General features: G+C 36.7%; 1 protein-coding gene across 1 annotated transcript; it reads right to left on the bottom strand.

Annotated features, from left to right (window-relative positions):
- Positions 1-517: 517 nt before the first annotated feature.
- On the bottom strand, positions 518-110,628 carry LOC129242828 (EGFR adapter protein-like). The gene is made up of 6 exons (XM_054879687.1): positions 109,926-110,628; positions 22,234-22,400; positions 22,030-22,162; positions 1,983-2,268; positions 1,640-1,920; positions 518-1,528 (listed from the first exon to the last, which is right to left on the bottom strand). Exons 2-6 carry the CDS (start codon positions 22,329-22,331, stop codon positions 1,301-1,303), a joined length of 1,026 nt encoding a protein of 341 aa, XP_054735662.1. The 5' UTR covers positions 22,332-22,400; positions 109,926-110,628; the 3' UTR covers positions 518-1,300.
- Positions 110,629-144,179: the final 33,551 nt, after the last annotated feature.

Genomic DNA, 144,179 nt, shown 5'->3' on the forward strand with positions numbered 1-144,179 from the left:
GGTACTACCGATGACGTCACTTACAAACCCAACCTAATTAATGATACACTGTTAGTAGATGCCGCTATGGGCTGTTTGTACTGCATAAAATTAGAGATGGTGGTAATTTCTGCGTATTACAATTATTTTTTAATTACATACTCTTACAGCAGTTGAGTGATAGGTATTTACACACACATACATATGCACATTTCCATTTACTATTTCGTAAGTACATATTGGACAAAAATAACTAGGCTTCCTGTGATTTTCATTAGTGACAAATTTGCACGCACCCTCCTCATGAACTTGTTGCCTAATTAAAAAATTACTGAGCTTAATCAACAAGAACCACTAAAGTCATAGCCAGTCAGCCTTTCACCACATTCATACATAAATACATACTACTGCTGCAGATAAGGTATGTACCAGTATTGCAAAATTGCTATTTATTTGCAATATCCTCATGCATCTGCTTGAACTTGAACAAGTCACTAAGGCTGAGCAGTGAGTGTTGCATACCCCTAAGTATTTCAGAGTAAAATATACAAAACGTATGTGGGTGCATGTTGGATGATTACTGGAAACTGTAGTTTTCGTTAATTTTGTTGTTATCCACCTCTCTGTATCACTTGTCAGTGTTAATTAACAAAACAGCTTTTAACCATTCAATGTGGTTATCACGTTTGCAAGGTTGCCAGAAATGTTTATTTGAGGAGGTATGCCAGTTACTAGTATCCGTATCACTGTCATGGCCATTGCCATTGCCAATGCCATTGGTGCGAAATCTACTATTATAGCCTTAATTAGGTATGCTTTTTTATTGCTGGTTTTATTTTTGTTGTTTGTTTGCTTCATTGCGCAGTAACTCCCTTACTCTTGGGGCTATGACTGCCATTGACTTTACTGCAGTTGTTGTTTTAGGTTTTTACTGTGGTTAGTGGTGTTGGTGGCTCCTTGATGCAGTTGTTTCTTGCACAGTTTTTGTTGCTGTTTTTGTCGCCGCTGTCATCAAGTCTCATTTGCTGGACTGTTGCTTAAAGGTTGAGTCTCATTTGTCTGCTGTTACATTTCCAGCCGTTGCCGTTATTTGCCTTATGACCAGCACTGCTCAATAACTTCGTTCACACTGAAACAATTTTAAACAGTCGAATCCTTGTCAACTTCTTGGTGACGCTATTGTTGATGCTGATGTTGCTGCTGATGCTCCTGTTGCTGCTGTTGTTGCTGTGGCTGCTGCTGCTACTGATCTTACCCCTGCATCGCCCTGTGTTTGGGCTCCTCTCATTTCAGTCAACTCATTCCCTGTACCACTCCAAAGTCATACATTCAGGTCGGCCATCATTTTGCGAAAATCATTTAGCGATCCATAAGTATCAAAATCATCACAGCCATCCAATTCACTGCCTCTTGAGCCATGCCGACTTCCTGGTGCTCCTGCGCCTATATTTGTGGGGCGTGGCAATGTCAAAGGTACTGGCAGCAGCTCTGGCATCACCGAATGATGTGTGATAAGCGCTCGCAATGAGGTGAACTCCTTGGTGAAACCCTACAAAAGCATAAATTAGAATAAATGGCAATTATCTTTCAGTTTCTTCTTCTTCAATTTTTATTTTACTCAATCACTGACGCATGTATCGAACTTCGTCATATAGCTAACCTTGATTTTGTAGCCGCGCGGTGTACGTAGTATCAGGTAGTGTGCCACTTTTGGCGCGGGCGGTGGTACGCGTAACGATAATGCAAAACAACCGGGCTTTGTGCTACTCTGACGCACCAAGAAGGCGCCTGGGCTTTGACGCGATAATACCTCGAGTGAGATCTCACGGGGTATACCGGCTTGAAACCATGCGGCACCTTTCAGTTCGTGTTGTTCCGCTAAACTGAGATTGTCGAGGCGTAGCGGCGCGCTAGGCGCAAACATCTTTGGGCTGGAATTGGCTATATGAAAACAAAGTAGTTTTACTAAGATTTTTGCAAAAAATATATGTACTTTTGCATACCACTACACGTTTCTCGTAGATACTTTTTCTTGTAGCTAAATTCAGTGTGATCTTGTAAGCCGATATGGGCCGCTTGAAGTGTTGGCAATGCGGTCAACGATTGTCTACAAGAATCGCCGAATTTGTTGGTTATCATTTTCTCCGGTTCGCATATAGCTTCGTTCACATAGCCGTCGGAAATGGTTTGTGACGAGCCTGAATTGAGAGACGATGAGGCTGTGTGCACTAGCGGGCGACTGTCTTCGGTGCCGCGCAATAAACCCATACCCATTGTGAGTCGTTTCACCTGAAAGCATGGAAAGGAAAAGAGTAACAAAATAGTATCACTACATATTATAAAACAAAGTCTCTTTTTCTGTCCCTATGTCCCCGTATACGCTTAAATCTTTAAAACTACGCAACGGATTTTGATGCGGTTTTTTTTAAAGATAGATTGATTGAAGAGGAAGGTTTATATCTATATAATGTGAAGAAATATATAAAGGGGGCGTGGCAATCGGTCAAAATGTGGCAAAAAAACATGATTTTTTTGTTTTCAAGGCCATAAATCATAAACGAATGAACCAATTAAAATGAAACTTTCTTGAAGTTTAACTTTGAAATATTTACTTTCGTTCTGCATCAAAAAAAAAATTGATTTATTTGTTATTTAACCAAAATTGTTTAAACAAAAGCAGCTCTTTTTCCAAAAAAGCTGTTTGTGTGTGTGTTCGCTGTCAACCGAATGAAGCAACAGGCGTTAAGCGATAATCTCACCACACCTCATTAATGTTGAATTACATCGTATGGTGACGTATGTATGTATGTATTTACGAATCGCTCGCATTACAGTAGGTTCTGTTTTTATGCGGTAGATATGTTCCGCAAGAAACAGCATAAAAAAAAACAGCATAAAAAAAGCTACTAGTTCTATAGTAAAACTATGGATACGTTTCAAAAGTGCTAAAACCGCATAAATCTGAAGTAGTGTAATAAAATCGCATAAAAAAGGGCACTAGTCCCATATTATAACTATAGATACGTTCCATAGACCGCATGAATCTGAAATAATTAAATAAAATCGCATAAACAAAATATTGTATTTTTGAAAATTATATCTTTATTTAAGAAACGTCAGAATCGAAAAATAAATTTAAGTCAGAAATAGAATCAGACAATACCCACATGTTGCGCATTCGTTTAGGATTTGGCGTAAAATCACTTTTGTCACTTGAGGAAATGTACACGTCTGATCTAGATAGTTATGCAGGCGGTTCCATACTTGTAGGGTTAGCATTTCTGATGTAATCTGTGATGAGTTTTTGCTTAGCTGGTTTAGAATCTTGTTTATATGTACAATTCCCGATAGGTCGACATACATTTTGTAATTTAAAAAAAAACCGCACTATTTCAAAACCGCATAAAAAAAAGCCGCATAAAAACAGAACCTACTGTATTTCATTTCGGACATATGTACATATGTATCTATGTATGTACTAAATTCCATGTAATTATATTATAATTACAGCGAAATAAAACTCTATTTTCAGGTTCTATATTAGTAAATCGCACATAATTAAAATACAGTTTTTGAATAGTTTTTATTGATTCGGAGCGCGTTTAGTTTGCTATCAATTCCATACAATAACATTTTTTGTCATTTACTTTTTACGCCAACTAATAGCTTATTTTCGAAGCGATTTCAACAAATGGGTACAACATTAATCCTTATCCAATTAAATACCTTAAATACATTGTTGTTTTCATATAGATCTATGTATATGGCTCTTTACAGCATATAATTAAAAACAATATTTTTCAAGATATTACAACAGTAATTAGTAATTGAGATCTACCGGAAAAATTGCGTTAGCTGTTGCGTCATCCGGCATTGCCGCTACTCTTTTGGAAAGAGTCTTTTGGAAAGAGGCCGAACTACACACTCTACAATGAAGCACCCGCTGAAAATCGCCACCGATGATGATAACAGCGTCTGTAGTGTTTCTAGACAGAGCAATACAGGAAAATTGATGCGTGACTGCTCATTAATAGTCTGGGACGAAGCTACCATGTCAAACAAGACGTCTGTGGAAGCACTGGATAGGACAAAGCGCGATTTGCGCAACAAAAATGCACCTATGGGTGGATGTACAATTCTGTTCTCAGGAGATTTCCGTCAAATCCTACCAGTTGTGACTCGAGGAACACGTGCTGACGAAATAAATGCTTCGCTAAAAAGATCCCACCTTTAGTCGTATGTCAATAAATTAGAGCTTAAAACTAATATGAGGATTTCGTCATCTTCACGTGAGAACAGGCAATGACCATTAATAAATCTCAGGGTCAAACCTTCAACATTGCAGGCTTAGATTTGAGTGTTGACTGTTTTTCACATGGCCAACTGTATGTCGCTCTTTCAAGAGTAACCTCTAGAGAAAACATGTTTGTATTGTCTAATGACAAGAAGGCTATGAACGTTGTATATAAAGACATTCTGTAATATAGTAATTGTTGTAAAAATAAAATAAACACATATGTAAAAATGCAAAAAGTTAATATGCAAAAATGTAGGGTATGAATTTAGATATCCCAAAGATAGCAGGAAATCTTCATGCTGTAAAGAAAGGAGAATTGTTTTACTCCAAATTTAACGCGTGCGGGCCACGGGCAATAATGAATAAGCCAAAACTACTGGATCGATTTTAATCATTTTTTCAGTGAGTGACATAGGGTATATATTTTATACCCGTGCGAAGCTGGGCGGGTTGCTAGTTGAAAATAAAATGTGATAGCAATAGAAATAATCCCAGGAGTTGAAATATATTAATATAGAGGGCCGGCATAATAACCATTCGTAACGGCAGAGATAAGTGCGGTTGGCTGCGGTAAGAAGGGATAGAGCTGTAGACTATAATACGGTCAAATGAATTAATTCCTATAAATCTAGTGGCTTAGGGAGAAAAATGTTCGCCAGTGGAAATTTGTTATCGTTATCTAAAATTTGGCTCAAAGTCAACTTCGACTACATAGAGAATACAAAGTATCGTTACTCAGTCCTTCCAGAAATTGACAGAATCGACTGGTTCCAGTGATGTCAGCTAAGAAAATAAACAAACTTTTGTGAATAAAATTACTAGTTTGTGAATAAATCGGTGAATACTTTGATTTTTAAATTCATCAAAAATCATAAATATCAAGAGCTGCGCATTAAATTATGAGAGCACAAATGATAATAAAACCTCCAAAATAAGCCTTACGTTAATTCACGTAGCCATATAAGATGGAGTAACACTAACCCTATCGAACGAAGCCAAGTACCTTGCCATTATTCTGGACTCAAAAAGAACACCGAGGAAAGGATGAAGAAAGCTCTTAATGACCTCTTTATCTTTAAGAGAACTTTTGATCTCAGCGTAATCGCCGAAACCAATAGAAGGTAGTCAATGACTACTAACCTTGGGGTCACCAAAGCACTCTGGCCAAAACTGAATGTTAAAAGTACAAAAACGATCTGAGCTTATATTTTTTAATAAGAACCAATGCTATTCTATTAAAAAAATTTCTGTGGACCTACAAAAGGGCACAATTCCGAAACCTGGAAAGAGGTATTTCCAAAGTGGAAGAAGGTGTTTGAGTCGCAGTATTCTGTTCGGGATTAGGTTATGAACAATCATAAACATTACCGGACTACTGCAGTATGTTCCAAGCTGAGATCTACGCAGCAATGAAAGCAGCAGGCTTAGCCATAGAGAACACTTCTTCGAGCTTTCAAATAAGCTTCTATATTGACAACTACCAGCCATCACAGCAATAGCAGCTGTAATGACAAACTTGCACTGCGTACGACAGTACCGGAGTAGGATGGGTGAGCTAGGAACTGAGAAACAAGCCACCATCTACGGGTTGCAGGATATAAGAGAATTGAGGAAAACGAAAAAGTAGATATACATAATAGATAAAGCAGGCGCAAATCTTCCTGCAGCTTTCATGGCTGGTACACAACCACCTCTCTGCAAACAACGACAGTATATAGATGAAGTAATGGTTGAAGAAGTGAACTCGAGATGGGAAAGAACCAGCTGATGACCTATAGCGTAAATCATGCTACGCAGGCACGATGTGAAGTGTACAAACTATATGCTATATTTTATCTTTTCCCAGGAAATAGTGTACACTTGTAGTGGGGATACTGACGAAACATTGTCTTACTCCATCGTATACGGCCAAAATCAAGCTTTTGCGGAACGGTACGTGCACAGTATGACAGTATATGAAGTTAATGCGAGAAGAGATCTGGAGCATCTATTCTGCCACTGCCCTACATTTATCCAAACTTCAATAAACTGCGCATTTTCAACCTTAGAAAGCCTGGTAGATCTTGATCAAAAAATTAGCAGCCTACTTCAATTATCTAAGCTGTGTGTTAAATACAAAATATTAGTTATTAACTTCTCCATAATAGCCGAAGGCCATAGTAGCCAGTGCTTTAGCTCTTTAAGTGGAATAATTATATTATTTATAATTGTTACTCTTTTAATAAATAAATAAATAAATAACTTCTCCATACAAACATTTGGTATTACCATAAATCAATTTCTGGTCTTTGTGCGGTTTACAGAATGAACCAAGTCCAACATAACCTAACCTATTTTCACTCAGCAAAGTAGACTTAAGACTTTTAACTGGTTACTTTACAGGCCACTGTGGCCTGAGATACCACTTGAACAAAATTGGCCACCCTGAGACCTACCGATTCTATGAAATGGATATTGAAAATACAGAAAACACTCTTTGTAAATGTCCTGCACTAGGCAGTGTAGCCATTACCACCTTGGTGGTATTTCCGTGTACCCCTATAAATTATGGAATAATGAACCTCATAATGTACTAAAAAATTTTAAAAAGTCTTAAATATAGAGTACTTCGGGAGGCTTTGCACAATATATCGGTTTTGGTGGCAGTGCGCAGTAGCCATATAATAATAATATTAACTTAAGGCATCCTGAAAACGACTAATGGGTGTAGGGAAATTACTTCTGGGACTGAAAGGCAGAAGTTATGATGGCTTGAGGATTAATCGTGGAAAAGAATCCATGTGTGTGCAATATAAATATTTGTGAGAGATGCAGGAAATGACAAAAATTATATTCTTGACAGTTTTCTCAGGTATATTGAGGAGGCATGAAAGAGCAGTAATTAAATATATACTCCTTCAACTTAGCTTTACTTGGCCTTATATCCTTTTTAGGTCTAGTAAAGGTAAAACATCAAAATTAAGAAAAAGTTTCATCTTATAGCGGTCACCCCTCGGCAGGCATTGGCAAACCTCCGGGTGTATCTGTGCCATGAAAAAGCTTATCATAAAAAATATCTGCCGTTCGGAATCGGCTTCAAACTGTAGGTCCCTCCATTTGTGGAACAACATCAATACGTACGCTAAAAATAGGCCAAACACCCAAAAGGGGTGTACGCGCCAATTATACTATACTGGTATATATAAATGGACAACCATGTTTGGAAAATCAGACCTAATCAAATCCATTCATCAATTCAGCGTTATCTGTAACCTACATTTTATTTAGGTAACAACGTTTTAACAAATACAGCAATGAGGATTATTTTCATTCATTTAAATTGCTGTTGCTCTCACGTTTCCCTGACAGCTTCTGATTAAATAAATAATATATGCATACAAATGAAAAATTAATGCCACCAAACTACAAGTAGTTCGATTTCTAATTTTAAATGCAAATAGCAGCTCGATGGTTTTAAGTACTTTGCATCTGCAGCCGCAAAAGTTTTACGTAATTCACCTGCAAAATTGCAAAAGTTTTGGAGTGTCAAATTCGTGGTTTACCACAAACGCACAAAACTTTCGCACCGAAATGAATGTACTGCGCGTTTTTCCATCGTCTTGGATTTATACACTTACGTAGTGAAATAATGAGTTCGGTACCGAAATTAATGAAACTTTTAGGTTTTCGGTTGTGGGTGAGTTTGCAAAAGTATGTGCATGCGATTATGAAGCTTTTAAAAGTTGATTAATTGTAATGAAAAATGATTTCAGCTTAAATTTTGAAGCGCTCAATTGACCTACTAAACTTTTAATAAACGTAGGAATTAATAAATTAAAGTGTTCAGAAGTGTTAGTGGAGGAATTAATTTTGTATATTTGATTAGATTGAATTTTGTGGAGATATAGCAGTTGCGTGAACGACAACTATCGAGTAGGCATTGAATAAATAATATTAGAGATCGAAATTTTATAAAGGCTTTGGAAAGTGAACATCGTGACATATTTTATAATAATAAACATTATGAATACGAGCGATGCCTTTATATTTTGTGCCTAATTATGAAAACGCATTCAAATAGTAATTAAAAAGGTTTTATTTTTCTTCAAAATATTCTGCATTCATTTGAACAAAATTTTCAAAGCACTTTTGCCAATCAGGATTTGATAACTGCGAAACGAGCTGTTTAAAGACTTCAACAGCTTCTGCAGGCGTTGAAAAACGTTGATCTCCTATTTTATTTTTGATGTTTGGGAACAAAAAATTGTAAGGTGTGTAGTCAGGGCTGTAAGACGAATGGTTGAGCGCTCACTCTCTTGTGTGAACCGATGATTCGTCTTCAAATGGTTGTGTACCACTCAGAATTCACTGCTTTAGCTTCCATAATGGTATAGTTGCGACATTACCAGATTTTGCGAAAAAAAACCGCTCACTTGCTTTGCGCGTACAAAATTGGCTAGATTGAGCTCATCTTGGCGCACGCATACTGTCGATTGCTGTTTTGCATACTGTCGATGTTATAGACGTGCTTTGAATCCCTGCGACAGAATATCTTCGACATTTCTTTACACCACGCAATATTGAATGTATGCTGGCCCTAGTAATATCCAAGGTTGCCTATATCTCTCGATTTTTCACATGACGATCTTGCGCTATCATGTGATGCACAGTATCCATTGTTTATGGCCTTCACGAAATTCATTCGATCGCAAGGATCGATGGCGACATTGGAACTCGTTGTACCAGCGTTTCACAGTAGACCTCTTCTATTCGCCACTTCTCTGCTCGCTATCTCTCTGCTCGGCTCACTTGACACAAAATTTGCATGTGAAAGCAATAACATAGTTATAGAGCAAGATTCGCCGCTAGCGGGTATGGTTATATGTCATAAAACTGGTATAACTCACCATTTTAAAAGAAAATGTTATTTCAGATAGTTCTATTCCAGCACTGCCAAGACTTGTTTATTTATAGCTTCATCTATTCGCCACTTGCTAATGCTTGGCGAAAAGGAGAACCCTAGTGGTTAAATGGGGTGCTTAATCGTCAAAAGTCGAAGTAAGTCTACCAATGCACTCCTGTCCCAATAATCGACGTCGAAATATTAATAAATCATCTTATGAAAATTTGCACGAGTTAAGTCCAGCATTTGGATGAAATGCATTTTTCCACTCACTGAAAAAATAATAAATAAAGTTCGTAGGCGAAAAATGTTACATGTAAATTTATGCTAGAGATTCCAAACGTTTCCATAAAAATATCGAATGCAACGGCGCCAAATGCAAAAGGTAACCCACGTATTAGCACGGCAAGCATTCGCTTAATAACTTTGATTGCCATTGGAAGATTGAAGAGAAGATTTTTCTTACGGTTTCGGACGTTTGCCATTGTCTGATGTTTGCTTTATAATAAAAATATTTCTGTGCAGGTATCTACATACGATGGGTGCCTTTTATATGTCGGGATTAGAGAACAAAAACAAATTTTAATCGTCGAAAATCACTTAATTGTTTTTCAAAATATTCTCCATGAAGATCTATACACTTTTGCATGCGTTTAAACCAATTGTCGAAGCACTTTTGCCACTCTGAATGAGGTACCTCCAAAACATGCATTCTGAATGCTGCAACTGCTTCTTCAGGTGTCGAAAAACGTTGACCTCTCAGTTTGTTTTTTACGTACGGGAATAAAAAGAAGTCATTCCGTGCCAAGTCAGGACTATACGGCGGATGACCCATTAATTCGATGTTTTGGGTGCTCAAAAATGCAGTTGTTTCAGCCGATGTGTGAGAGCTCGCATTGTCCTGGTGAAGAGTGATCCGTCTTTGGCGATTGGTTTTCCTAATTTCTTGGAAGACAACTGGCAAACAAATGGTTGTGTATCACTGAATTTACTGTTCTGCGTTGTTCTAGTGGTACGAGTACGGTTGCGACATGTCCAGTTTTTCCGAAAAAACAGGCGACCATTTGCTTGGAAGTGCTTCGTGCGCGAACAACTTTTGTTGGATTTGGCTCATCTTGAAACAGACATACACTCGACTGCTGTATACTTTCGGGCACGATGTCATAGACGTGTTTCGAAGCCCCGCGACCGTATTTTTTGAGCATTTCCTTCGACCAATGGTCGGAAATGGATGGTATTGATCTGGACAACGTTTATTTTCATCAATACAGCGCTACATGCCACACAAGCAACGAAACCATTGTTCTTTTACGGGAAAAGTTTCCAGGCCGTGTTATCTCTCGAAGAGGTGATCACAATTGGCCACCGAGATCTTGTGATTTAACACCTTGTGAGTTTTTTCTTTTGGGCCACGTGAAAGAAAAGGTCTACGCCAACAGAACAGGGTCGATTCAAGACCTCAAAGATGGAATTCGTGAGGCTATCGAGAACATAGGGCAGCCACTTTGCAATTCGGTTATGGAAAATTTCATGAAAAGGATATTGTCCTGTAAGCGTGGTCGTGGTGGTCATTTGTCTGATGTTATTTTCCACTATTAACGCCATACCTTCCTCTTTATAATGAAATAAACATTCGATCATTTGTATTAAAAAATAGAATATCAAAATAACACTTCTTATTGGAAAACCCTTTACATATTATTTTAAAGCAGAACTTTCGATTCAATTTGTGATATACGTTTTGAATATGAATGCAAGTATCCATAGCTTTCTGGCGCCTCCAAACGGCATATCGGCGTTCACGAGAATTTGATCGTTGATTAGTTAAGCGTGTATTTGGAACTATGAACTTTACACCAATTTATATTCCAATAAAAAAACCTAAAAATTCATTCTTATCCTTCTATTTAACAAAGCTAAGTTGCCCAAACAGAAAACGGATACGAATTTGAAGACAATGGCAATAAAAAAACACAATGCAAACAATGAGAACGAGGTAGCACACTTGAGATAAATTCACACTAGTCTATATACAAATACATGCATGTATGAGTATGTGAGTGCAAGCAAAAGAGTACAAGGAACAATGCCAAACGTTCAATGACTGCAGTTGAAGGTCGAGTGAGTTTTCGGGCTAAGAACAAAAAATCCTAAGATGGTTTAATATAAGTTTGCAAAGTGAATGCAAGCTTGTTCAACTGTCTGAGAAACAGTACATATTATGTATGTTTGTACATTGCTAACCTACAGTAAGACGAACTAGTTTCAAATTAGCGCCGAACTAGCTTCTCAGGGTACGGTACTGTCTCTCGTTCTAATCGCACTCAAAATGTACTTTCAACCATCTACATTTACACAAGGCTGCTCTAAGAAGTAACGATTGTCTTCGATTAACAATGTTGAGGAAAGCGTTTTCAATTATTAATTTAACTATCGACAATTTATTACAGAAATTTCTTTAAATGGACGGCGGTGGGGCGCTCTGAAATGAATTTCCACCAAGTAGACTCCTGTTCTCAACTCGCAAAACATATTGGTATCTTTTGTGAAGATAGATGCCCTGAAGCATTCAGTAATTAAATTTCATGCCACGCCTCTATGGTGGGCAACGAAGTTTTAAACTTTTTATCGAAGAATATCACTGAGCAGGTCGGATCGCAACGCAAACTGACCTTTGTAGTGTCCACATTATTGCAGGTATAAATGTATAGTGGGTAGAAATAGTCGAGTTTCGCATGCTCCCGTTAAACTTTAGTGTAAGTATAACCAATTCGTGAAGGAAGTGAAAAAGGGTTGAAGCTAGGAATTTACCGCCCTGTTTAGATGTATATAAGTAGTTCCGTTTTTAAGGGAATTACATTAGGCTTACAGCATTCTGAGCATAAACCAATTAGTGTAACTGTTCCAACTCCAAAATGGAGAAAGGAGTTCGTGCTCATTTAACACATATTTATAATGATCTAAGACGCAAGGAGTTTCGAAGACGTGAACAATAATTAGGAGCTTTTGAGCTAACTAGTCCCATGAGGTAATAGGCAGTGTTAGATTGTGGAGAGATATTTGACATGCAGGTGTAGCTGTGAAGCTGGAAGTTGTGCATACTGCTATTGAAAGTGTCCCATTCGAGAGCATTATTCCGGAAAGAAAAACTATTTCAATTCTTACTCTATACCTGCTTTGCAAAAAAAAAAAAAAAATTACGGAACTAGTTCTTTAACAGACTGTTTACATATTTTTACTGCCGGGTAACTATTTATGTACAGGGTTGTTCATATATCGCTTAATGCTTGAACAACGTTGGAAAATATAGCAAACTTCTTTTCAAATGCTTTATTGTGCAGTAGTTTTATTAAATAGAAGTCAAAATCATCTTTTCTGACGAAGCCTATTTTCATCTCAGCGGTAATGTTAATAAACAAACCTGTCGCATTTGTGGATTGGAAGCCAACGCGACCTCAGAAAGTGAGAGTTTAATGTAGATTTTGGAGCGGTGGCACCATTCGTTAATTTTTGAGGCCACGAACTAGAAGATCCGTGACTTTAGCAGGATGGCACATCATGCCACACATACCACACGCTTGTGGTTCTTTTCAACGCCAAGCTCGGTAATAGTGTTATCAACCGTTTAGGTGGTGTCAATGGACCACCTTGGTGCTGCGATTTGACGCGGTAAGACTTCTTTATGGGGCGCTAGGAAAGCCTCCTCTGCATTGAGAAGATCAGGCGAAGAAGGACTTGGCTTCACTTGGTATTTCAAACTGGCGCCGGTTAGCACGAGAGAGAAACGACTGTCGCGCTTTAATAAACTCCACAAAAATCGGTTAAGCGGTTATCACGCCAATCAAAAAGAAGAAGAACCGATGCTCGACCAATTCACTTACGATTCGGGTTCTTAAGGTGCATATCGAACAAACCATTCATGAAATAGAGCTGCAAACCGTCATCGAAATCTTGGAAAACTGCGAACAACCAGTCGAGACAACCACGTGAATGAAATCATGTTTCATAAATAATGGTGATATTCGCTTTTTCGGCCGGTCACCGTAGCCGAATGGCTTGGTGCGTGATTACCATCCAGAATTCAGATAAAACGTGGGTTCGAATCTCGGTGAAAGATCAAAATAAGGAGAACATTTTTTTAATAGCTGTTGTGATCGGAGTCGGCTTGAAACTGTAGGCCCCTCCATAAAATACTAAAAAAAGAAGAAACCAATATATGGACCATCCTGTATAAGACCCCTATTTGGGCAAGTGCAAACGCTTATACACATCTTTTAGTAGCATAGATGGCATAGGACTTACCAGCAGCTGTTTTATTTCAGACGGCATACAACCTTGCCAAGCGGTAAATAAGACATGAGAATACTTTAAAAGGAACAATACAGAAAATACAAACAAAATGAAACAAGAACAAAGTCATGGAAGAAAAGTACTAAAACTCGGCATATTGAGATGATTTTAATCCTTTTCACTATCATAGCTTCACACGACGTCTAGCACTTAAAATGCATTCATATATTTGTACGATTGCTCTTCTATCTAAATATACATACTATACAACTGAACAAAGCCTGATTTTATATATGTATATACATACATCCGTCCTCAAATCCACTGGCTGCCTAGTTAGGCTAAATCTGCCGGAAGCCACTTTACTTTAAATTTAATTTCATTTGTGCAATCAGAAATTAGATCTTTCACGTTTTACAAAAATGGCTGAGCGTATTGTACAGGGTCACCGAGGTAAATACGGAATATTGAACTTAAAAATAAAACTAATGGATGTTTTTTTAAAATAATGCTCTTCGTATCCATTTTGGTAGAATGGAAATATGTAAAGTATATTTGTACATCCCGGATATGGAACTTATTCGCTGTAACCTCCGTCAGCTGCAATAACCTTCCAACTTTTATTTGGTCATTGTCGCTATCACTTCTATGATGTTGGGCATTAATGCATCATTAATGTTAAAAGGCTCTATGGTAACTTTTGGACTCAACTATGTACGCGCAATAATCAATGAGATAGCGGTCCGAGCCTGAAGTTCCCCAACAGTTTGGAAGGTCGCTGTGGAGCTGAACCTGAGTATTCCTCGCCATGTGAGCAGTTACGGAGTTTAGCTGAAACATATTTTAGCTAAGAAGCTCAGTTGACTTCTGAGGGATTTTACGAGGCGCGAGGCGACTTCAGTATCGCAGCTCTTTTGTCCAGCTCCCTACTCATCAGTTGACTAGTCACTACTATTACACTCACTGTTAATCGGCACACAATACACTAAAAGTATGTTTTTTATCAATAGATTTGCTCCAGACTTCCCTACATGTTTCGCGGATTTACATCTAAGACCCTGTACTATGATGTCTGTGCTGCGCTTGAAGTATAAGAATTCTATGAAATCACTACGAAGTGAAGCTGTTAAATGACAATACTGATGCTGCTAAAAGAGATGAAAGAAAAAATGTTGTGGGCCGTCAACGGTTTAGCATAAGCCCACACTTCGCCTGAAGTAGAAACAGGTTGACCTAAAATGCCAATAAAAACTGAAAGCGGCGATTTGTTGTCCATTAATAGTACATTAAAAATCCGCTTGAATTAAAATCCTAGCTGATCCTTTTTTCGAGATAAGTGGATTTTAGCATTTTCGAAAATTTTTGCATTACACAGGCCGACAAAATTTAACCAACATTCAGACCCAGAAACCTGACTATATATTTCCAAAGGTTTATGATGCGCTGAATCCAAATCTGGCCTCAGAATTGCTCTGTCAGCTCTGGTTTTCGAGATATCCTAACCTAAAAGTGCAAAAAACACCGTTTTTGCCCATATTTGAGGTTATGTAGCCTTGCAGATGTTTTCTTTCACCAAAATTAAAGGATGGCATCTTTAAATACATGCCTTCTTTTTTCAAATGGCGTTGAGTTTGCTCAAATATCATTTTTTTTCGCTGAGATATCGCATTTTGAAATGTTCATGTTTCCAAATTTTCCTACACCTGAAAATCAATTAAGATAACATATACATGATATAGTCGATTACTAATTTTCTTGAATTGAGTCTTATTTTTCTTAAAATTTTGTCTCACACCATAAGTGTGCTAACTCACCACACCCTTACACTATCTAACCTTTGGGTACCGAGTCACACACAGCCCTAACCCCTAGAAACCACCCCTATCATACCGCAAGCAGGCTAACGCACCACTACGCAATTTTCCAAAACTTTGCAGTTCACTCAAAGTGATGAAACAGTAAGGGCAAGGATACGTTGCTGTTGCAGTTTGCTGTCCATTCATAATTAGTATAAGTTGTAAGTCAGAGCTGAGATTAAAGGGTATCTCGTTGACTTTTGCCAATTTAAATAAGGTCTTAACATTTTCGTAAGTTTCCTTAATTTGAGGAACAATTGATAATATAATTAATCTGTAAACGCTATTTATGGTAAATTCTGTTTCTTGGACATACTCCCACCAGTGGAGTATCGATAGCTTTTCTGGTAGTTTTTCCACTAAACTCAAGGCGTTTTCACGAGCACGAGATGAAGCAGGACCTGCGCCACAAGAATGACGCACACCTTTGCCAATTTTTTGAAAACATTTACTGCAAATGTTCATGGACGTTCTCTTTTCAGCAGTACTATGTCCACTTGTAGAGGGAAGTTGAGCATTTCAAGCAGCTCCATAAAGACCACAACTTTCATCTATTATAGTATGAAAAGTGCGTACTTGACCATTGCCCTTAACTATTTTAGAGTGACCTTTGTATCGTGCCGTTAGACATATAAAACAATTACAATCATAAGTTGTTCTGGTTTCTTTTGCTAACTTCATGTCGTCGTGGTTAGGCATTGTTGGAAGTGGCCTTTTTGCATTACCCTTCTCTCGATCCATTATAGTTTTTCGTCAAGTACTACAAATGCTAATGGGAAATTTAGAATTGGACTCGTCAAAATTATCGTTGATATGCTTTTTAATTAAACCAGCAAGATTTTCAGTAATTAAAAATTCTGATCTTTGACGGTTGCCAAAAACGATTTTTTTACCACATTTTGCACATAATTTCAACCTAGTTTCTTCGTGATCGCATTTATGATCTAAGTGAGTTGAAAGAATATTTTTTTGATCTTGCAGACCATAAATAACAAAATTTCTGAAGAGCTTACTTGTAACTGATGAACAAGGTACAAATGAAAATGAGCGGCTATGAAAAGAATAGGCTTCTATTTTCTGTTGCCGGAGTGCCCGGTATACAATGCGCTGCATAGCCGTGATTTTTTAAACTAATTTTATTTGATTAATCGAAATAGCGAGTTTAGTGCTTTATCACGTATGTATATGGACACACACACAAACACATACACTTGCACGCTTAAATAATAGCACCGCCAAGATACATTATCGCTTAATTATGAAAAAAATTTCGAAAATGCTAAAATCCACTTATCTCGAAAAAAGGATCAGCTAGGATTTTAATTCAAGCGGATTTTTAATGTATTATTAATGGACAACAAATCGCCGCTTTCAGTTTTAATTGGCATTTTAGGTCAACCTGTTTCTACTTCAGGCGAAGTGTGAGCCTTTGTTTGTTTTTTTTTGCGAAAAAAATTTAAGTGTAGCAATAGAGCTACGGATTATTGTGAGAATTTTCATGAAACTTAGAAAATCAGCCATTTATGATTTGTTGAAAGAAGTGTATAGCAATTAATATCGCTTGGAATACTCTTCCACCTCAAAAACCAAAGTAATGATATTTTCTTTTCTATATTCATTGGGTTTAGTGTTGCCATAACGTACTGCGACCTCTAATGGTGTCTATTATGCTGGACCGCTAGCCTATAATTGAAGGCATCTAATAAATTTGATCACTTCCTCGTGCTTTTTATTCCATATTACCAATAGATTCAAATCCCGCTACTTAGCTGTGTGAGTCTTTGTCTGCACATTCGGAGAGGATGTCCTCTGTCGTCTCATCGCCCAGCTTGCAAAAACGAAGGAGTTTCTTGAAATGAAAACGAAGACTACAATGCCCCGAATATTATCTAATGAGAGTTCGTGAGGCTTCTCTGCCTAGAGCCTATTGACGTTCCTCAAAAAGGAAGGAGTGCACTCCATGTTTTGCAAGAAGTTCATAATTTCCTTTACGTGGGAATTGGTAAGCTCGTTGAAGCGTTCAGCCCATAGAATTTTAATACTGCGCCTAATTTCGCTAGGTAGTCTGCGAGCTTATTGCCATCTTAATAATAACCTCCATGTCGCACAGCAAGACGGTGGTTCTTGCTCTAAGGGTATTGAGAACAGTGAACCATTCCTCAATGAGATTAGATGTAGTTGTGATGATTATGATTGCAGTGCACAAAGGAGTACCTAGCTGTACCTCCAGTACCTCTTCGTAAGCATTCGCTGTCGCAAATTTCAGCATAGATCTCTATTTGAATTGACTATGTGGACTAACTAATTAAAATAATGAGGAACAACTAAATGAATCATGGGTTCTTCATAAGATAATGCCAATTTCTAGCCAATTACAGAATTTCCGTGCTTACCATCGACCTTATTCGTCGGTTCTTATGCCATGTGATTTCTATTCGTTTCCTAAGGTGGAACACGCTTTAGAAAAAAAATTGAATCCCTTTAAGCTATTAAAGAAAAAGAGGCGCGCGCCCTGAGAGAGTTAACAGAAGAAGACTCCCAGTGGAGTATCGATAGATACGATGGAAGTTTCCTATGGACCGTTGTATGTGCGTTTGTGGTGTATAATAAGGGTAAGATGTATGAAATAAAAATAAAATATTTTACAGCATTGGCTCGTTATTTAGTTTAGTATTTAATAGCTGCACCTTGTATAAGTACGCAAAAAGCGGTTTACATCATTTTTTTTTTTGAAAAAGCTTTCTTCTTCGCGGTGGCGTTCTACAGAACCGGACTGCTTCTTCTTCTACCTGTGAACTGAGTTTACCACATTACCACTCCGACTAGAATAAGGCCTCACAATGTCATTCACATTCACGTACCAATTCAAGTTCATATCCGTATTGTTCGCATTGCTTCGAACCTACTGCATTCTGACAATGTGCTGCCGCAATGCATTTAGTGCTTTTTGTGGGGCCGCGTGTCATTTACAGGCGTGAAATTTAATTCTACTAACTTGCATTTCTAGTCTTTTGTTTTTGTGGCAAAGTTTTTCGGTTTTGTCTCTGGCTAAAAATTTTTACAACGTTTTTATCGCTGAGATTTATGTGTGTCATAAAGTTAGTAAGTTTCTTCTCTACGAGCTTTGTACGTTAGTAGGCAGAAATGTATGATTGTATGTGGGTGTGTAGGCTTTGTAATTGAATGTGACAAACTATAGGAAAAGTTTTTACTGGCGGCGTTGAAATTTGGAGTATAGCTGTTCGCACTACTCCCGCGCGGTGAAGAATGTAAGTATGTATGTATACTCGTATACTGCGTACACGACACATATCTGAAATTTTCTGAAGTGAATGCACTCGAGTGCGAATTGCAGAAGGTTGGATTGAATTATTTGCAGCGATTTAACAGTTTTAATGTGTATAATTAGTTTAGAATTTTTTTACATTTTTTACGACTTAGTCCTGCCATAAGTTGTGCTACAAGTTAAGTCCGTTATAGATATGAAATTATAATACCTTTTTTAATGAAGTTAGTTTTATTTAATTATTGAAATGTTAAAAACAAAACTAAACTTTAATTTTTACTCGAAATGATCAGTCTCGATATGAACCCAGGAATATTGTTTGTGCTGTGTGGTTTTTGCCTTATGGGCTGAAGCGGAATATTGCTGGAGAATCCAATGCTCTCAAGTGAAGAGCGTACTGCTCAACTGCTTCACCACGCCTTCTAAGGCATGCTCCTGGTACACTTTTGCCGAAAATGAAGAAATGTAATGCCTTTGTAATACACTGCCAACCAAACCATTACGTGGCTAGTTGATGGCCACTCTGAACCCTTGAAACAACATTTTTTGCGTATTTAAAAATTTTCTTGGCCATACGAGGTTCGTTCAAAAAGTTGACAGCCTTCAAAAAATGGTCTTCACATGGACAATTGACGCAGATATAGCTGGTTGTACTGAACCGATTTTGATGAAATTAAATTTAAAGAACGTAAAATTGATGTTTTTACGTGTGTGAACTACGATCATATGGAAAAACACAAAAATTTGTAGTATTTTTTCGGACCTTTAAAATCAAAAAAACGGGTTTTCATCTTTGCACGTCCGCCATTTTGTAAAATTTTATTTTTTTAAAGATCCTAATTTACACGATAATGACATTCATACTGAATAAGAACCTTGTTATCTTTTTGATTTCTGACACCTGGAATCCGTGTCGCCAGCGGCATACCTTGTTTTGGAAGACCATTTTTTTATGGCTTGAACGAACCTCGTATGGCTAAAAGGAAATTTTTATTTTTTAACAATAGATAAAAAAATAGAATACTGAAAACCAAAATAAAAAAATCATTTTTAATTTCTGTTTTATAGGTCTTTAAAGAAACACCCTAAAAACACCATTGCAAATGAGGCGAGGGTCTTTTAGAAGTTTTAGCATAGATTTTGTCGTTTTGCTTATTACAAACTTCTTCAACAGTTAACATTTTCTCATCTCAAGCAATATTTTCATGGCCTTTGACCGCATACTACCGAAGAAGCTGCTTGCATCTGTCGAGTCTAATCTTCAAGCGCGTTGTCAAAAGATGATCAGTTGAGCGACGGAAGGCTTTCATTCATTCCCTGGACATGATTTTCTGCTTTCTAAGGGGATTTCTGCGAATTCTTTCTCAAACGGCTTTTATGGCTGCACTGGTTCAAACCATGCGAGATCGACCACTTCTTTTTCTGTTTGTCACTTCAAATGCTTGGGATACACGATTAATCTTGCGATAAACAAACATTCTTCAATCATTAAGTTTCTGCAGCAATTCGTAAATCTGACTTGCACTTTTACCACACTTTTGTAATGCAATCACTGCAATGCGATTTTCCTTAGCTTCCCACTCCATTGCTAATAAGTGAAATTTGTCATGAAACTGAGTATAATTTATGAGTAGACAATGCATATGAACAAAAGCTAAAATAACGGAACTTGCTTCTATGAATTTTTGCTCGGCGTATGCATTGTAAAATTTGTCACAGAATTTATGGTAAGACTAAGTAATATTTATATAATTATTATATTACAATAATATTTCGATTTTTTTGTAACCAATGTAAAAAAATTTTACTTCAACTTGAACTTATTGTTTTGTTTCATATTTTATATTTACTATTTCTAAGCTAATTTTCATCATTCGTTCATTTCATTTTCCTAGCAAACGGATGAACAGGTTATGTCTGGTCAATTTATTTTATTTTATTTTTATATTAAATTTCTAATTTAATCTTGCTACTAATACGAAGTAGAGTTGCATTGATGGTTTTCTTCTAGTCGTAGTCTGCGAGACATTGAATTGACCTTTTTTTGTGTAACGGTCAACTACATGTCTTCCCATTCTGTTACGATGGCTTATTTCAACTCTTCCAAATCTCATATTGCTTTTTAGTGCCAACATGTAAAACCTCTTCAAATCTAATCAGATTCGGCCGATTCGGCTTATGTAATAAATTTTCATCAGGAGCTATAGGTTCTTAGCCTAGGGTCTCTATCCGCACGATGGGACTGCCATCTTAGATTTAGCTGTTGGGAGCAGCATTTCGTTTTTCTGCCACTTGATAAAAACGCTGTTTTGGGGTGAATAATTTTGAATGGCCCCACTTCCTCGCTTTGTCGGTGATGGATTTGACTTGTAGTTTTTATAAGATTGTACAGAACCCACTGCCCAACCTACTACGTCTGTATCCGCTGCCAAGTTGTGGAAATGTTATAAAAATTTAAATACATTTTATTCCATTGTACCTAGTTTAAAATTTCTAGTAATATTTTTCGTTAGAATTTCTGGAACAAAATCATTTAGAGTTTTTCGTTTAAGTCCGATATTGCTCATCTGGGTTGGCAAGTTGCCAAGCCTCCGTGTTGGTATGTTTTTCAAGCCTTTTGGTATGAGCTGCAGCAAAATGTTTGACAATTTCTCATACCGATGATATCTTGAGGTAATGAGGTAAATCAGAGTTCCTCACATCTCAGTGTGCGGTTACTGCGCTTTTTATGAACTTAGTTTTGAAATCGTTGAATTTTTTCAAGATGAGTTTTTTTGGCGATTTGGTGATTACACTTTGAAATTCATAGACCACTGGCAGCATAATCGGCCGTTATTTCTTTCGAAATGAGGAAGGACCGCTACGGTGAATGGTGAGCGCTATCGAGCAATGCTGACTGAATTTTTGTTTTAAAAAATTAATCAGCTAAACACCGACGACATTTTCCAACAAAGCGGCCCAACCTATCATACAGTGCGCTGTACAATCAAATTATTGCAATATTCTAGTTATCATTGAACTGATAGAATGAATGCCGGGTACCATATTAAAAAAATAAATGCCTTGAAATTAGATTATAATAAAAATGTTAACTCTAATAATAATTATGTTTTGTGTTATCATTTTAAGTTCTCAAGTTCTTAAAGAACAACAAAATAGTAGCCCCTTAGAAGAGGATAGACCTCACAAACGCAGTGTACAGCCAGTGTACTATGTCCGGTTTTAAGCGCCATCTTTTACCTATAACCGTTTTGAATGCATAAATGCAGTGACCGCTTTTTTCGCTGTAATGTAAAAAAGTTTCGAAAAAATTTCTTTGGCATAATAAGCCTGCTGCCGGCAGTACTTAACACCCATTGCCTCATTCACTTTGGTTATTAGGTGTCACATATTTCCTACAAACATCGCTGGTGTAATACATTTTAATTTGTATGCTCACCAATGGGGGTTTATCCGTCATACGCCGGCAGTTATTCATTTCTGTTGGTGAATTATCCTCCTCCGAGCTGGGTGAGCGTGGCATTGAGTGTTGACTGCACTGAAGGTGAGCATCCAACGGCGTTTCATTGCAACTGCGTGAGTAACAAGTAAATAAGCCATTATGTAAATATGTTTTTTACAAATTTAATTTTAGAAAACATACCTCAAGCTTATTTGTGGCAGTAAATGTATAGGTCGGCGTCCTTGTGTCGGAGACACATGCGATATGGGTTGTTCAACGCGCAAACGTATGTCCTGCATCTTAATTACGGTATTGTGTGTACTTCTTGTTTCTTATTCTTCAAATGTCTGCTGATAAATTTGAATGAACTGCAAGAGAAAATTTGACGAAAACAAAGATTAACGCGTATTTTAAAATACTAGCTTTTTCTGGAAAAAATGTCAAAATTACTACCCCTCAAATGCTCAAATATTTCCTTTTTTTGCCTGCACTATGCTTTGGAAATTATTTCGCAAAAGTTTATCGTCAGTTAACTTCAGAGAAAACTCCAAATATTTCTATGCATCAACGCGAAGCTTGCATATTTCCTCTACTGTCGCTTTGGAAAACTTTTTAAACTCTTTTAAGTACTTGCAAATTTTCTAAACAATGCTTGAATTTTACCAAGATAAAGCCGAGTAATAACGGCAGGAAGAAAGCGTAAAATAACAAAAACAAACAATGGGCTTTAGCAAGACAACAGCAAACTTTATATTTTCAAGTAAATTACATGTATACAAACGTATGTATACATCTATAGTACCATGTATAGGTAAGGAGTCCTTATATAAAATTTTTGAGCCGTCATGAAGGGTAGACCATCGGTTGGACTCTTTTCAAAAATGTTAAAATGAAATGTTAAATATTTTCCAATGACTTTTGTTTTGTTAAAAAGTGGGAAACCTTCCGGTTAATTGGGGAATATAATTTAATGTAAATGGTCGTTTCGGGCCGATAATGATGCGGTCCGAAAATTTACATCAAGCGCTTAGTCGTAGATATAAAAATGCTTGTCATCTGTGCCAGTTACTTTACATTCTGAGCTAATTGAATTTCATGATTGAGACGAGCTCTTTACGCGGTGAGCAGACATTTTCGTGCTTATAACCTTACTATTGTCAACAGTAGCAATATTCTCGGTTGGGCGAACCGGCTGAACACAGGAATAGCTTGTGATGTCGGATAGCATGCCAATTTATCAAAATTTCCTCTTTCTTTCACTTAAGAAGTAAGTTTTCAATATTGCGAGAGGTTTTTGAAGCGTAAGATGATTTAATTTGAATTCTTCTTCTTAATTGGCGCGATAACCGCTTACGCGATTTTGGCCGAGTTTAACAAAGCGCGCCAGTCGTTTCTTTCTCGTGCTAACCGGCGCCAATTGGACACACCAAGTGAAGCCAAGTCCTTCTCCACCTGATCTTCCTCTGCTACCACCAGCTGGTACCGCATCGAATACTTTCAAAGCCGGAGCGTTTGTATTCATTCGGACTACATGACCCAGCCAACGTAGCCGCTGGATCTTTATTCGCTGCACTATGCCTATGTCGTCGAAAAGTTGAATTTAATTTGAATTGCCGATATTTAATGCTGGGTTTCTGAAACCTGTCTGAGCGCTAAACCGTTAACAGTCACGAAATCGCATGCGATTTAACAAGAGGCCAGCTGATGGCCCATCCTTTATGTCTTTACGTAAGTGCTGTGCGCTCTCAACATTTTTGCGGTTCTAAGTAGTGGCAAATTTTGTGGCTTGTCAAAGTCTTTAACTTCATTTAAGTGGCTTCAAGTTCTTGGTGCATCACGCATGTTGTTGTTTTGATTTTGGATCTTTTTATGGTCATACATTTAAATTGTTGTGGCTAGCAATGTGGCCACATAAATATTCTAAAAAACATGGCGGTGGTAGTTGACTGTGACTCAAGTTGGAATGCTTCAGATAAAGTAGCTAATTTGATTTCGACTCGTTTATACAGCACAGGAATATTCCAACATGCAAGGTGGCACAAAATTAATAATTCAATTTTTTTTCGAATAATTGTTGTACTAAGTACAAAAACAAAAAATATATTTTCAGTAATGGAAATCGTTATTTTGACCCTTACGCGCTTCATTGCTTGTCTGTTGCTGTATACTGCAGTTTACAAAATTCAATTATTACTGACGTGCCTTGCCATTATAAATCTTTATATAGGGGACTAATTTTGTGCCATGTCTTGTATAACCATAATAAAAATGAACAGTGTAATACTGAAAGAGGCTTGACAATTTTTCAAATGTTTGAGGTTATAACAGCTGTGGAAGCTATTTTGCTGTCTTTCACTCACTAAAAGGATGGAATTCATAAATTGGAATCTCGTTGGAACAAGATACTATACTAAACCGCAAAACGTATTGAATAATACATACATAGTATGTTCTATATTCTTGTATGCTTAATTTTGCAACCTCGGATGATGATTGGCCCATCAAATGGTAGAAAAACTAGTTTGTCGTTCCTCCGCCGACAACGGCGTTGATTAGTTTTGCGGCCCCTTGTTATAAATACTTAGTCTTGCCATACTTGTCACACTCCGTGACAACTTTTACAATCCATACGGCGAGAACAAATTCGCAGAAGAAAGTTCTGTTATTTTAGCTTTTGTTCATATGCATTCATAAATTATACTCAGTTTCGTGGCAAATTTCGCTAGTTAACAAGGAGCTAGGGAAAATCGCATTGCAGAGATTGCATTACAAAAGGGTAGTAAAAGTGAAAGTCAGATTTACGAATTGCTGAAGAAACTTAATGATTAAAGAATGTTTGTTTACCGCACGATTAATCGTTTTTCGCAAACGTCTGAAGTGACAAACAGACAGATAAGTGGTCGATCTCGCATGGTTCGAACCAGTGCTGCCATAAAAGCCGTTTGAGAAAGAATTCACTGAAATCATATTAGAAAGCAGTGAAATGGATGTATCGACCAGATCCATGCCAAGACTAATTAGCGATCATCTCCACATGAAAGCCTTCCGTCGCTCAACTGATCATCTTTTGACAACGCGCTTGAAGATTAGACTCAACAGATGCAAGCAGCTTCTTCGGTAGTATGCGGTCAACGGCCATGAAAATATTATTTTCATAGATCAGAAAATGATCAATGTTGAAGAAGTTCTTAATAAGAAAATCGACAAAATCTATGCCAAAACTTATAAAAACCAAAAAATGTTGTTCCGAGTGTTCAGCGTGGTCACCATCCAGCCTCCGTAATGGTTTGGTTGGGAGGATTCCCGGTCATTTTCCCGAATCGAATTTCCCGAATGCCGCTGGCCCGAATGTCTAAAATTCCGAATAACCAAAATCCCGAATGCCATTTTCCCGAATGCCAGTTTCACGAATGGCTATGTCCCCGAAAAATAAAATTTTTTTTTTATTAGTAATAAAGGATTTACTGCAATAAATTTTTGTAAAAGTGAACATATACATATTTGTAAGCCAATTAGAGCACAATATTATAAGAAATTGCTTTTAAATAGTCCAATACTCTGTTTTCTCTTCTATAATATGACAACTGGTTCCCCTGGCATTGTATCCGCGGTAATTGTACGAACTGTACATTCTCCATTCCGAAGTTTCACGCAATCCCAATAAGCTTTTCCTTTACTTCTTTTTCATCGCTGATATAAATGACCGTCCAATATTAATTTCGTCCCTAATATTTCTCGTGCTGGTTCCATTGTGATACGAATATATGTAGAATTAAAATATAAAAATGTTCAAACACTAAAAATTTTATACAAAAATGTCGAGAACAAACAGAAGTTAAAAAGTAGAATGATAGTTGCATTCGTTTCTATGGTAACATTATTCTTCTGTTGGAACCATTTATGCGTCAATTATTTAAAAATATTCGGTAAATTAGTTATTCGGGAAATTGGTTTTCGGGAAAATGGATTCGGGAAACTGGCATTCGGGAAAATGGCATTCGGGATTTTGGTTATTCGGAATTTCAGACATTCGGGCCAGCGGCATTCGGGAAATTCGATTCGGGAAAATGACCGGATACCGGTTGGGAGTGTCTTGTAAAGGTGTTACATCTCTTAATTTCTGCGAAAAAGAGGTTAAAACAGGGCAAAAGTGTACCAGGAGCATGTCGTAGAAGGCGTGGTGAAGCAGTTGAGCGGATTCTCCAGCAAGATTCCGCTTCAATTCATAAGACAAAAACCACTCAGGAGTGGCTAAAAAACAATATTCAACAACAAGATTGACTATCTGGAAGTCCAGATCTGAATTCATTGATTTACAGTTTGGGGTTAGAATTGAAGAACATGGCCTGTCGAAGATCTCACAGAAATTTACAGAGTCTCAAACAATCTTTGGTTCAAGCAGCGACGTTAATATCCATGGAAATCGTGCGTCCTGCATTAGCTGAATGGCCTACTCGTTTGAAGGCTTGTGTAAGAGCAAATGGTGACTTTGAATTGACTCTAGAATTGTGTTCTAACTGACTTTTTTTCTTTGCATTCTGTGCAGAAACCGAATCTGCTAGAAACGATGTCGAGAAAAAATCTTCCATGTAAATCGACCCACCTTAATATATAGTACACACTCGTATATAGTATTTAATCACCGTAACCAGTCTATCATGAACTCGGCGCATGGAAAAGCAAATTTGAAATAATAAAGAAGCAAACAAGAAGTCACTTGAGTGAGTAGTTTGCAATGTTCCTAATCCTTCTTCCAAGTATATGTTGAATGTAATTGACAAATCACATTAGAATTTGTTGGCAATTTTATGCAATGCAGCTATGAAACTGTCTCAGTTTTCATAACTAAACTCTCCAAACAATAGCCAACCGAAGAGGCATTATGATTTTATGGGCAGCCATATAATAAAATATTTATTAGACTTAGACCGCCTATCGGCAGTTACTTGGTTATGCGAGCTTGTGTGCCATTTAGGCATATTGGCTAAGTTTTAATGTAGTCTTTTTGTTGTAGCTATTGTTTACACATCAATGAATTTTATGTAGGCATAGGGATAAGGTTTCATTCAAGTGTGTGTGTGTGTGTGTGGGTTTGAAAACTCCTTTGGATTTATTACCAATATTTGATTATTATGAGCTTGACTTTTGCAATTTGTACACCAGTACAGACAAGTACATATGTATGTATGTATATGTGTTATTGGCGGTCCTGGCAAGGCAGATGTTTATGTTATTTAATAACTAACTAACTATCAAATTTAAGCTATTAACGGTAAAATGTAAAGACTTCAAAAGTATTCATATGAGACGCACTTATTGGCTTAATTTTAGTTGATACTTCAACTTGGTGTTGATACTTCAACTTGGCTTTATTACTAATTTTCTTCCGTTAGATTTGTCAACATTGTAATTTTAGTGTTGCATTTACATGTGTACAAGTATGTACATATTTAAATCAATTAACTTATGTTGAGAAAATAAGGTAGAGAATTCCAGATGTTTGCACCTTCAAAATTAACAAAAGCTCAAAACAGTAGGCAATTTAAGAATATCTGTAAAATAAACGCCACAGTTTGGTAAATACTCTGTTCTCGGTTAGTTTTTAGAAAATATTTCAAGTTAAATATTTTGCCATTTGAGCACTTCATAGAGCCTTTGACTATACGATAGTTTAAATAAGCAATATATAATATTGTTCAGCAACAAAGTTGTTGTTATTCAACATATTTTTTTTTTCAGCTCGACACGCCTTCCAGGTAATACGATTCTCACCCCAATAAGGTGTTAATTTCTTCATTCAATAGAAATCTCTTAGTGTCGATCCATTTTTAAAGATTTGGAAACAGTAAGTAGGGTGCTAAATTTCGAGCATATGCAAGATAATAAAAACGACGGTAACCCTCCTCCTACACGACTAACATGGGGGACGAAGTCCGCATAACGTACGATTGAAAATGACCGCCCAAAAAACCGAAGCGGGACTTATCAGTGCGTGCAGAAAAAAGGAGGAAATAAAACTACATATCGACACTATGATTCTCTGGAATGGATTAAGTATCTTGGCATGGTAATAAACAGGCGTCTTAGCTACAAGCAGCATTTATCTCCGGTAAGCGCAAGGGCTGATACCATCAATAGAGCACTAACAAGAATGCTGCCTAATATTGACGGATCGCAAGGCAGCAGAAGACGTCTCTCATCGACGGTTGTAGAATCCCTAATCTTTTAAGCTGCCCTTATATGGGCCGACGCTAAAACATCCAGCATACAATATGCACAATACAATACGCCGTAGGGTGACATGTGGATATAGGACGGTCTCAAGAGACGCAATAGGCATTATTACGGTATAACTACCAGCTTACATTCAGACTAAAGAATTTAGCCGCCTCTGTGGCTGGCGGGAGCTAAGCCGTCATTAGAAAAAAAGCTGCAGAGCGACTGCATTCAATAGAAGAATGGTAAAGCATGCTCAAAGCTCTTCTGTTCTCCAGCTTTCGACTGGAGGTGGACTGCGTACGAACTTTTGTATGGGGAATATCACATATAGAGCCCCACATAAAATCTCTCAAAACAATATGTAAGGGATGAGTTTGATGTTCAGATTGCGATTGATAATGTCCAAACAATCCTTTGAAGTTCTCAAACGGTTGCATTTGTTATCATTGGCCTGTTGGTTCTTTAAGTTGGTACACTTTCCGTCATTCTCAGCTTGCCTCCTACTTCACATGAATTTTATCGAACCAGAAGTGCGAACCTAAATTGAAATTAGCCAAAACGTTAGCCATCACTTATGCTGGAACGAAAGCTTCAAAATTGAGGAGTTTCGGTTGTTCCGCATAATATTTTCAAGCCTTTGCGTTTGCGTTATGCTTTCTGTTGAACAAATATAATTTTTATTGAGCGTAGGAATGTGACTTTTTCCATTTTTACGAAATTTCTTGGAGACGTCTGTTTTAAATGGCTTTCGTATCAAAACTATTTGACAGATTAGAGAAAAAGAACTTGGGTGCTTTTTGACACAAAAATAGTACAACGTTGAACTTCATAAATGTTAAGGGCTCTAATTTTCAGTGCATTATTGACCTAATCTCCTAATCGCGTAATTGTGCCAGCTGTTTTTTTCTACACAAATTGGGAACAGATTTGATTATCTCTCATCACTCGATATAGTGATCCTTCACCAGCATGGGTTCAAGTGCGAGTATATAAAAATGGGCGTTGGATATGAAGTAGAATCTCCGATTTTTTTTGCGAAGTGATTTACATCTGTACTCACAATAATAATAGCGCGGCATATTGCAAGTTTTTGACTATTTTTTACCTAATTTATTTTTTTATAAAAACATAATTTGTACTGCAACGCAAAGTTTCAAAAGTTATACCCAAACGCAATGGGCTATAAAATTGTGTACTCGAAATTTTTCTAAAAATTCTGATTGAAGAGTTTGAAATTTTATGAGAATTTGTACAAAGTTTGAAACTTTGAGTTATACGGATGTTGATGTAGTAAAAACTATATTTATATAAAAAAATAAAAAAAATTATAAAGCGTAAACAAATAGTTGAAACTTTGCAATATGTCGCTATTATTATAACTGCGAACACAGATGTACTTATAAACATATGTTGCTGGCGCAACAGCCTTTCCAGAAGTCTACTTCAAATGGAAATTTCAACTTAAATCTTTGATTTTACAAAATGATTGTTTGTCGCTTTAACTCATTCGTTTTTACCACTACCAAAATGCTATATTTATTCAGCAAGTAGATGCCTTAGCAAAAGTCTTCGATAATCCGTAGCTTATTTACAACCAAAAGTTTTCACTGAAAACTAAAAAAAAAAAATCTGCAAGTTAAAAAAATTAAAAGTAGAAACTGCAAAAGTTGCTGATGAGAAAGTTGCTAGAAGAGTTGTTTTCAGGTTTGCCAATACAAAAACACGTATTTACATAAGCTATTTAGGCCAAATTGTATTGCCAAAGCTTCACCTGAAATTAGTTGTTACAGCTTAGTGCATCGTAAGCTATAGCAAAGATTATTTGGCTCACTGAGTTGGGCGCATAAGGGTGGATTAATGGCTACTATTCGGTAAAAATGTATGTTTATGTGTGTGTAGTTTAAAAGTTTTTTCTTTCTAAGAATAGCAACCCAAAGCAGGATGCAACGAGCCAATTGGTGCAAAAAGTTTCGAACAGAATAAGAAAGGATAAGATGGAAAGATGAAAAAGTGTGTGTTGTGTTGCGTTGCGTTGCAGTAAACAAATTGCAGCAAAGTACACTTCGATGACGCCACTGCAAGTTGCAGCCATCGGCTAAGGTATGCAGGTAATTGGTTGCACTTAGGTTCCTGACAAAAGTTGTAGTTGTTGCTGGATAATACTTTTTGTTCGTTTATTGTACCGGTGCTTTTACGTTGCCTTTTGTTGTTGTTATCTTTGTTGCCAGTATGGCGCAGAACTTTTGCAATCGCAACATAATTTATGATGTTGCACGTATTTATGCATTGTGTGGCAGACAGAAGAAGTTCACTTTCGGAGCTTTGCTGATGTCGCCAGTGATTTGTGTTATTGTTGCTTACTACTCTTAGATACTTTTCCGCTCACTAAAGTGTTGCCATTTTGGTTTATTGGTGCAATGGCACTAGCGTTGTTTGGCGAATTCGTGGCCACCTATGTTGAGGCGCCATTTAGGTATGCTGTTGTTGTTCCTTCGCTCCTTAAAATTACTGCTGATGACAAAAACATTGAAATTAATGACTTAGACATTTTTATACCGTTAAAGTTTTGTACCAAAGTGCAAACAATGTTGCAAGCGGAAGAGATTGTAGTTTATGAACTATACAGTTATAGTAGAAAGTTATTCCCTTTCTTGCCGTTCAGATAAGCAGGAATAATACCCGTTACGAAAAACTTGAACTAATGAAGCAAATTTCTGCTTCCGAACAGGAGCGACTTTGCTAATTAGAAACCATTTCACAAAGACAACTCAAGTGGCAAGTGGTGACGTTTGCTTTTCGAGAGTGGGATTTACATATGATTCAGTGAATTAACGATTTGATCCAGTCTGGGAGCCACAGTAGATTTTTTAATTGTAGGGAATGTAACTATTTGTGCAAAATTTGAAATGCAGTGAAATGCGCAATTTCGCGCAACCACTGAAACAGGCAATATGGAAAAGTATAAAATAAATAAATAAAAACGGAATCGAACTAAAAGCCTCTTTAATACATCAATCAATCACGCACTAGATGGACCCAGCCATGAAAAAATTCTCGAAAAATGAAGTTAAAGAAGTGAAAAAAAAGCTTAAAAAAGGCCCCTTGATAATTCTGACCTCACAACAGGAGATGTACTGAAACAACTCCCAGAAGAACGACTCACTTTTTTTACGTCTAGATATATATAATTCTATTACATTATCTGGTTTTGTTCCCTCGCAATGGAAAGTAGCTCAAGTACAATTGATCGTTAAACCAGGAAACAGCGCTGATCAAGTCGAATTATATCGAAAAGAATGGAATCCATTTTCCTCTAAAGAATGAAAACCGAAATATAGTGCCAAATCACCAATTCGGTTTCAACAAAAAACACATCCATATTTTCACCAAAAGGAAGGCTCTAGGAATAAAACTTAGAAGCTTATATTGGTTACCATATCGAAATTCTCATATTTCTCTTGAAAGTAAGCTCTCGCTTTGGATTACTAGAGCTAACTCGAACATCGAAATACTTCAAAGATTCCAGACGAAAATCTTTAAAATGATCTCAAACGCCCCTTATTGTATCAAAAATGCATTCATCGGGATATCAAAGTATCACAGTCACAATAATTGAAGAAATAAGAAAATATGCCACACCACACAACACACGCCTCTAATCGCACTCAAGCCCTCTTGTTACAGAAATAATACCAAATCCCATAACCTTCACCAGACTCAAGAGAAAGCCTGCAAGCGACCTCATAAATAGGATAATAAACTAATCGAAATTATTATTGATAATAAAATTAGTAAATGGTTGCTTTAAGTAAAAGTATCGCTTAATGTTTAAAAAACCGATCGCAATAAAGAAATGGATTTAAAAAAAGGGGGTTTTCTCTATCTATGTGGAAGTGGCAGCTTTGGAGCTACATTACAGTTAGATTTCTAGTTCTATATGCTCGGAAAAAGTATGTAGCCACGAACAATTCGCCTTTCCTAGAAATCGCTAGATTCTAAAGAGCAAATAAGGAGCGTCAGCGCATTTGATAATGCTTGAGGATAGTCAATTATACTCCAGTCAGCGTTAAATATACTACAGTAGTCAATTGGAACTCAGAATGCTTTGATGTATTTAAAATAAGATATCAAATGCCGTCAGCATATTTTTCGTACATCTACATATAAGTTCTATGCTTCCTGTAGCACATTTCCCTTGGAAAAAAGAACAAATATCTAGTGCACCAGTTCAGTACCAGTGGTTTTCCTACAGGGCTGCTGCATGACATGGCGCTATTACAATAACCGCGCTTGTAAATGTCTGCTTGCGTATGCACCTACATAAATGCGAGTACATGCATGTACCCATGTTTCAAATGACAAATGTTACATCCGGCTGATTTGAACTTGTTATGCTTTCCGAAATTCTGTACTTGACACAACTATATATGCACTTGTTGGCATTTGATATTGTACATCAATTATGACACATTATTGTTTCTATGTTTCGTTGGCACTAACAATTTTGCCAGCCACAAGATTTTGACAACACGAGCTGATTACTTCTGCTCTCTCGATGTCACTTTGCTTTTGCAATGCAATGCCACTGCAGCATACTCCAGCTCTTATTGTTGTTGCTGTTGTCATTGTAACAGTTGTTCAGCAGCATGTTAACATGACTGCGACTCGATCTCAAAATAGTCAAACGTGCTGTATTGATGCAGGCTTCCCGAGGACCGAAAGTAAAGTTTTCTAGTAGCATTTCCAAAAAAAAAAACAAAAACAAACATCCAATTTAATTATTTTAGAAATAAACAGAAATAATTAATGCATAAATAGTTCAATGACTTGGCAAAAATCGTTTAACTTAATCTATGAAAAATCTACCCACATTATGAAGATAATGAAAGAACCACTTCAACAACCAAAATTTTACCTAGACTCCACTAAGTTGTAAAAAGTAGTTGCACAATGACTTGTTGAGATCATCATCATAAAACATTTCAAATTAAAATACATTATTAAATATTAAATCCCCAAAAAGCTGCATTTATCATGGCTCAGCAGCTTAGGAGACAAAGGCAGACAAGTAAATAATTTACAAATTTTGCCCTTCGCTAAACTCAACACGTCCTTATACTTATTTGCCTAGGCGCATATGAATACACACACACATGTGGACTACCTGCACATGATGCATGAACGCTTCTTCGGCTAAGTGGAGTAGAGCATCGAGTCAAGTCACTTGAAGTGTGCTTGACTTGACTTGCCTTAACTTGACTGACATCAAGAAAAGATTTTAAATGTACACAAATAAAAATGAAAAGTCAGAAAATATTAACAACGCTTAGGAGAACAAAATCTACGGATGTACGTATATACATATTATAAATACATACATATGTTATATGTATATGTATGGGTTTATAGGCTAACCCTATAGAGAAAATTCAGAATGAACGGAATACCGGTCCAGCGGCAAATGCACATCAGTCAGCAGTCTAATTTCAGCACTTGGAAGGCCAAGAAAAAGTAAATTCGATGTGGTCAGTTTAATACAAATTTACCCATTGGTTTAACAATCTACATATAAATAAACTCGTACATATGTATGTGCATATGGTACAAGTGCTCACTTAATTTAGTCACTTTATCTCTTCACAATATTCAAAATATTTTTCATGCTAATTTCTTTCATAATTTTTTTCTAAAAATATGGTTCATTGTTTAACAAACACCATACAAATCAAAGCTGAAAAAAATTTTACAAAATTAACAACGCAGTTTTATAATATTTTCGGACCCCTTTTATATGGAGGTATTTGCTTAACATCGACTGAATATGTAGGAGTTATTGTGGACAGTATTATACGCATGCGGGAAAATGCTCGGGAAGACTTCGGGCTTATCTCTTTGGCTCACACGTTGCATATATATATAAGTACATAGCGGTCATCAGACCAAAAATGCTCTATGGTTCACTGGTATGGTGGACGGCGTGCGATAAAGTGACTTGCGTCAAAAGATTGGAGGGCGTGCGGGGTATTTCAGAAATAGGTGTAACTATTAGCCCAACTCCAACACCGGCAATAAAATATGTATCGACTGGCATCCAATCAAATTAGTAGTAAGAAACTCAGCGAAAGATGCGCTCTAAGACTGAGGATGACTGGACAATTCTTACAAAGTCATTTTGGTCATAGTAACATACAGGACATAAACGGAAGGCCAGACTACGTTATTCACCAAGTAAACTTTGGTAAGAGGCCTAGTTTTGTAATAGAACAGAATGACTAGCAGAAGGGTTAGAATCCGATTACCAAGTCTACAATTTTTTTACAGATGGATCCAAAATGATAGAACGACAGCTGTTCCTGTCTTCTGCCCGCAGTTTGATCTCCAAAAGTCTTTCCGGCTTCCTAATCACTGTCACATAGTTCCAGCTGAGATCTATACTGTAACCAAAGCAGCTGAATTAGTGTTGGAATATGCACCCCTGCACAAACATCTTCATCGATAGTCAAATTGCATATAAAGCAATAATGGCTGTAGATCCAAAATAGACGAGCTCTGCGAGTACAAGGGAATAGAGAAGTGAGAGAGTTGACTATTTCGCTAAGGCAGGCAACCGCTTGCCTTATATCCTTCACTCTCAGTTTTGAAGACGAAATCATACGAGGAACTAACTCTGGAAGCGCAGTCTATATGGAAAGCCTCGACCTCCCACAGGATTGCCAAAATAACGAAACGAACTTGCAAAACAAAGACAACCAACTTTATTTTATCACTCCCAAGAAAAGGATGTGAAATATTGATTGGGATACTGACGGGGCATTGTCTCGCACTATATCACGCAACTAAAATGGGATTCATCCAGAAAGACGCGTGTAACTTATGCGATAAAGAAAGAGGTACGTCAGAACACCTTCTTTGCCACTGCACTGCTCTATGCAGAACTCGTTAAAACTGCCTGGGATCGCTATACTTTTCATCTCAACTTGCTGACAAAAGTTTGAACTGTTTATTAAAATTGAAAAATATATGTAACACGAACTTTGTTTAATACGAGTCCATCATCACTGGTAACACTACGAACCTTGTAGTCTATGTGAGATTTAATCAAATCACCTAATCTAACCTAATTGCTCAACATCATAAGCAAAAAAAAAAATAGTCAAAAGTCAAGGAGATTTTTGAGGACTTTCGAACTTTCTAAAATTTAATATACTATAAAACTGCATATCCAGATGTCTTCTAGAAGTTCCGTTTGAAGGTTGGAACTTTGTTTAATAAGGATTTTTAATACAATAAAAGAAAAAAATAAAATGGGGAACCAACACAAATATTATATTTAAATAAAGTTTGTAATATTTTGAAATAGAAATTTTTAAGTTCATCTGATTATTCGTATGTATTTAGCAAAAAAGCTGAATCGATTTTGAAGGAATTTTTATTGATAATTAATTAATCGGCCTCGCATATTATAAGATACTTGTAAAACTTGTCAGGTGGCGCTTTCGTTAAGATTTTTGGAAAGATGATATGAATGGTATGTTTCAAATTGAACGAAATGTATTATTCATTCATACATGAGAGAATTTTTTTTTTAAATATTGGTGTCAGTTTGGTATTCTGACATTAAGAGCATCTTAGCGCAACTTCTTACCCACAATCAAAGCGTCTACGAGTATCCTTAGATAACGGTTTCACCACTGCTACAAGAAAACAACAACATCACTGATTTTCACCATATAGTTGAATGCATTGAGATGACAGATCGAAAGAAATGAAGCCTTTCACCTCTTTTTTCCAATCCCCTTACATCGCCTTACGAGATGGCAGATCGAAAGAAATGAAGCCTTTCACCTCTTTTTTCCAATCCCCTTACATCGCCTACGAGATGGCAGATCGAAAGAAATGAAGCCTTTCACCTCTTTTTTCCAATCCCCTTACATCGCCTTCACGTGGTGACACTGTTAACCTAGTGCAGAGATCAAGTAGCTATCTTTTTACAAGAAAGAACCTTGGTGGATGCTCTAGGAACGGAAGACGTAAGGTGAGCACCCCCGAAAGGGGACTGGCCTTTAGGCTGACAACCTAATGTCAGTATAAAAAGAAACTTGTCTCGACACATCAACAACAGCCTCGGATAAGAAATGGACATCAATACCGACCCCTGCAACGTTTAAAGGACTATGATTTGACACTTGGAACATGGAATGTATTGACTATGCTGCAACCTGGAAAAATGGCGGAAATTGCAGACGAACTAATGAAATATCGGACAAATATTTGTGCACTACAAGAAATAAGGTGGGAAGGTGATGGTGAAGTGAGAAAGAAAGCTTACTCGATTTTTTTTAGTGGTTCTGAAACTCAAGGCTTACGCGGAACAGGATTCTATGTAGACAGTAAAACCAGAAAAAGCATATTGAATTTTTCTCCCGTGAACGATCGTATATGTTATTTAAGACTACAAGGTAAATTTCAAAATATAACTAATATAAGTATATATGCACCTACAAACGATAGCACTGATGCTATAAAAGATAAATTCTATGACGACCTTAGTGACGTAACTAACAATATTTGCAAACACGACATTTTATTGTTTGTAGGCGATTATAATGCAGAAGTAGGAAAATAAGAAGGCATCATCGATAAAGTTGCGGGAAAATTCTCTATACACAACCACACAAATGACAATGGTATGCGAATGTGTAGCTTTGCGAGTGCCCACGGGTTAGTTGTCAGTAGTACAGCCTTCAAGCATAAACGAATTCATCTTCAAACTTGGAAAGTGCCGGGCCGCAATATGGCTAATCAGATCGATCATATACTTGCTGACAAAAGACATGCTACATCAGTCATAGATGTGAGATCATATAGAGGCGCTTGCTGCGACACAGATCACTATCTCGTGGTAGCTAAGTTACGACAACGAATTTCAATAGTAAATGACAACAAAGGCTATAAAAAATTAAAGTGGAATACAGATGAACTTATAAATAATGAAGATATGAAAGCAAAGTACAAATATGCGATTGAAAACATTTTATTTAATGAAAAGAGCACAAATAATGACTCAACTGAATTAGATATTGAAGATCAATGGAATAAACTGAAAGCTACAATCATAAAATCCGCAAAGAATACTATTGGAGAGAAGAGATCAGTAATGAACGAATGGTATGATGAGGAATGCAGAGCAGCTAGTAAGGGAAAAAGGAAGCTAGAATAAAATATATGGAAAGAAACACACGTACAAATAGATTATATTATGTAAACAAAAGAAAAGAAGCTAAGAAAATAATGTGAAAAAAGAAAAAAACCTACATGAAGCGGCAAATTGAACAAATTGAAAGCGATTTTAGAAACAAAAATGTCAGAGCTATGTATCTGAACATCAAAAAACAGACTAAAACATTTCAACCTCGAACAAATATATGTAAAGCAAAGGATGGTTCCATAATCAGCGAAAAACAACAAGTAATAGATAGATGGAAAGAATATTTCAACGAACTACTTAACAAAGAAAACTACGATAATACAAGTAAGGAGGAACAAGTAGTACATACGGCCGAAATATATGTTGAAGAACCTAGCTTTGACGAAGTACTATTGGCTATAAGAAAACTTAAAAACCATAAAAGCTGTGGTGAAGATGGAATACCCGCAGAACTTCTGAAATATGGCGGACATGAACTACATAAACAAATATTTACCTTAGCAAGCCAAATATGGCATTCAAATGAAATACCCACTGGATGGGCATCAAGCATAATAGTACCTATACACAAAAAAGGACATAAAACTGAATGCCAAAATTACAGAGGCATATCTTTACTTAATACAGGTTATAAAGTATTTACAAACATTCTATTTGAAAGGCTGAATATTTATGCTGAGAACATCCTAGACGATTACCAATGTGGTTTTAGAAACAACCGCTCAACGATTGATCAAGGTTTTACTGTCCACCAGATATTCGAAAAGTTTTACGAATATAAAATTGATATATTTTGCCTCTTTGTTGACTTCAAACAGGCATTTGACAGTATAAATAGAAAACGGATAAAATACTGCTTTCAGAAAATTGGAATACCTCTGAAGTTAATTAATTTGATTCTCTGTACATTGTCGAACACAACAAGTAAAGTACTGGTGCAAGGAAGCCTGTCAGACCCATTCGAAATCATATCCGGAGTAGAACAAGGAGACGCATTGTCATGTTTAGTATTCAATTTAATGCTACACGCGACTGTTAAAGAAATAAACACGAATGGAACATTATTTAATAATGATTTTCAGATATGTGCCTACGCAGATGATATTCTTATTATGGCTAAAGATAGAAACACTCTTATACGCGTCTTTAAATGTATTGATAAAGATGCAAAAGCTCTGGGACTACACGTAAATACCGAGAAAACCAAATACATGATTCGGTCAGTCAACAACACGACACGCGATGACCTAAGTATTAACAACTTTGCTTTCGAAAATATCACTGAATTTAAATACTTGGGTTTTAAACTATCAGCAGATAAAGATTCGGCGATAGCTATTAACGACAGAATCCAAGCTGCAAATAACGCCTACTACGTTAACATAAAACTATTTAAATCAAAAGATTTGTCCAGAGCACAGAAAATAAGAATGTACAAAGTACTGATACGACCCGTCCTTACATATGGTGCAGAAATATGGACGCTGAAAACAAATGACATTCATCAGCTGATGTGCTTCGAAAGACGTATCATAAGGAAAATATATGGTCCGGTTGCAACAATAGATGGCAGCTACCGCATTCGCTACAATAATGAAATCGAAGAAATCGTTCAAGGACAAAATATAATACGTTTTATCAAAGCCCAACGAATTAGATGGATTGGGCACGTACTGCGCATGCCGAAAGAGCGAAATGCTAGGAAAGCTTTTATTTTAACACCAATTGGAGGAAGAAAAAGAGGACGCCCACGAAAGCGATGGTTAGATGACGTCGAATCAGATCTTAAGCAAATGAACGTACACAACTGGAGAGATGTAGCCATGGATAGAATAAAGTGGAGAAAAATTGTTGATGAAGCTATGGTCCACCACGGACTGTGAGGCTAAGAAGAAGAAGAAGAAGTTGAATGCATTGAAGGTTAATACCAAATCGAAAATTTGGTTATCAGTGTCACAAAATTTATTCTGCTTTATACCTTCCGAAACTTTTGGAATGAGTTTTGCTCTTGCAGGGAGAGTCGGAGAGAGGCAAAGCTCATCATAAATAGGATGTGTGGCGATTTCAAAGATTTATTGAGACAACAAAAAATAATGGAGAGCATTTTTTAAAGCCATTGGAAAATATACCTGGTAATTCAACGTTTTCTATAAATATGAGGGTGTCGCTGAAGCCGTGACATTTTGGCGACTTGTCTTTCAAATCAATCGAAGTGTGTCATTGAATCTAAGAAGAAAAAAATATGCACTTGGTTTGTAGGATAAAGAAGGGCTCGTAACGCGTACATATGTACAGGACATATTTAAATATAATTACTTATTATTGTAGTTTCCAAAGAGTATTCCAAAGTATAACCTTTATTTCTAAAATATTTCACACATATATCGAAATGGATGTAGAAATAGGGGCCACATTTCACATTTTGTTCTTATTTGAATAAAACTTTTCACAATTTACTTCTGATATTTGTTATTTATATGCCTGGTAATAGTTAAAGCCCAGAGAGACGCAATGGTAATCGGGATTTAGGGCTTCATTTGGAATTATTTCAGGAATTAAGTGTAACTAAATTGACAACTGGACTTAATTCTCATAAATAAAGGGATTAGGGGAATTTTTGCCGGCAATATTGCCGAAAAATTGCAGTTAATATCTACTATGAATGGAAAACAGTGAAACTTTTAAAGAGAAGAACAAGAAAGACTGAATGCAATGCTAGGTTGCATTAATTTTGATATTTCGGAGCAGTTTGGGAAATTGCAGTTTCAGTTCTTTTTTTAATAATTCATTATTTCTTAGTATCAGGGCAGCTAATACCCGAATTTGTTGCCTGCGGTCCATCTTTCACTAACAAAACTATTCAATTAGCAAATCAGCTGTTCACTAATTCGTGTACAACTACAATTTTAATCAGAACTAACTGTGCCGGTAATCCCGATTAACGCTGTCGTCTGTCTAGTCTATTACATTCAAATAAATTAATGCCTTTACAGTTTTTTTTTTTCAATTTTTGTGAGGATTGTTCTTAGCTGCTTATGTAGTAAAGCGGTGGTACCGAACTTTTTTGGTTCCGTATTCTCTAGCAGCCCATAAATTTAGTACTAGTGGATTAGTCTTTATGTGATTGCTTACATGTCTGTCTTGAATATACAGAAATGCTGATTTCACTCCCCTTTTGTTGTTGTACATGTAACAGTAAAGTTGTGCTCCAGTTTTGCGGTCACATAGGTACATACGTATTTCACCTCTCCATAACCGTTTCATACTCTACTCTTCTTTTTTGAATTAACGAGGCTAGCTACATGCAAACTACTGTCAACAGAAGGAAAAGGGGGCATTTATCCCTTTGAAGGCATTGTTTTGGTGCTTATAAATATTTACAGACATACGAGTATATGGTCTGTAATTTTTTCGGTTTCTTTGTTTTCTACCGTGCAATAAAAACTCTTTGTTTTCGTTGTTGGTGTTGTGAGGTAAGAGCACTTTGCCCAGATATGAATGCATCCACATACATTTGCATGCACCTACATATGAATCTTTGCTCCCCATGCGAATAGCGTACTTGACAGACATTCACTCGATGTATGAAAGTCATATTGGGTTAACATACTTTTGGGCGATTGAAAGCTTTGTTTATTTTTTCGCTCACTTTAACTGAATGAAACAGGGTCGATTAACGGTAGACCGCGCCATATGAGCGAACATGATGAAGAAATAGATATCGTGCAGCGTGAAAATTTTAGACGAGAATAAATGTTTCGTTAAAGTAGGGGTTTGAGGATAGATCATATTTTGCATCTTCTTTTATTTAGCTTTTCACCTTTTTTGTTTGACAAGCAGGATAAAAAGCATAAACCTGTTTTATAAGGTTTCAAGACCGCGGCGTTTTCCTGTAAGAGCAAGGTCGGGGAATTAGTAGTGAAGAAATAGTGGCACTGAAGTGGGTAGGATATTTGAAGTACTTTGAAAGAAAAGCTGTGAATGGTCTTAAAATATTCCCGTGGTGACTTCAGTTTATTTCAGCCATTGCTTTTTAGCAGCGAGGGCTGGGCCTCCTAAAGATTTCACATGGACTAGTTGTGCGCACTTAGTTTTCCTTCCGACATAAACTCAACTGGGGCCGAGCGCTATTGTGACTCGGAGACGAGAATAAACTCACAAGTTCATTAATTTTTAGGACAAATTTAACATAAAACTTGCATAAGTTGTATGCGTCAAAAAGTAATTAAATATTGACTAATGCATATCCCAATTTTTATTATTGTAAGCTTTTTTTGTACATTTTTTAGCTTTAATTCGGGCTAGAAATGTGCAAATGTATAGGGTGGGCCATGTAAAATTTGCTTTTTGAGTCGGCTATAAAAAAACAACTAATCAATGTTTTTTCAAACTTTTTTTTATTTTGAAGATTGAAGATTGTTTATTTCATTTATGAATGAAAAATAATATCGTTCAAATGACTGCCACGACTGGCTTTACAGTAGGCCATTCGATCAACCCAATTTTCAAGCACATTTTCGGCTCCCCACAAAAAATAGTCCAACGGGCTTAAATCACAGCTCCGAGGCGGCCACGGCTCCTCGCTAATTTTCGAAAAAAAATGGCCCGATGATGCCACCAGACCAAAAACCGCACTAAACAGTGACTCGTTGTGGATGCATTTACTTCTACAGTGACGTGTGGATTTTCTGAGCCCCAAATCCGAAAATTTGGTTATTGACGTAGTCACCGATGTGAAAATCAGAAAAGAAGAAGAAGACTCACCACTTTGGAAATAGGTTTTCAATATTTCCCAATTTTGTTCAAGCTTATAGCGTCCCATTTCGTAAATACAGGGTGGCTGATGAAAGCCGCTACCAAAAAAAAATTGAATAACTTTTTTTCTTTTTAAGTTATCTGTTCCATTTTTGTTTTAATTTGCAGATTGATCTTTAAAATTTATTAAAATGGATAACTGGGACACGCAAACAAGAATTTGGATAGTCCGCCGCTATCACGCACTGGAGTCCGTAGTTTTGGTACAGAGAGAGTACAGGCGGATGTTTGGCGGCGATCCCCCATAATGAGACTGGTGAATAATTTTGCTGAGCAAGGAACAGTCACAAGAAGGCCTTATCATCGAAACCCACCAGTTCGGACGGAGGAAACGATCGCTGCTGTAGCTGCAGCTATACAAAGCAATCCAAGGGTTTCAACAAGAAGCTTATCTCCTCAACTTGATGTCAGCCGATAGTCTTTGCAAACAATAATGCACAAAGATTTAGACTTATTTCCCTACAAAATTCAAATGGTTAACAAACTGAATGCAGCAGACTTGCCGATTCGCTTGGAATTTTGCCAGAAGATCCTGCAAATGGTGGAAGAAGACCAAAACATGTTAAACTGCCTTTTCATGTCTGATGAGGCCCATTTCGATTTAAACGACAATGTGAACAAACAAAATTGTCGAATATGGAGTACTTCTAACCCACAGATACTCCACGAGACGGAATTGCATCCTCTTCGCGTGACAGTGTGGTGTGCGGTTTCTTCACGCTGTATTGTCGGGCCTTATTTTTTTGAAGAAAATGGTCACACCGTTACGGTTACTGGAGACCGTTATTTGAAAATGCTGAAAGAATTTTTCTATCCAGAACTACGCCGAAAGAGAATTCCTTTCAACTCTGTGTGGTTTCAACAAGATGGGGCAACGTCTCACATAGCCCAGACTGTTATGACAGAGTTGCGACGAAAATTTCCCAATAAACTGATTTCAAGAAACTCCGAATTTCGTTGGCCCCCCAGGTCCCCTGACCTTACTGCACCTGACTTTTTCTTGTGGAGTTTATGTAAACAAGAAGTTTATAAAACAAAGCCAACACATTTGGATGAAATAAAACAATCCATTCGGGCAACAATTGCGGCTATTCCTGTCGCAACTCTCAAAGCAGCAATGAACAACTTTTTACTAAGATGCCGCACTTGTGTCAACGAGCATGGGGGCATTTAAATTCAATTATTTTTAAAACTAGTTAAGCTACATTTAATAAAATTTAATGACCTTCAACTTGAAAAAAAAAATAAATGAATTCCATACACTAAAAAAAAAAGTTATTTGAGTTTCTTAATGTAGCAAAATTCATCAGCCACCCTGTATCAAACCTTTAAGTAAATTATGAACATATTTGACATGTAATATGTGTTACTATTCTCAAAAAAATAGGTGGTTCAAAAAGCAAACGCTATATGGCCCACTCTGTATTATAACTTTTATGAATTTTTAATTTTTTTATTGTACTGCTACTTACATTCATAGTAAGCATGGCAACCACACTATAAATTCAACTTAAATTCAAAAATAATGTGCAAAATAGTCTTTTCAATTCCACCACATCGCATGTCCTCTTGCTCAAAGCAATACATAAAAAAGAAACAGGATACACCAGCGACTATTCCTTTAACGAACTTCTGGAGTATCAACTTGCTTGACAAGCGTGGAAGCGAAAATCTCATGTCTCGCACAAGATATTTCCAAACGATTTAACAGCTGAATTGAATTTCCGACGCCCCCTAACCGCTCACCAACTAGCAGACATAAACGAGCGAGGATAATAGAGAAATAGGAAGCGCCAGCGACAGCGTATAAGTAGATGGTCTCCATCTAAGTACTTGTGTGTGTGAACTTTATGATTGCACATATGTACATACAACGCCACATGAACGACTATATAATATGTTGTTGGCATCACTAACTTTTATGCTTGTACTCACTTTACTTTCCTAAGTTTCATGTAACAATGCCATCATATCAATTTCAATAAACTTCATATGAATGTGTTGGAAAACACATTCACAATACCATATCGAGTTCTTATCGTTGTTGTTGGTGTTGTGCCCGTAGATTGTTTTTTGCGGAATTTAAACGTAGCTAATATTGTGCACAATGACAATAGTAAAAATGTGAGTATTATGAAGTTCAATGAGATGAGTATAAAGGAATGGGGGACAACGCGTCGTAACAATGGTCTAGAAACTGTATTAAGCAGGACTCTATTGAACAAGAGTGTGCTTGTGTGTGTAGTTTTTATTGTAAAATGTCATATGAAGACCAAAAAAGTAGTGAACTTAGAGACAAAAATAAAGTAAACAAATTATATGAATTTACAGTTGTGTTCAATAAAAATGCGGACAAATGCGTGAATAAACAAGTTTTAAAAGAAAATTTTCAATATTTTTCGTTTAAGCTTTTCAAGTAACAAAAAACAAGCAAAAATTTCTGTTTCATATATGATACATTTAAGGCACTTCGGCTAAGTCAAAGATTTTGGATCTTTGCACGTTGTTGACGCGAATATCGCAGGCGATGGAATAATGAGATTTACGACGACATAGGAAAAGTGCATAGAATAAATAACCAGCGGCTCCGCTGGTTAGATCATGTTTTCCAGCTCTGAAAGTACCTATAAGTGGTGGTAACAGAGGAGGTGAAAGTGGCCTTGAAAAAATCATCCTGGCCATTCCCAAATGAATGGCGGTCAGAGTCTTTCTCCACATACAACCATCCTCCGAAGATACGGGATGATTAATTTTACTATTATAATTGTTGGGAAACATCCCCTAATAATTCTTTTGGCATAAGTTCCGGTCTTTCCGTTAATATAATATAAAACTGATTTTAGTTCAAGGCATTTATCATCTGTTACAATCTCATCTTTCCTTTTCTGACTAAGGAATTTCCAGTTTCTGATAATTAGCATAATGATTGACTACAACATTACTCATGCTGATGTGGAAAAATTAATGTAGCATGGTAGTGTCGTAATTGTATAAGGTGGCGCAAAATTAATCACCCTGTCGGAAGATTTATAATTTTTACAAATGGCAAGGCGCGTCAATCATATTTGTCACTTGTGATCTAAACATCTGCAGTAAAAATATAAGCAGTGGAGTGCGCAAAGGTTGCCAAGCAAAGATTTTCATCCTTCAAAATAATTTATTTAATTTAGTAAAAAGGTTATTCAAAAACAAAGTGCGCGAGAACAATGCAGAGCAAGCCAAAATTATCAGCTCTCGTAATCAAAAATTAAAAGTTAAGTTAAGTTAAGTATTATATAAACTAAAATATAAGTTATAAACATCAAAAATAAAAAATATAAATTGAAAAAGGAATAGAAATAGAAAAATTAAAGAAATATTTTGTAAACAAAAAGTAGTTTGTAATAAAAGCAAACACTGGCGACTTTTCAATATCAGATTCTGTCCAATTCCCTGTAAGCCGAACAGAGCGTTATTGCGATATGTATAATCTCTCCGTACTATTGACATATTTTATGCCGTGTGGTATCAATAGGACAGTACAGTCCAGAGGATTTTACACATCTCTAAACATTTTCTACTAAATGTATGATTGTTTTTGCATACATCATTCGTTTTATCGAAGCCAAAAGTCTTCAAGTCTTTTGGGAACCACCGATATTTCCCATGAGCCATTGTCTATGACAAAGAGCTGCTCTTTCTAACCGCTTTTTTGTATTGGCAGCGCAACGGACATATTCGTAGACCATTTTGCAGTGGACATTGAACAAAGAAGTAATATTGAACCTAATGAACAAGGCAACCTAAAATATAATATGCTCTAGCATGTTATTTTCCACGCTCGTTTGCAACAACCTGAATAAATATTTTATAAAAAAATATAAAATGTTAGCTAAATTTCTCTGAGCATATTTCAGCGTATTTTACAATCGGCCGCCGTAGCCGAATGGGTTGGTACGTAACTACCATTCGAATTTCCGTGGATGAAACATCAAAATTATAGAAAACGATTTTTTCTACTAGTGGTCGCCTTTCGGCAGGAAAAGGAAAACCTCCGAGTGTATTTCTACCATGAGAAAGCTCCTTATAAAAACCATTTGCCGTTCAGAGTCATCTTAAAACTGCAAGTCCCTCCATTTGCATAACAGCACCAAACACACGCCACAAATAGAAGGATGAGCTCGGCTAAATACCTAACAGAAGTATACGCGCCAATTATTTATTTTATTTGTTTTTATAACACAATAACTGCTATAGGTATATGCTAAATCATATTTTTTTGTTACGTTTAGAACTAATAATAATTTTTTTATTAATTCTAAGATATGGTAACACCGTGTCGAAAATTTCTTTCAAATATCAAATTGAACATTCATAAAGCTTACATAATGCTTATTCTGCACAAGAAACAGAACTGATGTGTCGACCCCCGAAAAAAAGTTTTTCAAAAATCAACGACATATTTGAGACACTTCAAATTTCCTCGTTCCAAAAACCAAATCCAATGCGCTATAATCCTGCGAACTAAATTTTTTTTTTTAATTCTGATAAAAAGTTGAATTTGACAACTGCCGAAACTAGGATTTAGGTGGTCTTTTTGAGGAATTAACTACTTTTTCATAAAAAAATTATTAGCATTAAATAAAAAACGAGTAAATTGTCAAAACTTGCCAATAAGTCCCAGTACTATTTATTAAGCGCATACAAATTTTAAAAGAACCGGCTTCAAACCGGCTTAGAGGCAATACTCACACCCAGATCAATAGCATGACTCATCGGTACGGTATTTGATCGAATTCGTTATCAACTGAACTCTTATTTTGTTTGAACGTACTATTTGTTGTATTAAGCAGCTGAAAATCCCATTTGAAAAAGATCAAACAAACAAACTAAAGTTCAACAACATGGCCCGCACTGTTATTATTTTGCCCACAACTGTAGGTAAGTAAGTATGCAATCTCATGATATGTTTGTTGATAAGAACTGTTTGTTAACTGACAGACAGATCAGAGTAACAAGCAATCTAAGCTACTTGTTAAAATTAAAGCGAAATTTTTATTTACTCTGTATTTCGCTTTAAGCTTTCCTGACCCTTTGTACTCTTGCTTCGAGAAGAATACTCTTGTGATGCGAGTAGTTTGGAGCGAATTCTCTATTGTGCACAAGTGTATAAATGTGTATTTTGCAAAGGTATTCTGGTATCAGGTTTATTTCCGGTGCTATTTGGATTGTTTTGATTTTTGTTTGCTTGGGTTTTCTTTTTGAAACTTCCCTTTGTCTTTGGATACCTTGAAAGGATCTAGTTCACATTCCCTTCAACCTGCTGCTGATGCATTTATTGTTTTTTAATACTCGTACGTGCATGTAAGAGTAAGAAAATTTTAAAATCAACGTACATGGAAATTTTTTTTTGTGAATTCACTGCCGTTTTTGTTTTTGCTGTTTTTCTTGTTTTGAAGGATTTCATTGTTTACTCTATTCTCTATAAACTTTGCTGTATGGTATAGTAATTGACCAGAAACTTTTAGTTCCTTTTTTCCTACGACATTGTTTGTATATTTGCTACCTTTGTTTACTTTCATTTGTGGGGATTTGTTACAAATTCTTGGAAAGGTTCTTGTTTTTCCTATTCATGTGCGAGTTGTTTGTTTGTCCTGTTTTTCTCTGTTTATTTGATTTTCTATGATAATACGAAAGCTTATATGGACCACGAGCACACAATTTTGTATCATTTGTTCGGCTTAAGTGTAATATTTGCCTTCATGTGTGTAAGCGCAATGTGATCCGTTTTTTTCAGATGTAAACTTAGGTATTTTTTAGGATAAGAAAGGTAGTGTTCAAAGTTATCACAGTTTAGTTCACGAAAGCAGATGGAACTAATTCTGGCAGATTTAAACAAACAAAAAAAGTTTAGCATAATCAGTCTTTCCTTATAAATGCTGATTTGAAAATTAATTTGGAATGGTCATATTAACTTTTTTTCAACTATAATTCTAAATCGGTTTTATTTCAACTTAAGAGTCGCAAAAAATTGCCTCTCCTTGTATTATTATTTTCGTAAAATCTGGATTTTCCAGAATAATAAAGTTTTAAACGAACTAACTTCTGACGTTTTTCGAAGTAATGAGAACATAAAAACTGTGTGTCGGCGAATGCGTCGAAATTCCTTAAGGAAGTGAAATATGGGGGTTAAAAAAATTTTCAGAAATTTCAAAAAGTTTATTCCTCAAAAGTGATTCTCTCGCCTTTAAAGTACGCCCCATTAGCTTCAACGCACCTATGACAGTGTTTGATCCGACTCTCGAGACATTTTTGGAACCCTATTTCCCAGCTATCAAATCTGTATTCGATTTGTCCATTAATTCCTTTCGAGGGTTGAAACGCGTTTTCCATAATGCTTTCTTGACAGAAAAAATCCCTGGGAACCAAACAGAAAAAAACAGCTGGGAGCCATATCAGGTGAATTCGCTGGCTGTTGGATGGTATTCGATTCGTTCTTGGCCAAAAATTCATGGATTATGTTGGCACTGTGTGACGGTGCATTATTGTGGTGCAAAATTCACCAGTTCTTTTCTCACAAAACCTTTATTTTTGGGCGCATTGCTTGACATAAACCTCTCAGAACGCCCAAGTAATAGTCCTTACTAACTGTATGTCCAACTAAAATTCGTGTTGCACAATACCGTTTAATCCACAAAAAACCGTGTTTTTTGCCTTGCCGACGCAAGACCAATTCATTAAATACAATGTCCGGAACGAATCCAATGGCAATGTTGAAATCCTCTCCCAGCTCCTGATGGTTAATATGCAGTTATTGATTAACTTTTCTTCCACTTCATTCATGTTTTCATTAGTTTTCGATGTCGACGACCTGCCACTACGTTAGCCATTTTCGGTGTTCTCTCTTTGTCGATCTCTTTTGAGCCGTTCATGTAACTCGTAAATGTGCTTTTTTAAGTATCCTTATAGAAACAGCTGCCCAACATTTTTAAGGTTTCGAAAACTCATCCAGAATAGGATTTACTCAAAACGGCGTAACATTTACAAATATCAAGCGATGCCGATCAAATTTTGGTAGGAATGTTAACCAGTTTACTTTGAGTGTCACCTGACGGATGTTCCGGGAAGGTTTTGATCAAGGTGGTGTATTAATCAGCGAGTTACATCCAACCTATTTCACAGGTGATATAATGAGCTTTTTCAGTGTCACACAAAAAATCACCTAGAACGTATCCCTTCTGCGGATGAAATAATTTTATCCGTGGAACAAGTTTTTAATAAATAAATTGTATATGGGGGAGGATCTAGGCAGGTAGGTAGGCAGGAGCGGCCGTTGATATTTAAACTAACTCATTTAGGCACTCACTGGCAAAACCATTTGTTTTTAGAGCCAACCTATTGATCAAGAAGGATGAGCCTAAATATAATATTTGGCATGCCAGGCGGATAGTAACCAACAAGATGTCTCACAGACTCTTCCTCCTCTTCACTCCTTCCCCCACTTATGCAGTAGTCGAAATGAGATACACTCAATCTTTGAGCATGTCACTTCATGACGTTTTTCCTTGACCGATTGAGTAGCGCCTTGAGCGCCTGACGACTCATTCGGGACAAACTCTTTTCGCAGTGTGACTGAAGTAGGTGGATCTAAAGAAGCGAGCAATATGAAAGGGAATTCAGATAATTCATCACCGTACATTGTGGTTTGGTTTGAGTATATAGTAAAAGCGTCAATCCTCTGAAAAATGAGTAAAACCTGGAACAAAGGCTTACCAACAAGAGTTCTTGGTAGGCATGGGGAAGAGTTCAACGGTTACTCTTTGTAATGCAGAACGCTGCATCTTCCAGAAAATTCTTGGTTTTATTTCTGCTGTGGATTTGAACTCTCTGAACTTGAACTCTCATCCAGCTTACGATCCCAGTTTTATGGTAATGTTTGTAAAATTTGTCACCAAAATTTTAAAATACTCAAATAGGCATTCATTATCGCAGTGTACGAGTATATGAATGGAAACCATATACGTCAGTGTAGCCATTAGCTAGGCTATATGTAACAATATCTATGGATGAAGTAAGTAATTTTAAGTCATTCCTTCTTAATTAGCCTTGTAGTTGATTTAGCGAAGTAAGTTTTTTATTGCCATTTCTCTAGGAGTAGTTATGAACTATCCTTTTTTATGTCATTAAAGCGCCGTATTTTGCCTTAAAAGTTGCAAAAGTCTGTAGAATATTCACATCATATTGCCAAAGCAAGCTCATAATATCCGACTTTCGTTAGAGATCCTTTGGGCAGCATTTGGGAGTGAGTTTAGGTGAAAAATATGAGCCGCTTATGAAGGCACTTTGGCAGTAAGTGTACAAGCAAACGGATATACGCCACGTCTTCTTCAGTTGACGAACAGAACAGTAGCATAGGTTACAACACCTTGCACGGCCTTGCTTATATATGTATGTTTGCAAAATATCAAATTTGGGCATAGAATCATTTCATTACTATTCAAATCATTACAATTCAGTATACGCTCACCCACTTTTGACGGACGTTGTTTTGCGTACTCTTTTAGTCTTTTAAGCAATATAATAAACAATAATAATAATAGGATCACTATTAAGTCCGATCTCTCACCAATCCATCAGCTCTTGTAGACAAGGACACTTCATTAGCTTCGAGTGTAAAATCTCTTGCCTGCCAGTCCCACATACAAGACGAATTGCGGATACCAAAATTGAAAAACTATTCGTAATATTTAATAAAGCTTTTTATTTTATTGTCCCTGGAATGGAATTCTACTTTTCCAGTATAAAATAAAAAATTGAAAAGCAGTGTACTTAGAGAAAATTGTTTCAATATAGCGATTCGCTGAAATTTTTTTGAGTGCCTGATTTAGTACCTTTTGAAATGAAGTTTATTTTAAGGTTGTATTTGTGTATGGATATGGTTGAGATGAAAGACCATTGGTTTCAGCAGTTCAGTACCGTATGCCATAAGGCCTACATATTCATCGATTTATTGAAATAAATTTGCGGTTATAAGATTACCGTTAGAAATGCCTGACCACCAAAGTCGTGTGATTCGACACCTCTGGACTATTTTTTGATGCGCTATTTATGCTTACTTTAATCTTCGTTGCTTTGGGTATACATATGTACATACTTTTTTGTAAAAGCGCTTATATTCCCCAGGGAGATTTAAAAAAAATGTGCGACCTCTGCTTGAAATCTGATTAAGACAAATATGATTTGCATGCACACTCGCATATGAAAATTTGATTGAAATACTAACGAGCATAATACAACCATATGCGTATATGTATGCAGTGCATCCATGATTAACAGACAAATGCACAAATTCAAAATGTGTACTAGGGATGTTCTTATTTGTATGGCATTGGACATGTCGCTCAGTGTTAAACAAATTTCTAGCTAGCCCATAAAAAAATTCGCATAAGCGTTCAGTTATAATAGGAAAAATATTTCTAATAGTTTGATTTAATGGAAATGTATCGTTAAGACTCTTTAGAAAAAATTAGATTATGGGAAAAAATATTTAAATAATAAGTAAGGCAGCTTACTTGCTTATTGAATTTATTGTTATCACCCTTCTCTATTGCCTCAGGAGTTAAACAAGGAGATGCCCTCTCAACACTGATATTTAACCTGGTGCTACATGCAATACTAAACGAAATAAACTCGAATGGAAGTATCTACAACAAGCCATTCCAAATGTGCGCCTATGCAGATGATATACTAATAATGACAAAAAAATACAAATGAGCTGCGTTCAAAAAGCTGAACGCAAGAATACATCTAGCTGGTCTGATAATCAATGTAGAAAAAACTAAATACATGGTCTGATCAAGATCAAACATTGTATCTAATGATCTGGAGTGTGTGTGTGATTGAGTTCCCCTACTTGGGCATTACATTATCAGCCAACCAAGGCATGTCGGTAGCAGTCAATGACAGAATACGGGCAGCCAACAAAGCATATTATGCTAATCTAAAATTGCTCAGATCTAAAATATTATCACGTGAGTAAAAATTACGAATGTATAAAGCACTGATATGACTCGTGCTTACATATGGCTGTAAATATGGACGCTGAAAGCTAACGAGACAAAACAGCTAATGTGCTTTGAAAGAAGAGTGCTCCGAAAGATCTATGGTCCGCTTAGACTGGCAGATGGCACTTATCGCATTAGGCACAATGCCGAACTGGAAGACATAGTTAAGAAATAAACTTTAATAAGATTTATTAAGTCTCAAGGACTTAGATGGCTGGGACATGTGGCTAGAATGCCAAGGGAGCGGTCAACGAGAAAGTCACTTCACAAGATCTTCGCTCTATTGGAGAAAAGAAGGGGACGCCCGATGAAAAGGTCGCTAGAAGATGTGGAAGCTGATCTTAGGAAAATGTGCGTGCAATGTTGGAGGGAAGTGGCTGTAAATCGAGATCGATGGCAACAAGCTGTGAAGGAAGAAAGGTTTCACCAAGGACTGTGGCGCTAAGAAGAAGAAGAAGTAAGGGAGTGATTAATACGGTCATAATCCAACTTTATAAATTATAACGCGCGCTGATTTTAGTCAAACCTAGTTTGGACTGGCGTTTGACTTTTAAAATAAATATCCGGTCATAAAATACTACATGACGGCAAACGGTTTTTCTGTCCTCTGAATGTAATTCTACCATGAAAAAGCTCCTCATAAAAAATCATCTGTCGTTCAGAGTCTGCTTAAAACTGCAAGCCCCTCCGTTTGTTAAACAACATTAAGACGCACACCACAAATAGGTGGAGGAGCAGTGACGGCCATCTACCGAATAAAGGGTTTCAACGCCAATTGAATATACATATATATATATATATATATCACCAGATGGAGGGTCGGAAATTTAGTCTTAACGCATAAAAAGTAGACGTAGATTCCATTCGACTTTAATAATAGATATGTTGGATCTTAATGAGATGGTGAACAACACCTGCATCAAGGCGAGTTTTTGCTTAAGTTTTTCTCGAAATACATCTGTTTGCAAAAAAGTGGGCGTGGCACTGCAAACTTCTTCAAAGTTTTAAACGCGTCATATTTATGTTTTTTGGTTCATTCTTTATACAAAATTTAAGTAATTTTGCGTTACTTAAAATAGACATATTAGTACCTACTTTTATTTTTTCAAAGCTATGCTTTATGAGCAGGTGTCCCATTTACAATACCAAACCACTTTGGGCAAAGAATGTTATGGGTAATAAGTTTCATTGAAAAGTATAAATTTTCTCGCGAGCTTTCGTGCACGTGGAACCTTATATGTGTATCTTGGATATGTGGTTACTTATAGTTATGCCTGCCTCTATTTCTACTCCTTTATGCTGTTACATACAACCATTATGGGAACAAAATTATAATACACTTGAGCACAAGTGTGCGCGGGTATAAAAAGTTTTAGTACCAAAATACACAATTTAGCACCCTAGTAAAATGTTCTTTAGGTTCATAGGCACATCTGCTTAAATATTAACACCAACTTTATAATGAAAACTTTACCTAAGAAAAAAATTTAATCAGAAGAGTTTTTTTAATCTCATATTCTTTTGGTCTAAAATTCTGTACACTCGTTTACGAATTTGAAAGTTGAAAATAGGAACCACCCTACCGCGTGTGCAGATGTATGTACGTACATATGTACATCGATTCGATCAAATTGAATTCATGCGACCATATCTCCGTGGCAGCTGCGAGCGCGAAATACGAATGAAAAATGTGCTGAGGCATTAAAGCCAGGAAACTGGCGGATAACGAAAATCTGTGTCAGAGCCAATAAGTGGAAAGCATGCAGCTAGGCGGAAATATATTTTTGGTATGAATGTGTATATGAAAAATTTAAAAGATATATAGTAGGCATATGACATACCATTCACAATCCATTGCCAAATATTATTATTGCAATAAGCTGTTGTTCGGCATTAATGGCCTAGCAGAGGAAACAAAAAAGTCTCTAACTTGCGAGAAGAAATATTCTTGTTTTAAGAAACTAAGGAACTTTTGGCTAACATTTGCCCATACTGGTGGATCCTAGGCTTTTTTATTCCCACTATGTTCAAGTGAAAAAAAGGCGTTAAAAATAACTACAATCATTTTGTTGAAAAATAAATTGATTGAAAAATAAATTGATTCTAGTGAAGATGATTGAAGTTACAATACAAATAATAGAAGACAATTTTGTGTAGATTACTTTAGCTAAAAAAATGGTTGATTCAGAAAATTCATGTAATGCATCGCTTAAGATGGGACTATACATTTTTACAAATTTTGCACAGATACTTTCAGAGCAACCTGATTTTTTTATTTGTAGGGTGCGATTGCTTCACCCCAAAGGAAATATATGTAGGTGTGACCGTTAGCGTATGTGAGAGAGTTTCATATGTTCCTAATAATTTTTTTAGATATAATATAGGAAATATATAAAATAAAATTAATTAAATATTGACTTAATCGATATTTCTCTTTTACTAAAAATTTGTTTGAGTCCACTAGTTGTATCAAAAATATCCTCCAGATGTAAATAGGCGCTCTCTGTACACTTATGGAGAGTACATTACAATTGGCTCATCTTTTCTTACGCTGAAGTGCTGGAAATCTCAACATGCGCGCAAAAATATCGATCGATATACACACATAAGTTTGGGATGGGCATTTATTTTACCTCTTCAAATTCCCAAGCGGGATCAATGCTCGCACCAACTGAATGATTAAAAGTGTTAGAGCCACACACTAAAATTTTATGTCGATTAGTTGTGGCATTACCATAAATAACTGGTATTGACGGAGAAGTCACAAAAATAGTAATAGTAGTCTAATAAACCAATAAATTCATCACCATTTATTTGCAATTTATAAATTGTATATCACAAACCCATCCGAATCCGGCCAATCTACACAAGCTGACTTAACGATAAAGGTTTATTTTGTTTTCTTTTTTCTTGCTATTTGGTAATTTCAATGTTAATGTGTTGTACTTCTTCGTAGTTGCCTCATTTGTTTGTTTACTTTCTCAATGAATTTTTTACACTCGAGCCACTAAATTGCATAAACAAAATACATGCAATAGTTGTTGTTACTTTAGCGAAATAACTTCTATGAATTCACCTTGATCACAAGCCCTGAAAATTACTCCCTCAAATAGCATATTTTCCATAAATAGTAAATGTTTACATGCTTTTTTTTCTCAAAATTTTGCCACTTTCTATTCTATTCACAGCTCTCATTTCTCTACTTTGAATGAGATTTTCAACTTGGGTGTTATTTTAGACTCAAAGTTTTTATTCCTAAGGCACATCAATTGTACTATTATCAAATTCTATGATATGCTAGCTTTTATTCACCGTAACCTATGCCTAATTTTAGTGATCAGTATACCCTGAAGCCCCGTTATTCCAATAGACCTACATATAAAGAAGACGGCAACCATGAGTGAATTTAGGTTAATTGAAGCGGGTCGCTGGAAAGGAAAAACTTATGGTCACGCTAGTCTATTATTGCGACAAACTCAGTTAACCTCGGTGAGGTCTGACTACATCGTCCCGATGGTAACGTTCAATAGGAATTTTGCCACACTCTTTCCATCTAAAAAAATAATGGAATAAGGGATTCTCCCTAAATAACTTCGATACCACAGTCTATACAGATGGCAGTAAAATGGATTGTGGTGTTGGAGGTGGTATATATTCTTATAGACTAGACGGAAGTACTAGCAATTGGGGAAGCCTGTAGGTTACTAAGCGCAGATTTCTCTTTTAAGGGCAAATCGCTATTCTTTCGGATAGCCAAGCTGCAATCCAGGCGCTGGACGCGACTATAACAACCTCTAAAGTGGTGGAGCAAAATAGGAATAGCCTCACCAACTTGAATGAAAATCATAGAGTAACCTTAATTTGGGTCCCGGGCAAGAGGGGGATAGCGCTCTTGCAGTACCAGTATTCACTCCACTAGGTGCGGTCAAGAATGCAATTTCCCTAAAATACCTTCGAATTGCAGATTGTAGATGGAGAGAACAGAAATACAAATACAAAATCAGCAGAACGTTATGACCCACCTACAACCTCAAGCAATCGTCGACATTAATAAACATGAAACGACGGGACACCTGTAGACTTGCGGCAGTCATAACTGGCTTCTGGTCTATCGGAGAACAAGCCGCCAAAATGGGCATCCCTCACAGCACATACTGTCATAGTTGTAAACAACCGGAGAAAAAAGAAACAATCTTCCATTTCCTCTGTGAATGCCCTGCCCTATGGAAGGACAGAATGTTAACCCTGGGCAAACCGCTGTTCGAGAGTCTCGAGCAACTGTCTGGCTTAGAGGTCAACAACCTATATTAATAAGGTTCCTAAACCGCACAGACTGGATATAGTCCTGCTGTAAATAACTGTTAAACAATTAGTAACGAGGATGTGGTAACAAAATGGTGCGGAAGCGCTAGTTGGATTCTGGATGAGCCACCACTCTAACCAACCAATACCCTGAAGCTCTAGTTCGATCCAAATTTGAATATGCGGTCTTCATTTGGAGAATTTATTTTGATTGCCACATTCAAAGACTTGAGCATATCTAAAAGGTATTTGCTCGTGGATTTGTTTAGTGGACCCAACCCCCTCATATAAGCCAATCAACTTAAAATCTTTTAACTGTAGGGGAACTATTCTCTCCTTCTCAACGAGACCTTGAAATTATGAAATTTTTTTCTTGAATTAAGTTAGAATTGTTATGCTATCAAACCACAAATTAATAGAGGCTTGAGAGAGCTGAATTTAGTCTCAAATTCATTGGCATTTGTTTCGTCTTCATCTCAGTCTAATTTTATAATATTCTTAAACGAATTTCGCAATTAATCAGATACATTTGTAGAAATACTTTTACGTCGCATTTATGGATGAATACTATTTGTATTACATTAATTGTTGTAGTTTAAGCATAGAATTGTCGATAGTTTAAATTTTAGAATTGATGGTTTTTTATGAGGAGCTTTTAGATGGCGAAAAGACACTCGGAGGCTTGCCATTGCCGCCGAAAGGAACTGCTATTAGAAACAACTTTTTCATTTGGTGTTTCATGCACGGAGATTCGAACCAACGCACTTCCAAATGGTTAGGCCGAAATAAAAAATACTAAATAAATAAATGAATATTTCAGATATTCCATAGTAAAGAAAAAAATAAAATCCAATAGATACCTCCTGTTATGATTATGGCTATGTTATAAATTCATTACTATATTTGGGCTTTGCGACCAAACTTTGTGGATTTTGTTTCCAGTTTTCTGATTATTCAATACGGGAATGGTGGGGATTAAATACTGCGTAGCGAAAGAGCGGTAGAGCGTTTTAGGGTTTTCTAATAACGGGTGTTATTGGTGAATGGATTGTGCTATCGAGAGATGATTAATGATTTTTTATAGCCGGAATTAGATGGTATTGATCTGGACAACGCTTATTTTCAACAAGACGGCACTACGTGTCACACAAGCAACGAAACCATTGATATTTTACGGGAAAAGTTTCCGGATCGTGTTATCTCTCGAGGAAGTGATCACAATTGGCCACCGAGATCTTGTGATTTAACACCTTGTGACTTTTTTCTTTGGGTCCATGTGAAAGAGAAGGTCTACGCCAATAGCCCAGGGTCGATTCAAGACCTCAAAGATGGAATTCGTGAGGCTATCGAGGACATAGGGTAGCCACTTTGCAATTCGGTTATGGAAAATTTCATGAAAAGAATATTGTCCTGTAAGCGTGGTCGTGGTGGTCATTTGCCTGATGTTATTTTCCACTATTAACGGCATACCTTCCTCTTCATAATGAAATAAACATCCGATCATTTATATTAAAAAGTAGCATTTTTCTTTGAATATCAAAATAACACCTCTTATTGGAAAACCCTTTATATGATAATGTATGGAAAGGGTGGATGTGCATTTTTGTAGTTGCTGCAGATGCTGCAAATAATTGGCCATGCTCTTTCAGAGATACTGATGACATTGACGACTCTTAAGCAGGTACTAATTCTGGGAAGTTTCTATTACCATGCGAATATCTTGTTGAAAGAAAGAAGTTATCTGCGATTCAATCCTTTTCTTGGTAACTTAATAAAATTGTAATTACTGCTTGACCAGACCTTGGCCTTGAATTTAGACTTTACTAAGAATTACCAGATAGAAAACATTTCCAATACTAAAAACGAACTTTAAAATAAACTTTTCGAATCACAGTGGCATCTACACATAAATACTCTTATTTCGCGTTCTTGTCGAAGCCTTGGACCAACTGAGCTTGCTTTGTATAAACTTGTATTTATGTGCGAAAAGTAGTTTACTTTGGCTAAGTGTCGCTTGTGGGCACTGATGTCAAAATGCGTTTGCCTCCCGATAACGAAATGATGCGAAAAAAAATAACTTTACGCTTTTTCTTTTCTTCCATTTTTACTTCATGCAGTTTTCTGTTATTTGATTGTACAGTCATATTTCTGCTACTGTCGCTGGGCTTTTTGGCTACCAATATCACTCTATGAAGACCTCTTCCCTTCGCAACTTTATCCATGGCTTCCACCATTTTATACGGCATCACGGTTTATTGAAGTGTAAACTATTGAACTGTCATGTGCGCCACATGGTGAGTGTCAGCGAAGTTGAGTTGAAGTTTAAGCTACCGGAAAAGTGGTGCCGCGTACTGACGCAATCATATATGTACATAGTGGCCTCTTACACACATACTCATAGCAACATATTTACATACAAAGGTGTTCACTTTAGTGCATTTGTACTGGCTGGTGTAATGAAAAAGTCACACAAGTAAATATGTGCATGTATACACGATATGAAAATGTCAGACTTTTTCCACCTTTTATGCGCCTTTTAAGTGAAGTGCAAAAGGCAAATCGATTGCCATCGCAAAAAATCCTTTTTATTTAAAATATTGTTTTTCATCGTTTCATCTTTTACTTTACGCCATATTCTCTTGCTCTATGAACTTTGGCGCTATGCAAAAACCACGGATATGGTGAAAAATGATAACACCTCCGTTCTATAACATATGCCAACAGTACTTACATGTACGTGTATATAAATGTATAGTATGTATGCACATATAGTTGCAAGCTTTACAGTTATTATTCCACATGCCGCAGTTGCTGCAAGAGTTGACACAGTTTTTCATACTGCAGTTTTGATTTGGATTCATATTTATTAAGGACTTTTTTTATCATATACACGCAATATTTTTCCATTCGATTATAGCAAAAACAATGGATGTTCAAGGGGATGAAGTGAAGGAGTGAAAGGGCAGCGATTAAATTGCGAAAGCGGAAATAACTTGGTTTATGTTTGTTGACGTTTGTTTTTAAAGTGAATTAAATTGTTGAAGTGACCATAGAAATTTGCCTTCTACAGACAATATTCTATTGAGAACATAACCATAAATAACCAATGCACATGATGTTGAACATCTACTTCGACCTCCCAATGCAGATAATAACTAGTGAAGAGTAAGGTAAAACTACCGATAAGAGAGCTTAGTGGCAATTAAATAGAGAAGTAGGATTGATCTCGTCAATGGATACAATTATTTGCGGGCTTGGTCGGAAGGACCTTTCGGAGATTCGAAGTGAAATGTTCGCTAAATGTCGCTACTCTGCTCTTTGATGCTGAATTTCTGCCTGGAAATTGTAAACAATAGTTTTGCAGGTGGTATCCAGCCTTCTGGCTTGATTTTAAATAGGGGTATATCCAGTGACAAACTCGAATTTTTGTTCTACATTGTGTACATAAAATCCACATATAATTCAGGCCAAGCAGTTTTGGTGATTTTAGGACCTAGCGACATACTCAACAAAGGCTAGAGGCTGGAAATGAATACTTTTGGTTTACTTTAGTTGGTATAGTCCATTCTCCTCTTGAAGTAATTGAAGAACACTTCCTAGCTACGTTAGGTTATGGTGGTTGTCGAGGTAAATCTACCAAGCGCCTTTGGTCTTCTCTTCCATTAGCAATGTGTAATGCATTGACAGTACTTTTAGATAAATAATTTATTGCTTCCGTTACATCATAGCACACTGATTGGCTTGTGCTCGAACGAATCGCGCTTATCTACGAAGTAACTGGGTTTTAATTTGGCTTATTGTGCCTAAAAAATTTCGGACAAAGATATAAAGAAAAAAAAAAGAATAAGCTATAAAAGACAATTTCTAAATTCGACCAGAAATCTATTTACAGATGATCGGACGTAGAGGCCCTATATGACATCTGGAAAGACATCATGGTCGACTGTTGCACATTCAGTATGCTTTTATGGTAGTTCTTTCAAATCAATATGTTTAGAAAAGCACTCTTATTGTAGGTAAATATATAAGGCACTGATAACATTCACCCAATCTGTATATGATGGACTTAAACATGATTCCGAAGCATGTTCTCAAAAATATTCTTATGGAAAACGATCTCACGTGTGCAAATATCGATCAAATGTCGTTCACATGCGAGAACAACGCAAAGCCAGCCGAAATTATGGCCAATTCAAGGAATAAGAAGAGAAAAGAAGGTCTTTCTAGCTATTTATTGGGTTTGAAAATGAGTCATCCACTATGAGCTGATCTCATCGTTTCAAACACTCAATAAAATTATCAGACCCTTCGAATACCGTAGAGGAACAGCTGTGGGCGTAATTACTATTTCGTAAAGCCCAGGTTTGAAACCCACTGTGGAGGTGAAATACTAAATCATGAAGGCTTTTTCTAGAGCGATAGTTGTTAGCCGCTGAAAGAGCTCCTCATAAAAAACCATCTGGTATTCGGAGGCGGCAAAAAACTGTATATCTCCCCATTTCTGGAGCAACGTCAGCCAAACATCTAAGAAAGGATGTATGTGGTAATCATACATATAATAAAAGTATAGATAAGTATTTGTGGGAAACAATCAAGTCCCCAAGACGAGATTGGGAACAATGAAGAATAAAGGGTGTTAGGTAGGTAGGTAGGTAGGTAGGGTGGTTGTCGTGAGACACACTTAGACCTTCGGCAGGTCCATTGTGATACCACTGGAGCTTATCCTTACTCTACGTGTTCCCTTTCAAACCATCCGGTTGCTTTAATAAACGAGCAGAGCTTCGTTAGTTTTAGATGCGCTATATCCGCTACATCGGTTAGAAATGCTGTATTGAGGGTGCGCAGCCTTCTCCTAGCTAGGCTTTCACACTCACATAAAAGGTGTCTGACTGTTTCCTCTTCTTCTGTATTTAGACAGCTTCTACAGAAATCGAAGTAAGGTAGTCCTAACCTTCTAGCGTGGCTGCCTATTAAACAATGACCTGTTAATACACCTATCATTTTTCTTATAGATTCCCTGTTGAATCTTAGCAAGATCTTCGATCGACCGCTATTCCAGTTCGGCCATGTCTGTCTGCTTAGTTCGCATGTTGTGAGGTTTTGCCAGATTGTATTTACCTTTTTGATGGTTTCCCTGTCTATAAGTAATTTACAAGTGGCTATAGGTATGGGTATCAGCGCCTTATCTGGTTCGAGATCGAGCGTTGTACCGGCTCTTGCAAGTTCATCCGCCTTACAGTTTCCTGGAATGTCCCTGTGGCCTGGTACCCAGATAAGGTGCACCTTGTAGCACTTAGATACGTCATCTAGTAGTTTAAAACATTCTAGAACTGTTTTTGACGAGTGCGTTTTTGATTCCAGCGCTTTTATTGCTGCTTGACTGTCTGAGTAAATGAAGATTTCATTTGTGGATAATACTCTCGTTTTTATTTCTTTAAGCCCCTCTTTTATGGCAGTGACTTCCGCCTGAAATACACTGCAATGATCAGGTAAGCGAAATGATTGGCGTACTCCGAGTTTGTCGGAGTAGACCCCTCCACCTACTTTATTATCCAGTTTTGAGCCATCTGTGTAGATGTTTAAATCATTTATCTTAACAATGAGCCCGTTATCCCATTCCTCTTTGGAAGGAAATACTGTGACGAAGGATTTATTAAAATTGATGTCCTTGGTCTTACAGAAATCCGTTGTGTTGGGAATGCAGGGGAATTGTTCTAAAATTGAGGAGTGTCCTCTTCGGTTCGTTCTGAGTAGGCCGATTTCTCTTAGTCTGAGAGTTGCTTTGGCAGCTGTTTGCTTACCGTACTGCTCAATTGGTAAAATGTTAAGCATGATATTTAGTGCATCTGTGGGTGTGGTTCTGAGGGCCCCACAGATGCAAAGACTGGCCATTCTTTGTACGTGTGCCATGGTTCTTTGACAGTGCCGTTCCACCTAGAGTCGGAGGAGTTATATTTGGTATTTTGTGTTTCCTGGTGAATAGGATTAGTTCAGTTTTATTGGGGTTGACGCTTAGCCCATTTGCTTTTGACCAGTTTTCAACCTTATTTAGTAAATCCTGCATGACTTCTATGAGTGTATTGGGGAATTTCCCCCTTACTACCATTGCAACATCGTCCGCATATGCTACTACGTGTTGTCCTCTCTCCTCTAGGCTCTTTAGCAATGAGTTTAGTGCCAGCACCCATAGGAGAGGAGACAGCACGCCGCCTTGAGGTGTTCCTCTGCTAACTTTTTTCTTGATCACTGAGGCCCCTAGGGTTGCGATCACAAATCTGCTCAAGAGCATGTTTTTGATGAACTCAACCAGAGCGCCAGAGATCCCGAAATCCGTCAGTGCCTTTATTATGGTATCCGGTAGGATGTTGTTGAATGCGCCCTCGATATCTAGGAAGGCTACCAGTGTGAATTCTTTATTATACATTGACTTCTCGATTTCTGTAACAAGTGAGTTAAGTGCTGTTTCAGTTGATTTCCCTTTACAGTACGCATGTTGTGAGATGCTGAGCTTATTAGGGCTGATGTTAGCCCTAATATGCTCTTCTAAAATTCTTTCTAATGTCTTTAGCAGAAAGGAGGATAGGCTTATTGGCCTGAAATCCTTAGGTGTTGTGTGTGAACTTTTTCCCGCTTTAGGGATAAAGACCACTTTTACCTCTTTCCATGTTGATGGGACACTTTTCAGTTTCAGAGCGGCCTTAAATATGGCCGTCAACCACTCCATGATGTAGTTGAGTGAATGTTGTATTTGGGCCGGGAATAATCCATCTGGGCCCGGTGATTTAAATGGTTTGAACGTGTTCACTGCCCAGGTTATCCTAGTTTCAGTGATTATTTCTTCAATGTCAGAGTTTGGTCTTTCTGTACCATTGTCGATTACTACGTTAGAAGATTCGCTGCAGGGAAAGTGTGTGTCCACCAGCAACTTCAAAGTTTCGTCACTCGAAGTAGTCCAACTCCTGTCCGGTTTTTGGAGGTATCCGGTGGGATTGTATTTTTTTGAGAGGATTTTGCGCAGTCTGGAAGCCTCTGTGGTTCCTTCGATTTCTCCACAGAACGTTCTCCAACCAGATCTTTTCGCTTTCCTAACTTCTTTTTTGTAAATTTTTAGTTTACTGTAGTAGCAGTCCCAGTCTTTACTCTCACGTGTCGCTTTCGCTCTATTAAACTGTTTTCTGCTGTCGTTTCTTAATGTCGACAGGTCTTCTGACCACCAGGGCGGCTTTTTCTTCCCCTTATACCTGATTAAAGGGCAAGCCTTATTTAGTGCAGCTCTACAGACCTCCGTAAGGGTTTGTACGTGTTCGTTCAATGATTCTCTGTCTTGAATAGTAATATTTTGGGAATTTGGAAGTCTTTCCTTAAGTTCCCGTTTGTATATATGCCAGTTGGTCTTTTTCAAGTTCCTGTTGGCGGGTGGAGCCCGTGGGTTGTTTCCCCCAAATTTTATTTCTATGTAGCGATGATCGGAGTAAGAGTGTTCATTCAGAACCCTCCACTGCGTCATCTTTCCGTAAAGGGTTTGACATGCTAGCGTAATATCAAGAACTTCTTGTCTATTGCGCGTAATAAATGTAGGTTCGTTGCCTTTGTTACACACTAAAAGCTTACTACATATAATATAATTAAAGAGAGACTCACCTCGTTCGTTAGTGTCCGAGCTCCCCCATATGGTATGGTGGGCATTGGCATCACCTCCTAGTACTAGTTTGCGGTTGTGAGCTTTGCAGTCATCCACAAGGCTTCTTATTAGCGGCGACGGCAGTGGACCTGTGTCGTCTCCGGCAAAATAGAACGAGGTTAGCCAGGTGTTGCTTCCGCTCACTTCCCAGCTAACCGTCGTAGTATCTGCGTTACTGAAATTTTGAATTAAAAATATATTAAGATGTACTTTTGCCATTATGCATGCTCTTTTAGTACCTTCACCATTAGTCTTGTATACTTTATAACCTGATGTCCTCAGACCGCAAATTTCGCCATTCCGTACCCAGGGTTCCTGGATGAGGACTACGTCCGGCTGATCTTCTGCCAGACGATCCAGGAGGGCAAGGCAGGCTTCTTTACAGTGGTGTAGATTTATCTGTAGAAGATGCATCAGCTGTTAATGTTATGTCTGGATCTTCTTTGCTTTCGCATAAGAGTTCCCTTTCGGAGTACTTACGCTGTTGTGTAGGATACTTACCCTCCCGTTCGAAGTACAACCTCCCTAAGCCCATTTCTGAGCCTGAAGAGGCGTATTCTTCTTCGGTGGGCTGGTCGTCCTCGCTCATTGGCTCGGTTTCGCTCATGGGTTCCAGCTCCCTCATGGGCTTTTCGCTTTCCCCTGTGGCAAGGAACTCAATTGCATCCGTGTCGGTTTTATAAATGTGGAGCTTCACCTTTACAAAACCGTACCTCAGTTGCCCGTCGCATTTCGCTAACGGTTCAATTGAGTTCTCCGTGAGGAGCAGGAGAGCCTGCATGGTGGCGCGCTTCTGCTCTTTCGATTCGTCCGCGCTGTTTTGGTTGGTAATGGTTTTGACGTATCTCCACTCCTGCGTTGGGATATCTGGATTGCAGACCCGGATGAGCTTCATAATCTCTACCGGGTCTTCGACGGTTGAAGGTAACCAAACCCTTGCTCGCGGCCTGGACGGAATATCCTTCCTGTCCACGACCACTAGCTTGGCATTTGGGTACACTTCTCCAACTTTGGAGATGGCCTCTTTGTACAGATGGACCGATCTCTCATCGTCGCACGCTATTATTTTTATCTGGCCTTGGTGCCAGCCCAGGTCTTCACACGCAGGCGGGGGGCCGGGGTTCTCCAGAATGACCTTCAGTGCCACTTTCGTTAGCTCGGCCTCTACCCATTTCCATTGGGCCTTGGGGATCATACCTTCAGGATGGTTCTGGTCCAGGACCCCTATGATGAAGCGGTCTTTTGCAACCTCCGCAAATGATTTTCTGGGCGTCACGCCCATTGGTTTGTGCCTTTTTGCACTTGGCTTGTTCTCCTCCAAGGACCGCTGTCTTTTTGGAGCTGACTGTGTTGGTTTGAAGTCAGGGTTGAAATCAGGAATGATCGCTTTCGCTCTATCAATCGCCTCTTTCAACTCCTGAGACAATTCACCTTCCTTTGGGTGAGTTTCGTGCACCCTCCTTAGGAGCCTGGCTGCATTTCTGCGATCCTGGTAGCTCGCTTTCGCTGGGTCTACCACCCTCACAAGCGGCCATCCTTCGGTACCGGAGCTAGCAGTAGCTGTGCTTCCGGTCGGGACCGTTTTTGGGGGCTGAATCACAGTTGATTGCCGGGCTAGTGCACCCCTACTTGTGCTTGGACCTGTGTCCAGCTCTGGTTGTGTGGCAGCTGGCCTCGCTTTCGCTGAGGCTGTCGCTGTGTGTTTTGATCGACTTAATTGGCCGATGGATGGATTTCTCTTTGAGCCCGGTGCGACCGTTGCTCTTATTGTGGAACTGTTTGTTCCAGTCGGTCTTTTCGAAGGAGGACCGATCTCCTTTTTCTTGTTTATTTTTGAAAAGTCTGTTTGCATATTTTGGACCCACGAGTGTCGGAGAAAGGATGTCCGCCCGTGCATAGCTCCGAACTACACGGGTAAGGCTAGTTATTACGGAGGGCGCCAGGTATCCGTAAGCTCCGTTCGTGACTTGGTTATTTGTTAGAAGGGCCCCAAGCCTGACAGATTCTCGGCACGGGTCGCATCACACCTTAATCCAGCCCTTCACCTCCGACCACGTTAAAAGTACTTTGGGTAGTGCTGTACTATTGAGGAGTATCAAACCCAGCCCATAGTACCCTTAACTTAGCTAAGTACCTCCTGTAAATAGGAAAGCTGTGGTACTTATTACCAGCTGGCACCCTCGGGGAGGGTTCAGTGGAGGATTTTGCCAGCCATAAAGGGTGTTAAGTGAACTATGAACCTCTCTAGAGTAAATAAAGTTGACAGAGGATTAACGGTGCCCACATAACTATAGAAGAAAATCCTACTGGGTAAAGGGTTTGATTGAAAGTAATGAGCCTTCCCGCGCGGAGCGTCTGCCAAGCGATCAACCGAATCGGCTGGTGGGGGGAAATGATCGTTGGACTTTCCCCTTCTACTAGAAACCGGTCCCAGTTCGCTGGCAACAGCGGTGCAGTCAACATAGCTCCGCGCGTGAAAGCTGTTTTCAAAGTGTGTTAGGATTTTGCAGTGGCGAAAATGCAGCTGATCATCTTTTTCGACTCTCGAGGCATCGTCCATGAAGCACTGTAAATGCGATATTTTACAAAGAAGTGCTCCTCGGCTGGAAAACCGCGTCGCCTGGGTTCGGCCCGACCTCGTCAACAATTGATGGGGGTTCCGGTGCTTCCCCACCCTCCCTACAGCCCAGACCTGTCCCCTCCGGACTTCTTCTTGTTCCTGCGCCTGAAAAGAAAGCTGAAGGGGAGGCGTTTCGACTCCATCGAGGCGATCCAAAAAACTATGAACGCGAATTGAACGCGATTCCGGCGGATGAGTTTAAAAATGTTTCCTGCAGTGTGAGGACCGCTACCAGCGGTGTATTGATGCTGAAGGGTCCTATTTTGAAGAATATTAGTTGTATAAGCCAAAAGATTTAATAAAACTGCTTAAAAAAATAAGGCTCATTACTTTTCAATCAAACCCTGTACGTGCAGTAAAAATAGGGGTAAAAGAAGACCAAAACTCTATTTTCCATACGCTCTGATTGCATGTAAATGTGAATTAAAATTAAATTAAGGTAAATATTTTCCCACACAACTTACGTCGTTTTTGAGAAGATTGCGTTGAAAACTCATCTAACTATAATATTAAGACTACCAAATGGTTTTCCTCCAGCCATACAAATGTGGAATTTTCATGCTGATCACATTTTAATCGTTTCACTTCGCAGCAAAAACGATCAATTATTATCATACTAAAACCACTAAACCAGCCGAAGCAATACGAATCACAGCTGAACTGGGGTGGTAAGAATCTTTCATCTTCTTGCCAGTGTTGAAAATGAAAGAAAAAGTTAAACAGTAGTATAACTGCGCGCTCCAAAGTAAGTTGTTATTGCATTTGTTAGTGTTTTTAAGTCGTATTTTTATTTATTTTTGGAGCTTTTAGTGACCCTTATTGGCACAAAGCATCAACATCAATTAACAACAAATACCAGTAAGCTCAAAAATAATGAGAACACCCAAAGCCTCACAGGCATGCTTGGTGGGCTAAGTACACTGATAGATATTTATCTGAACTAGAATTAGCTTTAACGTTATTATATGTATGTTAATCTATGTGTATAAAGTAGTTATGTGACAAGACGCAAACTTGGTAGCTCCAAGTTGAAGTCTCATAAATTTGTTTTGTTCGCCTCAAAATTACTTACTTACTTCGGCACATAAAAAGTTTCTGCTGCTTTTAAAGTTGAATGGCTTGATTGTGTTCTTTATTATTATTTACGTATGCCACTTTATTCCTCAAAAAATAGAGATATTCGATTAAATGAATTTTAAATAAATTAAAACCGCTTTATTGGTCTTTAGGCTAAGGTTGGCTGGCAGCAATAAATCTGAATTTCATGACGAATCTTCCTTCTCTGAGACTCATCTTCTACCTTGTGGAGAGTTAGACAGCGATTCATGCCTATTAAGAGTAATTTGAATAGTCAATGAAGCTGCTGCGTTTTAATTCCGTGAATAGGAAATGTGCGTTCTAATGCAGGCGTAGTCTTTTTTATACTGCGTAGTCATATAAAATTAAGGAACTGTTTGTACTAAAGAGAAGAGTGGCAGTTAGATTAGGTTTTTGTAAAGAAGAAAAAGCAAATCTCCTAGCCATTGTTAATAGTGTTGATTTATTGTGATGTCTATAGGTGATTAAATGCCAATTGATTTACAATTTACTCTTCATGACTTTTCTAAGAAAAATTCAGTTAAACTCTAGTGCCTCTGGGTATGGGGATCTTTTGAAGCGGTATTTATATACAGTTCTGATTTCTACTATTCCGTAAACGACTTTCTTAAATTCAAAAACACGATTTTTTGCATCAAACTGAGTAAGCGTCGATTCTATGCGCATGTAGGTGGCCACATACTTGCAAAGGGTGACCCGATTGGAGGGGTTTTTCGACAGATCACGCGTGTTTAATGTCAAACTAAATACATAAATTTTGTCAATATTCATTGAGATTTCATCATGGACCTACGCCTCAACAACGTTTACAAATCGTGCAATTGTAGTATGAAAATCGACGCCCTGTGAAAGTGTTGATCGCGCGCTCAGACCAACGTATGGTGTACAGCGAATACAGCCCATTTTTTTTTTCTTAATGGCTATGTCAATGGGCACAATTGCCGTATTTGGGCTAAATAGCAACCCAAAGTTATTCAAGAACACTTATTACATCCATTGAAGACCACAGTTCATCATCGGCCCATATTTCTTCAAAGGCAAGTTTGGGGCCAAGGTAAATGTGAATGGCAAACACTATCGTGTCATGGTAAACGACTTTTTGATGCCGAAAACTGTGGCTTGTGATCTCCATAACATTTGGTTCCAATAAGATGGCGCTACTTGCCATACAGCCCATGAAACAATTGATTTACTGCGTCATCGTTTCGGTTAGCAATTTAGCTCCCATCTCGGACCAGTGGATTGGCCACCAAGATCGTGTGATATCACACCTTTGGACTTTTGTTTGTAGGGGTATGTAAAGCCGGCCTCTTAGCCGAATTGGTTGGTGCGTGATTACCATTGGAAAGTGCGCAGGTTCGAATCTCCGTGCATGAACATGAAATAATAGAAAACGTTTTTCTACTATTGTCACTCGCAGGCAATGGCATCGGAGGCTTGCCATTTGCCGTTTGAAATCGGCTTAAAACTGTTGGCTTCTCCATTTGTGGAACAACATCAAGACGCACACCATAAATAGGAGGAGCTCGTGCAAATACCTAACAGAAGAGTACGCACCTATTATTTACTTATTTTTTATTTTAGGTAAAGTCTAAATGCTTTGTGGATAAACCAGCTTCGATTCAGGCATTGAAAGCCAACATTACTAAATTTATTCACGACCGAAGTTCTCAAGTGAGTCATTTAAAATCAGTGTTTGCGGATGGCCAAATTTTGAAAGGGATTATGTTTAAAAAATAAATATCAATAATGGTTGTACACAAAAATAATAGAGATAATATAGTACCAATTTGAATTTTCGTTGCTTTATTTCAAATCTGATACCTCTAAATTGATCAACCTTTATCACTAAACAGTTTGCGTTTTACTCTTGTCAAGTTTATCGAGTAATGAAGATACTGTTTTAGCTACACAAAATTCGTTTGCTAACAGAACTGACTGCCAGAAAATATCGGGTTTTTCAATAATGAAAGGCCCGATGTGCGCAACCTGTAGCGATTATGTGGTTTTTGGCTGTGCCTGCAAATCTATTGGTTATTATTCAGTTACTGGTGTCAAATCTTCAAGTTACACGATTGAGCGGCCCATCGATATGAATGAACTGCCCTAGTTGAAAGACTTCTGAGACCGTAGATGTGTACCTATAACCCGTAATCCGCCAACGATCTTAAAGCTAACACAATCCAAGTTGGCGCTCTAGTTTTAGCCAGTCAGTGCCACAGTGCCTAGGATGATAGATTTACCAGGTTTGGCCAAGAACTATGGTGAAAAACAAAATTCTGAAGGGAATTTCGTCTGCCGCGACACAGGGTGATTCGCCAATCGAATTTTGCACGATCATTTCACATGTATTCACACACTCGTCCAATCAATCGTTTTTCAGAGGGCAACGAAGTGACATAGTGTTAACTTTTTTTGGTATAAGTACATCATTAACACATTCTTAATTTTTTCGTAAATAAACCAATTCATTATCCCTGCTATGCCAGCCCATCAGTTGATTCTGCCAAATTCGCTGAAAGCCGACTAACGGTGTGATATTGGCCACACCATTAAAAATCTTTTCACCATGCGAAGCTGCGGCGGATATTCCTTTTATACTTGGACCACAAAGCAGGTCAATTTACACGAATTCCCACACTGGCTACACCTCTGCGTTCTTTACATAGTGGAAAAAATCCAACATTACAGCTTTACTTTTACAATCCATCATATTTGTTAAGACCTTACAAGTTTCGTTTGTTCTAACATATGACTTCTTCTTCGAATATGTTCGCGTGTTTTTGCAGACGGAGTGATTGTGGTGCATCAAGTATTGTATTTGTTATCGAAAACACAGCTCCCAAAAATAAAAGCTCATCGTAATAATAGATATTTTTGAAGTTTCTGCTGAGTTTTTGGCTATTTTAGCTGCATTCGTCCGCCTTCTCCGCATGGGTTGGTGCGTGACTACTATCGGGAGTGCATAGGTTTGAACCTTCGTGTATGTTACAGCAAAATGATAGAACAAGTTTTTTCTAATAACGGTCACTCCTCGGCAGACAATAGCAAACCTCAGAGTGTATAAATGTATGTAAAGCTCATAATAAAAACCATTTGCCCTTCGAAATCGGCCTAAAATTTCTCCTCCATTATTGCAGTGCAATAAGAATCGGGTTCATGGTAAGAGAAGATTACAAAATTACAAGATGATCTGGTACAGTGAACCAGTTAAGAATCAATGGGTTTTCTTGCGTACTGAACATTCGGAAAACGTTATTGGAGGTATGCATAGCGACGTCCAAGAATTTTTCACACGATCTGCTGGCGGGTATGCTGAACTCGCTAACATGCGAATGCAGATTTATTGGCATGCCAACGACAATTCCGAACGCAATTAAGTTACGTGAGTATAACCACAACTACAATAACAAAAAGTGTAAATAATGCAAAACAAATATCATACATATATACAATCGTATTATTTAAGAGTGTCTCTAAATAAAATGCAAAGTGAATGTTATTAATTATGCACACAACGTGGTTGCAATACGCAGATTAAAAATAATTTCATTGTTTGCGGTTATTATAGTCGTGATCGATTGTATTAGGAAGAGTGCAATCAATTTGATACCAACAACTATGGCTAACCACAAAAGCAACTAAGTCGCCTAATGCGCCACAACTCGATTTTGCCGCTTCATCCACTCATCAAGTATCATCTATGCATCCTTTCTCCACTCACCCTCCTCCCAAAAAAATGTTCATTGAAGGCAAATAGGTAAGTAAATAGTTGTGTGATCTAGTAGATGCGCGCGCGAAATCCGCAATCAACTTCAACTATCAATTGTCTGGTTTTCACAGGCGCTAGTCTATCGGCAAAAATAGCAACAACAAAAATTGCACACATTCAAGCATACAACATGCCACATGCAATATGTGGTAATCTCGCATCCTAGCATCACACAACAAGCAACAAGTTAGCGATAATAGCAGCTAGAGTTACTGTTTCATGGCCAAGTTAACAGGCGCACAGCAATTCTCGTACAACGGCCAGCTGCTGCGCAGAAACTTGCTGCCGGCTGCCGGTTGTCAATGCATGTTGCATGCAATGAATATACGTAAATGCAGCTAGACAATGAGGTAAGTGAAACCTATCATCAGCAGAGAGAGCCATCAGTACCAACCAAGAAATAGGCAGTAACAAAGCTTCTGCGGTGGCAACAACCAATGGCAACATTAAACATGCTAAGCATCATTATCAAAAACAAAACTACCTACTTTATAGAATAGCAACAACCATTGTGGCCTCCGAGAGCGGCGGCATTATTAGAGTAAGACTGCTAGAATGTTAGCGCTGACTGGTATGATCATCATCATCATCATCGCCGCCAACATCGTATATAACTATATGCATACAATATAAGCTGTTGGTTATGTGTTGCAAGATCACATTCAATGCGCCATAATTGAACTTTTCAAGTGCGTGTACACTGTGCTTTGATTGTTGTTGCAGTTGTCGTTCCGGCTCTCATACCTGTCAGTATTTGTAGTCAGCAGGCGAAACGTCTGAACGGCTGGCCGTCCGCGCGTCCATTCGGCTGCGCTTGAGTAATGGCATTACACATGGTTGTTGTTGTTTTTGTTGTCATTATTATTGTCTCACTCGTCAGCCGATTATGGCAGTTGAAGCAATCAACTTTTGTCGGCCATCATAACCGATCACTGAACAAGTTGATTGAAGTTTGTTGATTTGGCTCGTTGGGACGATGGAGATGAACAATGGAAGTATAGGAAGCGCAGATGAGAAGGAATTGTTGAATTGTCAGTGCAAAATGACCACAAGTAGTTTAACGGTCTCACAATACGATCAAGAGTATGTGGAGCACGCAACAACAATAAAATGCATTAAAACAAGAAATGATCACAATAACAACAACGATATGCTACATACGAGTACATATGTAAATACAGTATTCAGCAAAAATTCTGAAGTGCCCGTTTAAAATGCCGCCACAAATACCTCTTCAGTGACGAAAACTTTTGACGAAGCGGTGCACTTAAGTAGTTGAAGGAGATTAGTAGAGGTCGCAGCACATGAAAAACGGTGGCAAGTGATTGTAATTATCTATGATAATCAGAGATTTTGAAAAGCTACTCATAAATATTATAAAATATTAACAAAATGAAAATATTAGTTTGGGAGAAAGAAATCTCATGATTTTGTCGGCTGCGGTGATCAATATCTCATATCAATAAAAGTATCGATCAAACAATTTAAAGTTTATGCTCCTTCTCAAGGTGAAATTGCACTCTAAATAAACTCGTTTGCTGTTTTTCTTTTGTTCCATCCATTTGTCAGTTACAGTGTGCTAGCAATGGAATTCAACGAAGTGAAAATTCGGTACATTTTACAGTTTTTCTTTGATAAAGGCAAAAATGAAAGCCAGGCCCCCTAAAGTTGAGAATGGTGTTTATGGTTCCGATACTGTAACAGGTAATTACGTGAAATTTTGGTTTCGTCGATTCCGTTCAGTCATTTTTGATGTTAAAGAAAATGTCGATAATGTCGATAAAATCACAGAAATAATCGAATTTGACCGACATTTTGGTAGTCCTAGCATGCCTCAGGAGCTAAAGATTGCCCATAAAGCAGTTTTAAACAATTTGCAAAAATTTTACGCAAAAATAATGGATTTCTTTTTCCCCAAACTAATTTTTGTCACAAAATAACTTATGAAGGCATAAAATAACTGAAGCGAAGCCTTTCGCTCGAAGCTTAGCGATGGATAGTTAAGTAAATATTCCAAAGAAAGTTTTAAATTTCTCACAGGATAGGTATTGGTTATGTGAAGAGCGCAACATACGTAAGTAATAAAGATGTCGCTGATAAAGTGGTTTTAAATTAGGTGCAATACTAAATTCTTAAAAACTTTAAATTCATTTCTGACAAAACTGAAAAGTGTACGCCTATGCTTGGCTTACTCTAATGCTTTTTCGTCTCATCCTCTCAAGGGAAGTAAGTGGAAGAGAAGTGTGACATTTAGAGCGGCTCACTTGTTTTCTGATAAAGCAGAAGGAGCGGTTTGCGAAAAGCTTAGAAGAGAGAAGTTAGTTTGATCGGCGCTAAAAGGTCTCTATGAGTTCCAGGTTACAGGAACGCTGGAAGGTACTTTACGTACGAGTATAGGGAGTTCGCTAGTTATCACACTATCGTCACTGTGCACACATCGGGTTGCGGCCCCCTTGACTATCTGTGTTTTACTCTTGAATAGGTTGAAATGGAGCTGGCGAATGTGATACCTCCCGCTGAAAATGCTCATTGCGTCAATCCCATTGGAGCAGTGTGCGATTAGAACTTCCGCCATTAGCAAGAATCACAACTTTGTTAGCTTTAAAAACTGTGTCAACTACCAACGAACCAGCCATGGACAGAATAACTTTGCAATCTTGTACATCTGCATCTATACCTACTTATTTGGAAGACGGCGAGGTGGAATCAATTTAAAATCTACTTCTCAGCTTCACGTTTTCACTGAAGCTAAGATTCCAATATTTTTATCAAACTACGTCTGAGTAGCTAAGATACTACTAATGTGCAAGTGAGGCCATTCTTTTGGTGCTACCATATACACTAATCGGTTACAATCAGTAATAATAATATCAGTTTAAAATTAACGAAAGCATCACTTACCGCGTTCACTAAGCAAGAGAAGAGTGTTATATGAGTGGAGAAGAAAATGTTAGGAAGATTTACTGATGATGCCTTAATAAAAGCGTAATAACAAAAAATGCCAACCTTCCAGTACTCTGTACTCTGAAGTATTTATGCAAGTTTTGGTTGTCAAACGCAACGAAGGCTAGGTAAAAGTACGTTCACATATGCAGTAATTAGCAATAAATCCACAAAATTATCTACCCGTTCACATATGGCAGATTGCCTGCAAAATTGACAATCAGCTGTCAATAGTGTTTTGAAAGGTTTTTCTTCATAGAAATTGCTTTGGTGGAATATTTTGGTTTGTTTCAGAATTACTAATGATGGAAATTTGTTTGGGTAATTTCGTTTTTTAATTACGAATTGTGAGTTAAACACGAAACAGTAGATAATCTACTTATATGTGAACGTATTAAGGGTTTGAATTGGTAGGTCAAAAAAAGAAAGAAAGAAATTCTATATCCATACTACTTGTATCATGTCAGCATCGATCTGCAGATTATATCCACTTATGTTTGTGTTGAAATACAAATAGATCACATTCGCTTATCGCCACTGTGCTTTTCTGTGTTTATTTTTTGTTCACTAATAATTTTCCACCATTCTATAAGGTTGTCAAAAAAGTCTTGCGGTATTTTTATTGAATTTTCAGTTGTTCATAAAATTGGTTATAATAATGCGATTTAAGTCAAATATGCGCCGTTTTGTTCGATGACGAGTTCCCAACGAGATGCCAACTTCATACTGGTCCTCTTATAGAAGTTCGCTTCCCTATTGTCAAAAAACTCGGATAGCCAATTTTCACAGGACTCTCTTGTGGACAATTTCCGACTACCAAGCTCGTTCGCCATGGACAGAAATAGGTGGTAATCACTTGGTGCGAGATCCGGACCAAACGGTGGATGCAAAATAACCTCCCATCCGAGCTCCCGGAGCTTCTGGCGCGTCACCAAAGATGTGTGTGGCCTGGCGTTGTGCTGATGGAAGACAATTCGGCCTCTGTTGATCAAAGATGGCCTCTTCTGCATGAGTGCTGCATTCAAGCGGTCCAGTTGTTGGCAGTACAGGTCCGAATTGAGCGTTTGGCCATAGGAGAGCAGCTCATAGTGGATGATTCCCTGCCAATCCCACCAAACACACAGAAGAACCTTCCTGGCTGTCAATCCAGGCTTGGCCACCGTCTGGGCAGCTTCACCTCTTTTCGACCACGACCATTTGCGCTTCACGTTGTCGTAAGTGACCCACTTTTCATCGCCAGTCACCATCTGCTTCAAAAACGGGTCGATTTTGTTGCGATTCAGAAGCGATTCGCATGCATCCATACGGGCAAAAATGTTTTTTTGCTTCAAGTCGTGTGGCACCCATACATCGAGCTTCTTTTTGAATCCAAGCTTCTTCAAATGGTTTATAACGGTTTGATGACTCATGCCCAGCTATTGGCCGATGCTACGGCTGCTACGGCTGCTACTATGCCGGTCTCTTTCGATGAATTCAGCGATTTTATCGCAATTTTCGACGACAGGCCTCCCGGACCGTGGCGCATCTTCGATCACCTCTGCGCCAGAACGAAAACGTTGAAACCATCGTTGTGGAAATGGAAACTGTATCCGGTCCATAAACTGCACAAATTTTATTGGCAGCATGAGATGCATTTTTGCCTTTATCGTAGTAGTACTGTAAAATATGCCGTATTTTCTCTTGATTTTGCTCCATGTTTGCGACGCTATAACTCACGAACGACTAAAAGCAAACAACAATTAATCAAACACGTGTTAGCACGTGAAAAGAGCTTTCCAAAAAGCTCTAGCGTGAACCGATGCGGCGAATACAACTAGAACTACGCGCTTGCAAAGACAAGCTTGCGGAAATACCGCAAGACTTTTTGGCCAACCTTATATGTCTATTACATCTCTAATTGCCTATTAATTGCTGCCATGACTTGCTGGCATTCGTTTCTCTTTTTTTCTTTTTTGCTTCTTTGTATCCTGTCATTTGCTGAATTTACTGTGAATATGACAGGTCTGTTGAATGACAATACACTCGTATGCATGTGTACGTCCATATATACGAGTAGGTATGAGAATATCAATTGGTATTCGAGATGAAATGACAACAAAATGTAATGGACGAAATGCTAGTTCCGTCATATTTCATTAGGATTGCATTTCATTTTTAATGAAGGTTCAAAAAACGTAGAAGGAGCAAAGTGAGAAGTATATATGTATGTATGTGCATATGACATAAGTAAACATATTATTAAAAGATGATCAACTTTTTTTAACATGCATATGCTGTAGTTAATAAACGATTAAGCGTTCATTTTCAAGTAGTTATTTATTACGCAGTTTTAAATTTGTACCGATCGCCGTGGTAGAGATGACTGAGAATATGTATTTCACTTCGCTGGAAGTGAGGAGAAATAGTCCATACATATTTCATATTACAAATTTTCTTGTGCCACCCTATTATTATGAGCAACTCAAGATACTTCGAGATTTCGATTTATTAACCGGAAATCGTGAGGGCTGAGACTCGGACTCTGTCTGATGAGAATGTATGTGAAGGTGAGAGGTTAAAATACATAATAAATACACAATTTTGGCTTTTACTCCCTAAGTATACCTGAGGAGCTAGCATGCTGGGCTATTCGCTGTTTGTGTGAATTTATGGATTCCGAGAGAATTTCGTAGGCAAACATAATATATAACAAGAATTATACATATATCCTCTAGCTATTGAACACAATTAGTTCCCTTCTAGGCTCATAATTATTACTACCGTTTGGGACATCAATGGACCTATTAGTCTATTACGTATATTAAGGGCGAATTTAGTGATTTTTCCTGGATCACGTCAATCCGTTGAGATGGAAAGTCATAGTACGGATTTCAAATAAAATAAAAAAATAAAAAAATATAAATAAAATTGGCGAAATAATCATTTAAGTGATCGTAACCGTGTTTGACAAAACGCGCCTGTCGTTTCTTTTGCGCGTTAAGAACCATTAGTTGAACACGCTAAGTGAAACCAAGTCCTTCTTCATCTGATATTTCGAAAGCAAAGGAGGCTTTCCTCTTCCACTGTTACCACCAGCTGGTACCACATCGAGTACTTTTAGAGCCGAAGCATTTTTATCAACTCGGCCAACATTAGGTAGGTCACCGCGGAACCGCTCCCTGCACTATGACTATGTCGCCAAAATAGTACTTGTTGGCAAGAGAGAATCTCCGTTAGATTTCAAGGCAGATATTATTATCTGTGTTAATGCTGGTTCCTGCGAGTGCGGCGACTGTTTGTTTGATGACAAGAGGTGTTTCGTTTTGTCCTCGTTTACCACAAGACACTTTCGCTTTGCTTCTTTGCCCAACTTCGAAAGTTTAGAACTAATAGCGCGCTTGCTAGACCGATGATTTCAATATCATTGTTCCTGAGCGATTAAGTTTTGCGACTGGCACAATCTTTTATTGCATCAGGTTAAAGAAGTCACTCGTCAGTGAGTCGCCCTGTTTGATATCTTGTTTGGTACTTGATTAGTACTACTTAAAGGGATTTAGAGTCAACATATCTTTCAAATTTTTAGTATTTCTGTTTATAAACATGAACATAGAGTGGTCTTTGCACGTAAAATAAACCACATGAGAGGAAAAAGCTAGTTTTCAGTCATTTAATAAATCCCTATATGTTGTAAGGTTTGTTTGATTTTCCCCAAATTCCTTGTAAAACAACAACAACAATTCATTGCTCCAACGTTTCATCTGACATTTCTCCAGCGGAACAAAAAAAAAAATAAAAATAAAACAACTCTGAGGTGAACAAAGTCTATGGCTATATTGATTTGTTTACAAAAACGAGAGGTTCGAATAATTCAGAAAAGTTAATAGTGCTGCAGAATCGATTAGATATACATACTCCAGAAAGTTACTCCTATGTTTTACAAGGATGATAGAATAGTAGGTTTGGTATTTAGCTATGGTGAAAAAGAAAATTGTGAGGGGAACTCTGGATGCAGTCACTTGCGGATTGGGCAGCCGAAATCTGCACAATAATTTTACACGTATTCACACATTCGCCCAATCTGTTGCTGTTCAGACTGGAACGAAATGTCATTGGTTGATTTTTTCATATATCACCATCAGTTTTTTTGTAAACACACCTCAAGTGAAGTCAGTTCATCAGCTGGTTCTGTCAAATTTGCTCAGAGCGGAATAACAGTCTTTTAAAGAGCTCCTTTGAAAGCTTTTCACCATGTATGCTTCAGGGACGGTGAGTTTTACTTCAAAATATATAAAAAGTACTTCACAAGAGCGTGAAATGTATTTCAGCTATTCGGCTATTTAATGCAGATACTTAATTGAAAGACATTTAGAAATATTGAAGGTCCTCTGATATTTTTTGAAGTATATTTTATGCTCTCTAAAGTATATCTCACAGTTTTTGGAGTATACCTAATGATATACCTAATTCTGTAGTTTTTGGAGTATGCCTAATAATATACCTAATTCTGTAGCACAATTGACTATTTTGATGGAAGTACATAAAACGGTCCTGTTGAAAAAGGCGTAGTCATACTAAGAGATTGATAAAATGTGTCAGTCTAACTTTCTCGTGTACTCCACTTCAAAGCAAAGAATTGTTTTTTTGTGTACTTTTTACACTAGTGATTTTTCTGTGGAAATTCTTCTACTTAGACCATTCATAATGTGTTAGCAGAAGGATGAACTGGTAAATGGGCATGGTCAACTATGGAGGCGAATTTGGCTTGACGCATGCAGAAAGATCAGATATTACATCTGTATTTATATAGCTACATATATTTTAATTACATTAGGGTGAGTTGTTCCTTGTGTGAAAAAGTAAGTAAAGAAAGTAACTTAGTAAAATGTAATTTTACTATAAGTCAACATAGTAGCAGCAAATCCAATATCCGGAAATCACAAACTGAGGTACACAATGCGACAGAAGCTAAGCTTTCTAAAAAGGTTCACCACGGAAAATAATTGGGCATCTCTACCCAAAACATACAGAATAAATCAATTTGTGTTACCCGCTGAAGGTTTTTATACTCTGAAGCCATGGATGGAATTGTTTCTGCAGTTTCGACAAAAAGCGCCATGAATTTCAACGATACTATAGTTTTTCTTGAAAGTAACATTTAAGGACACTATCTGATTTCTTTAATGGGAAGCAGTAAACCTCAAGTGTTCTATACACAACAATGCTAATAATAGCATAGAAAGATGGCTGCCGTAGCCAAATTGGGTTGGTGCGTGAATACCGTTCAGGGGTGCATACGAGTAGAACATCAAATAATAGGAAATGGTTTTTTCTAATAGCGGTCGTCCCTCGGCAGGCAATGGAAATCCTTCAAGCATATTTCTGTCATGAAAAAGCATCTCATACAAACCATTTGCCGCTTCGAGCCAGCTTAAAACTGTAGGCCCCTCCTTTTGTGGAACAACATCAAGACGCACACCACAAAGAGGAGTAGGAGCTCGGCCAAACCTTTTTTATAAAAAGGTATAACGCCCGGGGTAACCGAATGGTCTTTGTCAACACTACCATTTGGTAGGGTCTAGGTTCGACAGCCACAGTGGGTATGAAACAGCAAAATATTATTCAAAATGTTTTGTGTACTAGCGATCGTCCCTCGGCAGGCAATAGCAAACCTCCGTGAAAATGTTCTTCATAAAAAACATGTGTCGTTCGGTGATGGCGTGAAACAGTAGTTCCATTTGTGGCACAGCATCAAGACACACACCACAACTTCGAGGAGGAGTACGGCCAAGCATTCAACAAACGTTAGACCCGTCAATTATATATATATATATATACATATATAAAACAGATATACGCACTCATTTCCTCATAAAAATTATCATTTAAGTTGCTTCAACCATTACGTACATTAATCATATAATATCGTAATTTTCACATAAATATCCCTTATTAATAGCAGAGCGTGGCTGATGTTATGTTGGCGCAGAGTTGACCATAAATGGCCGCAACTAACCGTAGTTGTATTCAGCGCGTGGCTTCTACAAGTTTTCCTTATTAAACATTGCGTATCCAATCAACCGAATCGATTGACCGACAACAATTACTGTTGCACGCTTTGATGTTTGATTTTGCGCTTGACTTTGATGAAATGCTATTGACTTTTTTATTCATTTTGGTATTATGGATATTTTTTGCTGTTGTCGGCTGCTGTTGTACACAGAGCTTATTGCAGCAAACGCAGCAGTTGTCGATTACAGCTAAACCGGGCTGCCCTCTTCTCTGACTCCTCCTGCCAGTTGCTTATGCTGCACTTTTTATTACGCTCGATTGCATTTGCACCATACACCCATTCTTCTTTTTCTCTAGTAGAGTTTTTTTTAACTGCAATATATTGCTTACTTTGGCTTTATATTTGTTGCTAATGTGGAAAAAGGTAATAAAAATAAAATACCTACAACAATGGACTACTAATTCTCGATGCAATACTAGTACTCGTGTGTATGCTCGTATTTGCCATTAAATATTACTCTCTTCCACTACGCAAATCCTTTTACTTTTGTATGACTTTGATACGTGTGAATGCCTTTGTAGTTATTGTTTTTAGTGTTTGGTCATTAAATAAAAATTTCCTGTAAAAAATTTCTCATAGTCTTAAGTGAAGCGATTATTTGAGAAACTTGCCAAGTAAAAGTTTTGGGGAAATTGATTTTTGTATGACAAGGCATACCGAAGGGGTAATTATGCATATCAGAGAGCGATCAAACAAGTTCAGCTTCATACATATAACGCCCACGAAGAAGAAAAAGCACCGGAATAGTTTAACAGATTCTGACCATATATTTATTAATTTCTCAATTTAAACTATTTTTTTATAAAAATATATAACAATTCATTTCTTAATAAAAGTAGGTCAATCCAAGTTTCAAACTTTTTATAAGATTGATAAAAATTCGACAAATCTTCATCAAGATTTTAAAACTTTTAATCAGAAGTAAAAAAAAAGAAGTGGGTACGCAGTGTTATAGCCCATTAAATTCTATTATAAAAGTTATAGTTTGAAGTTGCTAGAAGATTGCGTTGATTTTTTATTATTTTTTTCCTTGAATCTCTCCATAGAAGCATCACAATAGTTTAACAGATTCTGACTATTTGTTGATTAATTTCTCAATTTAAACTATTCGTTTTGTTTTTTTTTTTTTCATAAAAATATAGTGCATTCCTTAATAAAACTATGTTGGGTTGGTTGGTTGGTTTAAGGGTGACCCCGCATCGGAGTGCCACATAGACCGCAAGTTGGGTCCGTTGTGTTGCCCTAGAGCTCATAACCGAGATTTTTATTATAGATTTTGGTCAAAGATATTAATTCGTTTCGAGAATTTGATGAGAGATTCGATTTTCAGGTCCGAGATTTTGAAAGTTTGTCAATTGTTGGAGAGCTTAGAAGAGCGAGTCGACCTCTGGCTAGACCGGGACAACTGCACAGCAAATGCCTGCTCGATACTTCCTCATCTTCGTCCTCGCAGTATCTGACAGGTCGTTTTGAGGAACCCCGAATTGGAAAAGATTCCAAATCCCACTTTACCGTCTTGATTTGAAACATATAATCAGAGGGTCATCGATTTCGGTAAGACTTGCCTTCCATTCTTCCCTAGTTGGGAGTGAACAGGAGAATAGTAAGGGTGGTGATGGAAGACTTACATGATAGTCTATGTCGGAAGAGATAACAGTGTTCCTGTTCAGTATGGCCGAATGGCCAAGATACTTATTCCATTTCGATATAGCATTCATGCGTGTCGCTGCTTTCGCTACAATCGCTTTGCCAGCCAGATCGATAGGGAACAAGTGAAGCAACGTATTTAGAGCCTTAGTAGGTGTTGTACTTAAGCATCCTGTTATCAGGAGGCAGGCTGTTCTTTGGACTCAATTGTGGCTACTCTGCACCGTTTTTTGAGTGCTGTCCACCATACAACCACACCGCAAAAGAGTATCGGTGTATGTTAATCAAAGTTTCAAAATTTGTACAAGATTGATAAAGATTCGACAAATCTTCATCAAAATTTTAAAATATTTAATCAGAAATAAAAAATTAAATTCTTTTAAAGAAAGTATAGTTTGGAGTTTTTAGACGATTGCTTTGATTTTTTTTGTTTTTATAATTTTTTTCCTTCACTCTCTACATAAAAAACATTCAAAAAGCAAAAAGCATTTTGAGCTACTTTACAGTTGCTCTTTAACTTTTTACCTCTTCTTTACACTGCGTTTCCAATTTTTTTTTTATTCTGATAAAAAACGTTGGTTAAAATTTGTCGAAGTTTTATGAAACTTCTAAAAAGACCTCGAAGTTGATCTTTACTTGAGAAACCCCTTAAGTCCAGGACATGTGCGCTTTCTCAAATGCACGTAATGGCAAAACTAATCCCAACCTGTAGTTTTTCTTTATTTTGGTTATGTTTTTGACATTTGCATAAAGTTGGCTATTAGTATGAGTGTTTCGGTCTTAATTTTTATTGGAAAAGCTTGAATGCTGTAAGAATTGTAGATAAATGGCGGTATGAGTTCTAGAAGACGGCTTCGAAAAAAGAAGAGAGGGCTTGTAAACAAATCTAAATATATTAATAGTCTGAAACTTTTAAGTGCGCAAGGTGAAAGTTAAAGTATATTAAAACTGGAAAGGCAAATCTAACCCAGCTGAACGATTCCATGTCAAGTGCTCCAATAATTGTAGTAAACTTTTCTGAAAATTGGTGTATTTGTAGGTTTGAGTGCAACTGAACAAGTTTCGAAAAAATTCTGAGAGTTATTCAATGTTGAAAATTTGGTATAACATTTTTTAAAGCCAAATAACAACCTCTTTTTTAAAATTTTTATTTTTTTAATTTTGAAGATACAATATATGATACATATACATATATAAGTTCTGAGACTTTATCTCATGATATATGCACAGTATCGCTTCAAACAATTTTTTTTCATTGCGTTGTGTTTTGTGAAGCAGGTTGTATATTATAGCGTTCCAAAATGGGAGTAAAAAAAATGTTATACATTTTTTAGTACCACTGCGACTAAGGTGAAAAGTCGGACAAGTAACCAAATAATTTGTGCTGTTTATAGAACCTCAACAGTATCAAATGCAACTGCAAAGCGGTGGTTCTATTCTGGTATAATACGGTAGACTGATGGAAATAGCCGAAAAGTTCTGTAGTCAAATGGCTATGAGCCGGCTCAAGCCCACATTATCGGTTGAAAAGTTTTGCTGTATGTTTGGTGTGAAGGGAAGAAAATCCACTTAAAATTGGCTTCGTCAGATTGAAGCCTATGATCGATCAGATGCGGACAGCATTTTTGAATTCGAAGGGTGTTGCCGTGCCAGAAAATCTAAGAGCTTGAAAGGAGGTTCAATCTCATCCGCTGTATAATCAGAGTACCGGGCCATTATTTTGTAGCGTTCAAAAATTACCTTGGTGGTGCAAAACTGTTCCCCTGTTCCCTCAATTAAGTTGGTAAAGATTTTTTACCAAAAGCGACGGGCACTCCTTCAGGTAGTACGATTTAAAACACTTTTACAAGTACATAACCGCTTAGTTGTCTAGCTTGCATTCAACAAACTTAGTTTGTCGCGCTATTTTCATACATTTTAGTTTTTTTATTGCCGGAAGCTGTTTGTAAGCTTACTCTTTCTTTTACTGCTTTTTCTTGCACATGAATTTCAATAAAATTAATTGAATTGCAGTTTCGTGGTATGTGTAAGCTGTGCAAGAGTAAAAGTGCTTTTATATTTTATTTAGATGCCAGAATAAGTGTTTACTGCTCTTCAAAAGACTGCATCGCTATGCACACCCACATATGTATGTATGCCTGTATGTATATATAATATTTAGTAGCGAGCTTGTATACATGTAGATATAAATATTTGTATAGATATTCGTATCCTGTGGACGTGCACAATAAAATTGTTAATGCGCTAAGTGCACGCTAAACCAATCTCGCCGAACCTTCTATTCACTGCTGATTAAATAAATGCGCTCAGCCAGTAAGTCGTTCGTTGTTTGCCTTGCGAAAATATTCGCGCACTGGCCTTTACAAAAAATAAAAGATAGCTTGCATTTCATTATTAAACTATGCAAGTATTGGTTGCTATGCATGTGAGCACTTTCATTTATTACCTAACTATTCAAAGGCAAACGGATTTTACGTACGTACGTAGATCTACTTGCATGGACTTTCGTTGAGGTATCCTTGCTATATGTAGGATATGATGACTGCCTGTAGTCGCTCTTGAAGCTATTATTATAATTTTGTTTGAATAATTTTTTCGCAATTTCGAGCTGTGCTCATTCGCACACTTCAGTCTGGAAGTTAACTGCCGAATGAAATGCAATTAAATTCTGGTACACTGAGAAAAATCATAAAACAAGAAGATAGTAGAGTCAGTAGAAAAGTCGTCGAAAGTTGTTCATAGACTTTTGGAAAGAAGGAGGTCAAATTACTGCTAAAGGTTGAAGTCGACGATACTCCACCTACACCAGTTTGCACTTCTTGTCAGCGTATGCAACCGCAGTGCCACTAAGCTCCAAAATCGCAACAAGGTCCTCAAATCGGTGGTATGTAGCACTTGGGACAAAGATAAACAAATATAACTGGCGACATTTAAAACAATACATTGAATTCAGTACATTGAATTATGTAGCGTCCATTTGGTAGCCTGGTACTAGTGATTCACAGTGAAGGAAGTTTCTAACTTGTCAAAATACTGCCATTAAGACAGTCAACATCTCAACAAGGCTACTATGCTGCCAGGTAAGGTGCAAAGTAAGATGCTCAGTAATTAATTTAATTCCTTCTGAGTTGCTACCTTTATGGGAAGGGATTTGTGCGGCGCACCTATTTTCGAATCGGTTAGCTTTCCTACGACGTAGTGAAGATAGCCAGCCATAAGTCCGAAAGTATTTCTAAACCATAACCACCATGAGTGGGGGCCGAAGCCGAATGGATTGGTACGTGACTACTATCCGGCTACAATACTCGGGTTTAAAACCTCGTTGATACCTCCGAGTGTATTCTGCCATGAAGAAGCTTCTTATAAAAGCCATCTGCCTTTCAGAGGCAGCTTAAAACTGTAGGTTTTTTCATTTGTGGAGAATATCAAGGCGCACATCACGAATATGAACAGGAGCTCGGCCAAATACCCAAAAAAGAGGTGTAAGCACCAATTATATAAATTAAGGGTGGTTAAGTTTCAAGGGCCCCTGTTGATTTTGAATGAAATACAATTTTTTAGGAAATTATTTTCATTTCTTTTTATTATGATATTGTAATATTGGTATGGTTAAATTACGTAAATTATGAAATATCGGCCACACCTCCATCCGATGGTCCAAATCTTCGATGACGCTGAGACATAAGGTTCTATGCCGTTAATGTGACGAATTATCTTATCCTTTAGCTCTTGATTTTTGCTGGCTTATCGACCTACACCTTTTCTTTCAAATAACCCCAAAGAAAGAAGTCGAACGGTGTCAAATCATATGATCTTGGCGGCCAATTGACATCGCCGCGACGATAGATTATTCATAATAAGCCTGAATAACTTTAACGCGTTGCTCGATTGTGTATCTTTCCATGGTTCAAATTGAAATTGAAAAATGTCAAATGAAATGCAGAAAAAAACTTGACGTTTAGGTGTGGTTCACATTCAAAATCGGCTCTTAAAATTTAACCATCCTTTATATAAGTAACATGAAAATTGCTAGCGAGAAAAATAAAATATTTATCTAAATAGCCTTCCTGATTGGTACAGTAACCTAAGCTATTTAGTCATTTCTTCATTCTTGAACTGTGGAATATCAATTCCAATTAGGGTATCAAATAAAGCCCAGTCCATCATCACTTGATCATCCCAACCTTTTGTAATTGAGTAGCAATAACTATGCCAATCGAAAAATTGTATAATCTTGATGGAAATTGCAAAGTTGCGAACTGGGTGAATGAAATATGAGAAAGAAAAAGCTGGCTTTCAAGCTAAAAGTTTTCCGCATACTGAAGCCACAGCGATTGGAAAATTTAAAAAATTTACTTACTTAAATAATTCAAGAGAAGTAATTATTATGGATTCTTCTAAAAATACATAGACGCAAACGCCGACGCAGATAGGCCTCCGAGTCTAGGTTTATGCTTAGCCTTACAAGTACATTGAATTTTTTTTTATATTTTTGTAAATTTTTTACGAAAAACCACTACAGTTTCAAAACTTGAACTCAATTTGATGTAATATAAAAATAAGAGACAAAAGAAATTTTTTCAGTGGACACTCGTACTTCGTATAGCCGTGTACACACCGTTTGTGTACCTTCACTTCACAATGCTTCTATGAAGTATGCCAAAAATTTGGATAATTACATTAATATGATGAGCTGACTATACAAATTTGTTATTATGTGCAAGTGTGTAAACATGTATGTAGTATATATGATATTAAAAGTGCAGCATCTGTTTCACAAATACGCTTGTATATACGTATTTAAATACACCTGTGTTCACAATAACAGCAGCGCAACATAATGCAAAATTTTGGTTATATACTTTTCTTTTTTCTAATATATATGGTATATACAGTATAAAATTCCACACGATTGAGTCACTTCTAACTTGCACTTCATTATACCATAAGTTAGGCTAGGTTTGGTTACGGTTGTTGCCACTCTCCATAAGGGTGTAAAGGGTCCCACTTAGGCCTGGGTCCCATTGTGATACCACTAGATTGGACTTCTAGTTCCTCCTATAGTTCTCAATGTAGTAAAACCACTTCGACTCTCAGATAAACGAGATTCAAGTTGCTAGACATTCCGATTCCAAGTCTGGTAGACATTCAAACAAGTAAGAGTTTCGGCAGCAATATCGCGTTGTCGCGCGTTTTCAAGCGGTACAGTGGCAGAGGAAGTTTTCATCGCTTCTCGTCTCTACAGCTGTGACAGAAGTCATTTGAGGGAAAGCCCACAAGTTTCCCATGTCACCCCATTAGACATTGCCCGTTGATGATACCAACCACCGTACTACTGGAAGACCGGTGTGGATTGATGAGGAGTCTAGCTCTGCACTCATTCCATCTAATCTAAACCTGGCTAGTTATTTTGCAAGTGAGTTGCGTAGTGCATCTGTTGGCTAACGCGATGCAGACTGACCTAATTCAGAGTTGGCTTCAGGATAAAAAGATGCATACATATTGTATAGAATTGATTGATTTAAGATCAGTCCCCTCTTAGCCAGCTCATCCGCGATGTAATTTGAAGGAATGCCTCTGTGTCCAAGAACCCAGACAACGTTCGTGGTACACTGTTTAGCCAGCTCATTAAGAATATACCTACATTCCATTGCCACTTTGGAAGAAGTATTATTGCACTGTAGAGATTTCATGACAGCTTGATTAGCAGAGTAGAGTTTTGATCAGTTGTGGTGCAACAGACGAGTTCTTGACCCCCAACGCAACCTCATTTATAGCTATTTACTCAGTTTAAAAAATGCTGCGATAGCCATTGACTTAAGTTCAGCTGCTTCAGACGCACGCCACATATAGGTGGGGCAGCTTTTTTAAACCAAAAAGTTAATGGGCTAAAAATTTGCATACTCGAAATTATTTTAAAATCTTTGATTAAAAAGTTTTGAAATTTTATGAAAATTTAAAAATAAATAAATAATCAAAATCTTGGAATATGTCGCGCTGCTATTATTGGGAACACAGGCAGATATGTGTATATACATATTATATTAGTATGAGTGAACGGAATTAAGCAAATATTCAACAATCCTAGTTGCAAGTATTCAACTTGCCACCGCATTCTCATGGCTACATATGCATGAATGTAGAGATATACGTTTTTATGTGGAGCATGCGGAAGCTAACGCTTATTTTGCTATAAACATTGTAATTATTCATGCAAAAGTGGGAAGCCAACACATAATTGTTTGCACATGAATTTGCAAATACATTTGCTTATTTGTTACGTATAGTTATGCATGTATGTGTTTTCATGTGTGAGAATTTGATTCTAAGGTAGAAGTTTGACGTTGAAAGCTCTTATGCACACATTTACACATACATACATGTATTTACTAACATAACATATTTCATAGCTGTGCTTGGTAAGAAGTTATTGTACGTGTATAACGGTAAAACTATTACGTTTATTGAAAGCATTACTTTTTAATTATTCTCGTTTGGTGTGAGGATGCGCGCATAATTATACCATTTGGATTATTAATATTAGTGTATTATGTATGCGACTATGTATTGGTGCAGCAAGGTGAGGGCAAGAGAAAAATATATAATTATTAAAGTCAAAGGTTATTTAAAAAAGTTATTCAAACAAGTTGTAGAATAAACTTTTTCAAATAAGGACTAGGCCATCGTTCCCTTTCTGAGAATTTTTTAAAAACACCGTTTAATATGCTTTCATTAATTTTCCGTTATTATAGTAGAAAGAGTAAAACTGCCTGTTAAGTGCCGAGATAGCGGTATATAATGATGGCAAGGGCTACTTTGGACTAAGTTCTCTCTCGACAAACAAAACTAACACTCTTTTAGGGTCTCATCATACCCGTCCTAAGGTACGGCGTAGAAGCTTAGACGATGAAAACATCCGATGAGGCGTCACTTGGAGTGTTTGAGGGAAAGATTCTGCGCAAGAGTTTTGGACCTTTACACTTTGGCAACGGCGAATATCGCAGGCGATGGAATGATGAGCTGTATGAGCTTTACAACGACATAGGCATACATATATACACATATATATATATATATATAATTGGCGCGTACACTCTTTTTGGGTGTTTGGCCGAGCTCCTCCTCCTATTTGTGGCGTGCGTCTTGATGTTGTTCCACAAATGTTTTCCAGTTTCAAGCCGACTCCGAATGGAAGATATTTTTATGAGGAGCTTTTTCATGGCAGAAATACACTCGAAGGTTTGCCATTGCCTGCGGAGGGGCGACCGCTATTAGAAAAAAATGCTTTTAATAATTTTGGTGTTTCACCGAGATTCGAACCTACGTTCTCTCTGTGAATTTCGAATGGTAGTCACGCACCTACGGCGGCCGCAACGATATAGGCATAGCGCAGCGAATAAAGATCCTGCGGATACGCTGGCTGGGTCATGTCGTCCGATTCGATACAAACGCTCCGACTCTGAAAGTATTCGATGCGGTACCAATTGAAGGCCCCCTCAGCGTTGAAAAGACCATATGGAGAATGACTTCGCTTCACTTGATGTCTCCAACTGGCGCTGGTTAGCATGAGAAAAAAACGATTGGCGCGCTTTGTTAAACTCGGCTAAAATCGCTTAAGCGGTTATCGCGCCAATCAAGAAGAAGAAGAATGAGAATACTTAGAAAACCGACTAAAGATCTTTAGTTTCAAAGAAAAATTGGCAAATAATACCCACGGGCCAGAACTAAGAAAGAAGCTGGACTTAATAAGTACAAGGTACAAAAAACAGATACCAAAGTAAGATTCGGCCGCCGTAGCCGAGTGCGTTGGTGCGTGACTATCATTCAGAGAACGTGGGTTCGAATCTACGTGAAACACCAAAATGAAGAAAAAAAATATTGTCTAATCGCGGTCATCCCTCGACAGGCAATGGCAAACCTCCGAGTGTATCTCTGCCATGAAAAATCTCCTCATAAAAATATTTGCCGTACGGAGTCGACAAAATAAAACTGTAGGTCCCTCCATTTGTGGAACAACATCAAGACGCACGCCAAAAATATGAGGAGGAGCTCGGTAAAACTCCCAAAACGGGTGTAAGCGCCAAAATGTGTATATATTAGGGCGGGTCGATTTAAAAATCGCTCATTGCTCTGTGAAAGTCGTATTCTAGGGATCAAAATAAGAAACTTTGCCGAAGGAACCATACCTCTAAAACGAATTCTGATGCCCCCCAATTTGGGTCGAACTTTTGGCTAGGGGCAAATTGTGAAAAACCCCACTTTGACCCATTTAGAGTGCTCCAATCGAGTCCAAATGTATGACCGACCCCCACTTACTTTGGACGGCCGATCCACCCATGCCAGTGGCACACCCCCTGGAACTCCCATGGGGGGTTCCCTATACAATCATTTCAAAATATCAGCATTTTCGGCCTATACATGAAAAAATCAGCTAAATGGTTTTGTTGTCAGACTATGTTTTTTCCTTATTTTCATTTATTTATAATATTATTTATTTATAATAATAATATCTATTTTTTCTCTTAAGAAATTTATTTAGTCAGAACATATGTAAATGAAAAAATTAATTTAAGTGAGTTATAGAAAAGAAACTAAAAAGTTCGACCCAAATTGGGGGACATCAGAATTCGTTTTAGATGTATAGTTCCTTCGGCAAAGTTTCTTATTTTGATCCCTAGAATATGATTTTCACAGAGAGATTTTTTTGCCTCCTAACAAATCGACCCGGCTGGACAGGAACTTTACACAAGCGATACTCGAAGCAACGCCGTTGCAAATTCGGACTCATTCAAAACAATTTCTTATTAAACAGTGAACCTTCGCCAAGGAATAAACGAATCAAATCTTCACTTGGAGCATCACGTAAACGCCGAATATGTTAACGTGACCAAAATCTGCGCCGGTCAGTTGCACATGAACCATTGGCCTTAGAATACCTTCAAGGTTTTTGCGATTTCTCCATTCCGATGTGGCATCAAACTATGGAAAATTCTATTTGTAGTACTTAATAAATTTCCTGAAATATCGAGTTTCGAGTGAATTTTAAAACTACACTTACATGGAATGTGGACGTGACTATTGTTTAATTTGACTGTTTTAAATATCAACTTAAGAACCCAAAGCTGTTTGTAATATGGTACCAAGCCTCGTTGATATATTTATATTTTTACTCCGGTCACCATTACCATGGACAGATAGACTGACGAAAAAGCATTGCTTACATAATTTTTCAGCCATTTTGAGGAATTTTTTATGCTTTCGGCTCTTAAAAATAACCGTCATGTATCAAAACAAACGAAACTTGAACTAGCATTGTGTAGGTCACTTATGCATTTCTTATCTCTTTCATTTCTTTGTGCCTCAATGTAGTAATTTGAGTTTTGAAATGAATAAAGGTCAGCCGGAGCCGTATCAGCGGCCAATTCTCATTGTGTGTAAGCGCGAAGTGAAAAAAAGTTTTCATTTTTGTTATTACAGACACTTTTCACTTTGCCTTTCACAAGCGATTATTTTACGATTCTCGTTTGTGCCATGATAAACGTGTTCCGTTTCCACCGTAGCCCTGAAACTGTTGCAAGTGTCTTAATCAAATTTCAAAACAAATGTCGAGCTAAGCAAAAGGGTTCGTGATTTTTAGTAAACTTAAGCCCAATTTGAAAATATTTTAATATTTATAGGAATTTGTTGAGAGTGCTGAGACGCTCACTTCGCGATGGACCAAATCCCTTAAATGACCACCAACGATGCGGTTTATTTAGAGGATTTGGAGCAACCTGAAGTACATTTTAGTTTCCCTACTAATATTTCATTTCAAAAAGGCAACGTTTGTAAATAGTGGAAGAAGCTTTCACCAATAACATTCAATTTTAAATCTTATTCATATTAATTTTTTTCCATTCATTTTTAACAAAAACGTTTCTTCATATGCTACATTTGCTTAAAACTGTTGCTTAAAGGTAATTCAATTGTAACAAAATATTTAAACGGACCTTCTTCTCTATTTTTTAACATACAAATTGTCGTGAAAAGAAAATTTTTATATGGACATTTTGACAGTTGCTTGCATTTTAACACGCAACAAGAATCGAGTGGAAAATTAAAAGGTGGATACATCTCGTTTCGTTCCCTTTTATTATTTTCATGTGAGTACATTTTAAAGTTTCATTTAATTTTTCATGAAATGCGAATATAGAATGTAATGAAAATGGGAAAAACTTTTAATTTCACGTTTACACAGACCGAGAATTGACCCCAGGTTAATTCGTTGGTTGTTGAATGATTTGTCTTGAGTTTTTGGCCAGTAATTCATTCACAATGATTAATGGCCTAAACTTAGTTACTTTTTTTCCTTCCTCTCCCTTTAAAGGGGTCGTTTAGATGATCAATTCTTGGTATTTTTTGGATACAATGCGTTTTTCTTCTTCGAATGTTAAGTATTTTATTTCTCTTCTTATTTGTCTCACTGTTTGATTAGTAAAACGCAAAACTATTTTGTTTTTTAATCAGCAATTCTTTTTCATGGAAACTTTTGCGCATAAATAAATAAATAACTAAACATAAAAGCAGAACTCAATCAATAAAATCCGATGATGGCCATGAAGCACCGCGGGTGGTCGAATATGCATCTCGATTATCTGCTTTTTTATTTGGAGCAAGAGTAGAAAACAAAACTTGTGTGTAACGGTATGTAATTGAAAATGTTGTAAGAAAAGGCAAGATATGCAAATATGCAGTAAACGTATGTAGGTTAAACGATTTCACAATGAAAAATGGATGAGGTGTATTTACAAAAATCACAAAGTTAAAAAAAGTAGACCAAATAAATCATTCATTTAAGTATCTTCTTATAACGATTTGTCTTGTTTTGTGTATAAAATGTTGTTATAAATGTACGTCACACGACTTTATGCTTGATTACTTAGTTTAGTAACCATTTCTTACTCTGGTGCCATCATCGTTTCATATTATATATTTCTCTATAAGTAATGATTAAGGGTGGGCAAAAAAGTTATTTTCTGGGCAAGAAAGTATATTACCTTCAATAAGATTGAGGAATTTGGTTGAAAAGAGAAAAGAGATGTCTTCGAAACTCGATGTATGGTAAGTATCTAAGAGTAGTAGAAAAGCGGTATACAGGATGCCTTGCATTCTGTTGACATATAGAACACCCAAAATTGATTAGTGGTAGCTAACTCACTTCCACTCATACGGCGTAGTCAGCCAATTTGTGTCACAGAAGCACTATAGGTAAGTAGTGGCATAGATTCAACTACTGCCGACAGTCTAAATTTAATATTGAAAACTCATACCACGCAATTTATTCCCTTGAACGAGTTCTTAAACATAATTTGCGTAAGATATGATACTTTGCTTTGCTTAAAATTAGTCTAGATTCCATGAGTCTGCATTCCATTACATATGTGAATGCCCAGTCTTCTTCAAAGAATAAGGATATCATGGATCTCAACGTAACTAACCTTTGACGTTCTCATGACGTTACCGGAACAACCGGTATTTATAACCGGCCAAGGACCGTCACTGCAGCAGCATTCCCCGCATATGTAAGGTGAATGCTTATCCTGCTACAACAACAATAACAATCTTCTTCGTTCTAAGAAAGAGACGCTCTTAATTTTAGAAACTTTGGCAACTTTACATCAGCGATGTGAATCACGCATCAATCTGAAATGCTTGAATGACAACAGGTAGGAGCTCCGCCGATCATAATGGGCAATGGTATCTTAATGTTTGCGTCTAAGAGTTGCTTCCAGCTTTTAAACTATGAAAAATAATAATTTCTTGGAAGCTTAGCTGCGGATGTGTGGGATGTTTGCTCACAGTTGGCAAACAAATTCAGAGCTCAGGGCGAAGGAAAATTATATTTTTCCAACGAATTTTTTTGTAATGGAACATATTCTCAAATGAAATGAGGTTACTATCGGATTAGATGTATTGAGATTAAAAGAAATTATTTGTCTGCTGTAGCCGTCTGGATTTGTGTGCAAATACCATTCTGATGGCCCTGACATTAAGAAAACCTCTCATACAAATCGGATATATGATTTGGGTAGAAGAGAAGTTTGGCTAAAGATTAGAAAAAAGATGCAAGCGTGTCTTTTAAAGGGTGATAAGATTGGAGGTATTTTTCCAATAGGGGTTTTTTGACAATACATTTGAATTTTCATTGTTTTATTTCAATTTAAAATCCAATACATATAAATGGATCACCCTATATATAAATATTACGCCTCTTTACACTTGTGGGCGAAAACTCGGGATGTTGCATGTTCCAAAGTCGGCCAACTCGATAAACTCTATAGGGCAGATAACTGAGCAAATATATCCGGAATATTTGGTTTCTCGTTTCCTTTTTTTAATATAACCATACTCAGCCCCTACAAAGTGCGGCTATATTTATTCACATTTTTTATTTTGTTTTTGCTTTATTATACATTCATAAACATTTATTCTTTTTTTTCAAATAAAATAACGAAAGTAAAAAATGAAAATAGGAAAGAGTCTACTTTTTTTAATGATTTTATAGCCGTCATAAAAAAGAAAAAGCTATTAATTATTTCTCTGTTCATTAAAGAATTCCAATTATATTATTTTAATCAATTTCTTTTGTTCATCTATTATTTCTTTTTATCTCCAAATTAGATGTGAAACAAAAGCTTTTTGCTCCGAATTTGACACCACTGCCTTTTCTTCTTCGTCAAAGTTTACATTAAAAATTCAGCCAACATTAAAAGAAGTATGAATAACAAGTAAGGAGGTACTAAATTCGGTCCGCACCGAACTTTATATACCCGTGCACATTTTGGAAAAATTTAATTTGGGTTGGCTGTTAATTCTATGAAATTTGAATAGTTTTGCTTTATTTATATCAATTTTTTGTTTGCTTTTTTATTTTTATTACCATTAAAAGCAGTGTCGGTGGTTATTGACCGATCCTGTATATTTGTAATGCCAACCAACCTACCAAGTTTTATTGAAATACTAGGTTGTTCAAGAAGTTTTGCGGTTCGATAAGAGCGGGTGTTGCTACTAGCCTAAATTTTTTTAATATATTATTTGCCACCACTGTTCATATGCACGTATGTGAAGTTTCATTATAATCTGTCACTTCATTATTGGTTTAAAAGTCATTTAGCATCGACGTGTCACAATATTTTCCATGGGAAAAATCAAGTGTCGTGCAGTAATTGAATTTTTATTCTTGGAATTAAAAGCAAAGGAAATTTATGAACGTATGCAGAAAATGGGTTGCTGAATTTAAACGTGGTCGTACAAGACTTGAAGACGATCCACGTCAAGGACGTCCAAAAACAGCAATAACATCAGAAATCATAGAAAAAATATCACAGGATATTGAATTGTGAGGTCGTCGAGTGACTGAAAGAAAAACCCTAGGCATATCATACCCGAAGCAATATTTTGACTGAAGTATTGGGCTTTAAAAAGCAGTGTGCACATTGGGTGCTGAATACGCTAACAATGGATCATTCGATTGTCACTTTCTCAACAATATTTAGAGCGTTTTCGAAATGAAAGTGTATTTTGTACATCGATTCATCACTATATCACTAAATCAAAATAAGAGATTAAAAAGTTGTGTGAACCTGATACTTCGGCTCCGAAACGAGTTCGTGTCCAAAAATCAGCCGTGAAGGTGTTAGCATAAGTTCTATGGGGTGCGAAAGGAGTTTTGTTTGTGGATTACTTATAAACTGGTAAAACAATAAATTCTGAGTATAATTTTATCTTTTTAAACCAGCTGAAGAAAAAAAATTTGAGAAAAATGATTTGCAAAAGGAAAGAACAACATTTAGGCAATGGGTAAAATTTATGAATTTAAGTTCGAATTGTTGGATCATACACCGTATTCATCAGATTTGGCCCTTAGCGACTTCCATTTGTTTCGAGACATAAACAAACTCATGCGTGAGAAGCGTTTTTCATCAAATGATGAGGCCATAACTGCTGTGGAAGAGTTGCTGTAAAATCCCTTGTAGATTTTTAATTCATGGATGGAATTCATTAATTGGAATCTCATAGGAACAAATGCATTGATATTCAAGGACTCTATACTGGATAATAAAGTTTTCTTATCGAACCGCAAAACTTATTGAACAACTTAGTATATTAAATTTTATGCAGATGCTTGGATGGCTTAATCAACTCCTCTTACCATTCTATATCTTATTCATCTATGTATATCTATCTCGATTATTTTAAGCTGTTACATACAAGTACAACTGTTATGTGAAAAAATCACGATACCCATGTGCACAAGTGCGCACGGGTATACAAATTCCAAAGGTAAGCAGATATGTTGTGTGAACGATCTCGTTTGCGTGCCTGTGTTGCACGAATTCAATAGAAAACAAACAAAGAGATAAGACGATTATTGAATAAATATTTACCCACTATTCGCTGCGGCTTAAACTTTAAAGAATAACCAAAACCACACATACACTAATCAACTTACAAACACCGATGCAAACGATAATTCTGGCATTGCTTATGTCGGTAATGAATTTGATAATATCAAACGTGATCTGAGGAGGCACAATCACACACACGATTATAGTTATACGCGGAAAAGAGTGTTTGATTAAAAAGAAATCGTTGTTGTATATATGTGTAGTTACAATATAAGTACTTAAAAATTGTGCAACATTAAGGCTCATAAGTTTGTATGTTCACCTAACTTCCATGTCAAATATTTATGTGCACTGGGGTGGAACATCAAAAGAAACTTTATTAATTATAAACATACATATTTACACACATGCATATATATGCACACATGCATGGCTTTTCATATAGCCGAAAAGATAAAAATCAAATGCAACCGACATGTCAAAGTCATGCCGAACATAACGGTTCAACTGTCAATATTAACACGTTCTGTTATAACAGTTTCTGCCTCTACACATGTTACTACAAGCCTGCTATGGGCTTTTATATCTCTCCTTGCACCTTAACCCACTACTAATCAGTCGATGCGACATTTACGACGACGTTTAGTGTCGTTAGGTAGCGCGTGATTATTGGTGGTTCTAATTCTGCTTTCAAGCCACTAATAAGCTGGTTAAAGTGAGCGCTTCCGCTTCTATTCGTTTTCCATGTTACCGAGGTTGACAAGCCACTCCATCCGTTCGTAAGTTAGTGAAGTGAGTGCATCAGAATGATTGGCAGTAGGAACCTACTGCACTTGCACGAGGGGTGTTTTTATATTTTGCGTCTTTGCAACACTACGCGCGATGAACTGTTATTCGATAGTTTTATCGAAAATTGTGATATTTTTATGCCTTGTTATACATGTAACACTTTCACTAATGAGCTTTATTTATTCTTTTTCAGTGAGTCGACAAGAACTTGTGTCGATTGGTGTAAAGAAATGATGCAGAAATTCAGCCGCGGTAGTTCAAAGCACTTTTATAAGATTGTAATAGGGGGTGAATCTTAGAATTATGTCGGAAAGGAAATAGTAATCCCAAGCGAGTTTTATAAGACAAAACTCGTTCGCCGAAAAGGCACCTTAAAGCAAATGGTTGGTTGTTTTTTCGGAAAATGTGGTCATGTCGCAACTGTACTATTAGAAAAACTTAAAACAGTCAGTTTTGAGTGGTGCACAGTCATTCATTTGACAGAAGTTTTCGAAGAATTAAGGAAAATAAGTCGCCGAGAACGAATCATTCCATCAAGACAATGTGAGCTCTTACGTAGCGGCCCACGCAAGAGAGTTTTTGAGCACCCAAAATATCGGATTAATGAGTCATCCGCCAAACAGCCCTGATATGGCCTTTTATGATTTCTTTTTTCTCAGAACATTAAAAATAAAATACGGGATACAAGTTTTTTAACGCTTTAAGAAGCTGCTGAGGCCTTTAAACTGAGTGTGAGATTTCTGAGTGGCAAAAGTGCTTTGCAAATTGGTTCAAGCGAATGCCCAAGTGTTTTGTCTCCCAAAGAGAATAGTTTGGAAAGCAATAAAGTCATTTCATTATTATTTTACTATGTTTTCATTATTAGGCACAAAATGTGAAAGCCAACCCTCTTATAAATATACAAGAGGTGGCTTTAAAATAATGAGATTGATGTTGGACAATATATTATTTCGCTGGATACATACCATACATACATAAGTATTCACATTTGTAGTCACATAATGAAGCCACTTCATCAGTGGCCTTTTGTTCCTTCCTGGAACCAAAGGAAATAATAATAAGAAAAATCAAGTTGCCTAATTAAAGACTGATCAACATTGTTCGTATAAAAAACTGTCAAAAATCAGAGCGGTTTTTGAGCGTATTCTAACTTTCATTTTATCATACTAAAACTGAATTGCATGTCCAAAAAATTGTTTGAAATTTTGCTAAATTTTTGAGAACTTTGTACAAAATTTGGAACTTTGATTTATAACATTTTTGTTATGCAATGGAGTAAAAATATTTTTATACAAAATTAACGTAAGAAATATAGTATGAAAAATGTACCAAATATTGTACAAAGATTAAAATAATTATGTGACACCAGTGTATATATTTATTATCCTCTCCACTATACACCTCTCCGCTATCCATGTTGCTCTCCAAGCGAATTCTAGAATGGATTTTAATTGTACTGCTTTTGTTTCAAAGTTCTCCTTAGGAAATGGGTAGATGAAAGGTGGCGCAAGATTCCGCATTCAAGGCGAATGATCTAACATTGGGCTGCTTGAAATCTCTCTAAAGACAATGCGAAAGGCGTCTGTGTATGATGGACGAACCGATGACGGCTTGCTTTTCATTAATTTGAGACATACTTTTCTTATAATTTTACCACATTGAACGTGAATTTTATGCAAGAATATGAGAATAATAATGCTAGCTAAGAATGGTTTGATCTGAAGGATTTCAGCAAAAAAAAAGTATGATGGTTGATGTTTGAATTTGGTACTTGTTTACTTGAGCAATTTTTGGCTTTCGGAAAAGTTAGGATATTCCATTGCATACACCACACGAAAAAATTATAAGGCCAACTAAATTTCTTATATTTTTATTATCAGTTAAGGGCTCACAATTTATGTTTTTAATATTTACTCTTTTAATGATATATGTTTTTAAAAATAACCAGAAATCAGCACACATTTCACGAGATTTAAATTAATTCAAGGTCGGGGTTGTAGGCAGGCCATTCTAAAATTGATATTTTTCTCTGCCAAAAACTCTTTCATTGCTTTGGAAACATGAACGGCTGCGTTGTCATGCTTGTAAAATTCATGAAAATTCATCAAAGCAGAAAGATGGCACAAAAGTACGATTTGTTGGATCTTCAGACACACGTGGCCGAAAAGGGATTGAAAATGACATTTCTGGTATTTTGATAGGATTTTACTTTGCATGAAGATTTGCGGGAAGGTTAGGCGCGACTTTTTGAGGATGTTGTGGGAGTAGGAAGAAACGCCTACCATGTAACTGTCCTTAACTATGAAAAATCGGTCTACGATATCTGGGGTCACTTTTTTGCCAGGTTTGAATAAGAAGTAAAGTGGAAAAAAAATAATATTTTCAGATTTATTCAATGTTGAAAATTATGGGCGAGTTTTTTAAAAATCTTCTGTTTTATCATTTTCATAATTTTTTTATACTTTTAGAGTAAAATGTACTTAGTTATTATAAAAATTGTTGGGAAAATATTTTTTGTTGCCATTTCTAAGAAAACATCTCGAATCAGATTTTTTCTGTTTTTTGTTTTTATTAAAATTTTAAACTATTTTTAGAATAGTTTCATAATTGCCATAACTTTTCCTATTCTATTGAAATACGTACAGCGAAGTTATTTATCATCGCTACTGGAAAAATTCTGTTGTGAATAGGAGCTCTTACATCCAGTGGTTTGAAAATATTTCGCGCCATGGATATATGGCATTATACTTCTTTAAAAATTGTCTTATATTTCTTTCTCCGCATACATACTTATATGTATGTATACACATATTATCAGTTTCTACCCACTTTATTATTTTGTTTTCAATTTAAAGCTTCTACTTAAACTCCATTGACCGACTTTGCCGTTTATAAATTACGAGCTAATAAACATCACGGCGCAACATAAAAGTTACAATGTTGTTCATAAGCATTAAATAATATACATATGTACATACATAGGGAATATTGCATTGAATTCGCCCATTTCTTGTTGTTGATGGTGTTCAAAATTTTTTCCGCATCTGTTGATGCCTTCCGGCCTACCGTTCACCTCAATCATAATCATTATGATTGTCTTCGCCTGTTCATTCCTCGTCAATTTGATCGACTTGTTTATGGGTTGTCAGCAGATTTTTGGCATCTCTTCATTTCTACACTGCGGCAAAAGCAGAGGCGCTACCAGCTGCATGAGCAACAGCAGTTATTTAGCTGCAGTTGGGATATTGGAATGTTTATGTGGTGGTTGTAAAGTACATATATTGACTCAGGAAGCGCAATTTGCATTATTATAATTTTTTGCGAATTTTCTCTGTGCATTACATTTTTAACATAAATATGTGTATGTATGCATTTCTTTGCATTAACCAACTATACTTACGTCCAACTTTGCAGTAGCCCCTACGAAATTCATTTAAAATCCGAGAATCTCATTAATATCTGCTTTTAAATTTTTTCCTTTTTATTTCCCATTGGCTTTAAAATCGAGTAAAAGTAAATATTTTTACTCATATGTCGTACGCTAGACCTTCTTGAAGAATTGATTTTTTCATAGAAAACTTTATATTGTAAAATATTTTTCTAGAAGACAGAAAAAATTAGCTTAAGATACTTAAAAAAAATCTGTCGATGTCTTTAAAACAACGGCCCAGCCAAATCTCTTTTTTAAGTCAAACTGATTTTGCAAAATTCACAAAGTATAACAAAATCTATGGTTCGGTTTGAAAGTAATACCTTCTTTTCATAAGTTACCTTAATGTAATAATGTGCCGAGCCAGCTATTTTGGTATTTTAGTATTTGTATGAGTATTTTAGCACTCATTCAGCACTCACTTGTATCGAGTATCCAAAAGTATTCGATCCGACTGGACTCGGCACATCACAACCTCAATGTCACTTCAACGCTATTACCACTATGAAAATTTACTAAAAATCTCTGTTTTCCAGAATAGTCTAATTGGATGTAGTTGATGAAAGATATATATATATATATATATGTAGTAGTTTATTTTATTGGGAGATAACTTTTGGTTAAAAGGATTCCAACCGAGCTCGTGGACAAAACTTTATTTAATTTTTGAATTGTTGGAAGAACTAGGATCGATAAAGGAACAGGCTTCCTCGAGTTTTTAGTGGCATTGCAAGCATACGAGTGTTAATTATTTACAATACTTAAAAATATGAGAGTTATTCGATTTACAGATTAGAAGCAAAATTAAGCTCTTATAGGGTTAAATTTGTTCCTTGAAAATGAAGGCCTCAAGTACTTCAGCTACTTCGCCCTAGTCGTCAATGTAGCTGATGTGTGACGGGGTGCATTTTTTTTAAATCCGAATATAATTTAAATGTGCTTGTACATATGGAAGCCAAAGTTTTAAGCGCAAATGTTTTTACTCGCGGAAGTGCCCACCCTTTGGATGCGGATTTGTACCGAAGAGCGAATACCTTAAAAACTGTATTACAGCGTCCGCCACTTCAAGTGTAACCAATTAAAAAGGCCATAAATTTAGTTTGGAAAATTACTTTTAATCAATGCAAAGTAAAAAATGTGTGAAAAGAATACAAAATTGAAAATAAATTTACTTTTATTCGATGTGACCACATTTTGCCTTGACTATGACCTGAGACGATGTTTTTTAACCATTCTTGGTTCACTCGAGCTTTGTGAGACGGTGTCGAGTCTTGTTAAAACGTCCACGGTCTGCTTCAAAATAACTGCCAGAATACTTTACCGATAATACTTCGCATTTACCTTGACGCCAGGCTCGATGAAAACAATTGGAGATCGCCCATCTGCGATTACAGCGGCCCAAAGCATTACCTGTGGCGGGTGCTGCCTCCTGGTGGACAATCGATTGCTCAAATTTTCGTATGAACGGTCGGTCAAATAAACCGTATCGTTTTGGAGGTTTCCGAATCACTCAATTTGAAAAATTTTTTCGTCAGAAAATACAATGTTCGGAAATTGACCGCTTTCTTTGCTACTTTGGTGTGAGATCACGCTCTTTTTGGATCTTCTAAGGCTTGATGCTTAGTTTTTTCGCCATTTGATTGGCACTTCGTTGGGGATTTCGCTCAAGTCCCTTCTTCACTTTTTGAACCGTTTCACGTGACGTTGCAGTCTTTTGAAGACCACCTCCGAGTCGTCACGGGAGATAAGAAATGGTGCCTATAAATCAATATGAAACATACATAATTAAGCGGTCCTTAAACTGGCTCAACAACTTCTTTGACACCAGACCAGGCGATTTTTGGCGGAACGGCATCAACAAATTGGTCGAAAGGATAAACAGCAATGCCAAATGTATAATTAATTAACTTATCGATATAATTATTGTTTTTTGTTTAAATAAAAGTTTTCGGTAAAAACGCTACGAACTTACTTCCCAACCTTATACAATTATGTCCTTTGGAAACAGTTATATCTACTTTGGACTTCTTTCTGGACTTCGTATCTGCCCATTCAATTTGGGATTTGATTTTGGTGAATTCACAAAGGAGTAGATAAGTCAATAACAATTAGGGAAAGCTAAATTCGGTAGGGGTCGAACTATATTATTTTATGCCGTTACATAGGTAAAACTGTTATGAGAACAAAGGTTTAATTCTCTTGTTCACAGGTGTGCGGGTATAAAAATAGTCAAAATTACTTGAGCTTTCATACAGGGGAATATTTGTCAACTCCAAATAACATTAAGCATTTCTGGGCGGGTTTCATGGGTTCATACTTCTTCAAAAACGGAGACGGAGCCAATACCATCCAATGTCACAGCGTCATCCTCTTGAGCGCCAAACGGAGACTTTTGATTCCCGAATAATTTTTAGATTGAAAGAATTACCTTTTCTAGAAGTATGAACCCATGTACGCGCATCAACAACTTCTAACTCTTTCCTAACAGGTGCTGCAATTATAATTATACATATAAGCACCTGGTCTAATTTCACCTTGAGAACAACAGAAACAAGACAAATATTTAGAGCAGCCAACCGAAAGAGAAAAATTAATAGCCTTGCAATTGAGCGAACTTTTCCATTGGTGTACAATTTGAAAACTGACTTTGCGCGCTCCAGCAGCTGCTCATAGCACAGCCAAACAAAAAAAGATCAAACAAACAAACAAATCGAAAAACAGCAATCAAGGTAGCAACCAACCAAATAGTCGCGCTGTTGAACAGACATCACTAAAAAATAGTGCCTATGGGGGCAAGCAAGTGGCATGCACAGGTTGACGCAGCAAACGTGTGACTTGTTTGTGGTTATGTACGCTCCGACAATTGTATGCTGATTGCAATAACTTTTAATAGGATTTTCCTAGTTCTGTGACTGTTGGCAATATTTCGCTGCCATTGGCATATTCCCAACTATAGTTAAATATATATCAACGCTTTTGCTGCAGTGACTCTTGTTATTGTTGTTGCCATAATTGGTTGCAACGATCTTAATGGGTAAAGTAGTTAGACAAGTTTTTTTACTTTAACTTATTTATACTAAAGGTGTACACATAGTCCTGTAGTCTCAAATGAGAACGCAACTTATTTAAAAACAATTTACTCTTCCTTCGTTCTGAATAATTTTTTTAACTTAATGAAATTGTGGCTAATAAAATGTGTATGATTGCCAATTTGCATTGCTGTTAATGGTTGAAGGTGGACGAGGTGAAGCTATATTATAACGAAACTAACTCTGTGAAACATTTCATTGTGATTTCAAACATATTTACTCACTTATCACCTGCACTATGCACATCTCTTCTATCTGCCTACTGATTTATTTACAGACGCAATAGGTACTGCAGTTGAAAGAGAAGGCTGGGCACTTTACTGTTGCCAGTTACTGACCTATACCGCCTGCGTACTTCTATATATATTTAGTAGCGTCAGTTACGTTATTTAATAGCCTCACCTCGCGTATGCACTTTTTATTGCTATTACGCGATTGCTTGGAAAAAAGAAGTATGCTAACTTCTACTAAAAATCTTGAGGAAATAAAAAAAAAGATTATACATTAGGTTATCTAAAAAGTGCTGTAATAATATTGTCGAAGTTAATTTTTTTCATGCTTATGAGAATTAGTTTATACAACTGATAATATACATATACACCGCATGAAACTAATTTTAAGTCCAACTGAATTTCTTATATTTTTATTGCCAATTTAGTGGCAACAATTTCTGTTTTTAATATTTAAACTTTTTATGATAAATCTTTTAAAAATATCCTGCAATAGGCACACATTTTTACGAAGCTTAAATTAATTACAATATTAAAATAAGTAAAATCTATAGAAAAAGTATAAGGCCAATGTTATTATATTCTCCTTGGGCGACAATTCCAAATGGGGGGGAGGTTTTTAGGTCCCCCGGGCATACCATTCTTGCGACGGCAGTTTTGATGATGCATTAGGCATTTTAAGTCTCCTTATCCGCAAAAAAAAAATTTATATTATAATCGAATATAATTCTTGGGGTTAGTTTATATGAAGTTTAGTTGTTCGGGTTTGATCCTTCTTTGATTTCAACTTGCTGAAGTCGTCTAGACATCGATTTGATTAAGTTTTTTTTATAATATTTTGATAAATTTTTGTGTATTCGATATTAATCGCACTGCTAAGGCTTTTATCGCTATCAAACTGTCTTCCATGTTTTAGAACCGATTGAGAAAGTATTGCCCATACATTTACGATATATTATATATAAAGATTGCAGGCAGACCATTCCATAATTGGTACTTTTTGGCTGCTTAAAACTCTATTGTTGCTTTGGAAGCATGAACGGATGCGTTGTCATACTGGAAAATCCACTCTTAACCGAAATTATCATAAAAAAATTGCAATAAGTACTTCGTCTCGAAATTCTATAATTATATACATTTTGTGGATATGAAGCATATAGGCGTTTTCCTTTGACACTAATGGCTGCCCAAACCATGACAGAGTCACCTCCGAAATTACGAGCCAGTTCCTTCTCCTTTTACTTCCGTCTATCATTCTAAATCATCTGGTCTGCCCAGATTGAATTATTTTCCATCGAAAAAAATGCTTTTTCCCTTTCGTATTTCTAAAATTGGTATTGTACTTTTCTGCAAATGCCAATCTTGTTTATGTCGTATGGTTATCTTAGGTTATGGTTAGTAAAAATAGTACCTTTACCATACATATTTTAGACTAGAATTCGCTTGCAAAAATTGTTGCACACGCGCACACTTGTGCATAAGAATTTATAATTTTGTTCATATAACGGTCATATCAATACCAAAATTCTCAGAATGATGAGCACGGTCATTTAGCCCGTCCGTCCGTCCATCCGTTCGCATAATAACTCGAACAAAAATTAAATTAAAATAAATAAATAAATGGTATTGGAAATGTGCGAAATCGTCCACGCCAACCTGCCATACATGTATATATATATATACAATATGTATATCTATATATATATATATATATATATAATTGGCGCGTACACCCTGTTTGGGTGTTTGGCTGAGCTCCTCCTCCTATTTGTGGTGTGCGTCTTGCTGTTGCTTCACAAATGGAGGGACCGACAGTTTCAAGCCGACTCCGAACGGCAGATATTTTTATGAGGAGCTTTTTCATGGCAGAAATACAATCAGAGGTTTTCCATTGCCTGCCGAGGGGCGACCGCTATTAGAAAAATGTTTTCCTTAATTTTGGTGTTTTACCGAGATTCGAACCTACGTTCTCTCTGTGAATTCTGAATGGTAGTCACGCACCAACCCATTAAGACTAAATTTCCGTCCAGTCCTCTGATTTTATCAGCTTAACAGTCACTGTTTTTGTGTTAATTCGACTAAAACCCAGCCAGCCCAAAAAAAATTTTACAAACATATGCGGGTATACTAAGTTTGGCCCGGTCCGAATTTAAACTCCCATACATAGTTTTTTTTTAATATTAAAATTGGCATACGAGCAGGATATCATTATGTCAATTTTGGGTTTCTTTGACCCAAATTAGGCCTTCGTACATGCTAGTGAGGTTATATTTTAGAAAGAGGAAAAGAAGAAGAAGAAGAAGACAGCACGGGACAAGAAACGGAATATATCCACCGTTCCGTGACCCTTGTGGCACCAATGCCAATGCGAATTAAGCTAATAGTTAATTGATTCTCGTCGGCTGTTTATATTTTAATTTTAAAGATATTTTCCAATTATACTCTTTTCAAGCAAGATATTTTCGCGTTAGAAGCCATACTAGGCAATTTGTTACCGAACTTTGTAGAGAACCCAATTCCAATATATGTATACCATTGGGTTTTGCTTCACAAATCCACCTCAAGCTCAACCAGAACATTCCACATTCCTTTTTTTCTCATGTTTCACACGCTGGTTGAGCTGTTGTGGTGGTAATTATTGCTGCCAAGCATGCGCAACCGCATTCCTTTCGCGAAACCGCAAATAAAATGTGGAAATTTACATTAATATTTCACGCATTTCTTACCGCACCACAGTCCCACTATGCAATTAGTTTTTTACTTATTCATACATACATACGTATTTTCAAAGAAATCATTTAATTCTCATGTCAATTGCTGCATGCAACAGTAGCGAAGTATTTTTGGATTTAGATAAACCTATGAAAGAAAAATACTACTCTAATTGAAATAAGAATGGGAAAACAACACCCTACTCTAACTGTTCACACCATTTTTTCACTGGCCATTAGGTTGGCATTATTTTCTTTTCTACATTACATATCTCGACATCGCCATCCGTTAATGGTAAACGCATTTCCAGCTGTATATTCTAAGTTAGCCGACTAACATTTTTCGGTAAAATTTTTATATTTCGGAATTCGTGAGATGATTATAGTGACCGATATTCAAAACTTGTATTATTTTCATTCGATTCGCGAGCAAAATCGAAACAATTTTAGTGACTTGTAGATTTTCTACTTAAAATCTGTCAAAAAGAGGCCATCGGACTATGACAGCTCAAATTTCTTATAAAACAATTCAAAAAATGAGTATGCAGAGACAATTGCATAAACTAGAATGCGATAGGTCTTTGGAGACCTTTCTTTATTTTTAGGTATATGGTTTTAATCGAACTTTATTCGTTTTAAAAGCCTAATTAACTCAGCTGGAAGATCTGTCGTTTTGTCCTTTTGGACGCAAAAGTTGTGGTTACAGATTAGTCGGCTGTTGTCGGAAGGAAACATTTTCTTAAATTTTTCTTTAAATTTTTTTTCTTATACCAAATAATATTATCTACATCTAAATTGCTGCGAAGAACTTCTCGATTTCGCTTTTCGAGTTAGAGGAACACGGTGCCGTGACTAGTCTTCAAATTACATGAAATCATTATTTTTGTTAAATGGCTATGGAGATCTAAATGAAAGTTAGCATTATTGAAAATTACTATTCTACTCCATACTGATTTTGTTAACGAAAACTCAATTGAGGTTCATAATTATGGCACAAAAAAGAACATTGTTCGTTTTGTTCATCGATCGCTGAAGTTCGAGGATCCAATTCCTTCTTATAAAACTTGATTTTTACTAATTAATTTCAAATCTTTGCATAGTAGGAGGATTATATCCTCTCTCTCGTTTGTGTTTGACATTGTAAGTGGAGTATTTGACTCTCCTTTACTTCTTGAGAGCATTAAATCTCATATTCATCAAAGAAGCCTTCGGCTGATCTTTTCTTTTTAGAGCGAGTTAAAACTATGTACCCATGCATCTCATGCTCTTATATGAAAAGCTTTAAAATAACTTCATTCGTGTTCAAGTTTTTTGATTTCCAATGTTAATATCCGACCAAGGTCTGTCACTTCAACAGCTTTATCTGTATATGTTTGCGGAATGTTTATGCTGCTACAACAACAACAACAAGGTATGCTTTTGCATACTTCACATAACTTCAGAACACTTGAGGCTGATTATGCTTCGCTTACAATCTCATATAATATTGTAGAATCTAGTATTTCGGCAAAAGACAATCACATTATACTAACAATAACGACAAGCGTTTCATGGAAATCTGTAAAAATATTGCAGTGTTGGAAATGTATTCAACTGATTTTTATCTCACTGTTTACAATTTATGTGCATTACGCATAATCAGACCTTTAGCCTTAAGCTAGAACTGCATGCGTGGAATGCCACGATAGCTTTCAGCACTTTATTCAGCCGATAAATATTATAGCTGGATGAAGTGCTGATAGCCACAACTCCTGAAACGCTTCATATGGAGTTTTAGCTTCAGATCATAATCTTTAGAAATGTTGTGTATAGTATATTTACATCTTTTCCAGGAGTACTTCAGAAAACGTCAAGTGTATTTCAAAAACCGTATAATGTATTTTAGAATAGTCCATTGTCATGAAACGTAAAATATACGGAAGACGGAGTTTACTACGCATTGTAATTATTTGTATAGTGCATATAATAGAGCTCTAAATGTAGCTGGAATGTCATATTTGTTTCAAATACAATTTACTATCTGAAGTACAAATTACAGTTTCCGACATACATTTTCGGTTTATAAACTACAATTACGCAATTTTGTTTTTAAATAAATGTTTTGCTAAATAAAAGAAGTGATTGTGAGGGATGGGAACCTTTATTTTAACCTATACGCCCTCCATTGCCTGTCTCTTTGTATATATTCTGCAGCTATCTAGTTCACAATTGTCAGGATGAACCATATCTTCCGTTAGGGTGATTAATTTTGCGCTAACTAATATATATTTATATGTTATAAATATCTAATTGGCATTTACACCGTTTTCGGGTGTTTGACCGATCTCCTACGTCTTGGAGTTGTACCACAAATGGAAGGGCCTACAGTTTTAAGCCGACTACGCCTGCAGATATTTTTCATGAGAAGCTTTTTCATGGCTGAAATACACTCGAAGGTCTGCCATTGCGCCACCTTATATAATTGACTATTGTGAAGTACATTTTGCCGTCTTATAGGAGTACAAAAATTATTAAGAATGATGCATATATTTTAGTTCGAATTCTTTTACATCAAATAACAATTATCTTCTTGATCTAAAAATCTTGGGGCAAAGGGCTTTATTTCTTAAATAGCAAATATTTGGCTTGATTTAAAATATTATAAATACCGGAACAAGCAGTATTTTTGAGTCGTCCCAGCGCAGTTATATCCTGCTTTATTGTAATAACAATTTTAAGAATTTTCAGTTATAATTTTATTAATTCATTAGTAATCAAAATATTAACTTTTATGGAGCCCCTAAACTCATCTGAATTTTCAAATACAGGCAATTCTGAATAGAACTAAAATCACTGAGTTGCATTTAATTCGATAATTTACCTTTTACGATGCTTTTTTTACTGGTATCTCCTTTGACTGGCTTGAATGCAGCACGGCGACGTCTTGTCAGCACGACATTTCTGGTTGCATGCAACACACACTGCAATAGAATGAATGTGCTCCGTGTAAAGTCCACTGAGCATGAATGCAGTATCGAGCGCAACAGGTTTTTCCGGAGCACGAGCACACACACACACATGTACACTTCTACACATATAGGTATGTATGTTTGCACGGTATTGTTGAATGCGTTTATGTGTCAAACTCGTTTAATGGAAGTTTTGCAACATTTTCCATTTCTTTTGTTTCTATTTCATTTTCATTTTTTACTGGAACCACTGTTAAGATGGGGTGCAAAATTGCTGTAAAGATGTGGAAGAGAGGTACACATGTATTTTAGCACTATCATTAGAATAAGCGACGGGTTCACGGCGCGAAGAGGAATGACTTGGTGGAGTAAGTTGGTGAATAAATAGTTTGTTGGTTGTGTGATCGGCAGCCAAGTTGGTTACGTTACATACGTGTGTAGATGTGTGAGTGTGTAACTTTGAACCACTGTGGGGCTATTGCGAATCGCGCAAGCTACCCGAGGGTGATGAGTACACAATAGCTTAGCAGCCTAGCAGCTTTTCTTTCGTTGGTATATCATTTCGAGACTTGGGCAGATCACTAAGATAATCCACGAACAGTTAGCCAATTGGTAAAAGTAATGCATCCGATTTTATTAAACTGTTGAAGAATTTATTGGTCTTACAAAATTCATAACAGGCCATAAAATGTTAATTTATTAATGCATACACATTTTTAATGGCTGAACAGCGCAACATATTATTTTTAAATATTCCATATTTTTACTTTAGTGACCACCAACTTCCTTTGCCAATTCACTTTGCGGCATCAACACTATTACCGAACGACGAATGAAACTAACGCGTTCGTGTTGTGAATAAGTGTCTTGCGTACGCGCACGTTAATACTCGCAGACTCGTCGTAATGGACTAACAAAGAACATAAATTTTATGCACATTCAATCTGCTCGATATCAACACAGGGCCCAAACACTACCACCACTACCACGATGAACGCAAATGTACACACGAACAATGACGCTACTTTCGACGGCGACGTCGTGTGTCGCTGCTGCTATTACCACCGGCACCGACAATGACAGCAAGCTGGTCATATAGGCTTAGTAGCAGCATCCACTGAGCCACTCACAAACTCCTTATAATTGCTGACAAAAGGACCACTTAGGCCGAATATTGCGTTGCCAATAGTGGCTGCAGCATTAATGGGCGACAGCAAAGGCAACTGCCAACAGTAGTCGGAGGCGACGTTAACGTCAACGCTGCCTGCTTTTATCTGCACTGATGCTTATGTGTGTAAGTGTTTTGTGGAACCTGTTATCTAATTGACGACCAGCTGTGAATCTTAAAATGCCAACAACATACAAATTCTGCGCTGGCTACAAGTGTTTTTCGTGTCTGTGAGATGTATGCATGTATGTGTGTGTTGTATTGCACGCTCTCAGCAATGAGCGTGTGGAATGTGGTTGAGCGTGGAAGAATAGTATGCAATATTGCTGGTTTGGTTGGTTGGTTGACGTTGGATTTTACGGCCTCCTCCCACAAACATTTAATTCCACAAAGGCACCACTCTCTATCTCTCTCAGAGATGTGGGTAGCGCAACTCTTGCGCTGCTGCTTCCAGTTTCCACCTTCCAGTGTTTGACTTTTGCATGATATCAAAACAAGTTTGACCGCCGAGGAGTACCTATGATCGACCAACATTATGGTCGGTGGATGACTTTTGATAACATACTCAGCTGCTTTGGAGGCCATCAGAGACACTTCAAGAATGGAAAAATTAAATCTTATCGTTTTTGGTTAGTGTAACAATTATGCGGGACTATTTGGGTAGACAATTTTGTTAAGATTATTTTCAGTTAATTTATTTTACATTAATGTAATATGTACACAATATAATAACTTAATGCCATTATAAATACAGTACAGTGATCTGTTCCGCATCACCTGATTAGAGCTTATAATTTTTATGGAAGAAAATGGTTAAGGGAACCGCATTGTAACAGAATTCCAAGCTATGTGGTCCAATGCAAAATCCCCATGGTAAATCGAGGCGGTGCTCTTTACGAAATTTATCCAAAGGTGGTGTTTTTGTTATTTGTTATGCTTCAGAAGTGGTGCCTTTAGAATAGCCCTTCGAACGGTGGAATTCCTGGCTGCAAAATTTGTCATTTATTTAATTTCTGCTGTTGGAAGAGCGGAATTTGATGTAATCCTAAGGATTATACTGGTTTCCTTCGGTGTTAAAGCCCTCGCAGTTCTGCCTTGTAGTTCTTACCATAGGAGGCATCTTGTTTCACTTGAATAGTCACAATGTTTGGACTTTTATCAGCTTTGTTGGCAATTTGAAAGTCTCTCTGCGTTGAGTAAATTATATGTTTTTTCGATTTAAGGAAGTTTGCACAGGTTGAATTAATATTATAATACATTAAGAAATTTTTTCTAAAAAATTCTGTTTCGATTACATTCGTGACGTTATGAGAACATTCATTCGAATCTTTTTCACTACGAGTCTTACTATAAACAGAATCCCATCGCTAAGCGAACTCGTCGGTAGGTGCGATGTCGTCGGGTAATATTCTCATTTCACCTAGAAGCTAAACGAAACTCGCGACCACCGCAGCCGAATGGATTAGTGTGCTACTACCATTCGGTAATGCACGGGTTCAAAACCCACTGGGGTATCACTAAAAGAAGGACACCAAAATGATAGAAAATATTTTTTCTAACAGTGCCAGAAAATTAGTGCCTTTCTGCCATGAAAAAGCTCCTCGTAAAAAACCATCTGTCGTTCAGAGGCGGCACAAAATTATATGTACCAAATGGCCCAAAATTAATCATCCAATTTGAGTTTTTGAAAAACTTTACTAAATTTAAAAATTGAGATTGATTTTCGGAAATCTTTATTTTTACCTTTATGCGCTGCATTGCTTGTCTGTTTGTATACTGTAGCTGTCTAGTTCACAATTGTCAAATATGATTGACGTACGACGCCTTTTGCAAAAATTATTAATCTACCGATAGGGTAATAATTTTAAATATGATGTTTATAATATGAATTTTATTTCTGCAAGGGAAGCAACGTTTGCAAAGAAGATTTGCTTACATTTTTCACTGAGAGCTGATTTTGTCGCCGGCGACAGCAGCAAAATTTTAAAATAAATCTGTTCCTGTAAATCACCGTCGCTTTGGTTGTGTGGAGTCTCAAATACTGCAGTGTGTCTTAATTTTGACAGCAAAGTTTCGACCTACGAAGTTCGCGCACGACTTAATTTTGTTTATACTTATACAATTATGCTGTAATTTTAGAAGTACAATTTAAAGTTCGGTCTTAATTGAAGTCAAGTACTTGTTTTCCTTGTTCCTTGTTTGCCTCGAGATGACTCTCCCATCGTGCATGGTTCTGGGCTGTTGTTGTGCTCAGTATTCTTTGGCCGACCGTACCGTTATCGTCTTAGAAAACCACCAGATAGCGTGACGAGTCACAGATAGCATTTAACAAATAATAATTCTATTTATTTAGCTTAGAGGGAGCGGGGAAACCGAGGATAGCGGGAATGTTACCTAAGATTCTGACTTTTGGATTTTTACTGTGCGTAACGTAAATTTAGTGTGCCTTGTAAGCTCGGAAGTAAGTATTTCTTGAAGAGCTCGATCCAAAGCGTTGATGCGTTCGGCAAACCTGGCAGCATGCGCGCTGTCTGTTCTTTAAGTCTACCATTACATAAGTTCTTTGGGAGATGCTGCAAACTTCTTGGCTAACGTAATGGCTTTAATAAGTAGACTAAAACTAGAAAGTTTCTTGGAAATCGGAAAGCTTTTATTGTAATAAAATTTTGTAATAAACAAGTTTTTACTTATTTCAATTCGATATGTTCAAGTTCCCAGTATTTCTGGGACCTGATATACACTGGGGTTGGCATCTCTAATACATACATAGATGCCTGTATGTATATTAGACGTACTTAGATAGAGCAGACATTTTGGTTGGATCATACAACTATTCTACTTGTACAATGAAACTGTAGGAAACTGCACTTTCAAAATGTTATTGAAAAATTGGGAATGGGCCAGGAGGTATCTGTGAAGTAAAATGTTATGATAAGGCAATTTTTTGAAAAAAATGTCTTAAAGAAAACAACATTTACCACCAGAGGGCGATTGGTTCTAGAAAAATCATTCTTATACAAACATGAAAAAACACTATCTGCTTGAAATCGACCTACCAGGAGATGCACAAGATATTTCGAAATTTATTCTTCACGACCCATGTTGGTACAAACGCATACTGTACTTATATATTACTGAGAGGGGCTTGATGATAACAAGGACTAGGATGTCGCTGCAGGTTTAGTGACAGTTCACGCCGTGTGATGGTTAATCAAAATTTCGTTTCATTTATAAGAGAAAACTTTTTCTCAACAAAAGGTTTTTCAGCATCCAAAGTACTAATTGTGCAAAATTAATCACCCTATCGGAAGATTTATAGTTTTTGCAAATGGCATCGTACGTCAATCATATTTGACACTTGTGAACTAGACAAATTGACAAGAAATGGATTGCGCAAAGTTCAAAATGAAGATCTCCATCACTCAAAATAAGTTTAGTAAATAATATTTTTATTTTTATTTTATTTAGTAAACAAGATATAAGATTTAGTAAAGAAGATACTTGTGCTACAATCGGTCTAATTTGGCCGCAAATAGATAGGAAAAAGTCAAGATAATTGCTGAACCTGTCAAGAGAGAAATTCTAGAAGGACGTGGCTTGTGTCACTGGCCATTGGCTGTTAGGCAGACACTCTTCTAGGTTAGCAGTCTTTTCTCATGAATACTGCAGAAGCTCTAAAGCCGAGGCAGCGGAAGAAACAATAAAATATTTCGTCTGTAATTGTCTAGCCTTAGGTAGGCGTAGAGCAAGGTTGCTAGGAAAACACTCTTTTAACTCTCTTACGGAACAAACACTCTTGTTGCCGTTTTACAAAGTGGTACCCCAACGAAACTAAATGGCCTACGTGATTTGACTACTTTAAATCGACTGCCACAAAACCTAACCTAACCTAAACAAGACATTCAAAAACAAAATTGATTGATTAATTTTTCGCCACCTTGTAGAAGGCACACACATCAATGGGCAGTGTGCAGCTGAAGTAAGTTATAATTTGGAAAAACTTGGGAGAACCTTACATAACGGCAGCAAAATCCTATGAAAGAACAGAGCACAATATTTGCTAACCTTTGTTAGAGTGTAGACATTAATATGAGTAGAAGTTTAGCATTTTAGTGCACTTTGTGAGATATGAAAAACATTCTTCACTAAAATCGTGCCGGCCCAACGAAGGACCTAAGGAATTGATATGGGGCAGAGAAGGGGATTGATTTGGATATTCGTTAACAGCAAAAATATTGAAAATTCAGGTACCATGATACAACAAGGATCCCATGCCATTGCTGCTTAATAATATGGGAAGGTGCATACAGATTAATCGTGAAGTGGCGGAGGTGAACAGCTGGAGGTATCCGACGAAATTAATCGACCAAATAACTATATACACATTAATGTGGTCTTAAATGAACGATTTGTTTCAGCCACACCCCTTAAATCGGTAATAGCAAGGTCACAAATTTCACATATAAATTTTGTAAGGAAAACACTCGTTGGAGACGGTTAAAGCATATCGCACAGGGGTTCAAGTTTCATTTAAAGTATGAAGACTTAAAATTCTTTCGGTTAAAATTCTACATCTTCGTAAGTTTTTCTCTGATTTGCTTGGATTTTTGACACCAAATTAAGGGAGCGTTCAGCTTTAGAAAAATACAGGAGAACAAAATTCGGTTAAACAAAAAAAAAATCAAATGAAATAAAAATTATTATAAAAATATTATTACAAATATTTCTGTTTCAAAAAAATCACCTATGCTCCCAGATGTCTTAGCCGTCTCCAAGTAGGACCAAAATTTAGATATGAAATCTTCTACTATAGTAAATAGTACCGACGTGAGGGTTGAGGTTTAGGATATCTGATGAAAAATTTGTTTCCTAGATTTCCGGACCACCCTAAGATACAGATGTTTTGATAAGAAAAATATTATTAGTATGCCACGAAGTGCTGGAATGAGGAAACATATTAAAATTTTGGGCGCTTGAGGTTTCCAGTCTGGACAAAAGTGTACCCGGTGGAGCCTAAGGTAAAGTATAATTGATTTGCTTGCAAGGGCGTAACAGTGGTAAACGTAGACTCACAAACGAAACCGTATCTGTCGTGTTGCGTGTCTAATCCCATTTACCTCAAAAACTATTACTATAAATTTTCATTCTTGATAGGTGCTTAGGGCAATACAAGAGTTTTATTCAGTCAAAATCTGTTCACAGACAAAGAATTTACGTCGCAGCATTTTTAATACCACTATTTTGCTGGTTAATCTAACTTGTGGTAATATATTTTGCTTTCATAACTTTTTCCTATTTAATTTAACAGCGTACGTTGCACATTTACTTCATAAACGTATGTATGTATGTATATACATATGTATGAACATATATAAGATATTTTCTATTTTTTCATTTCCGATAGAAATTCCATTTGATCTTTAAATCTGTCGAACAAGACTGAAAAATCTGTTCCCGGCATGCGACATTCACGCGTAGCATTCACAACAATTGCAAGAAAATACCCGAATAAGAACGCAATGCTGTCTTATGAGATTTCTCTGATGTGGCATGCAAGTCATCGCATAGCTCAGCACATTTTTCCTAGGCCCAAGATGTTGACGACGCCGGCGACAGCAACAACATGATAGGATGGAGAATAGCGTAAGCAAAAGCCGCATATGTATGTATAAATGTTTATTTGTATGTGTGTGCGTCTATACGCCAAGGCAGTTCGCACTGTACATTAGTATTATTTGCAATACTACAACTTACTCCCAACGACGCAACGTAGCATGTGACTGCATGTGAATAAATAGGAATACGCGCATATGTACATATATACATAAATAAACTCGTATTTATTGCAGATATGTCACAGCTTGCAATATTTTCCATAGTCATGCGACTTTCTTCACATGCATCGCATCTGCCTTAGCCGCCCCCTTTTCGTCTATTTCAGCTATTCTACCGTACCTACTTTTCATCGCTTGCAACTTGCTTGGTTTTTATGTACCATACACTCACATAGATATAAGTATGTGGAAAAGCATACATGCATACATACTTAGGTGGATGCATTCCTTTCTATTGTGGATTTCCTGGCCGTGCTATGGCGTCATTATATTGCATGTGCTCGTATAACACAAGTTCATACATTCAATATATACACATAGTAGAAAAAGTCTGCGTTCACCTATGCAAATACTCTTTGCATTAGAAAAAGTTCAAAACAATAAATATTTCAGAAATTTTTTTAATGAGTTTTATTTAGTTCACTTAAACGTAACTATCACACATATTTCGCTACCAATAACAAAATCAAATTTAAAATGAGATCACATAAAATTAAAAAGGCCATTCAAACTAAACGGAAAAAGTTTGCGTTCACTTCAATAATAATAAAATAAAAGGCTTAAGATCATAGAAATGTTTTAAAATTAATAGCTAGTTGGATATCCACGCCTTTTTATGACTTCTATAAGGCGTCTTTTCATTGATCCAACTAGTTTGGCTGTTATTTCTGGACTTATGGCTTCTCATTCCTCTTTAAGCGCGTTCTTAAGCATTTCCTTGCTAGTTATTGTCATATTTAGTTATTGTCTCATATTTTTTTTCCTAGAACGTACCATAAGCGCTCAATGGGGTTGATGTTAGGTGATTGTGGGGGTGTGCGAAGTTGTTTTGAAACATTATACAACAACCAAACATTTCCTCCAAATAATTTTACGACCTTTTATCCCGAAAATGCAAAACTTGCTCTCATCTGAAAAAATCACACTATTCCAAAACACGGGTGGCTTGTTTACGCATTCCTTGGCGAAAGCCATCCGCTTAAGTCGATTTACTCGCGATATGAAGGGTTTTTTTCGGGCCACTCTGCCGTGAAATCCGATTCTTTTTAGAATTTTTCTTACTGTATCTGGGTGTACTTCCTTTTGGTATTTTACTTCTATGTCTTTTGAAATTTGGCTTGCTGTTACTCGTGAATTAGACTTCACAAGACTAGTTACGTTGCGTTCTTCTCTTTCCGTCAGTTTTTTTGGACGCCTAGAACGAGGCTTAGACTCCAAACAATTCGTTTGCTTGAAGTAGTTTATCACTCTTTGGACCGAGGAGTATTGCCTCCCAACAATTTTCGCGATTTCACGATAGCTCTTACTATTTTGCCACAAACTTACAATGATTTTCCTTTCACCAATATCTATTTCTTTTCGCCTTTGGTCCATAGTAACAAAAAATGTATTTCTAATATCAATTTTTCCCTCTTCAGATTTGTTCTTAACCGCGCCAACTACATGAATGATTTAAAATTAAATTTAACGTAATTGCCATGCAAATAATCGTCACTATTCGAAATGAACGCACACTTTTTCTGCTCAGCCTATTTAAGTAACTGTACTACAATCCCGTTATCTGAACACGACGCAGCTCAAACTCCAAAAAAGTTTGTTCATACCCTCTACGAATAATTTTCATTGAAATAAGTGAAAAGAAATAACTGAGAGTTTTAAGATAAACACGTTAAATTATTTTAATACTTTATAACACTGGGTGAACGCAGACTTTTTCTACCATGTGTATATATATATATATATATATAAATGCATGTGTTTGTATGTATGCATCTACCGTACGCTTTTTCCCATTTTTGCGCCCATCAGATTTAGCATTTTCTTATTGGTTGATATGCATACACATACATACATACTTTGCTATCTATTTATATTTGAAGCTACCTTTTGCAAGCCTCTGCTAGCCCAGCCATGTGCGACGTCTTGACTTCATAGCAATCGCGCTGCCGACTTCGTGCAAATGTATTTACTTGGTACTGTTTATTGTACTCTTAGGATCCCGTGACTACGACTACGTTGAAGATGTTCATTCTACCATAACTCCGGTTTACGTCTGTGATGCACATTGTTCGAAGTATTCGTACTCTGTATATGTATAATACAGTATGTCAAAACTGAGTTTTGCATTGAAATCAAATTCAATTTTTCGATATCAATAGAAAAAATAGCACACTTTATTTATCTTTGACTTAGTTTTTGGTACTGATTCATATTTATTCACAATATTTAAAGCGAATTTATAAAAAAACTTCAAATTATTTGTAAAAACAAAATCTAAAACAACAAAAACAAATAACACACTATTTCGACAATGCCAAAAAATTTTTTTTACGAACTTTAATAGAATTTTTTTTATTAAATACATAATGTGAATATACCATTTATTGATTAATTTAATATTTGGTATGATACCCGTTAGCTTCAATCATATTTTGCAGGCGATTTTTTATCGAAAGGACCGATTTGTTTACGTCGTACACATTCGGTATATTCTGCCATTACCTCCATTATTGCAGTTTTTAATACTGCTGCATTCTGTGTTTTTTCCTCCATTATTGTTTTCTTCTTTGGATGCCTTTTAGCGACTAATTTCTTCAAAAAGGCCCAACAATTTTTAATCGCGTTTATGTCAGGATTCTAGGCTGGTGTATTTATAACTTTACCACAATTGTAGAGAAGCTACATCTGTATATTATACAACTTATGCTTTGGATATTTTGGATATCTTGGATTAACTTGATAAAATTTAAAATTTGGTTTATTCTCAGTGATAATCCCAACTTTTTTAGTTTTTTTGTCCAATATATTTAACTACTGTTTGGCGTCTACAACAAGTCTCTTACTCCTTTACTCGAAATGCACCCTCAAACCATAACGAAAATTTTTTACAAATTTAACCTAATCCCCGCGGATTTCGATTTTTTAAAGCGGTCAAGGGCTTGCGCCATACTCTAGTCGGCCCATCGTTGTAATACAACATTGTTTTTGTCTCGTCGCAAAATATAAAGTCGTTCAAAAATATTCTGGTACGAAAATGTGGCTCAAAGCAAAATACAGGCGTTTTTCTACATTCTGTTCAGTCAGCAATGGTTTATTACGTGCTGGTCTCAATGAATATTTGTGGTGCAGTATGGCCTGACGCATTGCTTTATGAGAGACAACAGCACCTTACTCCTCGTTAAGCTCCTTTGGAAGTGTTTCGAAGGAAATTCTCGGGTTTTGATACCATTTGCGGATCATCACGCATTCTACACGTGCAGTAATTTTAGTTTTAGGGTCTCCTACACGCATTTGCTCTAATCTTTTTCCGCTCTATTTATAACATTATAAACTATCTGACGTATTACCGAAAACAATTCCTGAACACTTTTACCCAAGTGCTAATTATAATATAATAGTATTGAATTTGAAATCCGAATAAAGTAAACAATTTTTACTGAATGGTAAAACAAAAGCGTCAAAGTGATCTTTGCAAAGCGGAGATAACGGTGAATCGAAGTTAATCTATAATAAATCTAAGGAAATTGAAAAAGCAATTTTTGTTGCTTTAGTTGTTGTATCATATTTCAAAGAATTTCAAGTCTTTTTTTCTAAATTCCCTTTAAATGCTGGGACTAAATATAAATTAGTGCAAAAAAGAAGTCAAAGATAAATAAAAAGTGCAGTTTTTTTCTATTGAAATCGAAAATTGAACTTATTTTCTATGTCAAAACTCATTTTCGACATACTGTATTCACATGTATGTATGTATGCATGTAAGTACATAGATATGAATGCTATATTTCGGATTTAGAAATCGCATTTATGCCCTAATTTCTTTTGTACTATACCTATCTAAGTGTTTGGCCAAACTCCTTCTCTAATTTTCTAAACCAATCGCCCTTGGGCAGGCAATAGCAAAATCCGAGTGTATATCTGCTATGAAAAATGTCCTCATAGAAAATATCTGGTATGTATCTGGGAAATATTTTGGTATGTACGAGCATATGTATAAATCTATCTCGATTTCTTTACAAAGTGGCTCAAAATCAGGAAATTTATAATGTTCGCAAATGGCGTCGTACGTCAATCATATTTGACACTGAAGTAAACAACTGCAAAATGGAAACAGGCCAGCAATGGAGCGCGTCTATAAAGATGTCTATTACACAAAACCTTTTTTTAGTGAAAAAAACTAATCTAAAATTAAATTGGATGATTAATTTTGTGCCACCTGAACAAGTTCGTATGGAACAGAACTTTATGTAATTATGTGGCAAGTGGTTTAACTGAAACTTGATAATAAATAAAGCGAACTAAAACTAAAATAAAACTTGATTAAGAAGAATACGATTATATTAGCGAATTAAATGACGCAACAAAGCAGATAACTAATTTTTAGTTATTGTAAAATCTAACGATATGGTAATCGAGAATTATTAATTATCATTAAATTCGCGCAGAGTCCGAGCAATAGGTGCATTGGCCTCGAAACAAGAGATTCGTAAAGCTCTCGCCGGAATAAGAAAGTTAATGTGTTCCAAAAGAAACCCAAAATCAATGTAACCTTGAATTAGGTATGTATATTAACCACAAAAGAAAGCGAGGGAATCGACCTCCTGCACTCAAGTGACTAAATCCAATTAATAACAAGCAGGAGCTATAGAAAGGATATGGGACTGAAAATTTTAGATATTTACGCATATTTAAACACATCTTTTGTACCCGTTCTATTCTTGTGATAGCAAATTAGAACTAAGCTCTCTAAATAAATGAAGCAGATTGCAATCCAGATCGAACAAACGCGGAACAGAGTAATTTCCTCGTATAAGGGTCTGAGAAAGTTGAACTGTTACGTCTAGCAAAGCCCAAGATCGGATATGATGAAGATAACCTGACCTGAGAAAGAAATATTAGAGTCAAAAATTACTCCAAGGTCTTTGATCTCATCCACAGATTGCAGGACATTTTTAGAGATATAATATAACGATTGGAGAATATTACGAGATTTAGAGTAATTGACTTGAGAACATTTTTTTTAATTTAAAGAGATATATGAATATGTACGCAAAGGGTAGCCTGGAGATTAAGCACATCTTCTGGGTTTCTAATTGAGGCAACAGTTTTGAAGTCTTCTGCATATAATAGATGCCTGGCAAATGTAAAGCACCTGCTAATATCATTTACAAATAAGAGGAATGGTAGTTGGCCCAAAACACTATCCTGAGGTACCACAGAAGTGGCATGAAAGGGACAAAAGATTCACCTTGAATTGTAATAATAGACAATTTTTTTCACTTAGATAAGATTTTAAACATAAAAGAAAAACCGAGTGAAATCCTAGTTTACACAAAGGAATTCTATGTGACACAGAGTCAAACGCCTTTAAGAAACCAGTGAATCGAAAAATCATAATTTGAGAAGGCTGGTGGTAAGACGTTATTGTACCTTTAAGCAGCCTTTAAATTTTCCAACAACAAAATTTTTAAAAGAACAGTTAAAGTTAAATTTACAATAATAATTAAAAATTCAACAGCGCTCTGAAATATTTTTGAATATTTTGCGCAAAAAATGTCATTTACCTGATCCTCCTGTCATATTTAAAAAATCCAAGCAGCACTTTCTTTTAGTTTTCATCATTACGAGTAAATTAACATTTAACAGGAGTTTGCTTCATTCCGTGTGTAGATTTTTTAATTACAGTTTTCTGCATAACTTGAAAACTATTCTTAAATACTCACATACTTTCCCACATTCTTCAAGTGTTTGTGTGTAAATATGGTAAAAGCACCCCTGCAAGAAAAAGATGGCTGGCAAAACAAAGTTATCGTTTATAACTGGTAGAATTTCACAAAAAGGGATGAACAAAAAAAATGCACCCATACTTTTGGTGTTATACCTCCAGCTAAATATTCATGTTTTTAGGAAATTTTTTGGTTCTTCTCTAGTAAATTTGGAACTTTCACTAATTTGCTTTAGCTGTTTTCTGTTTAACCAAGAAACTATAATTTTGGTAATGCCGATTATTCCCAGCTGCATTTCTCTTTCGAAAACTCCTGGAAGTACTAAATTTCGAACATTTTCTCTAGATTTTCGAGAAAATCTCCAGTTGGTTGGACTAGTGATACTGGAAAGCAATACTTTGTGGTCCTGGTGATTATGAAACGATTCTTTTACCAACCGTCGCTAAAGTTCCGTCCACCAAAATCTCCGACATACCCTTAGCTCTCCGGCCACAAATAAGCGGATTTCTAAGGCCCCAAATAAGGAATCGTTATGGGAGGCAATCAGTAGGTTAATTTTAAATTCATTAAAGTTTGGACTTCGCTGTTCTAAGATTCACTTTCGTTCACATAAGTTACCAAGGTCTCACCTGCATAGGTGGCCGAATCGCTTGATAGATAAGTCACAAACTAGAAATACAATATCCGATGGTGTTTCGACTAGTCTTAAATTATATTCATGAAGTGACCACCATTATATAATTGGCGCGTACACCCTTTCTGGATGTTTGGCAGAGCTCCTAATCCTATTTGTGGTGTGGAACAACACAAATGGAGGGACCTACAGTTTCAAGCCGACTTGGAACGGCAGATATTTTTTATGAGAAGCTTTTTTATGGCAGAAGTTCACGCGGAGGTTTGTCATTGCTTGTCGAGGGGCGACCGCTTTTAGAAAAAACTTTTTCTCCGTTTTGGTGTTTCACCGAGATTCGAGCCTACGTTCTCTCTGAACTCCGAATAGTAGTCACACACCAACCCCTTCGGCTACGGCGGCCGCTCACCATTGCCTCTATCAATAATTAACACCTAAGTATTGAAGACCTCGACCCCACTAACCTCTTCTTTACTTGCCTCCTATGCACCTTTTTCATTTCATTCAAAAGTTAATCCCCATCTGTTGAAGTAGCTCATTCCCAGGGTCTGATTAGATGGCATCGATGACGATAACAACATGTAAGTGAAAAAGTAGCGAATTTCCCTGCATGGCCATTTACCATATGAGTTTACTCGTATGCCGTCACCATTATCTCCAAAAAGTTCTCAACCTGATACGCTTGTAAACATGTTTTGCTTCAACGGCTTCGTGTTGCATATCTCGCATTCGCATTTCAGTCACGTACAAGAAAATCTCAATTGAATCGAATGCGATACCGGATGTGAGTACAACTCTGACGTTTAGTGTTGATGATGGCGGTGGCGATGGCGGAGTTGGAGGTATTGAGTGGCGTTGTTAGTACCTATGCATTAGACGAACTTTTGCTATTGATAAACTTGGCGTTGGAAAGCTCAATACCACTAAATGTTCCACGTTCATTCTGCTGAAGCTATTTACTTCGAATGTAAGCGATTACAATAGAATACTCGTACCTTCGTCTCAGCGAATTCGTCAACGTGGTTTCGCATACGGATATATTCCTCGCAACTTAACGCTCAGGAAATGGTTGCCATCCACAGTGCCATGATGAATACAGTAGCAGCTCTTGCTGTCCATCAAGCCAATGACCGTCATGTATGTAAACAATACCGTTGACAAAAAATTACACTTTTCTCGTCTTATTTTTAAGCCACATTTTTCGTGGATTTCACGCTATACCGATATCGTTTTTACTACGAAAATTATTTGTTTGTTTGCATTTGAATGGAGCTGGCGTGTTTGCTGTACGTGCACTTCTTGTAGTTGCTTTTCAATATTGGTCACTTTTATTATGATCGAATCAGTCGATTTCTTTCCCTTAACCTTCAATTCCACAGACAGATAAACAACTTGTCTACCACGTTGCCAGTTGTATTGTAGCTACTGTATTACCCAAACTTGTCTGTGTCACTTTTGATATGGGGCTTGTAAACAGATTTCAGCGTAAAGTGGCGCACAAAAAGTGTCAAAGTGTCCGGCGATAGCCTTTGCTAAGTAACTTTTTGGGATTTGTTGTTTCTTTGTTTTGTCTTTTTCTTCTGTGGCATCGATTTTGGTTTGTTTTGTGTCTGCCACGATTGCTGCTTTCCGACAGAGTGAGGTTGTTTGGCTTGATGAATGTCAAATATTGACACAAAATATTAACGTGAAGAGAAAAACACTTTGAATTTCATCAATTCTCTTTACTTCGTATTCCGTTTCTTTTTGTTTTTTTTTTGTAAAATTTGTTGTCCACCTTTCTGTTATGAATTTTAGAGACATTTTTTTGAATAGAATCCTGAGAATTCAGTTTAATATAAGTGTCCGAAGCAAGGTGAAACAAGAATGTTTTTATTTCATGGTAACATTTATGTATGTATGTACATACATATATACAGTTATTATTGTACATTTACATAATAACAATATTCAATATAAGTGTATTGCCCCCGCCTTTTTTCTGCACATTACTGTGTCTAGCGCTAGATGAAATAGACAAATGGTGTTAATCTAAAGGCAGCATCGACAGCGTCTTGATTGAAGCTACCTTCGCTTGGAACACACAATACTGATTCGAAAATTTTAACTTATGCTTACTTTCCTTCCAACATGGAGCCATACGTGAACAGGTTTACTGGGCGCTGTTCCAGATGCTGTACTCCGCTCATTCTTCCTTTAAGAGGATGTGGGTGGAGAAGGTGACGCTGGACTTAATGTTGTTATGGGCTGCTGAATTACGCTGGGATGAGCTAGAAGCTTCTGAGAAGACTGTAGTATAAGTGTAGGTAGTGCCTTTCAGCCTAAGATGTCTATGAGTATGAGATTTAGCATAGCTGTGAACACTAGAGTGGGAATAGTCTTAAGGGTTCCGCTAATTCCAACTCCTTCGCACTCTACATCTTCTGCCCCAGTTCTAATCAAGGCACTTCGCCTTATGGAAACAGGCGTAGAATATTGTTCTCCTAACAATAAGCGCTCGCTTATCCGTATAAGAAGATTAAATTTTCTAAGTAAAAGTGCGTTTTTATAGAGTGCGCCATTTAAGTAAAAGTATACCAGAATAAACTCAGCAATAAATAGAATAGACCAGCAATAAATTCTAAAACTATTGTAGATTTTTCGACATTTTCCTTTTTAGACATTCTGTTCTGGCTACTAATATTATTTTAAATATATATTATGGCGTCATGAATTCGCGTGTTTATTACATGAACATAGATTAATAAATTTAAGAAGCCACTCAAAGCATTAAAATTAACATATAATACTTTATTTTATACACATATTTATAAGTATATGTATGTATTTGGCGAAATTGACATGAAAGGAAATTTCAATTAACCACAAAGCGTAAACGATCTGACGTATGGTACGAAGAATAAAAGCTTACTGTGATGGTAATGACATGCCAACCCATGTGAACGAGCTGAAAAAAATGGGACTAAAAACTACGGATAAATTCTAAAGAAGATGTTGGCAACATACACATATGTTTGTACATATCTACAAAAAGAAAGGAAAATTAATAAAACAGCAAGGATGTAAAAGTGTCACCGGAAGTGAAAAAGATACCGAAATGACAATTCGTACTCGTTCTCAACTTGTTGGCCTTTGTCCTTCGGATATGTGGAAAATTTTAAGTGCCTATAAAATACAGTTCGAGCCATTAAAATACAACCTTAAATACAGAATTGAAGCCATGGTTATCGTTTGCGTCGCATTTTTGCTGATTGGGCTCATTTACATTTATTACTCAGATTTATTAGAAAAAGTAGTCAAAAATTTGGACTGATCGAATAGATAGCTACGGTGAACATACACGGAATATTACATTCAAAATTAAATGCTATGAAATTATCTGCCAGATTATAATACAATTGTAATAAAAAAATCATTTAAACAATATTTTTGTTTTGTATTATCACTTTAAGTTTTCAAGCTCTTAAAAAACACTCGATATATCCCAAAATGCTCAGAATGATGAGAGGAGTTGTCTTTGATATGTCAGAGCGCTCGTAAGTTGAGTTCGTTTGATTCATAAAATGACCGTCAGCCAAAATCCTTTTGACAAGCCACCTATCTTTTTTTTAAGACGCTTACTTTGGTGACACACTACTACAAAAAAATAATTAAACAAATTTTTTTGTATACTATTTGATGGCAATAATATCAAACTATATAATCAAAACGATCGCATTTTACAATATTAAAAAAAATCCTAAAAATATCTATAAAAAATGAGTATTTGACCAGACTACTACCTTCAATCCGAGCATGGAGATGATTGATGTGGTAATCAGACGCGACTCTATTATCATTGCACGCTATAACTTCTTGTTAAAAGGATGTATTTTATTTTTGTGAATTAATTATAGTTTAGTGCTGCCTTAGCTGTGTTAACCGAGTGCGTGGGTTCATTTGCAATTCGTGTACAAAAGAATACGGCTACTATTTTCACTCAGTGGTCGAAATTCTACCACCATTAAATTTTCTAAATTGGAAATTTAGTACTGCGTTTAATATGTTTAATAATATAACATAACATGAATGCCATAATATATGTATAAGCATTCCCCTATCTTTGATCAAGCTGAGAAATCCCACTGGCATTCCAACAGATCACTGCAGATTGCATAGCCATCTGCACAGGCTCGCTCTACCGACTCCTGTCATTTCTGCACCAACCACCGACAACTCCAGCACACCTCCTTCTTAAGTGGGATGTCAAAGCGAGAAAAAGGAATAGTAATGTCTGCCTGGTTTAATCACGAAATTTGTCCGGTATCGAAGTGCGACCATGATTGAATTCGGAAGTCTAGTGAAATACGGCGACACGAAATAGTGCTTATTCCTCAAAAGTTGGAGTTAGCTGATTGACCTACTGTTATTGGTTTAATCCAGTTCCAAATTCATTGAAAATCTGTTTCATAAATATTTTCAAGACTTCCTTCCATATATAAACTTAGATAATTTCTAGGGAAATCGGTGGGCAAGTAATTGTTGACGCTTTCCTTAAATAGCCTTGCCTGAAAACGTCAGGTCTTTCAATAGGGGACATTAGTAAATTTCATAGAGCATCGAAATGGTTTGATTGCATGCAAATTTATTACTAACTACTTACTTGAGAAATAATGCAGTCAGCTTGCTAGCCGACTTCATATAGCGCAGACTATTTTGTCCGCGCTTCAAAGAAATAATCCTTCTCAGCTCTACTTCAGCTTCGCGATTCGTAGTACTTTTACGTGCCACTCATTTATGATGACAAAAAATTGCAACTGGCTCAAATTTTGCTGATAAAGTACAAAATTAATCGGAATTAGGAAGTTCCTAAAAATATGGCCAACGGTGTTTTGACCTTTACTTCACTGCAGAAACTCGAAATCATATACATGTCAAGTAGGCTAATTTCAACCTTAACCTGTGCAAAAGCTCACTGAATTCAATTGATCAGCAGTTTACCGTATATGTTTGTAGTTTAATTCCTTTTTATAAATATTTAATTCCGCCTCCATTGTTTAATAGAGGACAACCCTGTAATTACCGACTCCATCACTGAAACCCCAAAACTGTTCGTTGCATTCAGCGGGAAGCGTTGTTTCTCTTCCTGGTAGGAGTTGATAAAATGGAACCACATAAATTTAACAAAAATGTATGTTGTAGTTTGTTGACTTTGGCTAAGCGCGTTTATCTCTACCAAATTACCACCGATTTTCAGTACATTATTCAAGTGGCACCAACGAACAGAGTCATTGTAGTGACTTTTTGCTGGTAGCTTGTTTACTGCGATGTCGACTAAGTTGCATGTTATCCAATGCAGCAGGTACCATCTGACATCCATGCACACATATATCGTGTGTAACTCACAGCAAGAGTGCACCGCAAGAAAGTTGGAAATCAGGTCAACCATGAATGCCTCTACTTGCACTGCTTGACGCGCTTGACTTTGTGTTTATTTGGTCTTTCCTTTTTCCTCGCTGTTTCTCATTGCGTATCGAATCTTTGGTCTCGCCTTTTTTGGTTTGTTGACCTGTTTTTTGGTGTGGTGTTTTCACTCTTTTTCATTGAGCTCTTGTCACTTTTTTGTTCGTGCAAAATCTTTTGGGTTTGTCCTGTACATTATTTGATTCTTTTGTTTTTATACCCGCGTGCAGATGCGAGCAAGGGTATTATAATTTTCTTCGTACAACGGTTGTACTCGTATTTATGTAAAAGCTTAAAGGAACAGAGACATACATAAATATATTAAACATAAAAATGCTGAGAGTGGTGAGTATGCCGATTTAACCATGTCTGTCCTTCCGTTAATCTGCCCGAGAGCTCGATACCACACGCAAAAATTCAAATATTTCGGGGAAACATATAAAACACACATATTTGCCTAAGGTAGGTTGGTATTGAAAATGTGCAAAGTCGGCCAATAATCACGCGCACCTCGCATACAACGGTAATTAAAAAAAACGTGAAAAACCTGATATTCCTATTGGAAATGATGAAAAATGAGTCAAATGATGGTCCTGGAAATAATAAAATAAAAATAAAATTTTGAAAAATGGGTGGTGCTATGCGCAATTTAAAAAAAAAATACGAGAATCTCGATAAAGTTCGGTCCGGAGCGTATTTAGCACTTCCTTACCTGTTTATTTGTCAAATTTTTGTACGAACATGCATTTGCCCCTTATCACTTCCTCTGCATGCCAGCTTTTGTCGTCTTACGTTCGACTTTTTTGATTTTCGCCTAAAATGATTGATTGCGGTTACGCCTAAGTTTAACAGCTAAGCTCCTGAAAGCAGAAGAATTTGGTGACGAAGAAATCAAAAAAAGGTTCGAGCATTTTCCCTTCCGAACATCTACTGTAATTAAGTAGACTGTAATTTGCGGCTTAATTACTTTTGGGCATGTTGCCCTTTTTCCAATGTTTTATCGAATGAAAGCAATAAAAATTTCTTCAGGTAAATTACATTTTTAAACTGTAAACATTTGTAGATATTTTTCAGGAGTACAAGTTAATAAGTGAATAAGAATAAATGGTTCGAATTTCCATATAAAAAATTCATTACTGTATTCGGAGAACCTAAATTCGAGTCCCACTGTCGACACGAATCTCGAGTATTTCTAACGAGAAATGCTGAGTAGAAATTTGCAGGCGACTTTCTTTGTTTTTTTGCTGGAGTTCGTGCAGGCTCCCAATTTTTCGGTAAATTCCATTGAATGAAGGTGATTGAGAATCGTTTTATGATCGTAGCTCATTTTTTCCTTCCGCGTCAAAGTCAAAGTCGCCATTTTTGAACTTTTCAAACCACTTCCGTACTATAGACTCGCCTATGATACCTTCTCCATACAGGTCGCAAATGTGCCGGGCTGCTTTGGTAGCCTTTTGATCTCGATGAAAAGCACAGAAGAGCAGGTGTTGAAAATGTTGATTTTTGCCTTCTGGGTATTCCATTTCTAAGCCTCAAAACGAATAAAGAATTAAATATCTCAATAATACAATTGACATAGTTTTATAGAGCAGAGAGAGTTCTATCGAATGAATACCAACCCTTTGGCAAACTGCAAACAAATCATTGAAAAATAAAAGAAAATATAAAAACGTTGTGAAATTATTCTCCAACCCACTATATTAGACTAAGAAATTTAAATAAATACATTTCTAAATCTGCAAAGTACCTAATAAAAGATGGATGCGCTAATTGTATAAGAAATTAAAAAATGGCACAAACTTTAAGTAAATCCCAACGAACATAAAGCAGGCACTCGAGGAATCCAAGATATGCACAATGAAGCGTATTACGCCTCAACTTCATTCTAGTCGGACACGCGTGGCTGCAATCAAAACACATTAAAGAGCACTGAGTGAAATGCATCTTTAATAGTGAGCCAGCCAGGCAAGACTTCGATAGCAATACTTGCAATTGCGCCAACAGCCGAAGGCGTTGCAAAAAGTTTCTAAAGTGGTGCATAGACACACTGACTAGGAGTCAAAATTATGAGCAGCAGTGAAGTGGGGTGGCGTGTACTAGGAAGGCAGAAGCGCCGCGAAAGGAGTGACGTGCGGTGCAAGGGCCAGTAGCGTCAAAGTGGTGACTGGCAATTTCCGTTCGTTGTCACTGCCAGTTTGGCGAACACTCAACGAATTTTATAGCTGTTGCGTGGTGTTGCGCCTCTAATTGCAATTGCGAATTGAGAACGGAAAGTCTTCCTAGTAAATGCTAGAATTGGCGTTGAAATTTAAGTGTGACCCTTGTCTGCACGTTCCAGAATGCAGTAGCGTTGATGGTAGCTATTTCGGAAGCATAATTCATAAATTGCTGTGCATTGAGCGTGTCCACCGATGCTAACATTTGGCTGCAGGCCAGCTCTATCTATTATTTGTATTTTTGAATAACTACTTTTACAGTCTTTCCATGTTGCGCGGATGTCTTTGGCAATGTTGCACTCCACATTGTCTGATGGTAATTAAAAGGCAGCAATTTTCACTTCTTTGCCAAAGCTTGGCAGTTTGGTTGGCCATTAGTTTAATGCGTAATTGCAAATAATTTGATAATTAATGGATAAATGTTTGCGGTTGCTGCTCGTAAAGTGGCGGCAAAGAATGAAAAATGCAACTATTGACTACGAAGTTTTGAAGAGCAGAAAATGCGTTGATGATGATAAAATTAGCTGGCTGACAGAAGAGTTAGCGAAATACATACATACATATGTACATATAGTCAAACTTCTATAACTCGAATCAGCATTATCCGATGAAAATACTCGACTTATGGAGCTTTCGAGTTATAGAATACTCTTTTTTTTAAGAAAACACAACTATGTGAGATACATCTTAACTAGTAACTAGTCCCTCCAGTGAGACATTCTGCAAATTTCCCAGGTCTGCGCAGAAATAATCGCCAAGATATTTGGGATGGCTTCTTTAAAGTGCAAGACATTCAAAGAGGAGGTGTTGAACCGACTCAATTTCTTCTTCATCTCCACAACTCCTGCAGAAGTCATTGTGAGGTACATCCATTCTACTGGCTAAAATGCAAAAAATGCAGTGATCCGTTATAACCTCTGTGAAGGCACTTGTTGTTGATCTGTTGATTCCAAGCATACATTTTGTCCTTTTAATATTCAGTCTGTCCAAAAGCGCTTTTGAGACCCTACATTTAGAAGTCAGAGACTACCTTCTATTGGTTTCCGTCATTACGCTCAGGTCAACCGCAGTGTATAACTCGTTTAGAGGAATGCTTATGACCTCTTCCACTCGCTGAAGGTCCAGCTCAGAGCCTATCCTTCCACACTCATCCTCTCTTTCATTTCCCTCCACTCCAAAGTGGCCGGGAGCCCAACAAACTGTGGAGTTGTGTTGTTGGATCTTGAGTTTGTGCGCGCTGAGGCCAAAAAGGATAAGGTTTGCTGGAGGTAAGTCCATAAGTTTTATCGCTGCTTGGTCTATAGCGTAGATATTAGCATGGAGCTTCACCAGTCTGGGAGTCTAAATGAGCAAATTAAGGATAATTGTTCCGAGTACACTCCCGATCCAGTGCCATTGCCCATCTTTGACCCGTCAGTATAAATATGGCGACCACTATCAATTGATTTGACTCTAGTCTGCCAATCCTTTTTGTTGGATATTTGTATTTGATAGGCTTTGTTCTTTGCAAGTACTATATTCCATAGATAGTAGAACTGATGCATGAACGTGGGTGTTTTCTTTAATAATGTAATTCTGCTAGCAGATTTAGCTGCTTTGTTTCGGTTACAATGAATTAAATAATCTGAAATTAGTGACTGCAAGCCTACTTTCCAGTAAACAGAGATTCTAATTTGTTAAAGCTCTATAGTGAACATTAGTGGTAGTTTCATAGCTTTGCAAATATAAATTCAAAGTTTTGAAGCAATCTCTGCCATCTTCATTGGAAGGCTGTTGAATAATTTCGTACACTGAACTCTCGTCGACTGACGCACTTTATTAATCCCGGCCAAAATCGCTTAAGCGGTTATCGCGCCATTCCGTTCGATTCGAATCTCAGTAGATTAATGCTATATTATCCACCGCAAGGCGGAGCTGGAGAGTAGCATTGCAAGTTATTTTACTAGCCCTTAGCCATACCTCGTAATCAGCATTCATCATTTCCTTATCTTCATAGAATATCAAAGAAAATTAAAGTTCTGTCGTCCTCTTCGTCCCAATCAGAACATTGATCAAAACCAGCTCTTTTGAAGCAGTTGATGATTGTTTGTCTACCATCGTCAATATTCCAAGCTTTTTATATATGATTGGTTCAATTAATAAGTGTAGCATCCTTTCTTTTGTTTCCTTTATACGCCTTAGGGCTTTTTTTACGATCCCGCTACAAAAGTGACACTTCGTATTTTGAATGACACCTTGGACAAGTAGTTGCAATTTAGAGGTCATATCCGTTGGAAGGAACACCAAACTACAGTGAAAGTGCTTATCCAGTTTCAAAATCCATTCCTCAAAAAAGTTGCCCTCTCATCCAAGCTTTGGAATTTGCTTTATAATCAGCGGAGGTTTGCTACTTCTTCTGATCAAAAAAATGTTAAGCTTTTCTGAACCATCCATATTTGCTTCCATCATTCGTTTTCTGGTAAATAAAGTAATATTAAGAAAACAACTGTTTCATCCGCGTTAAAAATTTCGTACTCTTCTAGTAAATTCACACACACACCTTTTTATGGCTCACGCAACGCCTCAAATAAACCAAATCATTCACCTCAAATAAATAAATCATCAGTTACACCTCTTACTTAGAACCTTTGCGTCCATTTATCAATCCAATTTGTGCTTGCCTTGAAGTTTTCATCGCCAAAACGCCTTACAAACTTCATCGTTTTGTCTTTTCATATTGTCTCGGATTCGATGACACCTTTGTTCACACATTTAAACGTTGTTTCTTCATTATTTTGCAATGTCCAAAAGTAACACCAGACTCTCATGACAGACATACATTGGCTTTACACTTCGGTAGATCGGCCTATTTTACTAAATATATGGAATACTTGTATGGTGGTCAACACTCAGGAGGCAAGTTATATGAAACTGCTGAGCAAGGTCCAAAGAGTGATGCGTTTTTATGCATCACCGGCGCTTTAAGGATCATAAAGCGCTCGAGGTGTTTGTCAACTTGCTTGCTCTGAATGTGGTAGGATTTAGCGTCGCTTCAGCGCGTAGACTTAATAGTATGGCGCTATGGAAGACCCGGCGGTTTGACCACGCTTCTATACTACATACTATGAGTAGTTATAATCAAGAAATCGACTACTTTCCCTAAACACACCTTCGAGGCTCTCCAAGACTAACATTCCGTCAAGAAGAGAGTGGCAAACTCAAAGCCCATGGAGAAGGCGAGAAATACAATTTTAAACGGATGAATCCAACATAGAAAATAAAGTAGGTTATGGAGTTTTTTCAAATTAGGATTAGCATTTGTCCGAATTATTTATTAATGCAATGTTTACCGGCCAAAAGTTTTAGCCATAAAGGACGTAATTGTCTACGCACACACCGTAACAAAAAGTACGGTAAATATCTTCTGATGAGATGTTGAAGGAAATTGCAAGGCCGATGAACTAGCCCGAAAGTGTACTAATCTTCCACTGCTAGAGGCAATATTAGAATTCCTATGGCAACTTGAAATCTTGCAGAGAATAAAATACCTGTTTAACAACCAGGCTAATCCTTAGCTAGAAGTAGAGTATTTTACGGAAGAACCAGCATAAGTTGAACCGCAATCAAACCAACGAATGCAAATTTATTCACAAATCACAATAGTTTTCAAGTTCCAGAAATGCTTAACAATATTTTGGCACTCCTAAACACAGCGTAAATATGTAAATGGTTAGTCATTCTAGCTCATTTACAAACTTGTCCTTGTACATAGAGTCTTGAAATGGCCAACAATAAGAGGCAAAATAAGGTATTCCTTACTGAGTTTTTCTCGAAATTGAAAACATATGTACACATGCATGTGCAATCTTGTAAATAGGTTTTAAAATATTTTTTTAGTGATACGGAAAGCTTTTGCACCGTATGTAAAGTGAAATAAAAAGATAGTACTCATGCAAATAAAGTTTTTATTTATTTCTGTCACATACTTCATTAATGGTCACTTGTTGCATTTATCGCATAAAAATGTTTCGTCAGTCATAAATACAAAACTTAATTACAGAAGTAAATAAAATAAAATCCAAAACTACTTATAAAATCAAAAATTCCGTATTGCATACTTAAAACTAAAATTCAAAATTGCAGGTACTTATGTATTTCCCTAAGTTGTCGTATAGGGCTTCTAATTGCAGTCTTTGTTGGCCATATACTGTACCATGTCATCTCTTTGGATTCGGTTGAGTTTATTAAAATTCGACCTACCAAAATTTATTACACAAACCATATGTAATTATACATTTTTACAATTTACTTACCTATATCAATGGTTAAATTTGATCGTTTACGGGCGGCTGTCGGTGTTCGATCAAACGAGTACGTTCAGCACACATTTAATAGTACGAAATATGCTGATGTGATGATTCGGCTGCAGGCTTTGAAGACTTGATAAACCGACTTTAGTCTACAAAGATGCTTTTTAAACTGTGATTAACAAAAATTTTATAAAAAAGCAAGATAGAAAAAAAAACGTTCCATTTACAAATACATATAAGTACTTTCCCAAATAAGAGTTTCACAGAAAAAAACCATACAATAGTTACATAATTTGGGATTCGGTCTAAATAATTCGACTTAGAGAAGCATGTGCCAAAACTCCATAGAAGTTCGAGTCGTGGAAGTTCAACTGTATTTGATATAATTGTGCGATTTTCTATATTTTACAGATTACATTTTACACCAAAAAAGGCTTCATTAGTTCAATTGCTGCATCAGCTAACTAGCAAATTATTTATGTACTTGAATTAAGGTGTATCAATTTAAATATTATTTTAGTGTGACTTTTCATTTGTATATAAAACATAGTTCATCAGTCAAATTACATTGATCCGACGTTTTAATTAGACATTATATACCTACTAATACATACAAACATACGAGTTAATCTATGTTAATACAGTAATGATTGCTCATTCGTATTGAATAAATACTTGCCTATAATTGAAATTGAATCCACTAATTAATACACAACGGAATCTAATTTCACTTTATTTTTCAGCATTATTCCCGCTGAACTACATACAAATCCCGATAGTAATATTAATAACATGGGCTGTTGAACAGCTAAAAAATGTTGCAAAAGTCAATGTTACTTTTTCCACTCATAAATTTTGCCAACAATTCCATGAAGAAAAATAAATGAGCCCTTGATTTTGAAAGTCGACTAAGTCAAAATTTTTAAAAATCGAGTTTATCAGCTACTTGTTATCTAATCCTAATGAACTAACATAATCTGAAGAGATTAGCAGTATGCCATGAAAATTAACTCGTAAAATTGAGTGTATTTTTTGGTTGTTAAACAAAATACGGAAACTGTTCATTTTGATAGTCGACTAAGTCAGTCCGTTGAGAAATTTTGGAAAATAAATAATAATTTTGTAATGCCTTCACATAACGATTCAGGTATGATCAAGTAATCATTTAAATGTAAAAACGTACTATTTATAGTTAGTTGTAGACATTGTACTGCGAAGAAGTTTAAGTAATGCTCCCAAGAAATGGAAACGAATAAGAGCAATATCGTCTTCAGATGAATCAACTGATACTGTGAAAGTGAATTCGGAACCCCTACAAATGGAAGAAATCAACATGAAATCAAGAAAGAGGAGCCGAAATCAACTTAATTATGCACAAAATATAAGAAAAATGAAGAGAAATAGTGGAGAGGAATATGAAACAAAAAAGTCTAAGCTTGTGAGTGGTAAACTTTTCGAACATAAAGATTGCCGTTGTTCCAAGCAATGTATAAATGCAATTGGATATGAAGATAGTAAAGCAAATTTTTATTTTTTTTTGGATATTAGCAAGTTTTGAAAAACAGAATTTGTTTCTGCACGGTTTGGTTCGAAAACTATCAATAAAGCAAAGACGACCCAGAAATGAAGAAGGATATATGAGAAAATGTAGTTATAAGTATCATATAAATTTACGGAATTCAGAAGTTTCCATTTGTAGAACTTTTTTTTTTGGATACTTTTAAAATATCTTACGGAAGATTAAACGGTGCCTTAAATGCCAAATCACCTGGAATGGATTTACGTGGCAAAATGCTTGGTTCATCTAGAAAAACAGATGAAGATAAAATTAAAGTCGTACGAGAACATATTCTGAGTTTTCCAGCATGTGAGAGCCATTACACGAGATCACATCACATTTCAGGTCCTGCATCTTAAAGCACATTCAGGACATTACCACTCAAAAGCACGTCATAGCTCACAGTGATGCCTGCACAGGACAAAATCGTAACATCAATATAGCTTTAGTTTGGTTAAAAATTGTACAGTCATCTGATAACAATGTTGAAACTGTTGATCATAAATTTATGGTATCCGGCCATTCTTTTTGCCAAATGATCGCGATTTTGGTATGATAGAAACTAAAATTAAAAAATCGAATTATTTATACATACTTGAGCATTATTATAATTTAATAGAAGTATGTAAAAAAAAAAACCATTTTTGGTGGTACAAATGGCTCAGAAAAATTTCATTTCGACAAAACAACTAAAAGATTCAACGAATAATAGAAAGAAAAACACCAATGGAGAAGCTGATTTCTAAAAAATTCTCCATATAAGATGTTTTATAAAACTTCCTTAGATGACAATTCCGAATTCAAAATATTAGACCTCTCACCTAAAATAGGAAGACCTAAAATATACAAAAATATTGATTTGCCTCCATTGTACACAACTATTAGACCAATAACAAAAGAAAAACATAAAGATATGATGGATTTACTACCCTATATCCCACCAATTTTTCACAAACACTTTACTTCCCTAAATATATATTAACAAATAATTTACTTTGTTACAATGAAATGAGTTTGAATAAAATGTTAATTACTAATAAAAATGTTTCCTTGGAATAAGTCATTTATAAAGTCATTCTGTTAATTTTGAAAGTCGACTAAGTCATTTGCAACCTTTCAAAAGCACATATCCAGTTAAAAATGGTTATAAATTTCACAACCATAATAAATTCTTGTTTGTTGGCACTACTTTACTGTCGAAAAATCATTTTCCATAGTGCAAAAATATTTTTTAATCCTTTAAAACGCAAAACTCTAATTATCTCGAAACAAGGAAAATATGACTTAGTCGACTTTCAAAATCAAGGGCTCAAATATTGACAAAGTCGAAGTTGTATTTAATATTTTTTACTTATGAAACGCTGGCGGTCGCCGTAGTCGAATGCGTTGGTGCGTGACTACCATTCGGAATTCGAAGTACCTTGTTTCGATTCTCCGTGAAACACCAAAATGTAGAAAAATCTTATTCTAATAGCGGTCATCTCTCGACAGGCAATGGTAAGCCGCCGAGTGTATTTCTGTCATGAAAAAAGCTCCTCATAAAAACATATCTGCCGCTCGGGGTCGGCTTAAAACTGTAGATCCCTCCACTTCTGGAACAACATCAAGACGCACAAATAGGAGAAGGAGCTCAGCCAAAGGAGTGTAAGTGCCAATTTTTTAATCCTATATATATGTATGTATATGAAACGCCAATTTTTTAATATTTCAAACTAACAGGGTTGGGTAGCGCCAAATATGTTATTGAATTTTGTTTTAAGCGGCAACAGAGTGTAAGCATCCATTTTTATATTCTTAAAGAAATATACCATTTCTATTGAGTTATTTTAAAGTCTTAAATACGTTTTTATGGAACGCATGTTTTTTTTTCTTGGCTTTTTTGGTAAACTGTGAAAATTGCTGTGAAATTAATTTTGTAACGTACGTATTTATTTACGGCTGCAGTAGTCAAACATGTTTGTGCGTAACTCTAATTCAGTTTCTCGAGGTTCATGGCTTACTATGAGAATAAAATATCGAATGATCGATAGTAGCGGTTGCCTCAAAGCTGGCAATGATAAACATCTGAGTTCAGTTTTGCCATGGAATAGTTGGTCACAAACAAAAAACATTTTTGGCTAAAAACAACATCACAAACATGTCTTTGTCACCTATTCATGTCACCATATTCGGCACTCTCACTTTTTCTTGAAGTTATAAATGTCGCATCGCTGGAAGAGCTCAATGGCATACCAAAAAATGCATATCAGAATTGCTTCGAGGGTAGGAAAAAGTGCAAACACTACTGGGCTACCCATATTCGATGCACCCATGTATTTTTTTTAAATCAAAGAAAAACACAATTTTTTTGATGTTGACGATAATAATCATTTTATTTGGTTCAAGTAGATTTGTTGACATCACGTTTTTAATATGATATCTCTCAAATGGCCACCTTGAGCTACTTCCCATAAAAGGTAGTGTTGCAACGGTACAAAATATAAAGGCAACTCTCGTATATACTGTCGACTAATATGTGTAAATATAATATATATAATATTAAAATTATATGAGAAGCCTGCAATAAGAAACATATAACATACATCTACATATACTCTCACAGGATGTTCCAATAGATATTCATATTTCACTTGGCTTTTAATTAATGCATTTTATTTTATGCGCCGCAGATAGTAAATGTGAAAATAAATTCACATTTCATGTATGATTTTTGTACAAAACTAAAAATTTTCAAAAAAAAAAAATATTTACCAAATGTCATCAACCAATCAGCGAATCATTTATTGGTTGTTTGCTTGATTTTGTGGTTGGTTATAACGAATAGGTTACTGATTTATGATAATCGGTAGTGCTGTGTGCGTTGGACTATTGATTTGCCAAATGCCAATAAGAGAATTATTTTCTGATGCGTTAAGCCAGTTTAATTAAAATCTGTTACACATAGATTTGTATATTTGCTATATCACGCAGTCATATGAGTGTAGCGAATATTAAACTTTAATAGCTATAGTTTTTATATAAATATGAAAATATGTAATATGTAACCATTATCTTTATTAATATTAATAAGATATTATTATAACAAAAAATATTAATAAAAAACCACTGGATGACAAAACTGAAAGCATTTGAAGCGGATATTCAAAAAATTTAAAATTGGTTGCAGCAGAATTTTATGTTGTTGTGGTTGCCTTCATGAACGTAATTTCCATAAGAAAAAATGTAGAAAAACCAGAGGCTATTCTTTTAATATAAATGTGATTTGTTGCCGGTAGAGATACATATGCAAATTATACTCAACTACACCTTTAGCAACATTTTGAAATAACTATAATAACATAAGAAACTTAGCCTCTTAGCTTCTGAAATATCAAATTATATAAATTATTGTTTTCTGTGGTACTGCTTTAGTCCAACCTGATTCTTAACAGATGAGCTGAAAAATCCCGGGCGTTTGTTTTGTTTAAAATTAGCTTTAACCATCAACGAAATTTCAATCAAAAACAATGCAATTATTCCAGTCCCAATCTAACATTTCAATGTCACTTTTGCAGAACGATTTATCTTTTGCCTCAAAATAGGCCTCAGTTTCAGCGAAAACCTCTTCATTCGAGCGAAATTTATTACCGGCGAGCATTTTTTAGGTCTGCGAACCAGCAGTCGCTGAGAGCCAAAGCAATTCGAAGTTCAACTCATATATGATAGTTTCGCCATCATCAACACATTCTGGTTTTTGGTCAACAGTCAGCAAACGCGGCTCCAACTTTGAACAGAACTTTGTCATAGTCAAATGCTCATGCAATATAAAGCCAAAACGTTCTTTTGATATCTTTACGATGTCAGCTAACTCACGCAACTTCGGTTTTCCATTATTCAAAACGATTTTGTGGATTTCTTTGATGTTTTCTGGTGTCACTACGACCAGGTTTGAAGTCAGCAAACCATCGTTTTAATGTTGCTTCTGATGGAGCGGAGTCCCTGTAAGCTATTGCTTCACTTGAATGGTATTTTTTCCCAATCAAAAAGCAGTGTAAAACTAAAATACGAAATTATTTTTGACCCATTGTTTTAAAAATAGCAAAAGTAGCGTCGGTCTTAGCACAATAACTCACGTACTAATGAATAGAATATTATGAAATTTTAACAGCTGTCCTTTTAAGATTAATGATGACTGAAAAGAGTTGAACGCAATAAAACTATTGCCATCTTTGTGTAAGGCCCGTGACTTTTTGGCCCATGTGTTAAATACGTTAAGGGGACAGATACCTGTAAATTTCGAAAAAAAATTTTTTTTCTAAATAAAATATTAATATAATCCTTTAAGAATATGTCAAAAAATTTTTAGAACGTAAGTTTAAGTATTTCTTATATTATAGATCGTCAACCGAGATGCGTTCTTTGCGTTTAAGCGCTGGGAGATGTATAGCTACGTTGCCGACTTTAGACGCGTTTTTCTCGAAACTATATTTTTAGAATGGGCGTACACGCTAACTCGAAAAGTTATTGACCGATCTCTCTGAAATATTGCACATATCTTTTTATGGTATTACTTTCTATGTGTTTCAAGTTTTCGAAAATTTTTCGAAAAAATAATTTTTTCGAAGCAAAAATAATAGGAAAATTCACCCCAAAATTCCTTTTTTTTTACATTTTATTTCGCGATTTTTTTCCCCCTTTATTGTTAATTCATATAGAAATTATGGCATTAGTAAACAAAAAAATTTTTGGTTTTTTGTATTCAGGTCACTGACGCCTATGCTACAATGCCCGCCGATTGAGAATCCCCGCTGCGACCTTCCTGGAAGAATTGAGTGTACATCCGCCATTTTAAATGATTAAAATAAAAAAAAAAAATATTTTATTTTTACAATATGTATAAATAAACTGTATGCCAATTTTGAAAAAAAAATATATTGACTTCTGCATTTTAAATCATTTTAATGAAAATCAAGGAAAATATGGTCGTTTACAGATATCTCTCCCCTCAAATGTAGATTAATTTGACGATCACACTTCGACATCACGGCCTTTGGGCGCTCTATTCATCACAGTACCTCGTCCAGAGCCAGTGCTCTTATTAAACTAAAGTTAGAGTTTGGTTGAACTGAGCATACGCGCCTTTCTTCTGTCAGTAATTGCCCAACCTTCTCCCTGCTACATTCAAGGTGAAGGTGCATTGAAGTCTCCCGTGATTAGACGAAGAAACGACAAGAATCAGTGGACCATGTCTCAATCAAGAGCAGATAACTGAGATGGGTTCAATGGTCTGTGAGAATATTTGTGATCATTCTCAGTTTATTCTTGCGGAGGGTTATGAGTTTTTTTGGTCGCTTTTGGTCGCAACTCCTCCCCTTGTCTCATAGCAAAGAAGAGTTCGGGTCCTATTAATAACGAGGCCACAACCTCTGTTGCTAGTGCGGCCACTACTTCGTTCCCAATTATATCCCTGAGTCCTGGCACACAAATTATGCTGGATGCGATTATGCGTTCCTATCAATTTCAGTATTTCGATATACTGAAGAACCAGTGAGGACTTAATCTCAGAGGATGACACACCTTGAATGCCGTCTGGCTCTCACTCAGAATGGCCATTCACTCATTCCGAAAATTCATGTCTAAGGATTTCTGTCATACACTTTTGCTTGGGAGATGCTTGGAAAACTATCCATCGGCACTAAACGCTTGGTTCTGACCATCTGTGTACCAGTGCTGGGTACACTCTTGGAGTTCCCTTTTAAATGTAGGGGTACTACAGCTTATCTTGCCGTCGAGTTCAATTCTGAACTTCTTTTCGAATTTGCTTTGACTTTAGTGACAGTCATCTGTGGGTAGTCATCTGTCGTTACCCACATTCGTCAGAAAAAGCCATTAAAAATGCTACTGATGATAGCTTTTTTGGCAAGCATTTTATGAAGTAGCGATGAATGGTTGCAAAATTGATTTCTATTCCTAATTTCAATTTAAATTTTTATATGTTTTGTTCTTATGGAATCAATTTTCAATGTGCCTCCTAATTTCATTTTTTCTTAATAAATATGAATTCTTTTTGTTTATATTTATGTAATATGGATTTCTTTTGCACGATTTTTGGGAAAGTATTTCGAATTTTTTCATCTAACATGATTTTTTAAAGTTGTAGAATATATTCCAAATTTACCACATGTCGCATTTTTTACATGCTTTTCTGAGGAACGTGTCTACTATGTGTAAAATGAGCTGATTTACTTTTAAAACACAAATGGCATAGTTACTAAATCACAGCAAACATTTTTTCTAAATTACTTTTTTAATTTTACTTAAATTTTTAAATTAATACAAATGTTTTTTTATAATGAATGAGATCTTGAAGCGTAACGTATTCTATTTTCGGCATACAGTTCCAGAAATGCATATTTTTCCATTACTACCTTTCTGCTGTTAAAATACGTTGCCGCTGGTAGTTTTTTGACTTGTTTAAATAGAAAAAAATCGCAGGCACCCATATCAGGTGAATTCAATGGCTGCATTATTCGCTTCGTTCTTGGTCAAAAATTCACGGATAATGATGGAAATTTTCGACGATGCATTATTATGGTGCAAACTCCGCGAGGTGTTTTTCCGCAAATCGTTACTTTTTTGTCAAATTGCTTCACATAAACGTCTCATAACGCCCAAATAATAAACTGTATGACCTTCGCAAAAAATTTGTGGTGTACAATACCGTTGTCATCTATATAAACCGTGACAATTGCGCTTTTTTACTGAAAACGACGTCTTTTTTTGTTTGGTCTTGCTCTCCACTCACTCGTTCGATGTCTATATTGCGTATGTCTCATAAACCCACGTACCGTTTTCAGTAATGATGATGAGTTTGATGAACGTGGGGTCGGTTTTGAGCCTTGGAAATCATGTATTTGGCGATATCAACGCTGTTCCTTTTTTGCAAATACATGATTTCCAAGGCTAAAAACCGACCCCACGTTCATCAAACTCATCATCATTACTGGAAACGATACGTGGGTTTATGAGACATACGCAATATAGACATCGAACGAGTGAGTGGAGAGCAAGACCAAACAAAAAAAGACGTCGTTTTCAGCAAAAAAGCGTTAATAATTATTAACTACTATATGCTGAACGGATCCATAATGGGAATGTTAATCATAAATACGAGTATAGCAACGTAACAGAAAACACTGAACTGAAATCAATTGACTTAGGGCGTCACCTAGCGGTTCATTCGAGTACTTTTTGGTCAATTTGAAAATGTTTAAATTTGCCTATTTCGTATTGCCAAAGGTGACGGCACTCTGTCTTCAAAGTCAG

Source organism: Anastrepha obliqua, chromosome 3 (genome assembly GCF_027943255.1).
Source record: "Anastrepha obliqua isolate idAnaObli1 chromosome 3, idAnaObli1_1.0, whole genome shotgun sequence".
In the NCBI taxonomy this organism is placed as follows: domain Eukaryota; kingdom Metazoa; phylum Arthropoda; class Insecta; order Diptera; family Tephritidae; genus Anastrepha; species Anastrepha obliqua.

Excerpts from the sequence above, each read along its gene's own strand:
- LOC129242828 (XM_054879687.1), bottom strand. The coding sequence starts at position 22,331 with ATGCAGGACATACGTTTGCGCGTTGAACAACCCATATCGCATGTGTCT. Across the intron at positions 1,921-1,982 it reads TCTACGAGAAACGTGTAGTG|CCAATTCCAGCCCAAAGATG; the intron begins GTATGCAAAAGT and ends GTTTTCATATAG. Across the intron at positions 1,529-1,639 it reads CGCGCGGCTACAAAATCAAG|GGTTTCACCAAGGAGTTCAC; the intron begins GTTAGCTATATG and ends ATGCTTTTGTAG.